The sequence below is a fragment of the Mixophyes fleayi genome, chromosome 4, assembly GCF_038048845.1.
Source record: "Mixophyes fleayi isolate aMixFle1 chromosome 4, aMixFle1.hap1, whole genome shotgun sequence".
Lineage (NCBI taxonomy): Eukaryota > Metazoa > Chordata > Amphibia > Anura > Limnodynastidae > Mixophyes > Mixophyes fleayi.
This window is the reverse complement of record NC_134405.1, coordinates 185246138-185390316: the sequence shown is the minus strand read 5'-3', so window position 1 is coordinate 185390316 and position 144179 is coordinate 185246138. Positions and strand designations below refer to the sequence as shown.

The 144179-nt window shown below is 40.3% G+C and overlaps 2 protein-coding genes across 3 annotated transcripts; one reads left to right on the top strand and one right to left on the bottom strand.

Annotated features, from left to right (window-relative positions):
• Nucleotides 1-16992: 16992 nt before the first annotated feature.
• On the top strand, nt 16993-22682 carry LSM8 (LSM8 homolog, U6 small nuclear RNA associated). The gene is made up of 4 exons (XM_075208969.1): nt 16993-17141; nt 19743-19783; nt 20831-20958; nt 22459-22682. The coding sequence occupies exons 1-4, from the start codon at nt 17111-17113 to the stop codon at nt 22547-22549; spliced, it is 291 nt and encodes a 96-aa protein (XP_075065070.1). The 5' UTR covers nt 16993-17110; the 3' UTR covers nt 22550-22682.
• A 25235-nt stretch (nt 22683-47917) lies between these two features.
• On the bottom strand, nt 47918-136522 carry ANKRD26 (ankyrin repeat domain containing 26). 2 transcript variants are annotated; one of them, XM_075208968.1, is made up of 40 exons: nt 136147-136522; nt 129192-129306; nt 128916-129089; nt 113429-113535; nt 111238-111375; nt 110266-110423; nt 106153-106189; nt 100410-100473; nt 98956-99004; nt 98620-98849; nt 96922-97027; nt 96183-96244; nt 95448-95544; nt 95078-95158; nt 94834-94871; nt 94653-94728; nt 94529-94564; nt 92203-92418; nt 91033-91079; nt 87725-88735; nt 87172-87299; nt 85482-85652; nt 83376-83409; nt 83059-83182; nt 82562-82775; nt 79139-79322; nt 78661-78798; nt 76850-77806; nt 68291-68443; nt 68034-68209; nt 66439-66532; nt 66090-66167; nt 64266-64400; nt 60569-60681; nt 60116-60254; nt 51735-52025; nt 51211-51446; nt 50859-51102; nt 50165-50210; nt 47918-48753 (listed from the first exon to the last, which is right to left on the bottom strand). In XM_075208968.1, exons 1-40 carry the CDS (start codon nt 136350-136352, stop codon nt 48605-48607), a joined length of 6852 nt encoding a protein of 2283 aa, XP_075065069.1. In that variant the 5' UTR covers nt 136353-136522; the 3' UTR covers nt 47918-48604. The 2 variants fall into 2 exon arrangements, with proteins under 2 accessions (XP_075065069.1, XP_075065068.1); XM_075208967.1 differs by lacking the exon at nt 98620-98849 and adding an exon at nt 97658-98517.
• Between the last annotated feature and the right edge of the window lie 7657 nt (nt 136523-144179).

Below are 144179 nucleotides of genomic sequence, written 5' to 3'. Positions count from 1 at the left end.
GATTGTCAAGCTAATTATTTTGACATCCTTGACAGCTCTTGCTTAGTTGAAGATGAAGAATCCCAAGCAGCACAGTGTGACTAACCCCTGCACACTGAAAGATTGCATCATGTTGTTTTTATAAAAGAAACAATGGAAAGCATTTATAATGGTGATAACCTGTTCAAATTCCATTGTGATACTTCACGGGTAGAGGGCTGCATCTGAACAGCTGGCCATGACTGGTGTCACGTTAGTCACTTAGCAATGAATACACCTTTTCTGCCACCACAAATGATTTATTATGGTGTCCTTATGTTCACCAAAAACACTTTTATTAATGTTTCACACTTAAATCACATACACATGTAGCATGAGCTTCCTGGGCTTCATAAGTTCATAGGGAATCATGAAGAATATGCTAGATTAAATGTAGTTTAATCCGAAAAATGTTTCCAAGGCTTAGTTACAAAAAGCTAATGACAAGATATACAATAAGTTGCACAAGTAAGTTTCAGAAAATAAAATAGGAAATAACTACTTACTAGTTAAGACTTGGGGGTAAATGTATCAAGGTCCGATTTTGCCAGCGTGTTAAAATCGCGGCAAATCGCGGGGGTTAACCCGCGATTTTAGTCCCAAACTCATCAAATGTGTCAAGCTGCGATTTTTACCCTGATCTTCAAAATCGCTGGTCATCTCCGGCAATTTGCAGCGATTTAAAATACTGCCGTCTTTGGCAAACTCTCCTGTGTTGTAGCAGCGAGTTGTAAACACATCACTGTTACTCTGCCCTGTCATACAGCTGCCAGAGCTCCGGCAGCTGTAAAAACTGTAAAGCATAGATAAAAGTATTAAAATAAAAAAGCGTGTGGTCCCCCCTCTATTCATGCTTAACCCTAGTGCTGCCTGACTACTGCTGGTTCTGTGAAAATCGGGGAAAAACTTTGCGTGGGGTCCCCCCGATTTTCATGGAACCAGCACTAGGCAAACCAGCCGGAGTTGGAGGCACTATAGCAGGGGGACATGCGGCAGGGGTCCCCCTGCTAAAATGACTAACCAACCCAAGGCTGTTCAGCGCTGGGCTGGATTCCTTAGGGAGTGGGGTCCGCCAAAAAAAAGAGCGCCCCCCCCCCCCCCCCTTGGGACACCCAGCCCAGTGCTGGTAGCACTAGGGCTCTTCCTACACCCCTGTATGTAGGGTAATAACGGCGCATAAATAGTTTAAAAAAAAAACGCCATTTTGTTTTGTTGAACTACAAGTCCCAGCCAGCCAGGTTGCCCAAAATAATGTGGGCATGCTGCTACTTGTATAACTACAAGCACCAGCATACCCACGGCAGCCAGGGCATGCTGGCACTTGGAAAACCATCCTCATTAAAACCACTAGGATTTATTAAAAATAATAAACCCACAATAAACACAGTGAACACCCTCATTTACACCATACTTTTTATTAAAAATAATATATTACCTGATACTCACCAATGAAGTTTTCTCCTTTTGTCAGCAGCTGTCAGGCGCCGTCCCGCGATCCCTCTGGGAAGGTCGCCTGTGCTTGCTCCAGCAACCAGACGCGTCACTTCCGCTTCCGGCCACCCCAGGAGTCCTTGTGCGTCCCTTTGCTAGGCAACGGGATGCGATGCGCCGATGAACTAGCGCTATTATGTCAGCGCTGCAGCACTGCTTTTCATTGGATCCCTGTGTTATTTAAACTCTTCCTGGCCCTCCCACCAGTGCCAGAGTATCAGGTCTTCCTGCCTCCGGCGTTTTGTGTGTATTGCCAGTTTTCTGCATTTGTTCCTGACCATCCTTGTTCTGCCTGTGACCTTCTGACCCGGACCATTTGACCACCTCTATTTGGATTCTCCCTTTGGACTGCGCTACCTGAACGTTATCGACCCGGCTTGCCTCACCATTCTTCTGGATATTCTTGTGTACCTCTACTACCAGAACGTTACCGACCCGGCCTGTCTGACACATCTTTGTATCTTGCTGTTGACTCGTGGAAGGACCGCGACCTGCGTGTCCCTGCAGCGGAGTCCATACTTCCTTGCGGGGTTTCTTGGTGAATACCTGGGGCACGTTAGACTCCGCACCTTTCTCTGAGTTTCGCCAACAATAGCAGGTACGCATATAGTCGTGACAGCAGCTTTTAATCCAAAAATGGCTGTAAACCAAGTCCAAAATAAATCTGTATCCAAAGTCCGGCTTGCCCCTGTCCCAAAGTAATTTGTACTTCCAAATGTCTTTGCTTGTAATCTGTTCACTTCTTCGCCCGGGGGGGCCCATTGTTGATTGAAGTCTTCAGTTCTTCACCCAGGAGGGACCCATATTTGTAATTCCCACGAATCTTCTGTCTTGATTGCAGAAAAATAACAAATGGGAGGGGCCGCCACAAACAGCTCCTAGCTACCTCGGAACTCCGCTATGATCTCCCAAATGTCACAGGACTTTCGAAGTGCGCTAGGGATGTCCTGAGATTTGGAATGTTCATAGGATCTGAGTTCTCACCTCTGCTCTTTCAGCTTGGCTGGTCAGGTCCACATCCTCTACATACCAAAAAATTCTTCAGAGATGCTTATCTATCTCTTTCTGGCTAATTTCAAAAGATTATTGACACTTGCATAGGTTCAGACTCATGTCATCTAGCAAAGCACACGTTGAGATTACATTACAAGAGTACATACAATATACATACCTGATTATTAAGGGAAAATAACAATAATATATAATCGTCACAGTTTAGTTGAAGAGGAATTTACAATGAAAGGTTTACATTCTTGATAGTGGAGGTAGTCATAAAATCGATGCTGACTACCATGATAACACTTACCCCGACATGATGACTCCAAAGGGATCCTTTCTGGCAAGGATCGATGATGACCGCTGTAGAAAGCGACTGCAACCAATCACGAGGAATGAAGAATCCGGCGCGACTTCATAACGTCACTTACATCTGCAATGCTGTTATTGTTGCTGTTAAGGGGGTAAAGTAAGTATGCGGGCATGGATAATCTACAACGCTTTCTAAAGAACATTGTCCATGGGCGCATACTTACATTACCCCTTAACAGCAGTGATAACAGCGTCGCGGATGTAAGTGACATCATGAAGTCGCGCTGGATTCTTCTTTCCTCGTGATTGGTTGCAGTCCCTTTCCACAGCAGTCGTCATCGATCCTTGTCGGAAAGGAGCCCTTCGGAGTCATCATATCAGGGTAAGTTTTGTTGGATTAGTCAATGTACTTATAACGTACCCCACCCCTTGATAGGACAGTCTAGCTGGCTGATCCTAGTGTAGATGATCCTAAGACAAAAGAGTAGTTATAAACATTGAAGATACAGGTGGAGGCAGTAAGAGTCCAATCAGTTATGATACTAAGTAGAGTTGGACTTATGAAGATATAGGTGCAATCCTGCTTGACAGGAAATGATTGCAGCTGGATGAGTTGCAGAAACTGTTGTAAAATAAGCCACGGTACCATGTGCACTTAAAATGATGCTTGACAGGTACGGACCTGTTTTATAGCATATTATAATGAATCTCATTTTGGATTCCAAGGTTGTCATTTACAGGCTAGAAATGTTGAATATGGTTACTATCAGTAACATTACTATCAGCAGATTTTGTGAATATTATGCAGCCAGGTAGTGTAGAGGGCTCAGTGGTTCATGTCCATCCCCTCCAGAGGCCTCTGCTCTGCCCTTCTGAATATGACCTGGCTCAGCGCATTCGCATTTAAGCACTGTTTATGTGTTCAGTGTCGCTCCGATATTTATCAAAAGAGCAAAGTGGGACCCTCTGAAGTGGTAAGTATACAAAAAAGAAAATTCTGCTATGGGGCCCAATGACTACTAACTATTCCCTTGCACAACAGGCTCTGGAATATACTTATTAGTGTAGTCTTATGAACCTTTAGGGCCTGAGTCATTAAGGAGAGCAAAGCACCAAAAAGGAGTAACTTTGCACCCGGGCAAAACCATTTTGCATTAGAGAGGGAGGTACATTTAAAATGTGGGGACAGATTTATAATTGGGGGTAGGAAATGTCCTAGATCAACTTTAAATGTCAGTGTAAAAATAAAGCGATCAAGTATTTGTGTGCTATATAAAAAAACAGCCAGTATTCAACTTATGTGCAAAATAATAAACTAATTTGCACCCTTTGCATTGTAACATGGTTTGTCCGAGAACATTTACTCCTTTTTTTTTTTTGCCTTACTTACCTTAATGACTCAGGCCATTAATGTCTACTGCCACTCAACTTTGGAGATATTTTGTAAGAAAATACCTGTAAGTAAAATATGCTTAGTGTCAATATTTGTTTTTTTTTATAAAATTGTCAACATTTCTTCTAGAGTAGGCAAACCTAAAGATGGTACATAAGTCGTGTTAAAAAAACATATTTTTAAACATTTGTTCTGAGTACTTTTAAATATTTATAAGACAGATCTAATGTAAAGCATAAAAAACTTTGAGAAGTTATGTTCATAACAGGGACTTGTTAAAGCAAGGTTTTTTATTTAATGGTGAATATACCAGCAGTGTTTAGTACCTGCGGCAATTTAGCACAGGACCTCTGAAGTTCACTACTCTCTAATCTTCACAGCTATAGATGAAAGTAAACTGGTGTCAGGCTTTTGTAGCTTCTAGTTTTGCATGAAAAACAAAGATATGGAAATAGAAGGACTGCAGTAGAATCTCCTCAGGGGAAACAAGCCCTATATTCATAAATAGTTCTGACATATCAGTGAAGTAGAATGCTCAAATTAGAGCTAATTATAAAACTATTCTGCAAAGCTGGTGTTTAAATGAAAATTACTTACAAATTAGTACTTCATGCTATTTTAATATACAGTCATCCATCAAACAGGGACAAATTTATTAGGGCTAATAAAGCAGTTTTATTTTTAATCTCTTTATTTAAGCAACAACAATACAAAACTGGATGTAGAACAAATACTGAATGCACATGAAAGGGTCAATCACATTTTACTTTAACAAATATATAAAACCAAAATGTGGGAAGCTCACAGTGGATAACAGAGAACCTTAAATAGGTTTATCACACACACAAAAATTGAATAAAACGATCCCAAGGTTTAGCAATCAATTTTATTAAAAAAAACTATATTAAAACATATATTAAACACAATGATGCAAGAATAAACTAATATCAAGATGATTCTATACATATTATTTGTGAACACAATTGCGCTTCAAAAGGAATGTATATAATTGAAAACATCAATTATATTGCAATTATCCAGTTAGAAACGCATACCAGTCACAATACTGGTAATATGTAGAGATGCTCAGGCTCGGTTTCCCGAGAACCGAACACACCCGAACTTAGCAAATCCGCTCGGCTCGGTACTTTTACGCGCCCTCGGAATTGCAAACGAGGCAAAACGTCATCATTACGTCGTCGGATCTCGGGAGCTTTGGATTCTATAAGTACCGCCCTCCACGGCGATCCAGCGTCATTTCACAAAGGGACAGAGAAGGGGTAACACAGTTCTTGGCAGTCTCTAGTGCAATTGGGCAGCGTCATAGGTAGAAAAGAAAGGAGGGGTAGCAGTGTTCTTCAAAGTCTCTAATGACATTCAGGAGAGCTCCATTGCTAATTGTTATTGCTGAAATAGAAATAATAGGTCTGGCAGGCTTGGTCTTCTAAATCTGCAGTCACATTGTACTGTGTTATATAGGTAAAACACAAAGAGGAGAGCTCCATTGCTATTTGGCATTGCTGAACTACAAATAATAGGTCTGGCAGGCTTGGATTTCTAAATCTGCAGTCACATTGTACTGTGTTATATAGGTAACATATAAAGACGAGAGCTCCATTGCTCCACTGCTAATTGTCATTGCTGAAATACAAATAATAGGTCTGCCAGGCTTGGTCTTCTAAATCTTCAGTCCTTGTTTGAAAGTGTATGAAAATAATATTGTGACCTGTGAGGTGGTCAAAATTGACTGCAAATGACTTGAAATTAGTGTTATTGAGGTTTATAATAATGTAGGGGGGGAAGCAAAAATATGTGATTTTAGCAAAAAAAATTAGGTATTTTAGAAAGAAATGGGGATCCAAAACCAAAACACGCAAGGGCGGTTTTGCCAAAACCAAAACCAAAATCAGAACACGGGGGTCAGTGAACATCTCTAGTAATATGGAGCCAGATAAGATTTGAATAGTGACTCCTTCAGTGTTAAATGTGGGATTTATATTACAATGCAATGTGTTCAATCCAGCTAATAGAATTTGGCATGTAATTAGCGTGAAATGTAGCTGCAATCCTTGTTATATAAATGTGACCTCAATGTCATTTCAAAATGGTAATAATTACCAAGCCGTTTTCCACTCCCGATACAAAGAATTTCCAAGTTACAGCTGCTGGTATATTTGTAAGTGAAGGTAGTACATGCCGTTTATAAGCATTCACGTCCCAATTGCAAGAGATAGCAAATAGTTTGCACAATTCTGATACGAGAAGTACCTGCTAAAGTTGACGCAGCTCAAGTAGAAGGTGCGGAGTCTAACGCGCCCCCTGGTCTTCTCCAGGGACCCCCGCAAGGAGGTATGGGTTTTTCTGCGGGAGACGCGCAGGTCGCGATCCTTTACTGAGCCGTACTGAGCCGTATATATAAAGGTATAAGAGAGAGTAGTCAGGCAAACCGGATCTGTAACGAGCTAGCTGCAGAGGTACACAGGGAGAAATCCAAAAGAACAATCAGACAAGCCGGGTCGGTCACTTCCAGAAGGGATCAAGGCACAGGGAGAATCCAATAGAGAGGTCAGACAAGCCGGGTCAATAGGAAAAACTGGAGAGCAGGAGAATAGTCAGGACAAGTCAAATGATACACAGGAACGCTGGAGCAGGAATGACCTGCCCCTTAGTTTGTACGCTCCCTTGAGCAGGGTCATCTCTCCTCCTGTCTCCACCACTTTCAACTCTGCTCTCCAGCTATCAGCCCTCCTCCTCGAGGACCCTCTCCCCCCCCATCCCCTCTCGCTCCCTCCTCTCCCTCTGGGAGTTTCCCTGTCACCCGTGCACTCCCTCCTGGGCTTCGTCGTATGCGGACTCTCCCCCTACCCTAGCGTTGAGCTCATTGAGTTACTGTGATTATTGTTTACTGTACTGTGCTGTCTCACCTTGTATTGTAATTCTGTTTGTCCCTGTACGGCGCCACGGACACCTAGTGGCGCCCTATAAATAAAAATTTATTTTATTAATAATAATATTAATAATAATAATACTCTGGCACCAGCAAGATGTCAGAGTCAGTCTTAAAAAGAGCTAGTGGTCAATAAGATGCTGGCAGCATGATGTCATCAACTGCTTCCGAGGATCTGAACAGCGGCCTGTTGCCTGGCAATGGGATGCGCATGAGCAACAGGACCGGCAACCAGACGCGGCAGAGGAAGAGACAGACGGCCGTCCTGAAGGAGCGGAGGGATGGCGCCTGACAATAGCAAGAAAGCAATTATTTCTAGATCAGTTTTGATGTGTCACTCTGGCAGTGCTTCCAGTTTCATTGTCTCTCTGGCAGTACTTCCAGTTTCATTGTCTCTCTGGCAGTGTGCCAGTTTCATTGTCTCTCTGGCAGTGCTTCCAGTTTCATTGTCTCTCTGGCAGTGCTTCCAGTTTCATTGTCTCTCTGGCAGTGTGCCAGTTTCATTGTCTCTCTGGCAGTGTGCCAGTTTCATTGTCTCTCTGGCAGTACTTCCAGTTTCATTGTCTCTCTGGCAGTGTGCCAGTTTCATTGTCTCTCTGGCAGTGCTTCCAGTTTCATTGTCTCTCTGGCAGTACTTCCAGTTTCATTGTCTCTCTGGCAGTGCTTCCAGTTTCATTGTCTCTCTGGCAGTGTGCCAGTTTCATTGTCTCTCTGGCAGTGTGCCAGTTTCATTGTCTCTCTGGCAGTGCTTCCAGTTTCATTGTCTCTCTGGCAGTGCTTCCAGTTTCATTGTCTCTCTGGCAGTACTTCCAGTTTCATTGTCTCTCTGGCAGTGCTTCCAGTTTCATTGTCTCTCTGGCAGTGCTTCCAGTTTCATTGTCTCTCTGGCAGTGCTTCCAGTTTCATTGTCTCTCTGGCAGTGCTTCCAGTTTCATTGTCTCTCTGGCAGTGTGCCAGTTTCATTGTCTCTCTGGCAGTACTTCCAGTTTCATTGTCTCTCTGGCAGTACTTCCAGTTTCATTGTCTCTCTGGCAGTGTGCCAGTTTCATCAGATATCCACAACTATCTTGTTTCACTCTCATCTAGCTACCTTATTAACACAATAGTATGTGGTGTTGAGGTGGTATTTGTAAATTATTTAATCACAAGGGTATAATGCTCCCATATACTTAATTTTCACCAACCATTTAAAAAAAAATGCTTAAGCTGCACGACTGCTGTTACTATGGGTATTTCTCCCATTTTGTGTGTCAGGATTTACATGGCTGATCTGGTAAAGGTTGCTTACATAAGGCATGTATGTAAAGCCAAAGATGCCAACTTCCGTATTAGTGTGAGACCTCCCGTACACACACGGGAGAGCAGGCAGTTCTCCCAAAAAAGCAAATACCTTCCTAAAAGTTGCAAGGGTATGTGTCACAACTTATGCCCACTTCACTGAACACTGAGTAGACTGGGGCATTATGGCGCAATTAGCACTATCATATAATTTGCCCCATTAAATTCATAACGCAAATGGTATCATCAAGACACACCCACCTCTTCTTTTCAAATCTCACCCAGCATCTCCTGGAATCAAGTTATGAAAAGTAGGTAAGTACACCTAAATTAATTGCAATTTACAATAGCTGCCTGACATGCATATTTCATGTGTGCCACATTTTACGTAAAAAAAAAAGGATATGGCATATATCATTTATTTCACTTATATAAATAATACATGTCTTTTTACCTTTAAAACGCTGATATATATTAAATACAAACAATGCATTGTTAACACTGCATGCTGTTTTTCTGTCTGCCTCCAGAGTAAAAAACACAGCATGCATTTCAACCAATTGCAATGCAGTATATGTATTTAATCTGTGTCTGTTTTTAAATATAAAAATAAAAGTGAATATGTGAAATAAGTAATGAAAATGAAACACATCCAAATTCTTTATAAAATAACTACATGTGCCCAATTTAGTTTTGTAAGAGTGAAAACATTTTTAATATGGTGCTTGAAAATTGTACTTCTCTATACAAAACCAATGTTGTAGTATACACGTTTATTTTGCAGCATGGATTTTGCAGCATTTTTTAACTTACAAAGATAATTTTGAGGCAAAACTAATTATGTCATTGTAGCATAAATTCTATTTTGCAGCCCTACATTTTAAGCCTATAAAAATAATTTTGTGACAAAAAATATTTTTCAACACTTCAAAATCTATTTTATAATACATCATTTATTCTCTAATATTAGTTTTATTTGCAGAAAGTATTTTATAACAAATAAAATATGATTTTAAGTAACTAGACTATTTGTATTTTTTTTTTTTTAAATACAGAGATTTATTTTACAGCACAGCAACCAATTATGTGCAAAATAATGCATAATTATGCAGAGAAAATGACTGTCGAATAGCACTCCATTGCACAAGTGATATTTTACCTACAGTGGTTAGCTGAAAATAAACAGTGTATTCTTTCTGTCATGGGGCATCTACAGCCTTTTTGCCCACACCAACTGCCAGAGAATGGACTCAGAGTTAACAGTCAGTGAAATTATTTTCACACCCAAATAGCTGAACAAAGAATACTTGTTAGTTTATATAACACAAACATTCACCAAGAGCGCTATACCACTTTTAAAGAAAGGGTTAACAAACAATCACACTGTAACATTTCAACATAACACAGAGGGGAACAATAAATTACAAATAAATGGCTCTCTAGCCAATTCCTAAGGTATCCGGACCTGACACTACTTCAGTTAATGTACAACAGTCCATTTAGTCAATTATAGTGCTTTATTTTGTGTTTGTTTTTCCTTTGACAAACAACATATTTTTATTTATTTATTTTTTTAAAACTTTTTATTCGAAACATCTTTTTCCAGTAGAAAAGGCATTACAGAATCTCGAGAGGTTAATCAGTGACAGATAACACGTGTTTACATACAACAGAACACTTAAACACTCTCATGGTAGATTTTTATTTTTTTTAACAAACCTGAATCTAGGGGCTCCAGTTTATTTTTTTCCATCAAAGACATTTAATGATTTTTCCAAAAGCACAAATACATTGGAGAAAATTATATTGACTGTGAGGATTCATAGCACTATCTCCAGATGACAGCTGTCAGAAAACAATCACTGTAAGGATTCATAACACTAGCACCAGATGACAGCTATCAGAAAACAGTTCACAATGACAGCTACAAACATCTTCTCTTAATTCCTGTAATCAGCACTCTAAGAACAGCAATCTAGCTAGTCACCTCAACTGCAATACTACACAGCTTTCTTTACTCTGCAATAAGCCCTTCATTGAAACGGTCAAGTCAGTCTGAACAATGTATCTCACCTGTTTGTAGCCTTCATAGAGTCTCTCAGTTCTACCAGACCTTTGCAGGATGAAAGTTTTGTTTTTGATTTTCCTATTTGTGCTTTGAAGATTTTGTTGGACTATATATCATGATTCTACCTTATCCATTCCTTTGACCTCAGCTTAGTCCACTTCTATTCTACCTTTTCCAATCCCTTGACTTTGGCTTTGTTCATCACTATTCTACCTTCTACAGTCCTTTTGGCTTCAGCTTGTATCTCATGACCAGTCCTCTCAAGACTAAGTGGCTTGGCTGGATATGGTGTGTCTCTGATGGTTAGCTCAGCCAAATTGTTCTTTTCTTAGACCTGACAGCACCCTGACAGCTTGTTAATAACTTTAAGAGTATGGAATTTCATAACCCTTTCATTTCAAGCAAGTTGTGTGCAAAAATAAGTTGTCTTTCCCAATTTTTTTAGTTTAGGTTTTGTAATGTGCTTTCAGAGGAACCCCATGTGCACAAATTATCCATTAATCAATAAATAATAATGTATATTCTGTACATATTGGCAGTCTCTGGCTATTGCTACGGAAAAAGAATGCACAAAGGAAGATCTGCCAAAGTGCACATACTTTTATTGACTGTGTTCAAATTACTTATGCATCCTTTTAGTCTGTTTTCAGAGGTTCCACTCCAATTTAATAAACTTATAAACTGTGCACAAGCTACACAATATAATGGCACTACTGAAAATGTACCATTCATATATTCCACATGAATAAATGATGCCACACATTGTACAGTTACTGGAAGAAGACTTCCTTGAAATCTTGCTTTAATTGACAGAGATAAATTTAGCACAGCTTTGGTTAACTAGCTCAAAACATCATTATTCTCTCATCACTATCCGTCTTGCAGTGTGTACTTCAAAGGAGGCCTAACTCTAAATTAGTAGCAGCTTTCTTATTATACAATTTCCCCAATATTAACAGTGTAGTTACAGTATATTACATCAGCCAGAAAATAACTAAAATATGGTTCCTATGTCATGATAGTATGTTAATAAGCAGTATCCGTTTTAAGGCTGGCTTCACAATCGACTTTGACCTTCAATCCTCCACCATGCATTGCGGTTAAAAGCTGCATGTTATCATTCAGATAAAATGTTACTGTCCAAATGTGCTGCCCACTGTAATCTTTTCCTATAATCACAGCGGAGTGTGACTCCTGTAGCCAGTCTCATAGGGCACTGGCTATTCAAATCTTTTCTGACTATTTGCATATGTTTTTGCATTCATGTTCAGAATCAGGTACATTATTGTGGTTGTATGCTTGGAAAGCTCCAGTAAACTTATGTTCAGTTATATCGCCTATTCTAAAAATAAAAAATTAGATACTTTGGTTATCAAGTCCATATGCTAATCCATAAGCATGTTAGCAGTGGCTGAAACTGAAATTTAGAAGTAGAGGTATGAAAAAATGTAAGTGAATGGAATTTGATAGTTTTACAATGAAAGCAGTAGGAGAATTGGAGGTATGGCATAATACAGTATTCCAGCCCACTACCACCACTGCATGTTGGAAAAAACATACTGTCAAATAAGCACAATGGGCCTGATTCATTAAGGAATTTAGGCAAGAAATGGAGTAAGTTTTCTTACTTAAGTTTTCTGGACAAAACCATGTTACAATGCAAGGGGTGCAAATGGGTTTATTATTGTGCTCATAAGTTAAATGCTGGCTGTTTTAGATAGATCACAGCAACATGCATAGAAAATGGATTAAAAATCTGAATAGCATGTACTAAGTGATGGGACATTTGGTAGAAATAATCCAACCCCACCTCCATGCCTGCCTCCAGGCATGGAGGTGTGGGTGAAATGGAGGCCACCATGTAAAAGCGCTGCAGGTGAGGCAGTGTCTGATTGTGTAAGCCATGTTTCGCTTATTACCAGAATGTTGAGGTTGTTTGAGAGGAAGAGGTTGTGTAAGGAGGTAAGTTTGTTACAAACAGAACATGCATTCCAAAGGGCACATTTAAAGAACTTTGGAAGACAAAGGAGACAGGTGATGTGTTTGCTGGATTTTGGTAGTGTTCTGATATATGTGTTTGGGAAGAGTATGGGGGATCTGGATTAGGTTATATATCACCAGCTAATAGATGAGAGAAAGATAGGCAAGAGGATTGTAAATGAGTGACCTTTTATTTTCTGGTGAGAGGAGGAGTCTGTTCCAGTTAGAGAAAATAAATAGGACAACAGTTATTTGTTAACTAGAGGTGAGGATAGCAGTATTTTTTAAGTTTTAAAATATATTTAAAAGCAGGTTATATTATAGTTGATTCTAAACATTTAATGTAAGATGTAAATATATTTTATTTACTTAAGTTTTTAGCCATATTACTCTGTAATAGATTCTATCAATAATCTTATTTCATATTCCTGTGCATGTTTTAAGGATGTTACTGCCAATATATAGGCGCATTAATATCTGCAGTTGCAGGTCTAGAACTTGAAAGAGAATAATGCTATACTATTAAAATAATTTTAGGTGAACCTGTCACAGTTTTGTTTAATATTATAAACCATGATTTCTTCACATATACATTATATGAATTATTTGAATAACCTGTACAGCTGCTATCGCCCCCTAGTGATAGAAAAACACATAAGTCATTAAGGAGCGCAAGGCAAAAAAGGAGTAAATTTTAACCTGGACAAATCATATTACAATGCAATGGGTGCAAATTAGTTTATTATTTTGCACGCAAGGAAAATACTGGCAGCTTTTTCATGTAGCACACAAATATATAGCACACAAATACTTGATCGCTTTATTTTTACACTAACATTTAAAGTTTTCTGGGACATGCCCTACCCTAACTGTAAATCTGTCCCCACATTTTAAATTTACCTCCCCTTCAATGCAACATGGTTTTGCCAAGGTGCAAAGTTACTCCTTTTTTTGCTTTGCTCTCCTTAATGAGTCAGTCCCATGGTAAATTTTTATCAGCAGGTAGATAGCCCTTCAGCTTGCAAAAACTGTGCTTTTATTTGTTTCAACTAAATAGAATTGAAAGCTCAGACTTGAGCTTTTAGTTCTGCTGCACATGTGTGAGCCAACAAGCTAGCTTACGCATGCATACGATTAGAACCTGGCCTGACAAAGCGGTAAGCTAGTTCTGTATGCTCCGAGCAAAGATCATAGTGGTAACTGAGGATAACTAAGCAAAATTGCAGCAATAAGGTATAATAGAACCAGGGCTGCCAAGAGGAATTCAGGGCCCCGGTACAACAAATTCATGGGGCCCCCCCTTGTAGTCGAGTATGCTAAAAAAAAAAAATCGGAGTTGTGGTCATGCATTTGGGGGCGCGGCAAATGCGCCATTGGGGCGTGGCTAACACATCAAAATCACTAGGCTCTGAATTTGCCGTAGCATCACATTTAACCCCTCAGTGCCATGCCCCCCCTCATTTTTTAACCCCACTGTGCCATGCCCCCCCCCCGTTTTTAAACCCTCTGTGTCATGCTGCCCCCCCATTTTTAAACCCCACTGTGCCATGCTGTCCCCGTTTTTAAACCCCACTGTGCCATGCTGCCCCCCATTTTTTAACCCCACTGTACCATGCTGCCCCCGTTTAACCCCACTGAGCCATGCTGCCCCCGTTTTTAAACACCACTGTGCCATGCTGCCCCCCGTTTTTTTACCCCACTGTGCCATGCTGCCCCGTTTTTAACCCCAGTGTCATGCAGCCCCCATTTTTTAACCCTTCTGTGCCATGCTGCCCCCATTTTTTAACCCCTCTGTGCCATGCCCCCCCTCGTTTTTTAACCCCTGTGCCATGCCCGTTTTTTAACCCCTCTGTGCCATGCCCCCCTCGTTTTTTAACCCATTTGTGCCATGCCCCCCTTTTTAACCCCTCTGTGCCATGCCCCCTTGTTTTTTAACCCCTCTGTGCCATGCCCCCCCATTTTTTAACCCCCCTGTGCCATGCCCCCCTCATTTTTTAACCCTTTTGTGCCATGCCCCCCCATTTTTTTAACTCCCTCTGTGCCATGCCCAACCCCTCCCGTTTTCCTCCCTTCACTTACCTTTTCTTCTCTCTTCTTTCTTGGTCCTCTCTGCTCCATTCAGACTGAATGCCGGGCGTGACATGATGACGTCACGCCCGGCATTCAGTCTGTATGGAGCAGCGAGGAGGGACGCCAGCGCCGCGATCACGTAAATATGTTTATTTTTTTTTAGCTATCCTGCTCCCCCCACCAACGACCGAGAATTTTAAAAAAATCGTCGACGCGAGGGCCCGGGCCAGGCCTCCTGGCATGCCCGGGCCATTAGTACCCGCTTCCCCCCCCTCTTGGTGGCCCTGAATAGAACAATGTGGGTCCTTCCTGTATCACTCGTCTCACTTGTGTTTTTGTCATAAACGTGTTCGTCATCATCATCAGCTATTTATAATCCTAATGCTATGCCAAATACTGGATTTGTATTTGATGCATTGCAACCCATTATGTGTTTATACACTGCGAAAGTAGAGAGCAAAAATCATGTTGTACAGGGGGTGTAAGCTATTCTCTTACATTTTCTCTAATGTCAGAGTAGGGTTTTGTGCAAATTTTGCACTTCCTTTCATTTATCACACCCAATGATGAGAGATTCCTCACTGCCTTCATCCCTAGCAGGATTCTGCATTATTAATTGCAATCAATAAGAACTGCATGTGTTTTGGTCACATACCAGGAACCAAATGGGAAAAATCCTGGACCTACAACTGGACACAAATGGTAGAGATTAGTGACTAATGTCCTGGGGCCCATAACTGCAGCTATGACCCCAACAACTGAGATTGTTACGGTACTACTGCCATATTTGTGTCCTGCAACCCTAATCACTTACCTGGATCAGTTATTAAATTGCAGTAGTACTAGTGGTAATAATGTATATTACAACAGACTTAACTACCTTCCAACATTTTTATTACTGGCATTTTCGGGGAAAGAAATCTTCCAAAATTCTTCATCCACCTGTGTGTTACCACAAAATGATTGGCAAACAAATTAGCATTAATGAAACAGCAATGGTTACTGTGAAAGCTACTGCAGAGAAAGAAAATTATTCTAACTAAAACAAAAAGCCAGCGGTCAGGCACTGGGGGGCGCCACTGAAATCGTGCACATATATAATGCTGTGCAGCAACCGCTGACTTCCATTGCCGCTGCACATTGTCAAACAGGAGGGGGGGGGGCGGTTTGCTGCGGGGGTTGCCATTGTCAAGCGGGGGGGGGGGGGGCAGTGTGCTGCAAGGAGGACTTGTTCAAGGGGGGGCAGTGTGCTGCAGGGGGGGACATGGTCAAGCATGGGGGGGCAGTGTGCTGCAGGGGGACATGGTCAAGCAGAGGGGGGGCATTGTCAAACAGGGGGTGCAGTGTGCTGAAGGAGGGGACATTGTGATGCAGGGGTAACAGTGTGATGGGTCATTCTCAAGTTTTTTGTTCCCATATCTAACACTTGGATACTTCCCCTCTAGAAATCCTGTGTTTGCCCCTGGACAGCAGTGGAGTCTGGACAACGTTCTACATGAAATATCACTGCATCTTCTTTTTTTTTTTTTTTAGCAAATTGAAGTGTGTAAGGGTCTGGGAAGTGGTTAATTGGTGCGTGATAGGAGGGGGGGGGAGATAGTTTGAAATTTTGCCTAGGGCACCTTGAAACCTTGCACCAGCCCTGCCAGCGGTGCAGCAAAGCCCATGTGAACCAATGCAAAATCTGACATGCAGAAGCAGCATTATTTAGTAGATACTGCATTCTGAATTCTCACAGGAGTGCTGTTCAGTGATGTCATTGCTCCCCATTATAACTATTCTACAGCTGATGTGTTTTTGCAATCACAGAAAACCACCATCAGCTCTGTAATTGCTACGATAGTGCCCCTGTAAGCAAAGGGCAGAGAATAACACCAAAATTCATTGACCCAGGAAATAAGTACTATTCCAATCTTAGCCAAAACTTCTTGCTAGAGAAACAATTCAGATACCCCTGCATATTCAGCTGCAGGATGAATTTGCCATTTAGAGTTTTTATTATGCAGCTCGCCAGAAATGTCTTGCGTTACATAACACACCATAATTCTGCAGAGAAGACAATGGTGATCTGTAATTATAAAGGTCACGCATTTACTAGGTACAAAAGAATTGCTTATATTTACTAACTTAATATCAAGAACCAGGATTGAAGTAATAGAGTAGAAAGCATGGTACGTTTTTCTCTACATAATAATGTATGTTCTGTATAGGAGCAGGTGCCGTCTAGCAAGTACAGGAAATACTTCTTCTACTTGAAGGCGCTGTTGTTACCATTCAAGTTAAGAGACAGAAGACAGGAAATTGATTTGGCAAATTCGGGAAATAATGTTTTTGTCTTGACTACAGAAGCCATTTTAATGAAGACTTTTGTCAAACCTCGGTAAAATGGCGGTATCTCATCAGCTAATTTTTCAGCTCGCTTCCTCTAGGAGGGGGTGGGGCTTGTAGTGGTCGAGGAGTGATGACGTTGAGGTGCGCCTGTTCTCCTGGTGGATCCCTTGCCGTTACCCAGCGGATAGCTGTAGCTTCGCGATTGTTGGCGTGAAGGGGTCCCGACATGACGTCAGCGCTAGAGAATTATATCAACCGTATCCTTATTCGGGTACCGCAGGCTGATGTGTGACGCGCGGGTGAAATAATTGTGGCTGTGCTGTCTTCATTTGCATTACAATACACACAGAGAGTTTAGTTTCTGAGGCTTTTTGCGTCTTATACTCTATTATGTTTAACCAATAGGTTCGTAATTTCTTATGTTGTAGTTTCCCATGTTTTTGCACTACCAGTATATGCAGAGACATCATACCACCTGCAGAGGGCGTTGTCTGATGCCAATACATGCCACATCCATCCACCTATGTAACACCTGAGTATTTGATAGATGGTATATCTGGTCATTACTTAATAAAAGGGACATTAACTGGGAATCTTAGGTGTGGCACTGTACAGGGAAATTAGGGATAGTTGCCAGCTATGTAGATTTGTGAAGCCTTGCAGTGTTAATTTTGGCTTTCACACTTTTTATTGTTTTTTAACTATTACTTTAAGTTTCAGGATAAACAAGCTTACTAGCAGTGTGTGTGTGTGTGTATGTATGTATGTATGTATATATCCTACTTACTTTAGGTATCTCTTATCTGGGTCATCCCTGAAGGAAGGTGGGAGTGCCGATGAGTTTTTTTTTTATGGTCATGGTATGCAATGCCGCCATTTGCGGCATCGTTATGTGGGGGTAGTAGGGTCATGATTGTGATATTTTCTACAATTATGTCATATAGCCCAGCTCACATTGTTAGGAAAGTGGGCAGGATGTAGGAGAGCAGCCAGTCCATTTTTGACAGATGAATAGAGGGTACTTTGATGCTTTTGTACAAAACATCAATCTTGGGTGCCATACATGCTGCCTTTCTACTTGACGTATACCTAGGAAACTGAAAATCTCTAATTACAGGCCCCATATGCCTGCTAATTTTTATCAATATCTGACTGTGATGCTTAAAATAATGATCAGGGTTAGTGTATAATAAGGTTTTATGATGACTGCAATCTGAGTGTGAATTGAGTCATTGTTGTGCTGAAGTAGTTGTACCCTAGAGTATTTGGACCTTTCTGATTTGGCTATGTTTGTGTGTTGAAATGGACAAAGAGATCCATCTGCTTCTCAGGTACCTGGATCTCCATGTATATGGGCACATTTATGGAGAAAGCTTTTCTGTGCTCATTACTACTGCTAGCTGATATGACTGTTCACTAAAGTGGATTACAAAATGAGTAACAGCAGAACATTCCCTCAGTGAAGCTCTTAATACAAATTACAGAAGCAGACTATAAACACACACATACTCTATCTTGACATCTTGGTCACATGATGATCTGACTTCACTGATTGGAGGAGAAAAAGATGGTTAATAGTAGAATAAGAGGGAAAAAAAACATAGTTCCGGTGTCTACTTCTTGGCCAAAAACAAGTTTTCCCTCATAAAGACACACATAAAAATGATGTGCACAGGCTGCACACATGCAATCTAATCAATTTCCCAGAAGTATTGTATAGCGATTCTGGAGCTGCTTAGATAAATATTAATATCTAACTGTGGGTCCAATGTCTGGGTGTTGAGATGTTTGTTATCTTGCTGGGTCTAAGCATTATTGTGGGCTTTAGAAAGGATTGTCCGCATCATAGATAACAAACACCAGATGGCTAATATGAACAATTGTTAAGGCTTATAAGTCCTCTAATCAGGTTGCACCTCAAGAAGTCACAGCACATTCTATTACTGCAGTAACAACTTCTTCTAGTGAGAAAGCAGGCATATTGGTAAAACAAAACTGAAAAGCAGCAACTTAGACTGTTATAATCAATTATTAAATACTGCTGACTTTGATATGGCTTCTAAGGAAGTTGCCTTTGGTGATATAAATCTTCCCAACATGCTTTAATATGTCTCTTAGTTGTGCTACTTGAATGAGACATGAAGTGTATTCATTATGTTAATTTTGCATCTGCATGAAAACTCCTTTTCCCTCGTTCATCTGTAGGAGTACACACACACTCTATGTTTATTAAACTGGATTGGTCGGTGTTTGTGTAAGGGCCTCTAACACAGGAGACACTGTTTCGTTTTGGCCTTTGAGTAAAGGTTGGTGCTGTATTCTCTCTCAGGTGCACGGTGGCTTAGTGGTTAGCACTTCTGCCTCACAGCACTGGGGTCATGAGTTCAATTCCCGACCATGGCCTTATCTGTGTGAAGTTTGTATCTTCTCCCTGTGTTTGCGTGGGTTTCTTCCGGGTGCTTTGGTTTCCTCCCACACTCGAAAAACATACTGGTAGGTTAATTGGCTGCTATTAAATTGACATCAGTCTCTGTGTCTGTGTGTGTATGTTAGGTAATTTAGATTCTAAGCTCCAATGGGGCAGGAACTGATGTGAGTGCGTTGTCTGTACAGCGCTGCGGAATTAGTAATGCTATATAAATAGATGATGTTGATGCTGTCTCATTAATGCATTTTCAACTAACAACAAATTCATGTTTAAACACTTTACAAATTCAATTTTTTTTATTTATTTTTTTTACTCTGGGTAAAAACATAATATAACGGCAGGTGTAGCTTACAAATTCTTTGAAATAAGCTTATTTTTGAGTTCTGCCTGTGTGCATTCTGCAAATATGTTTCCTTGACAGATATTTCAGGGACGGTTGCCGTCATTACAGCTGATGGGAGGATGATTGTGGTAAGAGATTTTCTTAATAATTTGCTTTTGAGGGCCCTAACATTGTGATTAAAACACTTAATGTTTTTGGGGACTCTTTCTAACTTCTGTTCTTACTGCGTGAATTCAACACACAAGCTGCTTACTGCAGGAATGCAAATTTTAGCATACAAAACGATTTGTACTACAACTATAAATCTATATATACATATGAATTTGCCCATAATTCTTTGTACCATTTTTTTTCTGTGCTCCACTTCCATATTTGCATAGTTGTAAGACTGGATCTCCTAGAACTGTACATTCCTGAATGTATAGATAATTATACTAAAACCTTTACCCACATATGTAATAGTACTGGGTATTCTGTATTTAAGGTGATGTGGCAAGATCAACCTCAGCAAAATATAGACCAGTGAACATGACATTAGTGGTTGGTAAAACATTTGGCGGAATTTATAAAATCCAGAAATATATTAATTAAGCTAAAGTAATAGTCGGCACTATTTTGTTTTTTAATTTAAAGGACCAAATTAATTGATTTCTGTGTGGGAGTAAGTTGATTTTGCTACTACAGTTGGTATAACTTGTTTGGCTTTTGTGAAATCACTTAATACAGGCACACATAACAAATTACTATAAAAAAGCACAGTTAATAAGGTAAAAAAAATGTACATTGGTAGATAACTCAGTGGATTGTCACTTGTCCAGCAAAGTATCAAATGAATTAATGCTGTGAAATGTGGTTGATTGAGATATATATACTCAGATAATTGAAGTGAGGTAAAATAAGCCTCCTGTGGAGCAAGTTCATTAGGTTTTGCGGAAACTTTCCCTCACATCTCTCACGACCCTTTTAATGGTGACGTTCGTTCCTAATGTGAGCAAAGTTGGGGCTAAATAAGCATATACAGTTCATAGTGGATTCACAATATGTCCTAGAGCACAGAGTGTGTTGCCCAAGAACAACCACAATGCAACATTATGTTATGTCCTATAGAAACTGGAAGTCGTTGGTTTATTTCCTGTATTTTCCTGATAATGTGCTTTTTGTGTTTTTGTTTCTAGGGAACACTCAAAGGTTTTGACCAGACAATTAACCTAATTTTGGATGAGAGTCATGAAAGAGTTTTCAGCTCTTCACAAGGAGTGGAACAAGTAGTGCTGGGATTGTACATTGTAAGAGGAGACAATGTGTGAGTATTATTGATATGACTAAATGTTATTCTAAAAGCTGAATGTCCATTTGTGCAGCTGTACAGAATATCTGGAGCTGAAAAAAGAATCTAATACCCCCTTAAAGGGCCTGATTCATTAAGGAAAGGAAAGCAAAAAAAATCCAGTAACTTTGGACCTTGTCAAAATAATGTTGCATTTTAGGGGAGGTAAGTTTAAAATGTGGGAACAGATTTATAGTTGGGATAGGGCATGTCCTAGATCAACTTTTAAATGTCAGTGTAAAAATAAAGCTATCGTGTATTTGTGTGCTACATGGAAAAACAGCCAGTATTTAACTTGTGTGCAAAGTAAAAAACTAAATTGCACCCCTTGCATTGTAACATGGTTTTGAGCAGGAGAAAATCTACTTCTTGTATTGCCTTAATGATTCAGGCCCAAAACATTTAGTCATAATGGGCCTGATTCATTAAGAAAGTAAATATAAAAAAAGAAAAAAAAAAAAAAAGGATGTTTTCTTGTGGACTAAACCATGTTACAATGCAAGGGGTGCAAATTAGTTTATTATTTTATACATAAGATAAATACTGTCTTTTTTTTTTTTTTATGTAGCACACAAATACTTGATAGCTTTACTTGTACACTGAAATTTGAAGTTGATATAAAACATGCAATACCCCAACTATAAACCTGTCCCCACACTTTAAGTTTGCCTCCCCCTCCAATGCAACACGGTTTTGCCAAACTGCAAAGTTACTCTTTTTTTTTTTTTTTTTGCTTTACTTTCCTTAATACTGATGTAGCCATTTAAATATGCAGGGACTGTGATACTTAATTAACTGGATATTGCTGCAGATGTGATCACAGTAGTTGGTAGTTTATGCCACTGACCATATATATAACACACACACTGTATGCTAAACTTTGTGACAGAATGAAATACAGTATCGATGTTCAGCCCCCCAGTCTCGCCTAGAGACTGAGGACCTTTTTGAGTGAGATTGACACAAGACTTTGATCTTGAGGGTGAGGAGGGTAATACCCAATGTGATCAATTTTTAAGCTATCAAACACTCAATACATCATGTACTTTCCTGCAGTGGAAGAAGTACCCTGGTATTGGTTTTATTAATGCAGAGCTTTTATTGTGTCTTGCTTAACATTTTCAACTGTTTAGCTTATCAACTGATATAACAAGTAGCTGTAACAGTGGTCTGTTTGTGGAGAGTTCCTTATTGCTATAGCTATTAGCACTTCTGTTGAAATGAATGCCAAAAGTGTGAATATTCGCAACTCTAAAGCACCTCATGCATGCCCCATAGGGAAGTAGGGCAATTCAAATTTGTGTTTTTAGCAGTTTCTTCTATGTGTTTGATTATGCTTAAACTCTATTGATCAAAAACTGACTGCAATCTTTTAACATCACTGTATAAAAACTGACAGTATGGATTAGAAGACTAATCCATACTATCCTTTTGTCTGTCACTTAACTAACTTCTGTTCTAAATCCTGACCAACAGGGCAGTTATCGGAGAAATTGATGAAGAGACGGACTCTGCATTGGATCTGGGGAATATCAGAGCAGAACCTTTGAATTCTGTTGTAAATTGAGCTGTGCATGATTTGATTTTTTTTTTTTTTTTTTTTACCAATGAATACATTTGTATTAACACCATATTCTACCTACATGTTTTATTGCAAATGTGTTTTAGTTTATGTAAATTAAAATGTTTGTACATTTTTATGTACTGAATGACTGCCTCTTTACTCTCATGTACACCATAATTAGAACATGACATTTAATTTGTACCATACTAAAATGGCTATTAATTATCTTATTTTAATATTTGTTTCCACAACTGACCACTTTAATTCTGATATAATAAATATACTATATGGGTAAAAGTATGTGGGCACCCGAACATCTCATTCCTAAACCATGGGCATTAATATGGGATTGGTCCCCCCCTTTACTACTACTATCAGTCTCAACTCTTCTGGGAAGGCTTTCCACTAGATTTTTGAAGATGACTGCAGGGCTTTGCATTCATTCGGCCACAAGAGCATTAGTGAGGTCGGGCACTGGTGTTTGACGATAAGGCCTAGTTTACAGTCTGTGTTAAAATTTAAGGCAGGCGTGAGTGAAACTGTAACAGCCTATCCTCCCTGTCAGCCCGACATGCCAGCAGGTTTCCTCTGCCCCTAGACAGCGAGCAGCGGGGGAACAGACAACGATCGCACTCGTTAGGATTCAATGCAGTTGTCATTTAGACCACACGGAGCCTGGGCACGTGTGGGTCTCACAGCCGACAGCCATATTAAATATATGGGCTGATCGGCGATACACGGAGGTGGCCATATTAGGGGAGGATCTGAAGAAAACCGCTTCCTGGCGCGGAAGGTGGCCAACTTTGGACACTGGGAAACGTAGACACATCCAGTGCACGCTGCTTTCTTACTCTGCCTCACATCAGCTGGTATTTTTGTATCATTTTTATTATACTTTACCACATATTAGCGACTGTCAGGCTGTTCTAGGCCTTTACACAGTCAGGACTATTGTCTTCAGTGTCTTGGAATTGATGTATATGCCATAGGATTACCTAGTATAGAGACTTAGCAATTTCCTATTCTGCTGTGAGCATATTTCTGATTCTCAGACCTACCATATAAAATTATATATATATGCGCCCTAGGGATAAAGTACAGATCTATTCTGTGACACCTTCCTTAGTATTGTATTGTGTCTTAGAAAAGGGGGCACTTCCATGGGTAAGACACCCGCTGGTTCGTCTGTACTGCATTGTATATGTACCAAGATGATGTGAGGCCGATTTATTCTGTGACACTTTGCAGAGCATTGCCTTATGCAGGGGAGCACGCAGGATTGTCAGGGGGGGGATTCTCTACGCCCCCCCCCCCCCCCCCCGACCCAAATGCGCAGCAGCTCCGTTTCAGCAGCGCTGTCCTATACAGCAGCCGCGGCGCTGTCAAAGAAGCGTCCGCGGCGGTGCTGTATACAATACAGCACCGCCGCGGACGCTTCTTTGACAGCGCCGCGGCTGCTGTATAGGACAGTGCCGCTATGGTGGCCACTGGGTTAGCGCATGGGGGGGGGTTTCTGGAGACTCAGAAACCCCCCCTGCGTGCGCCACTGTTATGTTTCATACGTACCCAATGGTATGCCTGAGCTCCATTATATAGGGGCAAGATGTAATTTTTATATTATCTTTTGAACAGCCTAGCCCAGATGCCCTCTGTGCAGCTTACGATGCTAGGGTCTGCGAACAGGGTGCTCCCCACTTCGGTGTCAGCAGGTTTGGAGGAGCAAGTCTGGCCTAAATCACTGGCAGCATCAATGACCGTACTCACTAAGGTGATGTTATAGTCTGAAAAGGTACGTGAATATTCCTTTTCTCACGCTTCTACACACACTCGGCCTCTATCCCAGTCTGAGCCCACCCAGACAGAGACACATCTGCTCACCATCTCACAGGGACAAGCATAATTTTGTTTATCAAAGTTGTTCACAGTCAGGATCAGTATATTGTTAATTCCTTGGCAGAGGATGGCTAGTTGGATCTTAATTTACAAATAAGAACATTTATATCTGAAGATTTCACATCCACTCACAGGGTTTATAATCTCAGCTTAAGCATTAGACACATTTTAACCTTTGCGGAACGTGAATCTGCGGTTTCATCCGCACCTGCCTAATTTAAGAGACCGTCTCCTCCTATGATGGACATGGTATCTGACCTTTGTAAAAGCCAAATAAACAATTAATAGGCTGGGCATATTTCATCTCTTTTTCCTCTCCCGGTAGAGAAAATAGTTAGATGGAAAGAACCCCCGGGGTTGACAACCCTTTTGCTGACAACCCTTTTGTCTGTTCACTTATTCTGCTATCCCTACGCAGGGCAGGCCCCCCATCGAGGGTTTTTCTCTAGAGGTCACTGACAAGAAGTGTAACCTAGACTTCACTCGACGTAAGTGACGGCAGACCGTTTGTTTAGACCCTTGATTTCATAAAGCCATCCTGCTATGGTCAGAGCAGTTAGCCAGAGGCATCCAGAATTCGTTCCAAGAAAGGAACCTCTCTTTTGCAGAATTGCAGAGTAGTATTCAGGGGCCTCTGGAGGTAAGAGTACCCCTCTTCCCGTCAGCTCCACCAAGCCACGACAAGGACCCTCAATCCTTTCGTTCCTTTTACTGGGGTCGGGTTGCCACATCGCGTGGTCACTTCTCACCTCCCAGAGGAGCATATATTACGTGTACAGTTACGACAGGAACCAAAAGGTCTGATGACATTTTCGGAAGTTGGGGTAGTTTTTTTTCGGCCCCTCCTGACCCACAGATAGAGAGGTTCTTCCGTCACATTAAACTGGCAGTCCCTCAACAGGCAGGTCTGCATTCTCTTGTTTTGGATGTAGTCACTACGCACAGTCATTACAGGCAGGGAACAGAGTGAGTGCCTAGCCTCAGTAGACATAAAGGAGGTCTTCTTACATGTACCTTTCAGGAGGTGGTACCAGTGTCTCTTACGCTTTGGCTGTGCAGAAATTTCAGTTCCGGCTCAGGGCCCTGCCCTTTGTTCTGGACACTGTGCATTGAGGGTTTACGAGGTAATGGCAGGGCTACTGCGTGCCTGGCAAGTCACGATAATACCGTCTTTAACTTCAGGGGATTAGAACGTATGTATCCATTCAGTGATTAAAAGACACATGAGTGGAGTCACACTCCTCTCGCTCTGTCACCCCTGGCAACCACCAACCACTCCCCACTGTCACCCCCGGCAACCACCAACCACTCCCAACTGTCACTTCTCCTTCAAGAAATATATATATATTTTTTTTTAAATCTTTATAAACACTTTTAATAATTAACAAATTTAAAACATCTTAGTATACCAAATTTCAGCCCTTTCTGAGTTTTTTTTTCCCACACACACTAAGAATTTAGTAGGTCAGTGTATAACTCCGCCCAGCAGGTGGCGCTGCAGCTTGTTGTTTTTTTCACACACACAGACACACACCACTAGGCTTTTATATAGTAGATATATATATATATATATATATATATATAATATATATTATATATATTATAATGTGTGCGTGTGTGTTTGAGGAATCAACTGCCACAGAGTCTCATAAACCCCTGTTTGAAGAAGGGTACAGTTTCCTGGTACATCAAGTCGTGATAGAACTTATTCATAAGGTACAGTTAGAAAAGCATCAGTTTAACTTCAGGGGATTAGAACGTATGTATCCATTCAGTGATTAAAAGACACATGAGTGGAGTTTGGTTCCAAAAGTAGACTTACCTGTGGCAAGTATGGCGACCAGCACAACTATCCCTATTGAAGATGGGGGTTCCCTAAGCAATCCCATGAATATAAAATTGGAGAGCTATTTTAAAAAGCAGTGGCTATAAAAGGTATTTACCCGCTTGGACGTTTTCACATTTTGCTGTGTTACAGCATGAATCCATGATTTTTTTTATTTGAAATTTATTCCCACTAATCAAAATAAAGTACTTCATAATGTACCAAAAAATGTAATCCAACCATTTGTTAATTATGAACAAAACTGAGTGATTGTGTTAGTATTTACTCCACCAGAGTTAATACTTGGTAGAACCATCTTTGGCAACAATTCTAGCTCTGAGCCTAAGGGCTAGATTTACTAAGCTGTGGGTTTGAAAAAGTGGGGATGTTACCTATAGCAACCAATCAGATTCTAGCTATCATTTTGTAGAAGGTACTAAATAAATGAAAGCTAGAATCTGGTTGCTATAGGCAACATCCCCACTTTTTCAAACCCGCAGCTTAGTAAATCTAGCCCTAAGTGTCTATCAGTTTTGCACATCTAGACACTGGAATTTTAGCCCATTCTTCTTGGCAAAATTGCTCAAGCTCCATCAGGTTAGATGGTGATCGTTGGTGGATGGCAATTTTTAAATAGTCCCACAGATGCTCAATTGAATTGAGATCTGGGCTTTGACTAGGTCACATGACATTAGCCTTTTGATGGTAAGCCACTAGACTGGCTTTTGCTGTATGCATTGGGTGAGTGTCCTGTTGAGAGAGAAATCTTTCAAGTCCGAGCACTCTTGTAGACTGCAGCAGATTTCCTTGTACTTTGCTCCATCCATTTTCCCCTCTATTTTATGAGCGTTCGAGTCCTTGCTGCAAAAAGAATCGCCATAACGTGATGCTGCCACCACCACCATATTTCACTTATGATGGTGTTTTTAATGTGATGTGCAGTGTTAGGTTGGCAACAAGCATAGCGCTTAGCATTGAGGTTAAAAAGTTCAGATTTGGTCTCCTCATACCATAGAATCTGTCTCCATATGGTCATGTTTCCCACATGTTTTAGTCCAAACTGTAGTCCAGCTTTGATGTTAGTTTGTTTCAACAAGGGTTTTCTTCTTTCCCACCTCCCATATAACCCAGATTTATAAAGCATGTGTGCTATTGTCCCATGCACTACCTTGGGGCCAAGGGGGTTAGAGAGACAGGTGTATTTATGCTGTAATCATTAGACATAAGTTAACAGCACACAGGTTAAATTATTAATGTGACTTTAGTATGGATAAAGCAAGGAGATTAATCCTAATGCCATCATTTCATAATTATTTGAACAAATAACGTTCATCGAGGTTCAGATAAACATCATACCAAACCAAAAACTATAAAAATGGATATATATGAAAAGTGGAAAGCTGCGCTGTTCACAGTTGCTGCTGTTTACTCTTAAAGCAACCACACAAATATTCCAAAGATAACAAGTTTGAATATACAATAATAAGAGTCTCCTGCGCTACTGAGTCATCATACACCTATGAGGAAGAAGTGACCATCTCCGTGAGACACGTGGAATATTTCACTGGTTGAATTTAAGTATTTTTTGTTTATTTATATTTTATCATCATACCAAACCAGATATCTTGGTCACAAGAAGGGTGTATCAAGATCCAGTATCTGGCACAAACAACACTAAGGGCTAGATTTACTAAGCTGCGGGTTTGAAATAGTGGGGATGTTGCCTATAGCAACCAATCAGATTCTAGCTTTCATTTATTTAGTACCTTCTACAAAATGACAGCTAGAATCTGATTGGTTGCTATAGGCAACATCCCCGCTTTTTCAAACCCGCAGCTTAGTAAATCTAGCCCCAAGTGATTTTTGGCAGTGTTTTCTTCCACCATAGGAATAATCTACTGGGCAAGGTGGCATATGCGGAGTCTCCAGCTGGAAGTGCTAGCCCAGCTAGTTCACAGACAGAGTTCACTAAATCATACTATCACACTGTCAGGAGAAACCAAGAGGTCTCGCATTTTGTGTCAAAGTCCGCATTTAAATGTAAGTGGAGTATCACTTTTAGATCAAGAGTAGATAACACTCATGACGTGCTCCAGTACCGCAGGTTGGGGAGCCCACCTTCAGGAGTAAATAGCACAAGGAATATGATTCTGCAGTGAGAAAAAAAATGTCACTGAAATGTCTTAGAAATGAGAGTACAGAAGGCAGTTCAGCACTTTCATCATCAGTTTAAGGGAAACCTGAGAATATTCTCAAACAACAAGACAATTGTGGCCTTGATGACTTTGGAGAAAATCAGGCTGTGGACAGAGGAAAATCTGAAGTCGCTCTCAACGTTGCATATATTGGGCAAACAAAACCTAAAAGCTGATAACTTCAGTTGAAGACAAGTTCATCCAGGGGAGTGGGCTCTGCATCAGAGAGTGCTCCAGCTAATAATAGAAATATTTGGGCTTTTCAGGTGGATTTTATGGCAACAAACAAGAATGACAAGGTACCCAGGTTCTTCTCTAGGCACAAAGCTCCGGGGACAGAGGCAATAGACCCTTTGATAGTTTCATGAGCTGTTTCACCTTCATCCATTTCAACTAATCATCCGCATCCTAAATAAAGATAAGAAAAGAAAAAGCCACTTTGTCTATTGTTTCCAGTAGCCTGGTAGTTGCTCCCCAGAGCACCACTCCTTGGTATTTGTAATTCGGGTCCAAGCTATCACTGGTGAACTGTACCACACTGTTCATGCAGAAAGGTGGGGCATGCTTTTTTCACATGAACTGCTCACTTCAAACAGCTAATAGTAGCTCACCCGAACACCTGTGTTCTCCCCTGACTCGTGCACCCGCACACCTTTGTCCTCCCATGATTTGTGCACCCACACACCTATGCACTTCCCTGACTTGTAAGAAAATGCAAAGAAGTTTCACTGCAACTGCACAGAAAAGCCCTTTAAATAAGAGTTGCTTCCTGACCTGCTCTGGTCTTACTTGCGTCCTCCATCATCCTCCTTCAGCTAGAAAAGCAACACCAAGAATCTGCCTGTGGCTTCTGGAGTGAAACTGGCGCCACTCACCACTAGTTAAATTGGGACCCTACATAACTGTATGGAAGTAGTATCTACTCCGGACCCCTCCCCCTAAACAGAAGAGTGGATGGAATAAAGGTGAGACACCGAACATGGCTCTGCCTCCTACTGTAACATAGAAAAGTCATTCCTGCTTGGGAGGACAGTGCAAGCTGCAGCACAAAACTCTAAAGTAAAATAAAGGTAAAATATGTATTTTAGGTGGGTGCCATAGGCAGCCCTGTGCACAACACCCAGTTTAAACAAGAATCGTTTGTGAGCTTTAGAGAGGAGCTGCTTCTGAATCTATGCAGTTGTTAACTTCTGTGTGTCTAGCTCCAGCCTACAAACAGAGATTAGCAGTGTCCTCCAAATGGGATGAAAGAGAGAAAAAATTTCCTCATAAGGGAGTATTAGTAGGTTGCTTCAAAAAAAGTAAATAATTTGGAAATGGAAAATAATGCACTTGAAGTTATTGGAATAGCTTAGGTTGGGAGATGTGTCTTTGGGAGAGTGAACGCCTTGTTAAACAGTCTGTAAAATCATATGTCAGCCATGGCCTATATTGTTGTGGAATGTATGTTTGAAAGTTTAAAAAGCAGGAAATAGCAGCTTACCTTCAACAAGTATAAGATAAGCAGTAAGAAATAGAAAATAGATCCTGTCGGAAAAATTTACTAAGTAAGAATAGTCAAGATTCGGTCTACTCCACTCGGCTAGAACCCTTTCTAGTGGGATTTTTTTCGAACACCTACTACTAGATGCTTCTTTGAAGCATCTTTTCATAGACAGGTCCTTTTATGGAGTTACACAATATGGACATATGTCTACTTGATAATTACCAACTGTCATTTTTCCAAAACTTAGTCCCCACCAAGATATGAACTCAATAAATGCATCCAGATTCTATAGGATAACCTCAAATACAAATGGGTCTTCCATTTAGTTTCATTGTCTCATGAGGGCAAGCAGTTTACTGTGAGGCATGCAATCCCCTGTCTAAAATTTGCCTAAAACTAACTATGCAGGCCCCTCAGCTTCCTATTCTCCCAAGTCTCTGGAACTTAACTACTTCAGAGGGCACTCAAAAGAATGTGGTCTATGACTCTATCCAAGGCAATCTCCGCTGTAAAGATATAAGGAAATATTAACTGGTAGTCCTTCTGATTTAGTGATGTTCAATTTATATTGAGAAGCAGCGCTATATTGATTGAGGAAGAGCTCTAGGGCTACCAATGAGTTCCCCAGGCTGGTAACAAACAGAAACACATCATCTGCAAACAAACACAATTTGTGAGAGGATGAATGTATAGTAATCCCTGGAAAGTCAGGTGCAAATCGTATTGTTTGGGCTAGAGGTTCGATAGCAAGGGCGAACATGAGGGGGGGTAATGGACAACCCTGCCTTGTACCATTTGATATAACAAAAGGGGAGGATAGGAAACCTTTGCTTAATATTCTGGCCTTTTGACCTTGATATAATGCTAGGATGGAATGAAGAATATTACCTTGGAAACCGAATTTAACTAAGACCTCCTGCAGATAGAGCCAGTGAAGCCTGTCAAAAACTTTCTCCGCATCGAGAGCGGGCAAAACCAGCTCGTCGGAAGTGTCTGTTACTAGATGCAATACATTAAGGATACATCTGTTATTATCAGACGCCTGGCGACTTGGTCCGGATGGATGAGGTTGGGGAGAATTGGATTTAAACGAATAGCAAAGAGCTTGGTGAAAATCTTCAAATCAGTATTAAGCAAGGCTATGGGTCTATAATGTTTGCACTCTGTGTAGTCTTTACCGGGTTTCAGAATTGTAATGATCTGTGCTTCAAGAATTTCAGCTGGGAAGCTATCTCCAGTCATTACACTGTTGTACAAGGGAGTAAGGAGGGGGCTAGGATTTCCAGGAAAGTGATGTAAAAAGAGTTTATGGGCCTGAGTCATTAAGGAGAGCAAAGCATAAAAAAGGAGTAGCATTTGCACCTGGGCAAAACCATGTTGCATTGGAGGGGGAGGTAAATTTAAAATGTAGGGACAGATTTATAGTTGGGGTAGGGCATGTCCTAGATCAACTTTAAATTTCAGTGTAGTAATAAAGCTATTAAGTATTTGTGTGCTAGATGAAAAAACAGCCAGTATTTAATTTATGTGCAAAATAATAAATTCATTTGCACCCCTTGCATTGTAACATGGTTTGTCCCAGAAAACATTTACTCCTTTTTTGCCTTAATGACTCAGGCCCTATGTGTCCATCCGGACCAAGGGCTTTATCTTTTATCAGGCTTTTCATAACTGTCTCTACTTTCTGTTGTGAAAAGCGGAGGTTTAGAGATGTAAGGCTGTCATCATCTAGAGAGGGGAGGCGCAGATGGCTCAGGAAGGCAGATATAGAATCTAGGGATGGTTGGAGAATATTGCTATCCTCGCGCAGGTTGTAGAGTTTAGCATAGTAACTGGCAAAGAGGTTCGCAATATCAGCAGGGTTGTGGGATTTTGATCCACGTGAGTCTGGAAGTACTTTGATACAGTTACGGGCTTGCTTACCTCTAAGCTTATGAGCCAACAGTCTACTGGCCCTGTTACCTGGGATTGTCCTCGATATACATAGACATAGCCAAAGATTCAGGCTTGGAGATGGGATAATCTCGCCCTCGAGGGGGAGTCTTGTCCAGAAGCAGATTAATGGTGCAATCCCAGTGGCGATGTGGTGGTATCTTAGAGGCGTCTACTTCATTGAAAACATCAGAAAAAGAAGCATAAGGGGCAGGAATCACTGCAGGAACAGGAGTGGGTGTAGGAGTCTTTTAACAGGGATTATCACCTGATGTAAACATCGAGAGTAACAGGATGGCCCCCAGGATAGCACTTGTGGACTTTGCCAATCCAAAATGGGGGGAGGGGTGAGTTTTCAGCCAAGGCAGACCTAGAACTAGGGGGTTGATGCTCTTAGGAATGATTAGAAATGAAATAGTTTCCGAATGTGGAGCTCAATTTGAAGAGATACAGGAACAGTGCAGAATTTTACGTATCCACCCTCAATTCTACTGCCATCAATAGCAGTAATGGCGATGGGATGAGCAAGGGCTATGAAGGGTACAGATAGTTGGGCAGCAGCTGCTGCAGAAATAAAATTCCCTGCTGCTCCAGAGTAAGAGCCAATAAGGAAAGTTGGTGATCAGAATGGCGAAGGGATACCTCAACAGAGAAATTAGAGTCACTTGGGGAAGTCCCTGAGATGCCTAACCTAGCCTCGCCAGAGCCAGTTAGGCCTTCCCGTTTCCCAGCCATATGGGGCATTTGCACAGAAGATGTCCTGGTTCTCCACAATATAGGCAAAGATTATTTTTGAACCATCTTTCTGTTTCCTCTGCAGTCAGATGTGTTTGCCCTAATTGCATTGGTTCCTCCATAGGAGTGACAGGGAACTGAAATCTAGGTGCCAACCGAGTTGGTACACGGCAGGAGGGCTCGTTCTCTTGATTTCTCTCCTGGAAGTGAATATCTATCTGGTTGCAGAGGGAAATTAGGGCATCAAGGGAAGAGGGAAGCTCCCTACCAGCCAACTCATCTTTAATTCTCTCTGAAAGGCCTTGCCAAAAGGAGGCAGTAAGCATCTCCTCATTCCACCGTAGCTCCGAGGCTAGAGTGCGAAAGCGAATAGCATACTGTCCCAATGGTAGTGAACCTTGGCATAACCAGAGAAGGCCAGATGCTGTGCTGGAGATTCTACCAGGCTCATCAAAGACTCTCTTGCAGGCTTCTAGGAACGTATTGTATACTTGGAGAAGGGGGTCGTTGCGCTCCCAGAGGAGAGAGGCCCATGCCAGGGCCTGACCAGACAGGAGAGAAATAATATAAGCCACTTTAGTTCTGTGAGTGGGGAAATTTCCAGGCAGAAGCTAAAATTGAATAGCGCATTGTTTACTAAAATCCCTGCATGCCTTGGGATCACCATAAAACTTAGGGGGATTGAGAATCCGCAGCTGGGAGGGACCAGCCGGGGAGCTAATGGTGGGAGTAACAGCCCCTTGAACCAGAGGTTCGGAGGAGGAGGATTGACATGGGTAATCAACGTAAATATCAAAGGTTGTAATATTCAGAACTTATCACTAAAATGTTTTTAGTGCACTCTATAAACTTACACAATTAACAGACAATGGGATGAACTAATTTTTGTATAGCTTTATAAATATAGGATTATTTAATGTTAGAGACATGATATTCTTATATTCTTATGTTATAATTATCAAATATTATTATCATATTTGTTTAGGTCACAAGAATTTGGTTATACACTGCATATGCCCATAATTGGTATTTCACATTACTAGTTTATATAATTCACAGTATTTTTTGTATTATGATCAGTAGTTTATTTATATATAGAAAAGTGTCCTGTGTTTGTTAGGAACCCCTCCAGCCGGCACAACACAACCCGGAGTCTACTCTGCCAGTCAGGTGTTCACTGGAGCCCCTGATGGTGGGGACAGACTGGGCTGCAGACTGACAGAGGGTCGTGAAGTGTGTACCGGCTGGGGAGAACCCAGGCAAGAAGAGTCAGGTCCACGCAGAGGTCAAAACTCGGCAGCAGGTAACAATAATGATGAACAAGCTGAGGTCAGAGGTCACAGGCAAAGTAGCAGAACGGGTAAACAAGCCAAGGATCAGGGTCACAGGAAACACAAGCGAAGTCCAATACGAAGCCAAGGGTCATACACGGGAAGTCAAACGTAGATACAGGATACAGGAACTGGAACAAGCAGGTCAGCAGACTGGAGCACAGAAGCTATAACCGGCAATGAGGCAGCAGACCTCATTGCCTTAAATACCCAGCTGAACCAATCACAGGTTGAACACACTCCTGCAGGTTAATAAAGCAGTCACTAATAGAGCCAATCAGGGCTTGCCCCTGGCCTGCACAGTTGCAGGCTAATGCCTGTAATTGCCTCATATAATCTGCCCATATTAATTAGCCCACAGGCTGTAGAATCGCTGCGCCCGGCTTCCTCCTATTGCCGGGACGCAGCTCTGAAGCGTCTGCTGGTTGCCCCGGCAACGGCCGGGTTATGGCCGGAAATGACGTCCCGGTCGCCATGGCGACGGCCGGGACGTGGGTGAGTGAGTCGCGTCGGCTAGGCACCGCCGTGGCTCGTAACAGTACCCCCCCCCTTGAGGAGGGGTCGAGGGACCCCGACATCCCGGTTTCCTAGGGAATTTTTTGAAGAACTCCTTCAGTTTCTTTGGGGCATGGAGTTGTCTCCGCGGAACCCAAGATCGCTCTTCTAATCCGCGATTCCTCCATTGTATAAGGAAATGCACCTGTCCTTGAACATTTTTAGAATCAAGGACCTTTTGAATCACAAATTTTTGTGGCCCACTGGAACCTCTCCCAGGCACACTTGAAGACTGGGCTTGACCAGGATAAAGCACTGGCTTCAATAGAGAACAATGAAAGGTGTTTGGAATTCTTAACGAGCCTGGAATTTTTAACCTAAATGCGACGGAGTTCACCTGCTTGATGATAAGAAATGGCCCGATGAACTTAGGGCCCAATTTCTTGCAAGGTTGTCTGAGCCTGATATTTTTTGTAGACAGCCAGACTTTCTGGCCAACCTTAAGGGAGCAGGGGGTACGGTGTCGGTCCGAAATTTTTTTTGCAACAAGTGAGGCTTGTTTTAAAGATGAATGTACTTTCTTCCAGACAACTCTGAGATCCCTGGCAGTGGAACGGATCTCCTGGATACCAACGGACTGGAGTGAATACAAAGAGTTAGATCTGGGGTGGAAACCATAATTGCAAAAGAACGGAGAGGTTTTCGTGGATGAGTGACAGGAGTTGTTACAGGCAAATTCTGCCCAGGGCAACAAGGAGGACCAGTTGTCATGGAACTCCGATATGTAGCATCGCAAGAACTTCTCCAAGGACTGGTTAACCCTTTCAGTCTGCCCATTTGACTGAGGGTGGTATGCAGATGATAAACTGACCTTGATTCCCAGGAGGGTACAGAATGATCTCCAGAACTGCGCTATGAACTGGGAACCCCGATCGGAGACGATGTCTGTAGGGAGTCCATGGAGGCGGAAAATGTGTTGAATGAACAAAACTGCCAAATCTCGAGCAGTAGGCAGCCTAGTGAGTGGAATGAAATGTGCCATCTTGCTGAACCGGTCTACCACGACCCAAATGGTATTGTGTCCCGCAGAGGGTGGCAGATCGACTATAAAGTCCATGGACAGATGTGTCCAAGGTTTACCAGGGGCGGCCAACGGAACTAACTGACCTACCGGGCGAGTCCTGGGAACTTTGTTCCTGGCACAAACTTCACAGGACCGGACGTGACTCTTGACGTCAGCAGACAGAGACGGCCACCATACAGTACGGGAAAGGATTTCCAGTGTTTTGTAGACTCCAGGATGCCCAGCAGTCCGACTGTTGTGTGCCTCAGCAAGGACTGTCTTCCTTAGATGAACTGGGACAAACAAACATCCTGCCGGAGTGTTATCAGGAGCCAACCTCTGGAACCTTTGTAAGGTACAGCTCAAATCTTGAGTTAATCCGGCATGAATCATAGACACAGGAACAATAGGCTCTGAGCAGGTGACCGGAGCATGATGTGCCAGGAAACTTCTAGACAGGGCGTCCGCTTGAATATTTTTGGAACCAGGACGATAGGTGATAATAAAGTTGAACCGAGTGAAGAACAGCGACCACCGAGCCTGTCGGGGGTTCAGACGTTTGGCTGACTGTATATACTGTAAGTTCTTATGATCCGTTATAACGGAGATCTGGTGTGCAGCGCCTTCCAACCAGTGTCGCCATTCCTCAAAGGCCCATTTAATTGCCAGCAATTCTCGGTTTCCCACGTCATAGTTGGTTTCCGCTGATGAGAACTGACGGGAAAAAAAGGCACATGGATGTAAGCGGTGGGTCTGGGGGTCTTTTTGTGACAAGACAGCCCCAGCACCGACGTCAGAAGCATCTACCTCAAGAACAAACGGTACCCTAGGATCCGGATGTCTGAGAACCTGAGCAGACACAAAAGCTTTCTTCAGGGTTTTGAATGCATTTATTGCCTGTTGTGACCAAACAGTTGGATCACCTCCTTTGCGGGTCAAGGTGACAATAGGAGCCACGATATCAGCAAAGCCGCCAATAAACCTCCTGTAGTAATTGGCGAATCCCAGGAATCTCTGGACCGCCTTGAGGTTATTCGGTTGAATCCAATCCAGAATTGCTTGGACCTTGGTTGGGTCCATGGAGAAACCAAAACAAACACGCATGTATGGGGCACTAGTTATCCTATATCAATCGATCGAGATGCAGCTGTCTAGACGGGATCTGGACCCGTCAATAATGTAAAAACTACTGTAATATGATAAGATAGCGCAAAACTCAAATCGATATAAAATTTATTACAAATACATGTGTAACAACAGTAGATATGATAGGCAATTGATTCAGTAAATTCTGGTTAAATGGATAAAATATCAAAGGAGACTTAACAATCGAGAGACTAGATCATTGGCATAATCTCATTATAAATGTCATAGTAGAAATATATATATATTATTAAAACAGTATCACTTGAGACTTATAAATTATATCCCACATAGACATATAACTAGGTTCAAAGAACCTTCAGAAGCTGCTGAATGTCATCAGCATCATAGAATAGGCTATTATGAGGTTGATATTGTAATTAACGTTATGCAGATGGTTTTAGACCTCACAAAAAAGCAACTATTGTCCAATTGACCGCATGCAATAGACAATGAAGATATGCAGGTAATTCCGAGTGATAAAGCACACTTAGATAGCCTCCAGTTAGAACATCAGTTGAAGTGTAAGTTCAAGGAAACCGCAAAGGGCTTCAACTTGAATGTCAGTCTCGTTAGATTAATTTCCAGACTGATTTAGATGTGCACTTCAATTTAGTCAATCTCCTTAGAGTGTCATATAACATAGATCAATCCATGGAGAAACCTTCTGAGGAGATTAGATAACCGAGGAAGGATACCTTCTGGACCTCGAACTCGCATTTCTCGAGTTTCGCGTAGAGGTGATGTTCCCGTAATTTCTGTAGGATTTGTCTGACATGACCCTGGTGCGCAGACAATGATTTTGAATATATGAGGATGTCATCAAGGTAAACAACAACAAAGTGTCCCAGGAACTCACGTAACACCTCATTAATCAAATCCTGAAATACGGCAGGAGCATTACTCAGCCCAAACGGCATGACCAGGTATTCGTAATGGCCCGAGAGCGTGTTGAACGCCGTCTTCCACTCATCACCTGCTCTAATACGTATGAGATTATAGGCTCCACGAAGATCAATTTTTGTGAAGATAGTGGCTCCTCTTAATTGATCAAAAAGAACGGAGATGAGGGGAAGGGGGTAGGTGTTCTTAACCGTAATAAGGTTCATCCCTCGATAGTCGATACAGGGTCTGAGTCCACCGTCCTTCTTGGGTACAAAGAAACACCCTGCTCCTACTGGGGACTTGGATGGCCTGATGAAGCCCTTCTCCAAGTTTTCGTCAATATACTCCTGCATGGATTTGGTCTCTGGACCGGAGAGAGGATACAAGCGTCCCTTGGGTAATTTAGAGCCCGGAATGAGCTCAATGGCACAGTCGAAATTGCGGTGCGGTGGTAGTGTGTCAGCAGCCTTTTTGGAGAAAACATCCCAGTAGTCATGATACTGAGAAGGGAGCTGCTCCGGAATAGACTGAATAATACGTAGAGGTAGTGTCAAGCAAGACTGTGTACAATGGGGGCTCCACTGGACAATTTCTCCTTTTGCCCAATGCATGACGGGGTTATGGCAGGATAGCCAAGGGTGGCCCAGAATTAAAGGAACCGATGGACATTCGATAAGACGTAAGACTATGGATTCCGAATGGAGAGCGCCAACGTTCAACTGTAGTGGTGGGGTCTCCCAAGTAATCTTGCCTCCTGGCAACGGACTACCATCTAAGCCACATACCGTAATGGCAGATTGGAGTTTAATCCACGGAATCCCAGCAGAGCGGGCAAACTCGATGTCGAGGAAGTTGCCAGCAGCTCCACTGTCAATGAAGGCTGATAGTTTCGTAGAACGAGCACTGAACGTGAGCTGTGCAGGGACCAATAGTGCATTTTTCGGGGAAACGATCTGCAGACCTAAGTGAACTTTCTCCTCGTTCCCAAGGCATGCTCGTCCCGACTTGTTTGGGCAAGAATGGGAGAAATGGCCCTTTGTGCCACAATACAAACATAAGCCTTGTGTCCGTCTCCTGTCTCTTTCTTCAGAGGAAAGACGATATGCTCCCAATTGCCTTGGTTCCTCACCAACCTGGGAGATAGGAACGAAGGTGGATGGAGGTGATGCTGTTTCCTTTTCAGTTTTCCGCTCCTTATATCTCCTGTCAATTTTAATGGAGAGGTGCATCAGATCCTCCAGAGAGCTAGGAGACGGGTATTGCACCAAAGAATCTTTAATCTGTTCGGATAGGCCGACACGAAACTGACTACGTAAGGCAGGGTCGTTCCATCCACTATCAGGTGACCATCTACGGAATTCAGCGCAATATTCTTCTGACGGTCCTTGTTTCAAAGACCGTAGATGAGCTTCCGCGGAGGCCACTCGATCCGGGTCATCATACAGTAGACCCAATGCCTCAAAGAAGGAGTCTACGGACTGAGTAGCAGGACTGGTCTGTGGCAAAGAAAACGCCCAGGACTGGGGGTCACCCTGTAGAAGGGAAATAATATTCCCAACTCTTTGCTGCTCTGAACCGGAGGAGCGGGGTCTCGTCCGAAAATAGAGCTTACAGCTCTCCCTGAAGTTCCGAAACAGGGTTCTATTTCCGGAGAACCGATCCGGTAAATTCATTTTGGGCTCACAGATGGGATCTAGAGTAGGTTGTGAAGTTTTTGTGGCTTTTTCTTGAACAGACATACGCTCAGCCAATCCCTGCATCCTCTGATACAAGGACTCAACATGGCCTGCTAGGGTTTGTGCCGGAGACGGTGTGGATCCACTTGCATCCATTCTAACCTTGTCTCCGTGAGTGGGCCGGTTATAATGTTAGGAACCCCTCCAGCCGGCACAACACAACCCGGAGTCTACTCTGCCAGTCAGGTGTTCACTGGAGCCCCTGATGGTGGGGACAGACTGGGCTGCAGACTGACAGAGGGTCGTGAAGTGTGTACCGGCTGGGGAGAACCCAGGCAAGAAGAGTCAGGTCCACGCAGAGGTCAAAGGCCGGCAGCAGGTAACAGTAATGATGAACAAGCTGAGGTCAGAGGTCACAGGCAAAGTAGCAGAACGGGTAAACAAGCCAAGGATCAGGGTCACAGGAAACACAAGCGAAGTCCAATACGAAGCCAAGGGTCATACACGGGAAGTCAAACGTAGATACAGGATACAGGAACTGGAACAAGCAGGTCAGCAGACTGGAGCACAGAAGCTATAACCGGCAATGAGGCAGCAGACCTTATTGCCTTAAATACCCAGCTGAACCAATCACAGGTTGAACACACTCCTGCAGGTTAATAGAGCAGTCACTAATAGAGCCAATCAGGGCTTGCCCCTGGCCTGCACAGTTGCAGGCTAATGCCTGTAATTGCCTCCTATAATCTGCCCATATTAATTAGCCCACAGGCTGTAGAATCGCTGCGCCCGGCTTCCTCCTATTGCTGGGACGCAGCTCTGAAGCGTCTGCTGGTTGCCCCGGCAACGGCCGGGTTATGGCCGGAAATGACGTCCCGGTCGCCATGGCGATGGCCGGGACGCGGGTGAGTGAGTCGCGGCGGCTGGGCACCGCCGCGGCTCGTAACAGTGTTGAACATAACATTTTTTTTTTTTAGTGTAGGTAATTTATTATGTTCTGGGTGCACCACCTGATTATCGGTCTAATATCATATAACAAGAATAATATTATGTATCGGGGATGTTATGACCTGGTGCGGTGTTAACTAATTTTTCAGTCTTTGCAATCAACTTTTGCAATCTTACACAAGGTTATTCCATCAATTCAAACGGCTTACAAACAGTGCATCATTACTGACCAAATGTGATCTTTCCAAGATACTAGCTCCTATTGCCATCCCGATGCAGCTCCCATAGTTTACTGCTCTACCATCAAAACACTAAACATAAACACTGGGTCTAAACACGGTATATATTAAACATATTTAACCAGTATATATTCCCTCATGATCACATATTAAAACAGCCTAGTGTGGGCCCATATACTTTACGCTTTTCCTGTGCTCAAATAGGGAGAAAAATCCTATGTGTGTGTCTGCTTCTGAATCCAGCTAGGAAGAGAGAAAGAAATATGTGTTTCTCTCATCCCAATTATGGGCAGAGTCGCGGTAGAGGAATACATTTAGACATGTTAATTTCCTGAGGCTTGACCTAAGCAGCTCCAATTTCTATACCAAAAATCTGGTTTCTGAAGAGGAATTTCTTGGCCCCCCTCTACACATAGTAGGAGAAGGGATGTGTGCCACGGCGGCACCTCTGAAGGGGCGTGGCCACATAATGATGGAGGCATGGCCAACATGGGTTGGGGCTCCGTCTCTTTACACATGACATTATAGAGGGAATTCAATTAGCCACTTATACCACTTTGACATTGCCGCCCAGGCAATATCCCGGGTATATGAACCCGGGATATTGCCGGGGAACAGAGCCTCTCACCTGGGCAAATTCCCAGGTTGACCGGGTTCACAATGAACCCAGGTCTGCAAAAAAAATGTCTACGTACCAGAAGACAGGTAGTATTTTCTCCACTCTGATGTCCGGCAGCTGTAAGAATCTGACGTTAAGAAATGTGTATAGCAATGGCATCACTTCTAATGGGCAGGTGAAAAATATGCTTTTAAAGCGGCAATAGGCGGACTCCCACCTGGATTACATTATACAGCTGGACTATGCTTGTCTTGTCTGCTGTTCTATGTAAATCTGTTTTGAAAGGGGTCTGGATGTGAGACCGAAACATCGACTACAATGTAAAGGAAATGGATTGAAAATAAAGAATAATCTATTTGTTTTAAATGGTGAGAGATATACTTTTTGAATATGTACTAGCTACCATGAAAGTGAGCTATTGGGGTGCACCCCAAAGGAGGATTTAAAAATGTGAGTGCAGTCTTTTCAAATAACTATCTACACACACATATATATATTATATATATATATATATATATATATATATATATATATATATATATATATATATATATATATATATATACACATATATATATATAGTAACAAAAGGAGGCATTTAGCTGGCAATATACAGAGAAAGCAGGGAAGTAGAGTAAAACATTTGTGCAGTAATGCACCTAGAGTGAAGACTTATGTATGAAAAGCAATAGTTTAAATTTGGTTAAACTTACATGATCTGAAATCCTTCCTCTCAGCAAACAGACAGGGCGTGTCTGGTTGTGCAAACAGAGCCAGTGATGGGTGTTTTCTTTTAAAGAGAAGGTGGGTGTGTCACCTGTCCATCAAGCTAAGGCTGGGGGAGGAGCATCATGTATAAAAGCTTGTTTGTTTCATTTGTTCAGAGAGACCAACGCTGGGATAGCTGGCTGGTCCTGAGAGAGAGCTGGTCTATGTATAGCTAGCGTTTAGGGTCTCCATGATTGTTGTGCAAGTATACGGTGTCAAAATATTTACCATCCTGACAATAAAGCACCATAAAAAGGAAGAAGTTGTTCGCGTGTGCTTCTGCAGTAGCGGGCTCTAGCCACAACATATATATATATATATATATATATATATATATATATATATATATATATATATATATACACACACATTATGCCACCCCCCCAAACATATTATAAGCCCACCCACCACCCAGCAGACACATCATAACTCCCCCAGACAGATCACAATCTGTATCTGGGAACACAACGGACATTATGTAATTAGCGACTGCACACATGTCATGCATATCTGCGTTTAAAGACGTGTCAATTCACACTACACCGCAATGACATCAATGGCGCATTCAGGAACGATCTTTCATAGAATTTGTAAGCTGAAACTGGATAGTATGCAGGTTACACAGCATAACAAACACACACATTGCAGCAATACCATTATCTTTTATTTATAAGGTGTCACAAAAGATCTGCAGAGCCATATATGACATTTACATACAGCAATGATACATAGCACATTACATAATACATGAAAAACAAAACAAAAAAGACCAGACATACTGAATAAACAAAAAACAATAGATAACATGGTAATACAGATCAAATTATTTATGGGACAGTGAGTGAGATTAATGTCTAATGTGAAGTAGGGAAGCAGGCCAAGAGGTACAGAGGGTATTGGAATAGTTAAAGGAGAACATGAGAAAAGAGAGCTTACATCCAAAAGGGAAGGGTAAGACACAAAGAGGGTGGGGGAGGGCAGGGGATAGGTTAGCCAGAGGCCATTAACGATAACTGATACAGAGATGGTATAAAATATTCACCATTTATACAGAATAACATCACATCTGATCCCTTTAAAGAGAACGGTATCATTATGTCAGACGCCGTCCCTGTGCTCTCTCGTCCGCACAGGGACGGGTGCCCGCTCTGCAGGAAGTAGCTAAGGAACCAGACGCATCAGGTCCGGCCGCCCGGCGGCTGCTTCTGCCCATATGCGCCCTGTTGCCAAACAACGGGGTGCTGGTTGGACAGCAGGCGGCAGCAGCTGACGTCACCACCGCTGGTGCTTCCTATTTATCGCCACTATATAAGGGAGATTCTAACATCATTAGGGTGCCAGAGTATTAGGTCTCCTAGCTCCAGGCATCCATGTGCTATATTGAATCTCAGTCTGTCTTCTTGGTTCTGATCTCGGCTGTTCCCGACGCTCCTCTTGGATTCTCCCTTCGGTTCTTTAATCCTGCTCCAGTATTTGACTTCTGCCTGCCTGACTATTCTTTTGGAACTTACTTGTGTACTGCATTGACCGCATGGCTAGACCTCGACATCCCTGACCATCCGATTATCTTCACCTATCTCGCTGATTATCCTCCTGCAGAACCGTGACCTGCGTGTCCCTCGCAGCTAATTCCAAACCTCCTTGCAGGGGTCCCTGGTGAAAACCAGGGGCGTGTTAGACTCCGCGTCTCTAGATAGGGTAGTGCCAAAATCAGCAGGTAGCCACAGTTGCTGACACATTAAAGCCAGAAAAAAATAATGCTTTGGAATGGCCACGTAAAAGTCCTGAAATGAAACACCCAAGCTGCTTCATTCGTTGACAAAGCAGTTTTGTCTGTGAGTTCACATCAATGTACTGGCCTCACATAGCAGTGGCATGACTAGAAGTGGGTACTTCATGCAAGACAGCCCAAAATATAAATAAATTGCATAAATTCTGTAGTTGCAATGTGCCAAAATACCTCCAAGGTAATGAGCAGCAATTATTAACAGGTACAGAAAGCTGGGATTTCCAATACAGACCATGAATGTTGGTTGAGTCAATTGGGCATATTCAATTAGATGCGATGTTCGCACATTTGCAGGTACTAAAGTGTCTCTGTAGCGGATTTCTCCTCGCACCTATTTGGGGTGTGTGTGCGTGTGGGGGGGGGGGGGCAAAGAGAAATCTGCGTTGTTACATTGCCATGGAGTGCCTCTGTGTCCGTTCTGGAGGCACTCCACAGCTAATTGAATATGTCCCAATATGTTTTAGATGAACTACACATCAGATCACTTTTTAAAATCAAATTAATAAAATTTAATTCTAAATAATGCACATACTTCTTGCATACATCCCGTGTCATTCAAAGTTCTATGCAAATAAAAGGATTAAATACTTTAAAGCAATTAAGGGTTGCTTGGTGCCTCTTTTGCAGTATGTGAAAATGGGGGATATTCCAGCATACTTAAGCCTTCTAGCAAAGCTACGAGTGAACAGTGCATTTCACATTTTAATGCGCAATTACTATTTACTGTATTTAACAGATTTGAAACAACAAACAAACTTGAATGCGGCATGTGCATTCATTCTTTTTGTCTTTTACAAAGCAGTAGCAGTTATAAATAGATGACTGGAAATCAAAAATATATTTTTGGAATCAGAGCTCCTAATGAGTGAAGAGGGAGAGGATATGTAAATGCTGCCTCAAACTGACACTATTTCATAGTTCTCACTACACCAACCATACCTTCACCCATAACATCTGTGTATTTGCTAAACTGAATTAGAATATCACACCCCATTCAACTGTTCAATGTGATGCAGCTAAGAACCTGCAGCAAGGTTTAGTTGCTTACACAAAAGTGGAAACATTTCCTACAACCCCATCACACAAGTCAACATTTGAAATATGCAGAACACTAAGTAGAAAAAAAACTTTTTGGAGCAATCTGCTGTGGACTGAATAAACTTTTGGTCTCAGACACAAAAGATACATTTTGGGGTAAATGTATTATGCTCCGATTTTTTCAACTCGCCGGAAAATCGGCGACTTTGCAGATAAAATTTAAAGCGGCGATGCCTTGTAAAAGGCAAACTTGAAAAAATCGGAGCATAATACATTTACCCCCTTGAGTAAAATAGGTAAAAGTATTTAAAGAAAAAGAAAACTTCACAAACCATTGGGGTGGACCTCTTATGCTTTCATGTTGTGTGGCAGTACAGGAACCATTGTCTTGGTCTCAATAACAGCATTACTAAATACAAACAGACAGGGTGCCCAAACTTTTGAACTTCCCACACTGTTTTATTTGTTTCCAGTCTGGTAAATGTATCAAATAGAAAGCAATTGTGCATTAAGATGTGCAGAGCTGTGTCAGGATTAACTTTATACTGTGCAGAGATTGTGTGCAGAGGAGTAGGAACCGGGGGGCAGTTGCCCCCCCCCATGATTTATATTGGGTAGGCAAAGACTGTGTTTTGACCCCCCCATGAATTTCTACACAAAAGCTTTCATGCTACTTTCTGCAGTCATGGTATCTGTTCTAAACGTGTGAAACGTTTTTAAAATTATAGATTGTCTTAATAGAACTAACAAATGTTCTTTAATATAGATTACCTTAGTATAGATTTAACACGGATTGATTGATTTGTTTTTTTTAAAAAACTAAGTGTTCCATTCATAAACATTTAATAAATAACCTGTATTGATGATGAACTATTCTCTTTTCTTTTACCCTGAATTTCTGGCGGTGCATCCAATAACAAACATGAGATATAGTAATTTAAATGTCTCTTTCCTACCATTGGGGGGACACTGAGAGACATTGGGGTATAGTAGGTGGGACTAGGAGTTAGGCACTTAGCAGACATGTTTCATCCCCAGACTCCTCTCCTACTATGCCCCTTCTCTTCCTGTTCAGACCTGTTTCAGTTAAGTGCCTAGGAAGATAGGTCACTTGGGTTTAGGCTCCTGCCTATACTTTAATTAGCTTTAGGTTTTATGTTTTTATTTTATTCCCTTCACAGGTGCAGCACAGGGATTGAATTTAAGACTCAGAGGAGTGAATAACTTGATGGCTTCCTTCACTATGGTCTCTGGTGTGAGGAGTGAGTGATCTATGTTGCTGCTCACTCATCCACAAATGCCAGCAGTCTCTCATTCCCTAGAAATGAGCAAATAAAGTACATTCATTTTCACTGCCAGACAGACAGGAACTGGCAGACGTGCTACCAGCAGTATTAGGTGGGGCGGGAGTGAAGCCAATATAGCCTCTTCTCCCACCCGACAGACTGGCCGACATTGTTCTCTCTCCTAGGCAACGAGCATCTATTAGGGGGAGAACAGGTCAGCGATTGCACTCCATAAGAGGCGATTCGCTGACAGCATAAGCGCTGCTGCCTGGGCATATTACATTTATACAAGCCGACAGCTGTACTAGGTATAGGCTGTTCGGTTGCGTTTGGAGGCGGACATGACAGGGGAATCCTGGGGGCGGAGCTTCCTCCTTCAACGGACCTTACTGGGCTTTTCCAAATGTCAGAAAAAACTGCTGCAGCTGTACACATCGTGCTGCACATTAACCTCTGTGCCCCTCCAGACTGATACCTCTCTATTGTTTATGCATATTTAATGTTTTAAACTTACTTTCCACTATATAATTCTGTTTTACAAAGTGGACAGAACTTTTTGCAGATTTTGAGGTGCTTGGTGTAATACTAAGTATATAGACTTGGTAGTTTATTCTGCCTCACAGAATATATCTATATTCATATATTTAAATAAAAAGACAGTTGTCAGCGCTTATCCTTAACACTGTATATCTGTGTATCTAGCAAAATGAAAACATGAGGTATTAGTTCATATTTTGATCAAAACTTTTAAGCCTGCATCCCAGCATCAAGGGCACCTCATAACATGCAGGTCCTACACTGACCTATATGCTTTAAACACCATTAAAATCAGATGCACTTACCTCCCAGATATAGGGGTTTACAGCTAGCAAGGGCTGGCTTGTAAGCCACACCCAAATGTGCCTTAAATAGACTTGATGGACAGCTGCTATGACAATTGGGAGTCTTTGTACATCTACAGCCACTGTAACAACTGTCATAAAACAAGATACCAAAGCACAAGGAAAAAGGGTCTCCAAGTCCTATAGTCGTCTTTGGCCTTTTGCCCACCACATGAAAATTTTCATTCATACGCTCCTGATTGTGTCAACTTATTTTCAAGATGTAATTTGACCATCGGTGACTAAATATTCGAATTCAACAGTATAGAATTAAATTTCAGTTTTACTCTAGGTGACATTTTACAAGAAAACATGTTTAAATGTATACATTATTGTTTTTGCAGTGTTCAATCTTACACAATAATATATACCCATTTTATCATTCAGACCTTAGCATTGGGATGCATTGTGTACAATGGAAACTAGTTATTAGATCAGTGTGACTCTTTAATAACACAAAAAAGTGAAGTAATTTGTATAAACTACTAATTTTTATTATAGGACACACATGTACAGGAGTTTTATGCTACAGCAGTACAAAATAGTTTCCTCTGGTGTCAGTGAAGAAAACAATATAGTCTTACATAAATTAAATATAGAAACATTTACTGTAAAGTTGAATAAATACAAATGTAAATATACTGTTCAGGGTAGAATGTAAATAAATATGAATATTAAAGAGCTGTTTATAAACATGCTTCTTTCTCCGTTGAAAATAGTATAATATTATATTTGTAGTGTGGTAACATCCCAGAAGCTATTTGCTTAGTACCAATAACTGTTGGAGTTTTGAGGACTCATATTAAGACCACATTATTTCACATAATAAAAAAAATAGGCAGTCAAGAGGAAGTGTGAGTCTCACTGAAAACAGAGGGCCTAATTCATTAAGGAAAGTAATGCAAAGAAAGAAGTAAATATTCTCCTGCACAAACCATGTTACAATGCAAGCGGTGCAAATTAGTTTATTATTTTGCACATAAGTTTAAAACTGGCTGTTTTATCATATAGCACAAGTACTTGATAGCTTTATTTTTACACTGAAATTTAAAAGTTGATCTAGGACATGTTCTACCCCAATTATAAATCTGTTCCCCATATTTTAAATTTACCTCCCCCACCAATGCCACATGGTTTTGTCAAGGTGCAAAGTTACTCTTTTTTTTTTTTTTTGCTTTGCTCTCCATATTGACTCAGGCCCAGTATGTTTTAGTCCATACTAATACAGAACAAAACTAATTTGTACCTTTTCATTTTTAGCAGCAGAGTATTAATTGTGTATTATTTTTCTCTTTATAAAAATACATTCTAAAAATTCTTGGCACAAACACTAGTGAATCCTGTCACAGGATGAACAAAATACTGAGTGGATGAACAGTTCAAATATAAAAAAATATTTTGACATTTTGTAATATTAAAAATGAGAACATACTGAAGTTGCACAAATATTTAAAATGTAAGACTAGTAGCAGTAGTTGCAGTGGTTAGGACACTATAAAGGCTGTGGATTGTACCGATTTTAACCAAATGGGTATCTGCAGGATATAGTTAATGCACATATATGTAAAATATGCACACACATGAGAGGGCTGATAATAGAATGCTGCTACATGTACATTTGGTAAAGATGCAATGCAAAGGAGGGAGTACAATACAATAAAATATATATATATTAACAAAATAAAACTGATGTTATACTATTGATGTACAATTTATTCCTGCAACAAGTGCAAAGTGCAAGACAGTTATGCAGACCGGACAACTGGTTAACACAAATTTCACATTATAATCACATCTATTTTTTGTAAACAGTTTTAGTTTGTTTCACTAGTGTTTAAATATTGTGGTTCTTCTTCAAGACCTCTAGATACTGTTGTTTTGCTCTGGAAACTGGGTCTTGATCAGTATTCAAATTTCTCATAGAACCAGCTATTGAACCCACAGGAGAGATTCTGGTGCATCCCACATCCAGCTCAGCATTCGCTAAAATATCAAACAGAAAATACATTGCTTTGAGGATGATCTTTTTTAAAATAAACAATTGTACTATATGAAGTTACATTAAATAAACAAAACTGGAAAAACGTTTGTGTAAATGGCAATGAAACATTGGCAGTCGAAAAATTGTATACATCAGATATATCATTTAAATCTTACTTAAATGAAGGCATATTTACATGAAAAGTAGTTAAAAAATAATGTCTTACAGCATATTCACATACTTGCTATATGAATATATTCCATTAATTTTGGTGGAAGACTTAAAATGTTTCTGTGCTGGCCAATTGTTTTGTATATATATTTATTACATCCGACAATGTAATATGAAAAAAAAAAAAAGAAAGACATAAGCAGGTAAAGTGTACAGGATTAAATAAGTCCGAAAACTACTGTATGTAAAGATATTCAGAGTTCCTGAGAAGTTATATTACCACAAAGTCACAAAGCTGCAGGGTAAGTCATGGAAATGCAAAGACTTTGAATTCCAATAATAATTTATACTAGGTAATGCATTAGTCTTTAAATTATTTTTTTTTAAATGACAACTTAACTAATGAGATTTGAACCCACCAATTAGAAGCAATGAAATCAAATCTCACTGTCTGTACAGATATTTATTTACAGAAGTTTATACCGATATTGGTATCACTAGTATATTATATACAATATATGCAACTGTGTATATATTAAAGGAGCAACCCCATAGAGAATTTGAAAACGAGATAATGTTTTGGAGAAGAAGAGTTAAGAAAAATGACCATCCAATGCATTCTTAAAGGTTACGTAACTTACTATTTAAAGATCCTTCTATTTAAATCTTCCATATGGGATTGTTGCTTTAAATAATCACTTTCAAGAGTGTAAAAGTCCCATTGTGACAACTGGACTACTTTCATCTAACAGCATATAAAAATCTACAATATATGGACCCTTGCTTGAAATACACCTACTTAGTACTAGATAATTGTAACTCACCAGATCTTGAATCACTCCACTTGGATACACATTCAGAGTGAAAATATGTTTATGTAGTTAGAATACACATAAAGACAAATGCACATTGTACTAAAGTGAGAGGAATCCAAGATGTATTTTTTAAAAATAAATAAAATCAAAACAAATACAAAATGACTGAATAGTTTAATAGCGTGAAGTTGAGATAAAACATGTGCACCTAAATTAGTTTTAAAGATTATTAGGTGTACTGGTACCCTCTGGAACATGCTATTTATTTCAGTTGCATGCACTGGAAATAGTATGTAATGCAGACACAAAACTGCCACAAAGGTGCTGGAAACATTGACTTATTCCTACAATCTGGATGTATCTCATCTACTTTAACAGACTAGTTTGAGGCTTCATGAAAACACACATATCACCATATTTAACATACCTTGCTCCAGTTCTTTAGTAATATTTTTTTCCAGCTCCTGCTGCATCTGAAATACAATTTTGCATGGTTAGTATCAACAACTTAATACACATACATAAAGAAGAAAATAGTTGCAGGTTAAGATCCAAGTATTTCCTTGAAAGCCATTGCAGTTTCAAAATTTCCCTACAAAGTTGCAGAATATCGACAACAATGCAGCAGAATATCGGCAACTTGCAGAATCCGCTGCTTAATACATTTACCCCCTTGTATTGATTCTTCTAGTGGCAAGGCCTATACTTCACCGTCCTGAATCCCCAAAAGGCCAACAAAAGAAAATAATTTTACAGTGTAGCCTTTAATTTTGTATGTATAAGTAGCACAAGATCTGAATGGATATCTGCTCCACAATGCAATAGCAGCCCAAAATACTTAACCCCTAGTTACAGCCGCCCGGTATCAACACATGTATTTACATAACAAAAGCATGCTGCAAATAAAATAAGCAAAACAAAAAATAAATACAGAACACTATTTCTTCACCATTGGGGGATCAAAAATAGACCTCACCAAAAACATGGAAGAGATGTCTTTATCAGGACAAATGTGCACACAAAGGATCATTTACTAATAACAAAACATGCATTTTATTATTATATACACTGCTGAAAACATAAATGTCAATCCACTGTACAGAAAAGTAAATGCAACTGACCTTAGCAATATAAGATTCCACTCGATTTGCAGCCATATCATTCCTGACTGTATTCAGAAAACTTCCACCAAGTTCCAAATTTCTGCTGAGGGTTTGACTAGTGCCAAGATTTGCAAGTGGACTTGTATCTAGTACAGGACTGGTAGTCAGGCTTCCATTTAGAAAACTGCTTGCAATTATTGATTTGCTCCTTTGCCGCTCATTAAGTAGTTTGGCGTTTGCTTCCGCAAGCCTTTCATTTGCTCTGTGAAAATATTTAATTAATTAGAAAGTAAATGCAGTTTGCTTTTTTTGTGAACAGCTAAAACTTTCTACTACAATTGATCTGACACAACTAACACAAGTTACTCACCTTTCTAATTTTGAAGTCAAAGATTTTCTATTCTTTTGCTCTTCTGTATACAAGTCTTTGAATCTGTTCAGTTCTGACTGCGTAGAGTCTTTGTGGTTTATATTTTCTTGTTGCATTTTCTTTATTCTGTTGAGTTCAGATTCAAGATCTTCAATCCTATGCTCTAGCTGATTTCTGATAGAAGCATCATTTTCAGCTCTCAGTTGTTCTAGCTTGTCTTGTGAAACAGACTGTGCCTGGGAAAAGTAGTAGTGTACATGTAATATATATTTTTAATTACAGACTGAAGTAGTTAGAATAGCATTAATAATGTATTTGACGAGTGCGGATGCACAATGTGGTCACAACCCTCTTGTACCCAAGTTTTCATGCAATTTCCATACTTTTATTAATTACTTGTGGTACACAATAATTTCTAGTCTTTATATATTTATGTATGATACATACACACTATATATATATATACACACCAGTATATAATTTCAGATAAAACGTATGATCCAAAATGGCCTTGGGATTTATACCTGTAAGAATAGATTGACTTCCTCCAGTTTTTGTCGTAATTCTTGCCTTCCCCTCTCCTCAATTTCCCTTTTATATGTCTCCATGAAACTTTGATCCATCTTGCTTGAATCGATATGTCTTCTGAGCTGATCTACTTCTTCCTCTAATGACCTTTTGTTTCTTTCTAACCGTTCTTGATTGTTTTGTGAATTCTTAATTGAAGACAATTGTTCATGCAGGTCACGATTTGTTGATTCTAATTGCATGTGCTTTCGGGATTCTCTGTCTAAATGTGATGAAAGTTCTTCAACCTGTGTTATATATTAATCAGGTGAGAACAGTCACATAACAGCTAGGTAAATATTACAGAGCAATAAAGCCTTGTCCAAACTGTGTAAAAAATGCATTTTTGTTTTTACGTCAAATCCTTTTCTCTTAATCCCTTTGCGAACACCCATAATGGGGTATAGAAGGTCCAGGCAGGAGGTTGGCACTTCAAGTTTTCTTCACCAATACCCCTTTCATACTGCAGCCTCAACTGCAGTATGAATGACTCCAGGTCTAATTCCCGGGAATTAGACCCGTGTCTTTTGGTGGGTTAATTCCCGTGCCTGCACTATGAACGTTGAGACCCAGGTTTTCAACCAGGGTTTCACTGACTAGTGTAAAAAAGTAAAATAAAAATAAAAGTTAATTTACCTTAGGATTTCCTCATCACTGCCTGTCCAGCAGGTTACATGAAGAAATTACATCATTCCTATTGGCCAGGGAGAAAATTATGCATTTCAAGTGGCAATAGTGGACCTTACGCTTGTATAATGTAATCCAGGCGTAGGGTCGCTATTGCCGCTTTAAATGCATAATTTTCTCCCTGGCCAATAGGAATGATGTAATTTCTTCATGTAACCTGCTGGACAGGCAGCAATGAGGAAATACTAAAGGTAAAAGGACTTTTTTCTTCTTTTTATTTGCAATTTCTCTTTTTTGTCAGACCCGGGTCTGCCTGGGTTCAGTGTGAAAAAGGTCGACCCGGGATTTTGTCTGTCTGGGAGCCTGTCCCCCGGCAATATCCCAGGTTCATATACCCGGGGCGGCAGTATGAAAGTGGTATAAATCTGAAACTCCTCTTTCTATATCCCCTCCCTCCAGGGAAAACTTATTAAAATATATTTTTATAGAGCCCTAACAACGACCAAAGAGTGAAGCGATCACTCTTCCTCTGAAGATTGGTCTTGGAGCAATGCCAGGATCATCATTTAAATCAAGATGTCCAGTGTTTTTTTGTTTTTTTAATTAAACTTTTTTATTGGTTTTTACTAAGTACAAAGTTGAGAATCAAAAAAATAAGTCAAGTATTAGGGTACAGTGGTTATCAAAGATTTAGTACAAAAAGATATAAATAAGGGTTATACAAATAAGAAGAGTCAGAGTGTACCAAGGGATGGCTTTATATCGAAGTTTTTAGGGGAAAGACGTACAATGGGGAGGATGGTGGGGGATGGAAGGGGGAAAAAGGAGGGGGGGGGTTATTTAGCAAGTGTGAGCATAGAGGAGTGATGGCAATCAGCAGTGAAACTCTAATGTTGTGAGGGTGGTTGGAGAGAGAGTATCAAGTGGGAATTTGTTGTGGTTAAAGGAGGGATAGCTCCGTAGTGAGTGGTCCAGGGCGACCAGAGTGCCTGGATGGTAGTAGGGGTATCGTGCAACCTGGCTGTTATGCTCTCCATACGATAAGTGGCCCATCAATTCTGAATAGTACTGGAAAGAGAAGGTGGGAAGATGTTTTTCTAGTGTGCGGCTATGAGACATGTTGCTGCATTTATGATATGATCAATTTTTTTGGATGTCCTAGTTTCAATAAAACCTAGAACCTACCTTAGACTGATTGGATGGATGTATCAAGCTCAATCTTCCCGAAAAATTATATATGTAGATCTGTAATGCCATCAACAAACACTAAGTTTGAAATCTTTGGGATGTATGGAGGTTATGTGTACATAAACTCTATGCAAGAAAGTCTGCACTTCTGGAAAAGTGTCATTCTCTGAAAGACAGAGTTGAGATCTGGATTTAAAAAAATAAATATGGAAAATCAATCTATTATCCATCCTGTCCCCTCACACTTTTTTTTATCCTTGGAATGAATACCATTGAACAATGTTTGAATATTTAATTTTGCCCTTTTAGTGCCATTGAAGTGAGCTCTTTGTTCCTCCCTGGTGGCTGATGTATGCCACTGATGTAGCATCTGATTGAATGGTTTATGAACTTTCTTCACAATAGAAGATGTCCTAGGACTAGCACTTTTAGTACCACTCTTACTTCTAGCACATATATTTGTACCCTGGCATCCACTGGTGACCAAAGACACTGAAACTGACATTATAGAGTGACTGTGCCAATTCTGAAGACTGGCATCCAGGGTGACAATTGTCCAATCCAAGATGGCAAAGGGACGGCACTTATTGAGGTTGTCTGTTCTGAGCAAACAAGCAAGTGATGTCTTTGGAGATAGTTTGATGAATTGGCTGATCAAATTATTGTGAGAATTGTTCCGTTTTGATATAAGTTCGATCTGGAACGCTCTTGAGTGAAACTGTGCAAATTGCACAGCCTCATGGTTCGAAACCATTTTGCCACGGATTTTCATGCCCAAAAGAACAGAGCCCTGTTTGAGAGCTCACAGCCACTTTATTAACATCTGCAATGAGCATCTTGTTTTGAGCCAAGAACACCCAGACCCAGAGAAACAAGTCTCTGGATAGGAACTAGATTGGATTTTTGATAGTTGATGACCCATGGAATTCTAATATGTTTACCATCCTTCACACATGATCCTGAAGTATGGCTTGGGACTCCACCTTGATTAAAATATTGACCAAATAAGAAATGATTGTCATCCCTTCTGGATCCCAAAAGAGCAGCCATGACCGCATGATCTTCATGAATATCATTGTTAGGCCAAAAGGCAGAGCCCAAAATTGGAAATGGTGAGACCATACTGTGAATCTAAGAATGCATTAATAGCTTTCCTCGATTGGAACATGGAAAAACACATCGTTGGCATCCATGGATTCCATGAAATCACCTGGTTCCATGCTGGATATGACAAATCTCAGCCACCCATCTTGAATATGTTCCCATCAACCTGTGTGATTAGAGTCTTGAGGTTCAAAATGGGCTGAAAGGATCCGTTTAGCTTCTGGACCAACAGGTTCAAATTGAACCCCATTTGCTTCATGTATCCTGGCACTGGGATGATAAATGAATGTCACAATAGCTTCCTGTAGAGCCCTGTGTCTTACTAGGTCTCTAGGAAGGCTGGTGGTAAACAAATGTTTGGATGGAGATCAGAGGAGATATGCGATATATCCTTGATCTGTGAAGCCTCTCAACAAGGAACTGAAGTAGGAACTAAACCACTGATCCCTACAGAGAAGCAGACAGGCTTTCACCCCAGGTGGACCTGGGTGGGGACACTGCCCATTATACTGACTGCCCGAGGCCTTGAAAGCTGTCTGGCTGCCCAAGCCTGTTTTTTTCTAAGTTGTCCTCCTCGAGCGGCAGAAACTTTAAGGTCTGGCCCTTTACTTTACCTGCAGTGTGAAACTACTAATTAGCTGCAGATAAGATCTTTATTTTCTTTGTAAAATTCAGCAACTCAATAAATACTCTTCTTACAATCTGTGTTCACATCATAAGCTTTAAGCCAAGATATGGCATGCAGAACCCCTGAAGCTGAATTTTAAACTCCAATGAGTTTAGTATCCAGAGATGCATCCCCTAATATTCAGATGCCTCCCAAATGTGCTGTAAAGCCTCCAAAAGGTGCTGGAGCCTCAATATTCCATGTGGAGGCTAATAGGTCAGAGACGTTTTCCATTTATCCACGTCTACACTAGGGAAAAGATAGAGAGTCTGTAATATGCATGATAAATAAAACATGCATTCAGATTTTGACCACATTTCACTACCAAATCCTATAAATAATTAAAATAAATAAATGGTTTATTTTTCCTATTTAAACCACGTATTGTCAGACAGCACAGACTCCTCGCTACCTTGAATGTTTAGCGCTTGCTGCACAGCCCACACTAAATCATCTACACTCTGCCTACTAGAGGGATCCTCCTCCAAGTTTGAGTAAACCTCAAGTCCACCACCAACTCTCCCTGCTTCTGAGAGGAGAACTCAGAGTCTGAACCCTCACAGGACTGAACTACAGCAGTCCTCAGATTTCAGAGTCTTAGCTGAGGGTAGGCTAAATGCAGAATCCACCAAGGTTCTGGACAGACCTCGCTAGGCTTCGGGTCTAAACCTCCTCATTGGGCAACTTGTCACCAGGTGAAAGGGCCTTTGGCTGGGACACCTCAGATGAACTGACTCGCCCTCTTTGAGGTTTTGACAGGAGAGGCATTAGGGAGGTTGTCTTCAACTACCCCATAGGAAGGTATGAGTAGCCCATCCCACCCTCTCCGATCTGCCAACGACCGTCGCCTCTCCTCCCCTCTGATTACCTCCTCACATGCGCGAATCCAAGACTTCTCCCGCGCTGCCCCCCTCCACTGGAACAAGCTCCCTCCCTCCAGCAGAACATCCCCTACTCTGTCCAGTTTCAAACGGGCTCTAAAAACCCACCTCTTTCTCAAAGCCTTCCAGTCTCCCACTTAACTTCCTTCCTTTTCTGCCTCCCTCCCCTCTTCCCCCTCCCCTGAAGCTGCCTCCGTTCCCCCTTCTCTCCCTCTCACCCCGTGTCTCTCTGTCTGTCTACCCCTCCCCTTAGATTGTACGCTCCCTTGAGCAGGGCCATCTCTCCTCCTGTTTCCTGCACCTTTTACTCTGCTCTCCAGCTACCTTACCCCCCACCCCTCTGGGGGTCTCCCCGTCATCCGCGCCCTTCCTCTTGGGCTCCGGCGCCTGCCGTTCTTCCCTCCCCCCTCTCTCTAGCTGTGCTCTGAGCTTACTGAGTTACTGTGCTTATTGTTTACTGTATTTTGCCGTCCCACCTTGTACTGTACTTGTTTGTCCCTGTACGGCGCTACGAACACTGAGTGGCGCCTTATAAATAAAAATTAATAATAATAATAATAATAATAGCTGTGTGGGCTCCGTAATAGAGTGGGCCAAAGATTTTGTCCAGACAGGTTTGTGATTTGTGGCCCCCTTTAGCCTTGCACGCTGTGCATAAGGCATTAGCGTCTGATAAACCCTGAGGTAATTCAGAGTTACACTTAAAAGATGTAACAGATGCCGCTCATCCCCATTTAACTCTAGAAGTGCTTCCTTTCTCAGACATAATAGATAAAGGTGAGACAAAATAGACACCTACTGTACACAAACAGAAATGAAAGTGATTCATGCAAAGACTGACAGTACACAGCAAGTGTGTGGAAGCAGAACCCACAAAGAAACTTCTTTCACGTTAATACTTCCCTCAGAAGTATAGACCATTCCAGCTGGCTTTTCTCTGTGAGGAAAGGCTACCAAGTAGGAATGACTAGGCTGTCTGGGGTTTAGCACATCCCGCCAAGTCCCTGCACCAAACATGGCCACTGTTCAGAGGATGGACCCCTATTAGCTAGACTGTGCCTAGTGAGGGGCAGCCGTATACAGCAGAAAGCACCTGACTGGCCTCCCTAAGACTGAAGGCACTGCACTTCCATGGAGGGGCTCCTGTTCTTGGGGGCTGACTGCGACTTTGGGTTCCCCTCTCACTTTAATGAAGCTGTCCATCTGGTGAGTAGTCCAGCGCCCAATGGTGCGGGATCTCCCAGCCTCTACCTGTGGCGGCAGTGACCGGGACTGCCCTGGAAATTAGGGGATACAGAAGGGGAGTTTCAGATTTGAAAAGAAAATTTAAAGTGCCAAACTCCTGTCTGGGTCCTCTTTTCCAAATTGTCAGTATACCCCATAGGATTCAAGAAACCTAAGTGTTTACCTCAGCTGCAGTCAGCTGTCATTATAGAAACCATTAATCTTTAGGGTAAACAAGACTTCTTTACTAAAGAGCAGGACAAACCTAAAATAGTACATACTGCACTTCAGTCACATCCTACTCTTGGATCTAGGTATAGAGACCATGTTCATTAAAAAGACCAATGATCTTGTGGTGGACACAGGTAACTGCATCAGAGGTAAAACATTAGCGTTTTAAGTGTAGCATATCATAATCTATGACCTTGCAGTGCAGATGTGGGCCACAAAACATTTGCTTTCATTTTCTAAATTGGACTAGAAAAAGTACAGGTAAAATTATGGTTGATACTGGTTCTACATGAATGGTTTTCATAAAAATATCATAATGTATAAGAGTGCTTTACTAAATATGGCTTTTGCAGAAAGATTCAGCACAGGGATAATTATGTTGAAACGCTTTCAACAACCCCCTTATTTAAGTCCTGCCTTTCTTATATTGCAAACAGGAGACTTCCTTGAACTTTCACTTTTGCTCAAATCCAGAGACAGTCCTTAACCGATTGCAGCTGCTGAAATTCACAGTATAGGAGTACTCTGATCAATTTGATTCAAATAATCAGAATTGTTGCATTGTGACCATTTGAACCAGACTTGACAGATTGAGTTTTCATACTTTGTTAACCGCAGCAGCTGCCATTAAATAAGCTGTGCGAGCTGAATATTAACAATACTGGGGATCAGAGTGGAGGGATCTATTTGCTAAATAAGAGGGCAGGACACAATGGGAGTGGTTATCCATGAGTGGATAACTACTTTACATTAAGTATTTAGGATTACTACACAAATCTGAGCACAACAATCAAGCGGTAGCTGAGCACTCAGTTATTGACTATTAAATTAATACATTTGAATGTACAACAGCATCTATGCTGAATAGTAGATTAATCTGTAGTTAGGGAGATATCTGTTTATTGTGAAATTGGTGATGCAAGCATAAGATTAAAATATAAATCCCCCTTTATGTACTTGTTGGCCGGGAGTATACAGTCCTCAGCATAAACACAGAGCTTCCACTGCCATGTCACGGAGGCAGGGCCGCCATCAGAAATCATGGGGCCCAGTACAAATGATCCGCCCCCCCCCTCCTCCCCCCCGATGAGCTCCCCCACACCATCAGTGACAAGGGAGGATCACATGATCACAGGAGCGGAGCAATGATTCCCCTGCGATCATGATTGGCAGCTGTCTGGCTGTCACAGGCAGATCACATGATCTCAGGGAAATGATTCCTCCACCCCTGCGATCGCATTCTGGTGCCTGTCACGCTGACAGCCAGGCTGAAGACATCAGCGCAGAGTAGCGGAGACCAGCGGACTGCAAGACAGCGGGCCCCCAGGTAAGTTTGTGTTGCGCTGTTGTACCGGGCCCCCTGGTGATCCCAGGCCCGGTACAACAGTACCCCCTGATGGCGGCCCTGCACGGAGGAACACAAATTTATGACTCAACATTTCTGTTACCCCATATTTAAATTTCATTAGATCACACAGCAAGTTTTCTCAATCCAAGGACATTATTATATACAAGTTAACCCGTGCATGATACTCATGCATTCTAGTCAAATCAAGATACTTAAGGTCTTAAAAAGGTTCTTGTCATGCATTTGGACCTAGCCCAGGCCTCCTCAGGGGAAGATCGTTACTTCCCGACGCAAGCGCCCTTTTTAATGTGTGTTCATGAGGTAAAATTACCTCACGAAAATGAGTTTGACCCCTCAACTGGTAAATTTAGCCTTTACTACCCCTCCCATGGGGGGAAGGGGGGATGATGGAAGTTAACTGACTTGACTATTCTAATTTTTTTGTCAAATAATGTCAGTATACCAAATTTCAGGTCAATTGGATGAGCCCTTTCTGAGAAAATAGTTTTTTCCACACACACACACTAACGCACGTCTCTACACATGTGTGTTCATGAGGTAAAATTACCTCACGAAAATGAGTTTGAGCCCTACCAAATTTCAGCCCTTTTTGAATTTTTTTTCCCCACACACACTAAGAATTTAGTAGGTCAGTGTATAACTCTGCCCAACAGGTGGCGCTGCAACTTGGGTTTTTTTTTTCACACACACACAGACAGACAGACGCCACTAAGCATTTATATATTAGATAGTATACGTGTAACAAACAGCAAGTTCATTGCCCACCACCCCAAACACCTCTAGTATAAGCCACAACTGACTGAATTCATTCTGTATGAACAGAAAACAGTCTAATCACCTAGTGATCACCTAATCATCTAGTCAACAGCCCAATAATAAAAAAAAGGACCTTTTTTACTTGTTGTGCTCATTGAGTCTAGTTTCAATTGCATCTCCTTATTTTGCTTTTACAGATGTATATATATATATTCAGCATGTCTAAGAAACTCCTGTAATTGCAGCCTGTTTCCAATTGAGAAGATATTAGCATGGAATTTAAAAATAGACCTTTTCTTTCAGTTTGAAGACGTCTCTGTCCATTTCACGCTGACTGTTTCTGGAACTGTCTTTCAAATTGCTCTGTTCTCCATCTCCAGCTTCAAACTCTTTCAGTTTCTTTTTAGCAGTTTTCAAAAGTTTCTTCAGTCTACTCAGAAAAACAGATATTACAGGTGGACATAAATAAACAGATAAACCAACATATGGGAAACATGTTAAAATCAAAACAGTAGAACAATAAAAGTATGTTAACAGTAGTAAAGAATAAGTAGTAAAACTGTGAAAAAAAAAATCAGCAATATACATTGCTCACTTCAATTCAGTAGGTCAATGCTGATAATTAAAAGTAACTTAAAATGTTAGCACTGCAAAAAAATTTTTTTTTACACAGGTATAATATTTTATAGAACATTTCTCATTTACAGAGTTCTTCAAAATATTTAGATAGTTTCAGACTTATACCCCAATACGTCTCGTTGTAATTCGTTATTCCTCTTTATTTCCTGATCAAGTCGTTCCTCTACTGATTTCTTCAGATCTACCAATTTCTTCACTTTCTTTTTCTCAGTTCCAACCTTAATCAGTAACCAAATAGGCGTGTGAATGATGAAATTAACATGAAAGATAACGGATTTTAATAATTAATGCGCATGTGAATGTTTAACTTGCCTTTAGCAGTATAAATGAAAAACAACTTCCTTAGAGATTTCAGCCACCTTGCATGTAATTTACAGTGAACATGGAATGGTCGAAATTTTCAGGACATTTATTAAAAACCAAAAAACTTGTGTGCAGAAAAATGAGCCATTACCCATAGCAACGAGACATTTCCCTTTATTTTTTAAAAAAATGCTAGAAACATGACAGTTACAATTTGATTTGCAACTTTATATTTTTGGTCACAACAACTTTTTCCTGTGCACTAGATTTCATAACTTTCCCATATATTCTGAAGATTGAAGGCATATGGAAAAGGGGCCCCAAAATGTATAGAACTTCCCTCAATGAAATAAAACAAAAAAGTAATTTTTTTTTAGAGGGTGGTTCATGCAAATGCATTACAGCTTAAATAGTTATGGCCTTAGGTAAGGTCATCTGCTGTGGTTGTGCTATACAGTATTGCTATCTATGTCCTTGGATAGTTTGAAGTGGCTGGACCTAAATCCTAAAATAATTAAGCACCATCTTAAGTATGCATGCACTTTCATATTAATTTGTCATCTTAGCAGTAAAACTAATAATATAAAAATATATTTAAAGCAGCCACCACACTTCAGCACCAGCCAGTATACACAGAGCAGTGGCACTGGAAGGGCTTCTAATGATGCCCAGGAGGCAAACTGCACACTGGAGCCCTGCAAGCTTCAAAAGTGCCAGCAGGGGAATCTGTTGCCCTGGGGTTTGTCTACCAACTCTCTGGAGAGAAAGAGCTTTGATTTGGGGCTAGACCCCAGAGCAGGATCCTGGAAGTTGGTTTGGGTGGGAGATTTAAAGATATCTCGCAGCCAGGACATTATAGAGGGGGCTGTGATGAAAGAGACTAAGGACATACTTGTAGCACCATATTGATGCACAGTTGGTAATTACAGTCGATGGTATTCAAGTAGCACTAATAGGAGTGGTCTGACATTAAGAGGAACCCAAAATAAAATCTGTAACCCTCCTCCAGATGACAAGTAAAGACATGTAGTAACATTATAATAAATATTGTCTAGGATTCAAATTATGCAGGGCATGTAGCTCAATTCTGTTTGTACATAATGTATAATTCTGGTCTACAGCATGAAATGTTTTCTATTTTACAGAGGCTTTAACAATGCAGCAAGAGGGACTTTGGAGAGATGGGTTTGACTGTTTCATATTCTTTTACAAAAGATCCAGGAGTAAATGTATCAAGCTGAGAGTTTTCCGGCGGGTTTGAAAAACCAATCAGATTCTAGCTATCGTTTATTTAGTACATTCTACAAAATGACAGCTAGAATCTGATTGGTTGCTATAGGCAACATCTCCAATTTTCAAACTCGCCAGAAAACTCTCAGCTTGATACATTTACCCCCCAGTCTTAGTTCTGTCTCCACCACCTTACCCTGACCTTGTTGCTGGATTTTAAGGATATACACACATGCATGTGGCCAGTTTTTCTACTACTAACATGTATCCAAATGTTGCTAATGGACAAACAAATGACAACTCTCCACATCGCAGAAGTGGCCAAGCCCAGATATAAATCTTTTTCAAGATCCAGTTTTACAATTTAACACTAAAAAGAAAGATTTGTAAGGGTATATTTCCTAAACTACAAAAAGAAAAAAAAGGGAGGAAACCTTTGATAATGGCGCCAGATCTTAGTTAGACAAATATAGCACTAATAAGTCTTTAAAGTATAAGGAATTATAAAATTTGTGGTCAAGCTGCTGCAAAAGGAGGGGGACTACATACCCCACCCCTGAAAAATAGAACCAACAAAACCTCAAAGAGTGCAGCGCTTATAACAAAAAGTAAAAAAAATAATTTTTTCATTTATTATTTATTTTTGTTCTATATTCTTCTTTATAGTGTCATTATTAACATGATCAGTTAATATCCAATTAGATATTATTCTTTTATTATATGGTTCTGTTTATTCAGATCTATATTATATTATGATGCTAAGGCATTGGACTACAAAGGGGTTAACTTTTATATATCTGTTTTAGCATGTGAACACCACCTGAATCGCTTAAGTCATTGATTGTTTAATTGTTGTGTTTATTTAACCACACTCTATGTGTGACACTAGACATGGTAATTTTCTCCTCTGATGAAGTTATTTTATAATGATACTCGTAAGGAGTTCATTCTTATTGTATAGATGATTCACTAATGCAACCTTATATCGAACTGTAAGCTCTTGAAGTTTGGAGAACAGAGCTGCGACTACCATCTCCAGGTTTCAGGACAAGTCACTTTTACATGACCGTCCACAATTACAGGCACTAATTGCACCAGGCTATTCACTCACTCATCCAAAGATCTGAATTAGGAGTCTGCGCACCTAGAAACAGTGGAGAGCCGTGTCCGGGATTTCCGCGAGCGGATCTTAGCTGCCGGAGGGTCTCACCAATACAGCAGAACATTAGAGCCTATGTGGTTCAAACCCAGAGTGAGAAGGCTGCTATATTATTCTGGTGTCTGTGAGTAGTATATCAACCTGCTACAGTACAGAGTGCAGCCAAATGTATTATGGACATATGATGTGTTATAACCTGGAGAGTAATCTGCAGTTCAATTAGAAAATAGATTTGGTCATAATTTACATATATAAATAAAGAGCAAACATTAGAGACAGTCTTTAGTTACCACAAGCTGGTCTATTCAGAGCACATTTATATCAGCTGGACAATAATGATTGTGCTATTATTCAGCTATATCCAACTCTGTTTACATTTACAACTAATATATGTGGAGAAGTGCTAAATCTGAAGACATTCATTGTGTGATTCCACAGATTAACAACAGAGGATCTGGACATATATATATTATATATCTTGATATGTTTGCATATTTTCACTAGGACTATTATTTAGATACTGTATTCGTGAGCTCCAACTTTTCGAGTTTGTCATTATACATGTTGTATTTGTGGCATGTATTTGAATTTTTATTTATTTTTTTAAATATATTTTACAGTGATAACATATGTTTTGTTATGATATATAGCTAAATAAATTGTGTTTTGGATTTACGTGGTGTTGCACATGCTATATGAAAATTGTGTATAAATATGCATATTGTGCATGCTTTTTAAAAATTTTACTTTTGGTTATAAGCGCTGCAGTCTGAGGTTATATTTACTAAACTGCTGGTTTGAAAAAGTGGAGATGTTGCCAATAGCAACCAGATTCTAGCTATCATTTATTTAGTACATTCTACAAAATGACAGCTAGAATCTGATTGGTTGCTATAGGCAACATCTCCAGTTTTTTAAACCTGCAGTTTAGTAAATATACCTCTAATCTTTAGTCCAATTACACAACTCACTCAGCACACCCCACACCAATGTGAATTTCTAATAGCAAAAACTATAGACTGTCCTGCATTTAAGATGGAGAGCCCTTTACGCACAAAACACTGCCTCCACTAGACAGGAATACACAATGTATTCTATGAAGTAATTTACCTGATCAATTAAACTAGCGTTTGATCCCTCAAGCTCTGCCAGGCGGACACCAAGTCGTGATCTTGACTTCAGCTCTTCTTCCCACAGATTATGAGAGTCTTGTGCACTTTGATTTAAAGTTGTTTGTTTATGTACCTGAATCACAGAACACATAAATCGTATTCTACCAACAGTACAACATACTTTCTTTTGTAGATCATAAAGGTATTCATTGAAAAAGCTCTATGTTTAATCAATAATCTAACTTGAATACACGTTGATGAGCAAGACATCCCTATTGTAATTACCTAATTGAACAGCGGTGTACAGATTATGGGAATTTATAGTAATCTATTGTTCAGTGTGAATATGAAATCATAATACAGAAGATTAAAAGGATGTCAGTCTTCTAAGTACAGTAATTACAATTAGTAATTACTGTAATTACAATAGTAGAACCTGTATTCAGAAAACAGATATATATATATATATTATATAAATGCTTAGTGGCGTCTGTCTGTCTGTGTGTCTGTGTGTGTGTGTGAAAAAAAAAAAACAAGTTGCAGCGCCACCTGCTGGGCAGAGTTATGCACTGACCTACTAAATTCTTAGTGTGTGTGGGAAAAAAAATTCAAAAAGGGCTGAAATTTGGTAGGGCTCAAACTCATTTTCGTGAGGTAATTTTACCTCATGAACACACATGTGTAGAGGCGTGCGTTAGTGTGTGTGTGTGGAAAAAACTATTTTCTCAGAAAGGGCTCATCCAATTGACCTGAAATTTGGTATACTGACATTATTTGACAAAAAAATTAGAATAGTCAAGTCAGTTAACTTCCATCATCCCCCCTTCCCCCGTGGGAGGGGTAGTAAAGGCTAAATTTACGAGTTGAGGGGTCAAACTCATTTTCGTGAGGTAATTTTAGCTCATGAACACACATTAAAAAGGCCGCTTGCGTCGGGATCTAACGCTCTTCCCCTGAGGAGGCCTGGGCTAGGTCCAAATGCATGACAAGAACCTTTTTAAGACCTTAAGTAGCTTGATTTGACTAGAATACATGAGTATCATGCACGGGTTAACTTGTGTATATATATATATATATATATATATATATATATATATATATATATATATATATATATATATATATATTTATTCTTTAGTATGAATAAACTGTATGAAGTATATGACACATTGTAGAAAACAGGCTGTCCAGTAAACATTGGTATCTATTGGATCACTCCCTGGCATATTCCAGAATACAGTTGCTTTGTATTATAAAATAAAATAACTTTGCTTTCATTTTTAACATTAGTAAGGTTTGAATATTTTCTTTTAGAAATTGTGGGTTGGCTTAGGTTGAGGAGCGTTTAGCCTTTCCAAACCCTGACTGTAACCCTAATGACATAGTGGGAAAAAATAAATAAATTATGTTTTCTTAGAATATCTCTATTCCATACATTGTCTAAAAGTTTTTACATTTTGCCTGTAACGTGTTTATCAATTAGGATACCAATGTCATTTCATCAGTGTACTACCTCCAGGGGCAGGCTGGGCCGAGGGGCAGGGGGGCATCTGTCCCCCTGGCCGGTCCCATGGTGGCCTACCTTGGGCTGGGCCACCTGGTTTTATCCTTTAAATGTTCCTAATAGGCTGCTGAGTCAAGTCTTGCCCTCTGGGCTAAAACTTGCCAGTCTTCCCCTGACTATCTCCCTGTGGATAGGTCTTGACAGCACTGATTAGGATACAATAGAAAAATACATTTAATTAAAAGAAAAAACATTTTTTGGAATTACTCTTAAAAAGGAGGAGTATATTAAAAAGTACGTGGAACAGTTCTTACATACCTGATGGTTTAACTTTTCTTCCAAACCAATTTTTGATGACTGCAAATTAGTTACTAAATCTTCCAACCGATTCCTAATCTATAAAATATAAGTTGGAAAACACATATTTAAAAATGTCTATTTAGACTGAATGTCTATAGCATAATTAACAGTACAATGATAATTATCCACTGAACCAGAAAGCACAGCAATAACTTATGTAGTCCGCACCCAAAAAAGAAGCTAACTTTTAAATAACGATTGTCAGCACAATCCTCTATTTGTAGCGCAATAGGAAAAAGAGAGCTTGAAATCGGACATCCTTCTTCACTGGTAATGTACTTGGGGATATCAGAGATAAATGACTTACAGAAACAGATTCCTGTAGCTCTTTCTGAAGAATTTCAATTTGTCCCATTTGCTGTTTTGCAGTTGCCTCTATTTTGGCATTTTCAATTTCAAGTCTGAAAATAAATAAATAAAAATACAGATGTAGGTACCATACGGTCGTTATATAAAACAACAACTCTAAAGCTTTTCCAAATAAATTACAAATAGACAATAATTGTCGAGGGGGCTGCCTGTGTTATGGGAGTAGTCACCAGCCTGGTGCGGCCCCACCCATTTTGGAGGATATCTGCTATTTCTTTTGGTGGCCCTGCAGAGAAGTATTTCCACAAAATTATGCTGCAGAGCAGTAAGACCAAATATACCATTCCTCGTGGTTTATTTACTAAGCTGATTCTCTGCGCTTTGCAGTCATCTTTTAAAATGACAATTAATTAAAGTCAAAGCCCATCGAGTTTTGTCTTTAATAAAATTGCTGTTTTAAGAAAATGACTACAAAGTGCTGAGAATTGGCGGTTCCTTAGTAAATACACCCATTAGTCTCTTCAGACCATAGATTTTCCTCCATTGGTATAAGAGTCTCCTGCATGCTTTCTAGCAAAATCTAAACAAGATTCTTTTCCAGTCTTCTTTTTGCAACGTACCGTAAAGCACAGAAGTGCCCGGAATATTTTTTTACCATGGACAATTCCTTCCATTTCTAGAATGGAATATTAGAACTCTGTTACATATGTTATAGGCCTACATAACAAGTGCCTTTCTCACATGCATACTCAGTATTAAGAGTTCACATTTCTGCCATACTTTATTATGTACTTGACAGTGCTCATGGGTGTGTTAAAATTATTTAAAAGTTTCTTATGCTCTTACTCTGATTGGTGCTTTTCACTAACATTTATGATGAAGCCCTTATTTAAAATACACAGAGGTGTATTTATATAACATTTTTAAATAAAAAAACAAAGTTAAATAAATTGAGACCCTTTAATTGTTCCAGGGTTTATTTAAAGATTTACTGTAATTGTATTTGAATGTACTACTAATTTGTGTTGGTCAGTAGCAAGAATTGCTGAATAAATACATTTTGAATTTATGATGCAAGATAAAATGTAAAGAAAATCAAAGCGTGTGAATACTTATTCTAGCTACCATATGTGCAATAGGCAAGCTGAACAAAAAATGCACACCACATGCACACGTCACGTTCATTAGTAAACAAGTTCTAAAAAGCAGAATGTATGAAAAATGTATGCATAGACATGCATGCTGTTATATAATGTTTATAATAAGACATTCCTCATTTGTCATCGCATGCATTCATTAAAGGAACAATGCGTAGTATGACATGAATGGCGTTTGTTAGTCGGCAGGTAGATAAGGGTTTAGTATAATGAAGCATTGAGTTTATGAGCAGGTAAGAAAGCCAACAAAGATTTGCAGAAGGGTAGAGGAAATCATCATCAGGCAGAGAAGGAAATAACAGCTATACACATGGGTGGTCAATTGGACCATAGCCCTTTTGGTTGACTTTCAGATTGAGTGACAGGTTTGACCTGTGTGTGGATACCATAAATAGTAATAGGTCTATGTATATCTTGATAAAACACTTGAACCTACTTTTGTACATGTTCCTCTAGCTGTTTAACTGTCTTTTCAGCACTGGCTCTTTCAGAAGAAAACTCCTGCACCTTCTGAAATGCAGCACTCGCTTCTCTCTCTTTATCATCCAATGCATTCTTTAACTGGTGGTTACGTCTTTCTGATTGAATAAATTGGTCCTCCAGATCTTGCAGCTGCAAAAATAAACAGAAAACTAATATGTGTTCCAAATGTACTATATAAACCCTCAGTTAAAGTGTGCCCACTTTCTTTACCTTTGATTTGAACTTCTCTAATTCTTTCAGAAGGTGTTGTTTTTCCTCCTCAAGGGCATTTCGATAACGTGTTATGACTTCAAGAGATGCCTCAGACATGGATAACTTCTTCAAAGCATCAGCAAGTTCCTGCTGCAGTTGTCTTATAGTACTCTAAAAGAAAACCATTAATTTGTAACTTAGACAATCTAGTAGTCCATGTATTCCAATGCATAAAACATGAGAGATAAAAAGCCAAAAGCAAAATAAAACACAATGAGTTAGGAAAGATGTCAACAGCCAGCTAGCAAGTTAAATCCTAAAGTAATTTCAGAATACTTTTCAAGGAAACTCAAATCTGTTTTCACATGTAGCGCCGTCTGGTATTTATTCAGTTTGCATCCTTTCCTATGGCTTAGTATATCAATGGGGTTTTCTTGCCTTTAGCCACATACAGATTGCTTAAATAAAAAGGTCTGCCTGGCCATACAATCATGCACATGAATAAGCTATATATTACCTTAAAGACATACATTAAACCAAATTCTCTTTGTTATATATCACCTATGTCACGTTACTGAACAAACGTACTTCTTGGAAAATTAAAAATAAATAATTAAAACAAACAAAAAAAAAACCAAAAACACAAAACCACCGGTTAATACTTGATAGAACATTGAGAATTGTCCTGTTTGCCATTTGCATCAACTACCACATTCTCAATTTGAAGGTTAGAAAAAAAAAAAAAGTTAATTATAATTACTGTTAATTTCATTTTATAGAGATACTCCGTGACATGCATTACAATGTGCAATTTCCCTTTTAGTTTAAGTAGATACAGGTTAAGTAAAATCACCCCCAGACACTATACAATGCATTTTCTCCTCTTCCCCTACATCTTTGAATAACCTCCCAAGTTGTGTCTGAAAAATATCAACATATCAAATATGGGTGGGAAACTTGACTGCCAGTGTTTATCACAAGGAAAAGGAGTTAATGGTAACTATTTTTCATTCTTCAATCCTCCATGGCAGCTATTACAATGGAATGTACCCATGCAATGTATTAGGGAGGGTTACAAAAGAACAGATCAGCCATTCCGATAATAATGACTAGTGAAGGCAAGGATAGATATCCATTCAGCTGCTTTGTGAAGCATATGCTCTTGTTGCCCAAGATATTGCTACCACTCATGTTAGGTGGGCCCTCATAATCTTTTGCAGTTTTACCAATTCCTCTTGTACACCTGTTAAAACACTTCTCGGATCCATCTGGAAATGGCACGTTTAGAACTGTCCTGTTTGCCAGTTGCATCAATTACCACAGTCTCCTGCTTCTGGTATCTCCTTGGCGCTTTATGAATTCCACAACTGCCTTGTTGCATGAAAATATTCTAAGGTGCTTCCCTTTTAATTCAAAAGTGTTGAACTGCCTTCCATGATGCTCTCATTTCTAAGAAATGTACATAAAGATTTTTCTTGCTTCGTGACCCTGCTCCTTGTCCCATTAGTGATAGAAGGAAGGTTTCTCCAGCCTGAAGTCCGTTCCTTATCATTGTTTGGTGAAAAATCTGTGCCAGGGGTTGGATCTTGATACGCCTTTTTTTCTGATATAGATACCTTGCTTTGTAGGTTGTTTTATCTGGACCCCCAGAAACTTTATTTGCTGTGATGGGATGAGATTACTTTGTCATGCTCATAATCCAGTTCTTGCATAAAGGCTGTTACTGTCCTTCAGTTGACAATGTGCTCCAAATTCCCTACCACAAGGATGTCGTTCAAATAGGTCCATTTCATGACACCTGGCTTTCATAATTCCGCCATTAGAGTAACTAGCACTTTGATAAAGGTTCTCAGTGATGTTTCCAGGCTGAAGGGTAGGCAAGTGAACTGAAAGTGCTGACCCATGACCCAGAACCTGAGAAAAGATGCTTCGCACAAAATTTCTATGCCTCTGCAATACTTCCAACATCTATTGTCTGCTCACCTTCTCTTTGAAATCTGTATAAATTCGCTCTCCCAACAATCTGAACTCTCTGGCCATGCCTGACTTCAAAGTTGTTCCAGTAGAAATATGAGATTTTTAAAACAGCTCTCCATCTTTCTATCCACAGGGTCCCTATGAAGAGCACCATCTTCAAGATGAATAGTGGTTCTGGCTTACATAGCTATAGGTGTGTCTACTTTTGGAACAAAGATCCACTTCTGTGCCTCTTCATCATCAGCAGCGGCACGCGACGCGGGTGCAGAGGCAGCGGCACGACTCGGGTGCAGAGGCAGCGGCACGCGACTCGGGTGCAGAGGCAGCGGCACGCAACTTCTGTGCCTCTTCATCACTGAAGGGATACATATGTTCTAATCTGAGTAATCCTGACGCTTTTCTACCTGTGTCCATTCCTTATGAATAAGTTCTTTCACTACTTGATGTACAGGGAAAACTCTTACCTTTTTTACAGAGATGCTCAAAGAGTTTTTTGAGCTGCCTTGAAAGTGGTTTCGGCATTCATCCCCCACACACTTGTATGTGATTGAGCAAAATTTCAACATTATTGTTACGAATAAATGCAGGAATACAGCTAAGGAGCCAGGGATGAAAACACTCAATGTTTATTGCTGGAAGTACAAACTGATGGCGTAGAATTGAGCATTACAGGGAAATGCAGAAGTAAATACCAGGTATACGGCTGATGCAGGTAAGTGGTGATATGAAGAGGTCCCAGGCAACAGATAAACCACATGCACAGCAGAATGGAAAGCAACACCAATAACCAACAATGTATGCTTGGAGTGACAGGTATACATAGGGAAACACCCAGGTGCAAGGGATAATAGTGCAACAAGGTTAACTTGTAAAGGATAAGAAGCAGGCACAATAGCAGCGCCTCTGGTGATCAGAGGTACTGCTAACACATAAAATGAAACATAAATAATAAAGTCCAATAGTCCAGGAGGCAGGAGCTGCCAATACAAAGCAGCAAGCTGTAGGCAGATCGTTACAGTACACCCTCCCTTAAGGGCGGATTCCAGACGCCCAAATTACCAAAAGTAATTGAAAGTGTCCGAGACATAGTGCACTATGGGTGGCCCCGAATGCAATTCCTCGTCCAAGGGCGGAAAGGCAAAGGAGACAAGGACAGATGGAAGTTCAAGCACCGCAGACCCTGCTCTCTTCTTTCCCCTTTTCTTCTTGCGAGGATTACTCAGAACAGCAGTTTGAACCAACTGTGTGGAGCACAATGGTATCTCTTGGCCAGGTGAGATAGGCAGTATTGCTGACAATACAGAGGCCCCGCAAGATGGCATAGCAGGAGGTGTTACAAACTTGCTGATTACTGCCTCAGTAAAGGATTGTAAGTCCGATAAGATGGGATGATCCGTCTCAATAAATGGGTTTGCTCATTCCAAAGCTTCCCCCCTAAAATGGGATATTAGAAATAGTACCTGTCTCTTAGGGTTATTAATGAGGCTTGATACAGAGGGAATCTGTGAAGCAAAAAACCTCTGAAGGGCACTAAGCTAGGAAGGGTGCCCCTCAAAGAAAGGTACGGCTCAGACTTGGCAGCAGGCGATTTGGTAGCAGGCCCGGATTGGGCGGCAGACGACTTGGCAGCAGGCCCGGACTGGGCAGCAGACGACTTGGCAGCGACAGCACTGTGATAAGCCTCAGAGCAGACAGACTCAAGTGGCAACTTGGGCTGAACCGCATGGAATGGTAACTCACGAGATACGGGACCGCACGGCGGGAGCTGGCGCCTCAGGACGCACGGCGGGAGCTGGCGCCTCAGGACAGGCGGCGGGAGCTGGCGCCTCAGGGCAGGCGGCGGGAGCTGGCGCCTCAGGGCAGGCGGCGGGAGCGGACGCCTCAGGGCAGGCGGCGGGAGCATCAGGTCAGGCGGCGGGAGTGGATGCCTCAGGACAGGCAGCGGGAGCATCAGGTCAGGCGGCGGGAGTGGATGCCTCAGGACAGGCAGCGGGAGCATCAGGTCAGGCGGCGGGAGAATCAGGACAGGCGGCGGGAGCGGACGCCTCAGGACAAGCGGGGGTTGTCAGATTGGGCCTCAGCCCAAGGAACAGAACAGGTGAAGTGTAAACAAATCCGGAATGCAGAGAGGAAACAACAGAAGATGATTCAGTAGGCTGTTGTGGTCTGTGGAGAGGACAGACTTGTAAGAAGTGTACATTACTGGCACAGTAGACTCACAATTCGTTAACTATTCTGCGCCGCCGCTCCTCCTAGGTCAGATGGGGGCATGGACCATCTGTGATCCGGAAATTTGTTACACAATAGTTCTTAGTAGTCTGCCAATTTGTAGAAGCACAATTAAGGAGGTGCTGTTTGCATAGATTCAACAGCAGAGAAGGCTGGTTGAGGCAAATCAGCAGCTTCTGCATTAGGAGAGACAGAATCTGACAGTCTCCTAAATGGGTCCATAAGTAAAGCAGAAGCTGAGAACGTAGCAAGATTATGTACATTTGTAAAGTCTGTACCAAAATTGGTAAAGCAGACATGTTGCAAAAACAGATAAAAATGAATTGCAGTAAAAAAAGTTCCCAGAATAAAATCTTTCACACGACTCCTAAGCTGTTTTTTTGGGTTGGTTATACTGTTACGAATCAATGCAGGAATACAGCTAAGGAGCCAGGGATAAGGTGAAAACACACAATGTTTATTGCTGTAAGTACAACCTGATGGTGTAGAATTGAGCATTACAGGGAAATGCAGAAGTAAATACCAGGTGCTCTCTTTCTTCCCTTCCATAGGCTCTACAAGAGAACTAAAAGGATAGGATATTACAGCTAACTAACTACAAGAGTAATGGAGGAAACAATAAATCACCAATAATTTAGAGACTTAACTAGGGTGGATGCCCTTCAACTTTTTGGGGTTTCATCCTGCTTAAGATATCTGGCTGCTGTACAGTCACAGTGAAGATAGAAGTCCTCTCTACCTTTGTTTGGCACTCCATGTTAGCTCTCGGAGATCTCTGAAGCGGTTTATGCGAATGTGCAGGCCGCCAACATCAGCAAACTGGTGCATGTTTTGAATTATACACTCCAAGAGGTAGCAGACTGATGTCCCTTTTGGCTTACACAGATGGTGCGTCACCGCACATAGTAGGTAAGCCCCTGCACTATAGAAAAAAATAAAACACTACCGGACCTACCTATACTAGAGACAGTAAAAGATGCAGCGGAAGAGGAGAAACTGCATTACATACCGTTTGAGGGTGTTTTTACTTTACCTTCTAGATTATGTAGAGACAGGTTAATTATCCATTGTAATGGCTGCAATGGAGAATTGAAGAGTAAAAAAAAATAGAAAAAAAAGATACCTCAATGAGAGCACAAGAGAGAAGGAGAAATTTGAAAAGTAAACATTATAGGCTTTTGATACTAACTAAATTCTGCATAACACACATGAATTATGGACTTGATAAGCCCGTTGATGAAGTACATAGTTTAATTAACAGTTAGATTTTGTTCAGGAATTGATGCCATTTATCAAGAATAAACACAAACATTTTGCTACCTGAAGTAGCAACTGAAATTGCACCCATCTCATCCATTAATGAGGTGTGCATATAAGTTTTTAAAGTAATGCAGCAATCTCAAGCATCATGTGCAGCCTGAGATGTAGGGAGCAAAATATAGTATATAAGTAACATAATATGCTAATTTTCTTGCTGCAAAAATAGTCTAATTATTACTATGATTACTACTGATGACATGTCATACACAGGGCCACCTTAACAACAGTATGGGCCCCGGGGCACAGCAGTGCACCGGGCCCCTATATATAAATAAAAAAAAAAAGGTGACCGCAAAAGGTACGTTTCTTTTGTTTTTTTTCTTTACAGGATTTGTTTTTACAGCAGACCTGGCAGGGCCCCCTTTCCCCCTGGGCCCCCGGGCACCTGCCCATCGTGCCCAATGTGAAAGAAAGCCCTGGTCATACAGTTAGGCAAACTATAGGAGAAATATAAAATAATACAATATTTCCACAGCTCTGGCACCTGATTACATCACCGCAACAAACTATCCAATAAAGATTCACCATCCCTATGACATTGTCCTACTGGGCGATCTTCTGAGATCTATGCTGACTAACAATATCATATTGCATTATAAATAAACAACAATAAACAGGAGTTTATATTCTATATTATTAACAATAAGAGTACTATATCCTTTTCTCTGATTCCATCTGGGGGACACTGCTATCATGGGTTGTATGAGGGGACTCAGGAGTTGGCACTTAAAGGGGGGAATTCAATACCCCCCGAATTAGCGCGGCGTTAAAGCTGATGCCGTTATTATGGTAATTTAAACCCGGCTTTCTTCTCACAGCTCAGGGAGCTCTGCGAGCCAAAAATTGGCTTTGAAACTACCATAATAACGGTAATAAAGCGTAGGCTGCGTTACTTTTACCTGTAACACGGCCAATTGAATTCCCCCCATATAGTTAAATTGTTACACTAACTGTTGATAGAAGCTTCTCCCCTCTGCAACCCCTTAGCTCCTCAGTGTAATTTAAAAGCCCCAAGAAAGGGAAACAGAAACATGCAACCAGCAATACAATTAAAGCGTAAAGGGCTGACACACAGAGTCCATCAGATGGAATCACAGAAAAGGATTTAAAGTAAGTACAAAAATCCTCTTTTCTCTTTCACCTAATCTGGGGGACACTGCTACCATGGGGACGTTCTAAAGCAGCCCCCTGAGGGGCTGCAGCCAAAACTTGCATCAGGAGACGTAAAAACATGAAAAACATAAAAGCGAGTAAAGGTGTGGACAGAGAACCGGGTGGTCGCCCGGCAGAACAGATTTTTTTTCGTGGTAACATATAAGATGACTCATTATGTACAGGAGTGTGTGTGTGTGTGTGTGATTTTACAGATATCTACAAGAATATACAACAGATACAAGAAAGTCATATGTAAGGTACTTTGCCCAGACAGTGCCTCTGGAGTGCTGAGTACCAGCAGAGGAGAGGAGTCTGTCAGCAGCAGCAGGAACTGTTGACAGGTAGCAGTGTCGGTGAAGTAGAACCACTTTGTAGTTTCCAGTCCGTGCTACTTCTTCACCATCTCCCTGAGTGGCTTCAAAAGAGCATACCAAGTGGTAGGGGGAGGGGGGGGGGCATGCTCCTCCCAGTCTCCATCACCTCTACTTCAGTGATGTTCCTTGCTTCTAACAGGCACAGCTCCTCTTCTCAAACGTGTTTGATTGCAAAGGCTTCTTTGGCTATGCCTTGAACGGCTGCTGCCCATTTAGCATAGCAGAAGTACAGACCACGTTCCCCCCTCCCCTATAAAAAGGTACATAGTATAGTCCGTGAAGATGCTGAAACCATCTTGACCTCGCGGCGCTCTATGCCACCAACAGCAGTGCTGGTTAGTCAGCCTCACTGTAAGTTACAGCAGCGATAGAAATTATTGTAGCTGTGCCTGTTTTCTCTGTGAGTGCCACTGGTTCTCGCCTGTACATAATAAGCCTGTCTGCGGGAATCAGTTTCCCTTGGAAGACTATGCCTGTAAGTAAAGTGTGAATCAGTAAACAGCAAGGTAAGGTACAATAGCACCTAATAAAAGAATAAAATATAAGCTACTGAAATAGCTGCAGAGCAGCTAAAATTAAGCCAGTTTCCTATGGACACTTAAAGAACACTGATGAGCTACTGGGGTTGCAGAGGGGAGGAGCTTCTGTCAACAGTTACATTAATAGTTTAATTAAGTATTAAATAGTCCCTTCATACAACCCATAGCAGTGTCCCCCAGACTGGATGAAAGAGAAATAAAATTGTACTTAATACTTGAAGTCATCAGGCGACTCTCATATGCAAGTAGGTTTTGATTTCACTGAAAGCTGTGCATCCCATTACGCAACATTTTCAAAAGTATTCTTATGACAGAAGATGATGTTTTTTTACTTTCCTTTACTGCAAGCTGCTAGAATAAAACACCTAAAGCAGTAGGCACATAAACACAAAAAAAACTGTCCTACCTTCTTCCTAGTACTTCACTTCCTAGCACACGGATTTTTCAGTCACATATTTTTAAATATCTTAATTCTCCCAACACTTTAAAATAATATTTCATGAAAATATATTGGTTAATTGATTTAGAAATACAATTTTATTATAAAGGGGTATTGCATCCTATACTGCTAATGGCTGTGGCCCGAATGCCACTGATCCTCAGAGCTTGACCACCACTTAAGTGCTGTCTGACCTTTCTCACGTGACACCGAAATCAGCAGTGGCAATGGGATCACTAAACATTAAAGCATAAGCAACATGCAGTGCTCCCTACGTATTGCCCTTTAAGGTGTGCCCATGTTATCAGCAATGATTTCAGATGTCTTTTATTTTCATTGTGCTAAACATGCAAACTAAAAAAATGCACCACGTATACAGATATGTTAGTGCCGATATTTGATTGGCCCTCACAAATCTTATAATCAATCAACAGCACAGGATATTTTATAACTTCTATATTTAATCTACTCCTATTTTATCCAGACGATGTAAACTGCTATATTACTACAAAGACAAAAAAGTCACATATAAAATGATCCCTACCTCCCGTTCGACTTTTTCAGTTTCAAGCTTATAAAGTTGCTCTCTAAGCTCATTAGACTGATTAATCAACTCCTTGTTTCGGTCTTCAACCATGTGAACCTGTCTCTCAGAATCAGTTCGCAGCTTACTGAATATATCTGTAAATCTGTCCTGCACATCACTGACAGCCTTTTCTTTGATGATGCCCTTATTTTGCACATCTTCTAGCTGTTGACGAAGCTGCATATTCTCACTAGTAATCTGGGCCAGTCTTTCCTGCACGGACTCTTGCTTTACATTGCTTTTGTTAATTTGGTCTTTTTCAACCTGGAGGGTTTGTTCAAGCTCTTTTATTTTGCACTGTGCTTGTGTCAAATCCCTCTGTGTACCATCTAAAAGGAGAGCTCTCTCTTGCAGAGATAATCCTGTTCTATGAAGCTCATTTTCCAAACCGTTTGATTTGGCTTCCGCTCTGCTGAGCTGCTGAGACAGGTTGTTGTTGCTTTCACGCAAGTTGGACAGGTCGTGAGATAATTTGTCTTTGGATCGCAACCATTCATCACGTTCTCTTTGCAAGGTGCGCTCTGTCTCTGTTTTTATTGCCAGACTTCTTTCATGCTCCTGTAAAGCAGAGTTCAAACGCGAACGTGCTGCCTCCAGTTCTGTCTCTAGCCTTTCCTTGCATTGTTTTTCATGCTCTAGCTTAGAACAAAACATATTTGTCTCCGTCTTTAGTGCATTAAGTTGTCCATTGCATTGAATTACAGTTTGGGTTAATGTTTCTTCATTCATTTTTAGATCTTTCCTGAGATCTTCAACCTTTTCCTTTAATATATCATTTTCAGTCTCCTCCTCTTGACAATGAGATCGTACTTGTTCCAGTTCTTGTTTAAGTACGTTCATTTCATCTTGTAGTGTTATGTTGCGCTGGGTTAAAGTCGTTACCTTTTCATTGGTCTCGGAAGGTTGGCTTAGTACCTGATGACAAAAGCAGACAACAGTCTTCCGTCAGCTTACTGTGCGCTGCACCACTTGCAGAATTATATTTATCTAAGCACACCTGTAATTGCTTCTCTGTACATTGCACTTTGCCCATACAGAAAATGATTACATTCACAACAAAAAGGCATTCTTTCATTCAACCTACAGGCCACATTATGTAACAAGAAACTAAAGAAGTTCTTATGACTAACTTTTCCTATGATTGTATTTATAGTTATACGTCTACATTTTCAACATAATATTTTAAACTTGACTCTTTTAGAACAATATTTAATGTTTACACTAGTATAATAAATGGGATTGGTTTTTAGGTTATGGAATAATTCCTCGGTTTGAAGATTGCAGACATCCTCTTGGCTAGCAGCTATTAGCTCTGGGGGTAAATGTATCATACCCTGGTTTTTACAACTCGCGGGAGTTCGGCGACTTCGCAGCTTAATTTAAAGCGGAGCTGCCTTGTAAAGGGAAGTTTCCCTTCACAAGGCAGCGTCGCTTTAAATTTAAGCTGCGAAGATGCCGAACTCCCGCGAGTTGTAAAAACCGGGGTATGATACATTTACCCCCTGGTTTTTATTGTTACCTCAGCACCTGAGGAAACAATTTTTCCAATTGATAGTTACAGAAGTTTTTGGGGAAATAGCGTGAACATACATATTTCAGTAAATGGGATATTCACACTCTAAACAAGACAAATAAATATTGGAAATATTTTGGTTTTACTACTGCTGTAGGAAGGAGTATTGGCCAAGGCATTAATTCTTTCAGGGGTGGAAAGTGACCCATATCTAACTGCTCCAAACAATGACTGATCTGATATCTAAAAAGAATACCTCAACATTTTTAGTCAACAGTTTGGTTTCTTCCTCTTCATTCCTCTTCCTCAAATTATTTAAAACGGTTTCCTGATGCACTCTGGCACTGTGTTCTTGAGCATATAGTCGCTGAGTTTCACTGCGTTCTTCTTCCACCTGACAAAATAATTAGTAATAAAACAATTTCAGCAATACGTTCATTTATATTTAAAATGAGTGAAGACTGTTTTAACATTGCAATGATTCAAGTAACTGATAATTGATTGATTTATTTTGACACGAGAATAGTTAGAACCTATTATCTACCCTGCTATATTTATAATTCATATATCTATAAACTGGGCCACCACATGTGCCCCGTGGCATTGAGTCTCCCAATGCCTAACATTGTGGAGAAGAAATGCAACATCACAGGAAAGTTACACAATGGATGACTGGTTAATGCTGATAGAAACAATTACTACATTTATATTCATACAATATACATACACATTACCTGTTTCAAACTGTTCCTCAGGCTCCTCATTTCAAGTTCTAGGTTTCTTAAAGCCAATTCAATATGTTGCTTTTCTTCCATTTCTTTGCAGCACTGATCCTCCTTCTTTCTTAGCTGCTCTTTGCTCTTATCATACAGCATTTCTGCACTCTTTCTTTTGTCTTCTTCTTGTTTAAGAGTAAATCTAAGAAACAATGTAGGTACCATTTGTTTTCATTTTCTCTCCAAATCGCACATATAGCATATACTGTATAAAACATATATGAGTAATAGCATCTTTGTAATAAATGAATTTTTTGATAGAAAAGCGTTTATTCAGTGATATAAACTTTAGTAATGCAATAAGAGGATTTTTTCTTTGTACTCACCGTAAAATCCATTTCTCTGAATCCATTTGGGGGGACACTGCTCACCTTGGGTATAGAGGGCGCTGTGCTGGGACTAAGCCACTACAAAATTAATTTGCTTGGCCTGCTCCCTCCCCTCTATGACCCCTATACGGAGGTCCTTCAGTTTTTAACTATAAAGCCCTAATCAATAAAAACAGAGGTAAGCGCTCATCTAATATGCAGCCCCTATAGTACAATCGGCAATATATAAAAAAAGAAAGGGCGCATTTTTCTTGTTCACTGCGCCCTTTCTTTTTTTATATAAAGCCCTAAGATAGAACTAAAGTAACACTCAAACAAGAACCATGCAACCGAAACCAGAAAATAAGGGCAGGAGGGCAGTCTCCCTCAAATGGATTTTATGGTGAGTACAATAAAATTCTCTTTTCTCATTCATTCCATTTGGACGACACTGCTAACCTTGGGAACATGCCATAGCTGCCCCTAGGGGTGGGTACGCTCAGACAATACTACGTACAAAACCTTGTGGAACCTGTAGAATCTAGTGAAAGTGTGTACAGAGGACCAGGTTGCTGCCTGACAAAATTGTTCAACAAAGACCCCATTCTGCACCTACCGGAGGCACTCACTTATCTGGTAGAATGTGGTGTAATATCTTCAAGAACTGGGGTTGCTAAGATATAAGCCTGATGGATGTTAGCCTTGATCCACCTCACAATGGTCTGTTTCAAATTTAAAATGTGGGGACAGATTTATTGTTGGGCATGTCATAGATCAGCTTTAAGTTTCAGTGTAAAAATAAAGTATTTGTGTGCTACATGACAATAAAAAGCCAATATATTCTTTATGTGCAAAATAATAAATTAATTTACACCCCTTGCATTGTAACATGGTTTGTCCAGGATTAAATCTACTCCTCTTTTTGGCTTTGCTTAATGACTCGGGCCCCTTGTCTTTCACAATAGCCAATGTAAGTTTTCCACATTCTGTGTTTTAGATTAGGTCAGTTTCCTGGCTCTGAACATGGTCTACGGATGACCTTCTAAAAGAGAGCCTTTTTTCATGAAAAATCATGGCCTCAACTGCCATGTCGTCAAATCCACCGAGCCAAGTCCTGATGGTAAAATGGCTCCTGCTTTAGAAGATCTTCTCTGGGAGGTAGTTTCCATGGCGGTTCTGTCTCCATGCTTAGAAGAACGGCATATAATGATCTTCTTGGCAAGTCTGGTGCCACTAGAATTACTGGTACACCTTCTCTCTAGGCAATTTTCAGTACTCGAGGCAACATAGGAATCGGAGGGAAAAGATACACTACCTAGTACTTTCAGAGGACAGTCATGGCATCCACTAGGAATGCTTGTGGATTCCTGGTTCTTGCACAGTACCAAGCTTCTTTGTTGTTCAGCCGAGAGACCATCATGTTGACCTCCAGCTGACCCCACTTCTCCACAATCTGGTTGAACACTTCCAGATTGAGGGACCATTCCCTTTAATGGATGGCATGTCGACTCAAAATAAATAAATAAATAAATCAGCCTCCCAATTGTTAACCCATGGGAAGACCACTGAGACTGCTGGTCAGTGTATGATTTTGGTTGCCTCCCTCATTGCTAGAGGAAGAGGACATATTGTCCCCCCTTGAAGATTTATATACAGTATATGCCACAGCCATGGCATTGTCAGACTGAATTCTGATGGGTCTGTACCCCAATAGTGACTGAGACCACAATAGAGCGCGGAGAACCGTCCTTAGTTTGAGCACGTTTATAGGCAGCCTTGCTTCTTCTTTGGACCATTGCCCCTGAAAATAAAGGTTTGCGTCACTGCTCCCCACCCCTGCAGACTGACATCTGTGGTCACGGTGGTTCAGTGCCATACAAAGAAGGATAGATCATGGTTAAGATTCTTTATATCTGTCACCACAGAAGGGACTGATGGGTCTGCAACGATAGTTTGAAAAATTGAGTTGTCAATTGAGGATTAGACCTCAACCACTTGACTAGAATCTCGTTCTGGAATGTCCGAGAGTGGAAGCGTACAAACTGCACTACTTCAAAACTAGATACCGTTCTCCCTATTAGCATGCAATGGAGAACAGATACTTGCCTGAGGGACAACAAATCCTTCATTTGTTTATGAATGATCTGAATCTGCCCCTCTGGTAAAAATGTTCTGTCACCTGGTGTTGGGAAGGAGACCGAGAACAAACATGTGCTGGGCTGGGACAAGACTGGAGTTTTTATGGCTTATTACACATCCATGCGATTCCAGTATTTCTTCTGTCAAACGCAAATGGATCAGGAGAAGAGAGGCAGAGTTTGCCTTTGTCAAAAGATGGTATGGTATGGCAGTCACTGCTTTTGTTCATAAAAGATACTACTGCTGCCATAACTTTTGTAAATACTCTTGTTGCTGTAGCCAGACCAAAGGGTAGTGCCCTGAATTGGCAATGTAAGGTTGTGGTGACCTTCACATATTAGAATGTGAATATATGCATCTTTGATATTCAAGAAAGTGAAAAATTCAGGTGCAGCACCGATTCTTCTTTTCGTTATAGCTGACCGCTGATGGTCAGAATAGGAAGAGGCCGAGACGAAGACTGACACCTGTGAGACCCGCAGTTTCCCAGACTGTGGTCTACAATGCAACATTTACGTTACGGTCATCGGGTCCCTGGAATCAGCTTTTTCACTGCTGATCAGGTGACCTGTCAGGAGGCCCATTAAGTAGAAGGATGCGGCAAATAAGCGCTGAAACTATGCTTGTACCCTCTGTTGTGAGAGAAAACCGCTCGTTAAAATATCTGTGAAAATTTAAGAATAAATAAATTACATAAACTATAAATGATGCCCTACTCCTTGGGCACTAAAAAAACCTTGAAGATCCTCTGTACAGGGGGCATAAAGGGGTGGGTGTGGTCCAGACAAGTTTTTTTTTTTAGTGCTTACTCCCAGCACAGCGCTTTCTACGCCCAAGGTGAGCAGTGTCCTCCAAATGGAATGAATATGAAGCATATATATTTGACAAACTCTATCTCTAGTATAATTTAGAAAATGGCAAACAATATTCTAACCTCAAGTTGTTTAAGTCACTCTCCCAATCCACTTTGTGTTGTTCCAACAAAGAGCTCAGTTCTCTGTTTGTTTCCATAAGTTCCTGCATTTCTTTCCGCTCGTTATGCAGTTTTTTCACTTCTCGTGACAGTAGAGAGCGCTGTCCTTTTTCTTTTTCTATTACTCTTTCATACTCATGAATAATATTTTGGATTTTCAAGGAGTTCAGATTATCTGCATGATAAAATCACAATGGTTTTTCCTTCTACTCAAAAAGCCCATTATGCACTGTATTATTCATAGTTTATCTTATTTATTACGGTTATTGAGAAGACACTACAATACAATACAGGGTTGAAGAGCAAACACTTACAGGAAGAAGGTCGTAGATGTGAGAGAGTAAGGCAAAACTGTTGTGTCTATACATCTAGTAACATTAAAATCGTTTCTTTATAGGGTGCCACAGATTCCTTAGTGCAGGACAATGCTTACTACTATCCAATCACATTTTTATTACCTTGGCCATCATGACCGAGTTGCTCGATCAGCAACATGGCATTTCTGAAAGTTGAAGTAGGTAATTCATAATCCTCACTGGCAGTGTCAGAGGAATGCGAGAAGTCACTCATATCATCTCTCATCTGAATGAAACAAACATTCATTTTTATTGTTTTTTTTCTTTTATTGCGTTTGTCCCTTGGCTGTCACAAATGCCAACAAACCTAGGTTTACTGAATATTACGCATATAAACAGTTTAGTACTTGGTTCAGAAAAATAAAATACAATATATGGTTATAGCAATCATACCTAGGATATATAAATATACAATTTACCTTGTGCTTTTCATCAACATGTTTACCAGTTAGCCTGAAATAAATAAGAAACATTTATATCCCAACTGTTATGCTCCCTTGTAGAAAATCTGTTCACGAAATTATTATAATCACCACAAAACGTACATATTATTATACTCTGTAGACCAAAAGTCTTCTACAGGAGTCATTGGACAGCAGTAGATTTGTGCAACAGTAAGAAAAGAGTGGGCAAGAATAATAAAGTGACTGGCAACCATGTCCTAACTGTAGTAACATGTAACTAGTGTGTTTGAGGAAACGGGGTGCTATTGCACTGAGAACTTTGTATTCATCACCCATTTCTCACGGTTTTATATACTTTTTAATCCTTGGCCCAGTCTAAGTATATAAACCAGAGCATTGGTGTATTATTTCATGCTCTTAGGTACATTTTGCCCTTGCCATTACCTGCAATATTGTATGTAGTATAAATATAAAGAATATTGCCATACTGTGTGAAAATAACCGGACAGCAGCAGCCATTTTGCTTGTGTTAGCTAATGTAATTACTATTTGTCTCAAATGTCCATTGTTATGAGGTGCAGCTTAGATTTGGTTTGTAATCAGAACAATGTCTGAGTTAACTAGCTGGCAGCCCATGTTAATTAGCTAGGTCAACAGGTAATCTGAGAGGTAATGAGGTTAGAACTTCTAAATGATATGTAATGTGCCTCCTCAGTAATATATTGGCTGAAATAGCATAGAAAAATATATCAATATAAATGTTATTGCATCAAAATGTATCACCGATTCAGATGGCGTAACACTGCTGATACAATGTGTCAAAAGTCTTAATTGTTTCATGTAAGCGTGCAGTGTCATTCCCTGCTGTAATATTGTAACCCCATGTTTAGTGTATCCAGTCAAAACAGCTAATTGAGTCAAGCCATTCCGTTGTATAATCAAAGTAGCAGAGATTGTATGTCTAACTGCTAAAGTGTACAATGAGAGACCCCTGCTGTAAGGGGGAGGTTTGAGGCATTTGACCCTACTTCCTGTGTATACAGTGAAGAATATATAGTGAGCGGGGAGCTATTGTAGCTTGGAGGATCCTGGTGTACAAGACATCAGCGAAAAGGCATTGTGGTGCCGCTGGAGGAAACCCTACCAGGACAGGGTCTGTGTGAGCCAATAACTGTTTTGCTAATCGGTAGTGGTAATATTGCGGGAGGATAAGACTCTGAAAGAGACTGAGATTATTACTTTGGAGTGCTGAATGCAAGAGGCTGCTGGAGGATACATGCTACCATTTACCCTGTATCTTGTGAACGTCTTGTGGTGTTGTGCTGTCGTAATAAAGCCTTATTTTGGATATATTCTGGTCTACCCGAGTGAGTTGAATCTCACAGAGGGTAACTGCCATGCCAGCTAAGGATGGTATCCTCACAGTGTGATTTTAATAGGTCATACCTATTTTCAGTGCTATTATAGCCAATGCAAACCAGATAGATACATAGCACATTGGTATTAAACATCTTGTGTTCCCTATGAATGATGTATGCAATGCTCGTGGGGCCAGCACTAAAGGAATTTAACGTTTCTGATCCCACCATTGGACCACCAAGCTGCTATCAACAGCTTGGGCCCGGGCGGCAACAAATAAGTCCTTCCTAACTTTTGGTATTAGAAATAAATTTCCATCACTGATATGAAATTCTATTTTTAAATAAAAAACAAAAAAAAAACAAAAAAAACCCCAAACAAACAAAAAAACACATCATCAAGGTGACTTACACAGAACATGTATTTTTTTTTTTTTTTAAATATTCTTTTAAGAAAAATTAAAAATTATGGCATATTTTTTTTTTTTTTTATACAAGTGCGTGCTATCTGTATAAAAAGCACTAGTTTTGGCATTAATCTATACTACACCCATTTTGCATCATGAGAATGCATTTTTTACTTGCATACCTTGAATATAACTTTAAACTGGTGCTTTTTTTTTAAATTCAATATGACTTATAACTACAGTAGGTTTCTTGTTCAGATATAATTTAAATAAAACCTGATAAATCTATAGTATATTTATAATGAGTAAGGTCACTTTCAGCTCTTCCAAACAGTATATAAGACATATTACTGTACCTCCCACCATCTCCTTTTGATGTTTCACTTAGGCTGCTGTCATCAAATGCATCATGCACATCTCCATTCACTGAACGCTCTTTAGAATGCACTTTGCCACCAGCTTGCACAACTACAGCTCTGAAGTCTAATCCAGATTTTATGTTTTCAGATGGAAAAAGGTCATTTTTCCTAGACACAAAACATAAAAGATCGTCACAAAAATGCGATTGCAGAGAACTTTTTATTAGGATAATTTTTTTTTTAAAGATTATCACACGTTTGCATCATCACATAGTGATCAAAGATACCATTACATTTTTTAAAGCAGCGAGTTCTTATGAACCAGTGTATGTATGATGGCTGCCAAGGTATGGTGGTGGTGGTGGTGGGGGAAGGGGGGAGGGAGTTCCAGCCCTTCCAAATGTAGCAATATGGAAACAATTCCCAATGCGCCTGTGAGTATGTTAAAGAAATTGTAGAAAAAACTGAATAAATGGATATAAATAAATGTATTATATATAAACTGAGCAGCAATGTGTAATACAACATAGAGCAGTGCACTGATAAAGCATGTGGAAGACATACATTTATTGATATCCATTTAACATACTCACAGGCGCCTTGGGAATTGTTTCCACATTGCCCCATTACATTTTCTGCCCAAAGCACTCAAACAGCTCTTAGAATTAAAGTGCAAGTCAAAATGTTAGATATGGGCAACATCATCCTTTTTGTCTACTGCACCAGTTCCCATAAGTCTCCGTAATTGAGCTATAGACGTAGCAAGCATCCAACTAGCTTTTGATGCTGGAAAATTCTGCTGTCATCGTGTAGTCCATGCAGTACAATTTTTCCATGCGTAATGTTAACATTAAACAGCAGACGTTTGATAAATTTTACTTGGGATATCATGGCCTAATAGTTTGCTGTTGAATCATGAAAAATGTGGTTGCAGGAAGAACAGTAGTTTACACTGAATGAGAGATGCTGGCAATAATAATTAACACTTAATTTAATCTTCAATGAATGAATTAGCAGCTACTGTGGTCTGAGTGGAGGTAACTGTCAGTCACTTTTCAGCGCTGAGCTAGTAGCCTCCTGTAAGGGGTCTTTTTAATGTAACACCTCCGCCATAGAGGAACCAGTATCATCTTAGACTTGGGTCTTACAATCACATACACAATATGTATATTTCTTCCAACCAATTACACAGATTCTTGTATATAGCCATACATTACAAATAGATGATCATATATACAGGTTAGCTAGAGTAAACCTTACTGTACAAATGCAGCATGCTTCTCCTAAAGTAACGATGAGATGTGGAAACACCCAAAGCACTCAACAACCCTGACCCCTCTGTTTGATATCAATGGTAGAAAGTGGGATGTTGAGTGCAAACAGCACAATCAACACGTAATGCAAGTGTTGTTCAGTTGTCCCTATTGTGTAACAGAAATGTGCTCCACCTGTACAGTACTGGCAGGCATGCCAGCTTCAATTTGATTTCATTTATTTTGTATCCATTCGTGCTTCCTTTCAGAAAAAATTAAATGTCAACAATTGATAGGGGCTTACAGTAATAGACTTTCTTTTCCATTTTACAGAACAAAAGAATTATAGAGATTGAGTTATATCAACATTTTAAAATAAAATAAATTGTACAGGCAACTAACTCAAGGCAGCACCATTCACTTGATATAGTTACCCTTTACGCAATCTGGCTTTTGATTCTGTTATTAGCTGAATATTTGGTTTTGCTTCTAGATTGTGGTCACCGGAGCCTTTGAACTCTTCCAGTTCCCTCTGTCTGCTTCGATTAGTCTCTTTTCTGCTCTATAGAAACGTATAATAAAATAAGGCGAGTTACATTTCCAGGTTAGTATGCTCATGTACAGAATGGAAATGAATGAAGCAAAGTGCAGCACATAAAACAAAATCACAGGATAATGGATTCTACCATTTATTAGAAATGAATGAAAAAATTACTAGACACTGAATACAGTGAAAGCCCAATTAAGAGGATATGACAAGAATTATGTTTCACGGGTAGATTGATGCATAAAAAAAACGTTGAAGGTGACAATGTTACTGAAGCACACAGCAGAAGGATAGTGTAGTGATGAGATGGCACACAAACAAGTCCACATTGTAGGCTCTTTTGAAACCTCTTACTACTGGGTAATAGCAACAAACATTAAAGTTAATTTAATGTTCAGAGAGAAGCAGAGAAATAGGGTCGGAAGTATGAAAACCTCTACCTCTTTCTGTAGCTGTGTTCTCTCTTGTGATAAATTCTGGAACATCAATTGTAGCATTCCTACCTCGCTCTTAAACCTTCTCCTATCTTGCTCCAGTTGTTTATCCAGAATCTTGTTAGATACTTCATTAGAAAAGGGCTGGGACACATTTTTCCCGTCCGGATGACTTTGTAGATTTTGAAAGTCAAGAATATGCTGACGCTGCCAAACATCTTTACATTGTTCGGTTTCATTTCCATTTTTCAGAGAAGGCACATTTTTTTCAGCATGTAATAAAATATCACCTAACTGTCCAGAGCTTGGATTTGACAAATCCTCCCCTAGCCCTTCAGATAATAAAAATGTATTTCCCAAATGACTTTGCTTAGGAAGAGTAGAAGCTCCAAAATTAAATTCAGAACTGTTATTTTTGAACGACGGATGCTTTTCTTTTTCTACTAAAGAAAAAGGATCTGCCCCATTTTCTACATTACTCGGCATATATATATTCTGCTCTTGAGATCTGTTTCCAGTCTTACTGCTCCAATCACTGGAATCACTAATTTCAATACTTTTGTTTCCCTTATCTACAGTAAATGGAAATGTTACTGTATGGCTTGATTTTTGAACTTCAGCTACTGGCTGATGTTCCTCCGAGGCTATAGTTTGCTTTTCTCGTGCTGAATGTTCATCTCCAGCATGCAAACTAAGGGGGCACTCCTGCTTTTCACTTTTAATGGTCTTTGAAACAGGCTTTTTGTTCGTTTTAGAAATTTCCCCAAATTTTTTCTTCAGCTCAGCAGTAACATCTTTGAAATGAATTTTCACATCTTTTTTCTCATTGGTAACCCACATTTTTTCATATCTTTCCTCCCAAGGTGCTTCCGAATCAGAGGAAGACTCCTGGTTGTTTTCAAGATTTTGTGCTAAAAGTGGGTTTTCGTGCTGCTGTTGTAAGATTTTCTCATTGCCAACATGATTAACCAGTTCAGGATTGGATGGCAAGTTGGACGTCATTAACATATGTTCATTCTCCAATACACATATGAATATAAAACAAATTAAGACCATAAAGAAAAGTTACACGACGTGTACATTTACGATCAACACTAAGCACACAATCACCAAAAATATTTAAAGTGTTTATAATTAATGTATCTGAGCATGACCTGTAAGTTTGTTTCTGGACACAATTCCCCATTTCAAGCTCAAATCACACAATGGCATGACAAACAGAAAGCAACATGTGCATGCAACCAATTCCAAAAAGATGGTGAGGTTTTGTTTGTTTTAATATACTTTTCCTGATCTATAATTACAAGGCACTTTAATCTGACATCTTGCATATTATTAAGAAGCAATATAAATATCTATAATTAAAAATGGAATTGTGATTCTTTGCAAGATGCTATGTTCACCAGTTTTTGTTTTTCCCCCATATAGGCATATGGTTCCTATATGTGTATGGGGTAATGATTACTTTTAACTCTGCAAGAAAATATTTGAAATTAACTACACCATGTCATGTTTTTTTACAAGTTTTGCAAGACTTTATTTACCGTATAAACAAAGTAAACACATGCTTATGGTAAACAGTGTTCAAAGGCAATATTCAAATGATTTCATGTAAAAGTTCTGGCTAAAAGGACGCAGACATGTGGGGTGTATAGTTGCTATTTAAGACAGCTTGCAACTAACTATAATAATCATGAAAAACACTGTATAACTGTTTATACTATTACTATAACTCAGTGATGGACAATGTGAAACACTTTGGTGGCTACATGATGTGGTCCTCTACCCTTCAAAAGGGCCACACATTACCCTTAATCGCAGTAATAGGTTAAAACCATACATTTAATCAATGAAAGAGACCTATCTGTTAAACCATATGAGCAGGCATTTTAATCAAGTTAAAAGTTACAACAAACAAATCTGACAATAAGCCACAAAGGAGCTGGGGGCCGCAGGTGAAGGCTCAGAGGGCCGTCTGTTTCCCGTCACTGATATAACTGGTGCCGTCCTACTACTTTTTGTTTTGAACTGGATTAAAAATAGCATTACATTTGGATTAAATGTGCTTAACAGAGAACATTGTGTATGAAAAGATAGCCAATAAGTATGTGCATTTTTTTTTTCAGTAAGTCCAAAACGGATATATAAAAACAAACTTAGATGGCCTTGCTTCATGAGAACTGCAAACTAACACCCATTTGTATCAATAGTTTTAGGGGCAGATTCAATTCTCCGCATTGTTCTTTACATCATTATTGTAACTACAATAATAGATGCGCATTGTTGGTTAGTGCGGTAAGTTCAATGCTGATTTTTGCTCACAGCTCTGTGAGCCGAGAACAAAAATCTGCGTTAAAAATCACCGTACTAATGATAATGATGCACGCCCTGTGTTGTTCTAAAGAATACGGGAATTGAATCTGCCCCCAAGGGGCATATTCAATTACTTTCCTGGATCACGGCTACGCGCTGCCTCGCACAAAAAGTGCAATTACGGTATCGCTATATCGCAGATTTCCCTTCGCAACCCTATGGGATGCAAAGAGAAATTTGCGGTGTAGCACTATCGGGAAGGAGGCGGCCCTGCGTAGCCGCGATCCCATAAGGTAATTAAATATGCCCCTAAGGGGCATATTCAATTTTTGGTGTTTTCCGCCGCGGAAAAAGTAAACGGTATTTACGTGCACTATTACCGTAATGACGGTAATAGTGCGCAGGGCGCGTTACTTTAGGCTGTAAGGCTAACAATTGAATATGCCCCTAAGGGGGGTATTCAATTGACGGTGTGATCGCCGAAAATCGAGCGCTCGAAAAATATTACCGTTAATATGGTAATCTGCACGTAAAAACCGTTAATACGGTAATTTACTCGCTGGATTTCAGCTCAGGGAGCTGCGAGCTGAAATTCAGCGAGTAATTACCGTATTAACGGTAATATTTTTCGAGCATTTGAATTTTGCCGATCACACCATCAATTGAATACCCCCCTTGGGGGGGTATTCAATTGTTGGGCTTGACGGGCGAAAAACTTGCTCTCTAAAACTATTACCGTTAATACGGTAAAATTGCACTTAAAAACCGTTCATACGGTAATTTACTCGCTGAATTTCAGCTCGCAGCTCCCATGAAATTCAGCGAGTAATTACCGTATTAATGATAATAGTTTTAGAGCGCGAGTTTTTCGGCCGTCAAGCCAAACAATTGAATACCCCCCTTAGTGTCTTAAAGCTCTTGAAATAATATACAGTGCTATGTAAAATAAACTGGATCATAATTAATAATACTTTTATAATATTGCTACAAGTAAGACTTACCAGTATATCATCATTGTCTTGGGAAGGTATTATCCTATTTAATAAACCTATAGAAAAAAAAAAAAGGTATGATTAGATTATCTCAAGCAAACATTTCATTTGCAAACCTGTATATTGATAGAAATTTTATTAAATTCTTACACTTCTATAAATATCTCTGCCCAAAAGTTTTAAAACTTTACATAACAACCTTTGGACAAACTAAAAGTTAAGACACCACAATACAAGAAGAGATTTCTGGGACATGGCAGCCTTGTGTGTCCACTGGGTTGGCTGACATAAAAATCATACTTTTAGCCCTTACCTGTCTTCTTGGTTATTTTTGTTGAACATAGTCTATAAGCTGATAACAAGAACATATCGGCAATATTGTGAAAAATAAATTCTTTTGATTGAAGCATAAACTACATTAAAAGATACTTCTTTGTGTGGGTCCATAGGATAACTTTTTGAGAACTAATGTACTTTTACCATTGGCTTGCTTTAAACAAATGTAGTTAGAAACAGAGCTATGTGAATCAGACTGCTGCAATCCTCAAAATAATAAAGTATTATATCACTACATTTGCCACATTCACCATTATAGATTTCCAATCTATTAAGATCAGCAAATACAAATTGTTTACTCAAATGCGCAAAAATATTTCATGCTTAAATTTGTAATCTGCAGAGATTGTGGTGTTTCCACTTAAAAATTCAATGAAACCTAAAATTTAGCCACAGACATACTGTATATAGATATAGTCTTCTTTTGAGTGGCTTGCTTGCATATTGTTCCTAGAAGTGTATCTTGGAAATATCCCAGAATATTGTTTTAGTGAGGCTGTTTCTACAGCCCATCAGTTGCTGCCCTCAAATACCTATCTTTTGTGTTAGTACAAGCTTGTGACACGCTGTAAAAAACAAGCGATTCTTGTGTTAACACAATAGAGTGTCATGTCAATAGTAAAAATATAATCTACTTAGAAAGAGAAGCTTGCAAATCACCAACTATACCCACTGGTTTATTAAAAGTGCCCAAATAGTGTAAATATAGCTAAATATAGTCACAAGATTTTCCTATTATTTGGATGAATGTAAAAACACTCAGTTACACAGTGTGGTAAATTCAACAAATAAAATCCCATCATAGAGTGAAAACATACAATCAAACTAATCTGAAGCATTTACCATTTTCATTGTTCATATGATCTTCATGTTCGCCCTCTGGTACAGAATGCAAGGGCAGGGGAGGCGAAGCTGCAGAGCCTTGTTTTGATGCAACATTATCAGACACGGTCTGTGAAGATGTGTTTTCATTCAATTTGTGGTGGGACTGACTCACACTCTTTGGGACATGGCTTACGTGTTTAAGTGAATGGCTTGTTGAGTCCCAATCTGATTCATCTAAAAGTAGAAAAATTGAAAATCTAATGTATTAAATTTATTGGATTAATGGTCTTGGCAACTTAGCATTTAAATTAATGTTTATTTGAACATTTTTTTTTAACCATTTATTCCCTACATTGGGGTACAGCATACTGGCATGGAGTTAGCATACAACAGCTTTTTCCGCATTTTTATTCTCTTAAAATAAACATGTTTGCAAATGTTGCCATTTTAGAAACAGACTTAACTTGTACAGATCACACAATCAATATATGCTTCAATAACAGAAAAACCACCACCAGGAGACCAGACTATGGAGTCTATTTATTACTTAAGTTTTGCCCCGTTTACCATCGTAACGATGATAAAAATCAGTTTCCGCATGGTTCATGTCTTAATAAATAGACCTCTATAACTGGTAGAAATAGCTGCCTTTTTCAGAGTGGATTGTTTCCCCTGCCAGGGCAAATGGGAATTTTATACTTCTGTTAAATAAATTTCATGGAACCCATTGATGGACACCGACACCATGAGGTATAGAGGCTCAAATTAGGACACTGGAACTTTAATAAAAAAAATAATCTTGTCATAGCTATTGCTCCTCTAGGCAACTGCGCTATTTTACTAATGAAGCCCCACAGGACAGAACCAAAGAGAAAGCAACCAAGAAAGAAACAACAACCTGTCTGAAATCAGTTAACAGGAGAACTAGAGTGTAAAGTGGTGGGCATTCAGTGTCCCCCGATGGATTCAGAGAAATTTATTTAATAGGAGTATAAAAATTCAGTTCTCTCATTCATCCAAATGTGGGACAGTGAGAATTTGGGGACATCCCAAAGCTGCCCCTCCAGGTGGGTACACTCACATAGTCGCTGTTCTCTGCACCCTCCATCCAGAATTTGTCCTACAACCAAAAACATTTAACTTGGGAAAAAAAACCCTCTATAAATGTGGTCCCCCCCACCACCTAGCTGCTCAACTGAAGCCATGCGTTGCCCATACAGCACTCCCTGATCTGGTACAATGCACCTGCAAATTGTAAAGAACCGGTTTCCCCCACTCTAATATAAGTGTGATAAAATACAGTAATCTGCCTAGCTATAGTCTGGTTTGATGCAGGCCAACCTCTTTCAGAGCATCGTACAGGACCAGAAAATCATCAGTCTTCCTATACTCAAGTGCAATTTTGACATACGGTATATCCTTAAATGCCATGACCATATCCAACAAGTGAAGAGATCTGGCCCATTTCAATAATCAAGATCGCTTAACAGTAACTTTGAACCACCTAGGCTGAACAGATGGGTTTGAATAAAGAACAGCAATACTCTTAAATGTGTCCCCCCCTGCAAGAAGGTCTGCATCTTTGGCTAGAGTGCTAGTCTCTTCTGAAAAAAAAAACCTGTAGTGTAGAGATGTGAACCCTGAGCAAACTTTTTTAAGACCATAATCCTGTAAGAGCAAACATAGGTGATGAGCCAACTGGATCAAGTTGTTGGGAACTTCTCATTCACACAGCAATACAGGTCTTCCAGAATCTCTAATGATTAGCTGAAACAGGTTTTCTGGCTTTAAGTATGGTCTCGAAATCCCTGTCAGAGAATCCCCACTTATAAGAACCATAGTTTCAACTGCTATATTGTTAAAGCCAGTAGGGCTACTCCCTGAAGAAAAACAGTCCCCAGGTTAACAAAGCCTTTCACAACCTAGAGGAGGGAAGAGTAAAAGCTATAGCAAGATTTATTTTTTTAAAGTGCCAGTACTATCTACTACTAATTAGTGCCTCTATACCCCATGGACCAAATGTTCCCCAATTTGTATGAATGAGTTAAAGTGGTATACAGTCCTGCAAGAAGTAACTGTCAGAGCACAGATAAGGTCAACAAATTGGTTCTTTATTGCTGACAAATTCAATGACTATGTAAAGAATGGAAGCAATGTTAAAATTTGCACATTTATTTACAAAAACAATTATAGCACACATTGCCTTCACATACTTAGAATGAAATTAAAAGGTGAAACTGCCTAAATGCTTAGTATTCAGTCTGTGCTACTATTACAAAGAGATCTGTCATATTGAATTAACAGGTGCGTTTTACAATTCCCTTTATCTGGGAAACTACATTACCTTCAATATCATCTAGCCCCAAATCTGCCATGAGATCTACAAAAGACAGTTAATTATAATTAAGTATACACATGGATATTTAGATTAAAACAAAATAAAATTTATTAAAAATTATTTCCATTACCTGGCTTGTTATTTTTTTCAATTGATTTTGCCAACGAATTAGCAGAGGAACCATCATTAATTTGCAAAAACATATTCTGTGTTTTTTAAAAAACAAAACAAAAACATATATACATTACAGTAAATAATAATCTTGTTCAAGTGCATGACATTTAATTATGTAAAGACAAATACTCTAATACCTTGTCTGTTTTCAGTGCGGTACTTTTCTCAGACACCTCTGAGAGGGAAAAACATGAAACAATGTTACAATTCAATCGCACAATCCAATGGTGGCTTTATGCAAGACTATCATGCTTTGTGTGAGTAAATACCAGTAGAAGGCTTAAAAGTGAACAGTGCAAGAGAATTAGTATCGCAGGAATACAGAACATGTTACTGGTAATGCTAGCCAGTGGATTTGGCTTTTTAAAGACATGACCATACCCCTTTGCTTAAACAGCCAGCCATCATCTTGCATCTTATAGCTTCTTGATGGACTTAGAAAAGAAGGACTGTAATACATATCTAGTGAAGGAACCAGAATGCACAGTTCACAAATATCACCTATAAACACATGCAGTCTGACAATCTTTAAATCTAGCCATACATGTGAGACATAGGTCTAAATATTAAACTTTTCAGCAGCTACTATTTACGTTTTAGAATGAATTAAAACATTGTTTGATGAAAAAATATTTTTACAGATTGATAATTACCAGCTGCTCAAGGAAAACCTAAATTAAAGTGAAATGGATTTATATATTGTTTTCAGCACATAGTTACGTATAATCGCAATAAGATTGGCATCCCATACCCTCATTAGACTCTTCCGAAATACACTGCATGTGGGCCTGAACAGCAGATGGAGGCATGTCACTAGAGGATTGTTTTCTTGGGCTTTCTGAAGCAGACTAGTTTGAAAAATAGCACACAAATAAGGTGCAGCACAGTTAGTTATTGAAAAACAATATTATCCAAACACAAGCATGTACATATATCTATAATATATATAAAAAATCTAAACAGTAATATGAATGGTATGCCTAAAATTCACGTCTTTTTAACCAATGCAGTAACAGACAGGGCACTGCATAAAAGAATATTAAACTATATGATCTAGTAGACATTTGTGCATGAGCTGCAAATGCATTCATTTTTTTCTCTTTTTTTCAAAGAATATACTGGCTGCTTTTGCATTTAGCACATAAATACTGGACAGCTTTGTTTTTAAACTACAATTCAGAGCTGAGCTAGGACAACCCCCCCTTCCAACTCTAAATCTGTCCACACTTTTTAAGTTTGTCCCCCCTGCAGAGTAACATGGTTTTGCCTACAAGCAAAGTTATTCCTTTTTTGCTTCGCTTCTAGCTCTAAATGAGGCCCTATATGGTAATGAAATTATGGTTGATGTAAAACCATTAGACTATTTAGACATCAGTTCAATAAGCAATCTATAAAGTATGTACAAACTGTGCATATTAGGACTTTTATCCAAGAATATCTTCTATCCACAGCATGCTTTACATTTTACAAAATGTTGGAATCCTACCTCAGAATCCCAAGGTGATTCAACGTCATCATCCTCAAATCCCAGTTCGGACATTAAAGTAACTAATAAAAAAAAATGTTAGTGCAACTTGCTTAAGATTTACACAGGACGGTCAAATAATACAATATTTATCAATCCCAGTCCCTTGTGAATTAAAGCAGCTTTGCCATTAGATTGTCCCTTAGGATGTAAGCTCGCATGAGCAGGGCCCCTCTCCCCTCCTGTCTCCATACCGACTCTTCTGCTCCGTATTTACTCCATATGTCTGCCCAGGAGTTTCTGAAGCATTGGTACTTTGTGTTTACTGTTCTGTAATGTTTCACCCTGTATGGTCTACTGTTTGTACTATGTAAAGCGTGGCGGAAACCTTGTGGCGCCTAACAAATAAATGATAATAATAATAATTGTAGGATATTCTGACCTTCCCAGGGCTTTACATTAGGAATATGATTTATCCAAGCAGTGGAAGAGTTGGGCAGGCTAGTGCCAAGGTATTTTTGGAGGCATGACCTACAGACTGTTCTGCATAATAAATACATAGGACAATGCTTACGGCAACAAAAGCTTAAGACCTGCCCTAGCCCTTCCTATTGCCGCCATGTTTCCCTGATTTTTTCTATTTTGTTTACATCCATCTTACTTATCTTTTTTAGTAACGATTCCCATTACCAATCATTAACAGCTATTGTAATCACTATATTCTATACAAATATGTAAACACACACAAACATATACAAACCTTTTCTGCCAGCACCCTCTTCATGTAGCTTCACTGGCTCAGCAATGTCTGTTGCAACTAAATGACTTGCACCTACGTCAGCCTCATCATCAGAAGAAAACTCTCCCTGAATGAGAAAGCAAATAACATATTTAAACATCATAGGAATAATCAAGCATTTTAGTGCAAGTCTTACAGCTGTTATGGTTATTTTCATAAATTCTTTTAGCTTTCAATTCCGATTGTAAGCTAAAAGAATTGTCTAGCGAGAAAAACCACATAGAGGATGTCAGTGCTTGCCAAAGCAGTAATATTGACTTAGTAGAATCTTTTAAACACAGTTTATTTGGAATAGACTGAGAAGCACCAGCATGTTCCTTCTTAGGTTATTCAAAGAGTAGAAACAGATATAAATTAGAAGTAGATGTGTAACTTTATTACGGTTTATTATGGTAATACAAATCCACTCCACACAACTGCTTAAAAAAAATATTTTTGAACAACATGATTTTTCATAATTTAAAGTTCCGAGCCCAAACATCGTAAAAGTACTAAACCATATTCTGAAAAATGGACAGAAGCCGGTAGTCGGGAGTTAGTGGAATGGTTTCTTAAAACTCCCTTATTTGCAGTAGAGGATGGTAAACCTACTCTCTGTGGCCCCCATACTGACAGCATAATAATTTAGATAAAATTATACTAGTATTGCTAATTATTATTTCAGTAATGCTCTTGATGCACAGAGATGTTTACTCACATGGTTTCTGTATTCGCTAGTATGTATACCACCATTCAGTTTGTAATCTGAATTTACCTGGTCATTATTTTCTTCTTGCACAGAAATCTCTTCATTAGTGGTCAGATTGCTAATGGCATTACATTGCTGGGTATAATAATTTGCTTTGTTATCATGGTCTTTGGTGATATCAATGTGTTGGTCCGTTTGGTTCTGTGACTGTAAATGGCTTGTTAATGAGGTTACTTCACTTTCAATTTCATCAGGATTTTCAAGTAACCCAAATATCAGTGAAACTGGAACTTCATTACTATCTGGAATAGCTTGGGTATCTTGTGAATCCTTAGGAGGATCTTCCATGCAGTTTTGATTGCCCTTAGGAAGTTCATTATGAGAGCCTTCTTGTTTACCATGTACAATTTCTCCATGCTCTAATACAACATTGTCATCATCCAGACCATAAATTCTTTCAACATCTGGACCTTCATTTACTTTGTTTTTGGTCTCTGCTCTTTCACATGATTCACCAACTTTACATTCACAGTTATCTTCACGTTCTTTATCTGAACATCCCTCATGATCTTCGGTTTCATCATCCTCATCTTCACTTTCTTTATCTGAACATCCCTCATGATCTTCGGTTTCATCATCCTCATCTTCACTTTCTTTATCTGAACATCCCTCATGATCTTCGGTTTCATCATCCTCATCTTCACATTCTACCTCATCTAAATCTTCAGATTCATCGCCATCTTCCTCATATTGGTCACCCTCTTCTTCACATTCTTCATCATCTTCTTCCTCTTCATCCTCCTCTTGTCTATCAGTACAGCAAATATCTTCAATGCCTGACAGTTTAGTTTTAGTTTGTTCTGCTTTGTCTGTGGTTTTGTAATATTAACAGTCCATGAACAAGCCAAAAAAACAGGGGAAAACAATACAAATTAATAAAACAAATTGCAAATGATTAACAAACATTTTACCTTATTTATGCCGAGGAGGGAAGCAGAAGCCAGCTGGGAAGGGTTTGTAAAGGAACCAGGATGATGCACAGGATGAGGAAAAGAACGGGCTTGGGGAAAAAGCTTAGGAGGGGACTGGATATTCACATCTTCATCTTCACTATCATGAATAGAGTCTTCTTCACTATCTGATTTACTTTGCAGAGCAAAACCTCTAGGCTGTGCTGTGGTAAAACTACATTTTTCATTAACTATATCAAAAGAAACACAAGTCAGTAACACATTTAATGAATAAAAAAAACCAGCAACACATGGTCACATGACAACAGACTTACTAAAAATTAGTTATTTACTAACCATTTTTCTTTGTGTGCAGCAGTTGTGTCAAACTTGGTTTAGAAGTCTTCTACAAAAGACACATATTAAATAAGTTTTAACTGTACATAAGCAAACAGGTTAAATACAGCTAAATTACAAATACATTCTATAAAAATGACCAAACATACTACATATATATTTTTAGGTTTGACTCAGACAAAGCAAAACAAAATAAAACAAAATCCCCCTTTGGTGCTATTGTAGAAGGAAACATAATGAAATGAGAGGATAGGAGAAAGAATGCAAGACCAAGCAGCTACAGAATGGGATTCCTTGCACCCCCCTACACCCCCCTACATATAGAGTGGTCTGATACTTAACTACTTAATATTCGGCTTAAAAAAGTGAAATCTGAAAATATCCAATATATTCTGTATGAAGTATATTTTTCAGAAAAATATGTATGTTTCACTTCTAAATTATGTGAGGTCACTAGTATAATCACATATATCTTAACATATAGAAATAAAAAAACCTTTATTAATTCTTAAACCTCTAATAGTATATGCCAAACCTAATAGAACGTGTATAAAATGAATGATGCAACCGACTCTTTTCATAGGATAAAAAGTCAAAATAAGCATTTAATGGTTTTAAATTTTAATCGAAAACTACTTGGGGAAAAAAATATATGATAATACACAGGAATAGACTAAAATCCAGCAGCTGCCGCCTTCTCGACTCTTCAGGCAAAGGTGGTATAAAGCTCAGTCTTAAGAAATTAGAATATAGAAGTGATTTAGTAATGTGTACTGTGCCTTTAAGATTGCTTGAAATATAATGTAGAAGTCTTAAGAAAATAATGAGTATGTGGCAATGTTCCAGGAGATGTGTGGAATATGTTTAAATGGTAGCTAAGAGAAGCACTGGTAAGAAATAGTTTATTTTAGATAACATTGTAACTCGTAGTGTTTTGAAATTTACTTTCCAGGGCTAAAATGATAATGACAGATTTGTTGCCCCAATTATTTTAGACATATGGTGCCAGGTGTCATAACTTTTTGCATGCTAGAAAAAGTTTGAGTGCTATAAGAATGTGTAATCTTAATTGTAATAAACAGGACAGTTTCTATACACACAAGAGATGGTGTTGTGCTCTCTCTGTTCTCTGATCGATCAATGCATACAAAAAGAATTCCTTTGATTGGACAACAAAGTCCGTTCCGCAGGGGCAAAACCAGAGAGGGCTACATCTGTTCCAGTCAAGCAAACAGCTGACTAAAATCTGATTTTTTACTGGGAGTCGCAGCTTTCTTTCTCTGTAGGCATGTAACACATGACCATTATTCAAGTACAGGTTTACACTAAAAAAACAATATTAATCAATAAAATAGATAGATATACACACACGTCCGAACACAATGGATTATAATACGGACGATGCAAAAAAAAAGAAAAAAAAAAGCCACAATTGTGTTATGTGAAAATAATACCTCCGGACTAAACTCCAAATCATCTTCATCAGAGGAAGCCCAGGAATTATCTTTACCAGAGGCACTGCAAAAAGATAAAACACACAGACTGAAACATTCAAAGCAAAATAAATATGAATAAAAGTGAGCACAATATGACTTAAAACAGCAATTCAAATAACTCTTTTCTTTAAATAGTAAGTTAAGAATTTTTTTAAGCATGCATTTCATTTTCTTAGCTGTCCTTCTACAAATCATTATCTTGTTTTCAAAAACCTCTCTGGAGCACAGACAACTACCGGCACCAGTCACAGTCACACACACCTATCAGCATCTCATGTAATGATAGTGAAGGGAGAAGGAGGGGAAGGTTTTACAGAGCAGAGCGAGATAAGAGGGGTGTTCCAAAGACTCTCTGCTCACTACTACTAATTATAAATCAGCAGCATGAAGAAACAAACCAAGGAAAAATGGTAATTACCAAGATTCCATTTATACCATGACACAGTAAGGTTTAAAATGAGGTGTTTATTTATGCGATTACTACTTTAAATATTTAGCAAAAGAAATGAAGAGACATTGAACAAAATATAAATATATACAGTGCCTCCGGAAAGTATTCACAGCGCTTCACTTTTTCCACATTTTGTTATGTTACAGCCTTATTCCAAAATGAAATAAATTCCTTTTTTCCCTCAAAATTGTACACACAATACCCCATAATGACAATGTGAAAAAAGCTTTTTTGAGTTTTTTGCAAATTTATTAAAAGTAAAAAACAAAAATAAATAAATCACATGTACATAAGTATTCACAGCCTTTGCCATGAAGCTCAAAATTGAGCTCAGGTGCATCCTCTGATCATCCTTGAGATGTTCCTACAGCTTAATTGGAGTCCACCTGTGGTAAATTCAGTTGATTGGACATGATTTGTAAAGGCACACACCTGTCTATATAAGGTCCCACACTTGACAGTGCATGTCAGATCACAAACCAAGCATGAAGTCAAAGGAATTGTCTTTAGACCTCAGAGACAGGATTGTCTCTAGGCACAAATTTGGGGAAGGGTACAGAAAAATATCTGCTGCTTTGAAGGTCCCAATGAGCACAGTGGCCTCCATCATCCGTAAATGGAAGAAGTTCGGAACCACCAGTACTCTTCCTAGAACTGGCCGGCCATCTAAACTGAGTGAACGGGGGAGAAGGGCCCTAGTCAGGGAGGTGACCAAGAACCCGATGGTCACGCTGTCAGAGCTACAGCATTCCTCTGTGGAGAGAGGAGAACCTTCAAGAAGGACAACCATCTCTGTAGCAATCCACCAATCAGGCCTGTATGGTAGAGTGGCCAGACGGAAGCCACTCCTTAGTAAAAAGCACATGGCAGGCTGCCTGAAGTTTGCCAAAATGCTCCTGAAGGACTCTCAGACCATGAGAAACAAAATTCACTGCCCTGATGAGACAAAGTTTGAACTCTTTGCTGTGAATGTCAGGCGTCATGTTTGGAGGAAACCAGGCACAGCTCATCACCAGGCCAATACCATCCCCACAGTTAAGCATGGTGGTGGCAGCATAATGCTGTGGGGTTGTTTTTCAGCGGTAGGAACTGGGAGACTAAGTCAGGATAGAGAAAAGATGAATGCAGCAATGTACAGAGACATCCTGGATGAAAACCTGCTCCAGAGCGCTCTTGACCTCAGACTGGGGCGACTGTTCATCTTTCAGCAGGACAACGACCCTAAGCACACAGCCAAGATATCAAATCGAGTGGCTTCAGGACAACTCTGTGAATGTCCTTGACTGGCCCAGCCAGAGCCCAGACTTGAATCCAATTGAACATCTCTGGAGAGATCTGAAAATGGCTGTGCACCGATGCTTCCCATCCAACCTGATGGAGCTTGAGAGGTGCTGCAAAGAGGAATGGGCGAAACTGCCCAAAGATAGATGTGCCAAGCTTGTGGCATCATATTTAAAACGACTTGAGGCTGTTATTGCTGCCAAAGGTGCATCAACAAAGTATTGAGCAAAGGCTGTGAATACTTATGTACATGTGATTTCTTAGTTTTTTATTTTTAATAAATTTGCAAAAATCTCCCAAAAACTTTTTTCACATTGTCATTATGGGGTATTGTGTGTAGAATTTTGATGGAAAAAGGGAATTTATTCCATTTTGGAATAAGGTTGTAACATAACAAAATGTGGAAACAGTGAAGCGCTGTGAATACTTTCCTGATGCACTGTAAATAAATAAAAAACAGCAGGATTGCTTTAAGGATTAATTGTTCTCCTCCCAAAAGGCAAAGCTACAGGGGATGCAATATGCGGAACCCCCACAGTTCCTAGGCACTCACCCACTGGCACAATAGGCCTTATGGTGCCGCCATTTCTGCTAGCGACGTAAAAAAGCGCTCACTGTGTCACTTTGGGCAGACAGGCATATCCAGTGAGGGTACTTGTCAGAAATGCAAACTGGAGAAGAGAGACTCTCTAAACTGTCCAAATGACCCTTCGGATTGGTTCATCGGGAAGAGACTCGCTTCATTCCAAGACAATGGTGGTGGTTATTGTTACGGACATGCCAGCGTAGGATAGAGTCTGGAACACGGAGATAGCGGTAAAAGGAATTTCCGTATAAGAACTAACAGTGAGGAGAAGTGGATGTTTATGAATCAGCTGTGTTTCTAAAAGGAGAGATGTACATTCTGGTGGTTTATTGATTACCCTCTAGTAAGTGAACTACATGAGGGCAGGATTGGAAGACTATTTATGCCAATAAGAAACGGTTTTATATATTTAAGAATTCTTACGTGTGTGTCCCTCTAGTGAACAGAGCGCTTGTCCGTTTCTCGTTTTTACTTTTGTTTGATGTACAATTCTCTAGGAGTTTAAAGTAATACAAAACTCATTGCAGCAAGTTGATAATGTCAAGTTGTATGCCTGCTATGGCTTGGCTGGATGAGTGATCATGTCCATGCAAGTACCTAAGGATCTGTTGAGGTCCCGGCCTGTCCCAAATGAAGGGGTATTGGTCCTTACAAAAGACAAAAAATAAAATAGGGTTTTTGTTTAACAAGGACATTTGAAACTTTGTGAAAATCTACATCGCCGCATACTTGCATTATCCCCTAAACTGCAGCAATAATACCGTCGCGTTTGACAGTGACGTCATCAGGTGCTGCCGGCTTCTTCTTTCATCGGAATTGTTTGAAGTCACATTTCCCAGCAGTCCTGATTGTAAGTACGTCGAGAAGGAGACGATTGCCCTTAAAATGTCAGGGTGAGTCTTGTCGGGCTAGTTAGCATCTATATGCCGACTACCACCGCTCATAAGTCGTTTCAGTGCATACAAAATTCTAAACTTTGTTTACGACAATATGGCTGTGAAAAGTCGCTGCCCGGACGGTCTTTCGTTAAATGTCTAAAACGTAACTAGTGTGTACACATTAATCGTCCGAGCGATTGGACTTTCGGTTGAAGGTAAAGTCGCTGTAGAGAACACATTGGTCGAAAAATTCTCCAGTGTGTACCTAGCCTAACAAATCAGTCTAATCTTAATCAACTTTTTCACAGATAACCCAACATAATCCTACACCTCCAGCTTCATTCAGTCACTCCACCCACCACATGCTGCAGCTCCTATTCATATTATTATTGTTTATTTATAAAGATAACCTCGTATTATGCTGTGCTGTACAGAGAACATGTAATCATTCACATCATTCCCTGCCCCACTGGAGCTTACAGTCCAAATTCCCACACACAAATTCTAGGGTCTATTTTGTCAGAAGCCAATTAACCTACTAGCAGGTTTTTGGACTGTGGGAGGAAAGCTATGCAAACACAGGAAGAACATACAAACTCCACACAAACAAGTTTCCAAAAAAACTCCAACAAAAGTCACTGCGGATGCTGTGGAGCACAGGCAGGCCAAAAACCTCTTGTCCCCTGTACCTATCCAAGCCCCTTGCCTTCCTACTAACCACCAGTTCTAAATAAGAAACAGACAGAAGTAGTGTACAACATATTGTTCTTTCCAACACTAGACAGAAACCCCATTCCCAGAGCCCCCTCACTGAATATACAGAAAACTGCCTCAGGCCCTCTGGCATCAGTGGTTGGACAACGAATTACACATTTTTAAACTTGTGTATTTTTAACGTTTGTATCTCAAAAATAGTGAAAATATAGTATAGTAAATAAGTTCTGATTTATAGTCTATGATGTAAACATACAACATAATAGTTTCATTTAGGAAGTTTGTTGCCATATTGTTCCATAAGGTGGCAGCACAACCTGGTTAAATCATCTTCCCGCCATTTTCTTTGTTTGTTACTGTGTTCCCAGAGAACTAAACCACAGTCTGCCTCAGCGCACATTTGTTGCATTTCTTAACCAAAACTAATATTTATTACAATAATTTAACGTTCATTTACATTTGTTTGAAGATTTCTTAGGTTTTTGTTATGGGGAGGGAAATGGGAAAAACTAAGGATATCAGTCCTCGAAAAGAGCGTGAAATAGAGGTTTTGCTTCAACATTCTGGTATGAATGCATATGGAATTGCACGCGCTGCTAAAGCTTCACCTCAAGAGTGTAGGAAGAATTAAGAGGAAGTTAGGAAAACTGATGATACGAACAAAGCGTTCGAACTGCAAAAGCAGTTGTAAAACTACGCCCAGACAGGACACGCTGCTCAAGAAAATTGCAACTAAGAAACAAGAATTGCCAGCGAAATGTGTGATGATGATGTGGAAGGAAGCAGGAGCCATCATTTCTTTAAAACCTGTTGGGATGTGCCTTGCAGAGTTTGGGTTTAGAACTTGTCGACTAGTCAAGAAACAGAAGTAGACACCAGCAATGAGGAAAACACCAAGTACTAGCAGAGGTATATGCTAACCTACTACATGCAAAAGCTGTTAAATAAAAAGATTAAGTTTCTATAAAAGTATTAAATATGTGTATTTGCCATTATTTTATCAAAATTTTATAAGAAACTAAACAATTCCTAATTGATTGTTCAACCACTGTATGCGCCATCAGGAATGCCTGTATAATACCAGACAAGCCTGCTGCAACTGCTAACTTTACTAAAATCATAAGATCTAGCATGTATCACAGGGACCTGGCTTAACAAAAACACAGTCCCTATCTTGGAACTGCACTTCCAACCAATTACTCTTTGATCACTTTCTTGGGGTCCTGTATTGAGCACTGGCAAATTGCTTTTAAAAAAACAACAAAAAAAACCTTGCTCATTTCAGTGTATTGCTGCACAAAGTTCTATAGATTTGTGTTTCAGAGTCCTTCTGAAAATGGGAAGAAATTGCAGACATGGCTGCTGGTCTAGTTCTAAAGCAACAAATATGTCTTATTCTGGGGAATCTAGGCAACATGTACACCCACTATGTATTTAGCAAGAATGTCCTCATTCAACCCTAGTACAAACTTCTGATCCTTTGTAAACGCCACCACTTTCTCAGTAAATGCACATATATTTCTTCCAAAGTGCATGCACTTTAGCAAATTGTGTCTCAAGCACCAATCAGGATTTTGTGCTGTACCTAGGCCGCTCTTCACTTTGTAAATGTGTTTTATTTTTAAGCATAACAATGAGTAAAAGCTATGTTCCCCAAAACTAAATGTCAGCAGTTGAGATTTTTGCCTATTACCAGGAAACGAACCTTTCTACCATAGAAAAAAAATAAAAAAATATAATAATAATAATAATAATAATAATAATAATAATCCCCGCTCCAAGAACTCTTACCGGGATTCAGATTCAGCTTGAGAAAGGTCATCATTCCCTGTAGAGAAAATAGAAAATATGTTCTAATCAACATTGGGTAAGAAATCTCTAAGATATATTGTGAACAATTGAAATATCTTATAAAATCGTCCATCATCGTCATCAATTTATATAGCGCCACTGATTTCGCATTTAATCCATGATGTTATTGCAGGGCCTAACTAAGGCGGTGCGACATGTGCCTTTACCCAGTGTGCATAAACCCCCCACCAAAATGAACAATGCTCTCTCTCTTGCACTAAAATTTCTAGTTATGTTAACTTAAATTGCTGAAAAAATATCAACACTCATGACAAACAAAATTTAAAAATAAACACTCTACAAACCACAAATTATGTACTCATGCAAAAGATAAAGGTTTTGAAACACAAAACAGCCAAAATTAAAATAATTGTCTAATTGAGTGCTATTGCATATTTTTACCACTGCCCTTCAAGCTATTGCCTTGACAATAAAGTTCTATTCTTCATCGGTCCCCATCTCAACCATGGCACTCCAAACTTGCCCACTATCTTCAAAAAAATGCCCCCTTAATGGCTCTGGAGGAAGTTAAGCACTCATGCTGACTTGCTTCACTTCAAGTTCATTTTCTTCTCTTACAGTTCTGCTCTATCACTCTCTAAATAGTCCTAATTAAAGGCTCTCATTTCTGTTCGAACCCTCCAACCCCCTCTCTCCCATTGCCTTTTTAACACCTTCAAGTCCCTCCTCTCCCCCACCCCCTTTCGCACTTGGCTACAGACTTTGCAAACCACATCACTCCCAAAATGAAGTCCACACATCAATACATCTCCTCCCATCAGTCCCTTCTCACCCACCCGCCACCCATTATCTCACTCACATCAGTACCTTTCCCATTGGAGCTTACAGTCTAAATTCCCTAACATACATACACACACACACACACACATACTAGGGTCAATTTGATAGCAGCCAATTAACCTACTAGTATGTTTTTGGAGTGTGGGAGAAAACCGGAGCACCCGGAGGAAACACACGCAAACACGGGAGAACACACAAACGCCACACAGATAAGACCATGGTCGGGAATCAAACTCATGACCCCAGTGCTATGAGGCAGAAGTGCTAGCCACTAAGCCACCGTGCTGCCCTAACAATTCTTTCAACAATAAATTCATGTCCCAAGGGACTAAATGAGGACTGAATGGTCTCAAATGCATCATACGCTATACAAAAAGGTAAAAGCGCTAGCATCTTCTGGAAAAAAAACAGACTATAGAGTTCTGAACTTTTAGGGAATGCCATTTCAATCCATTATATAAGCCATCCTGTAGGAAAAATATGAAACTGGTCAGTTGAAAAGAAGTTGGCAGAAAGTTCTTATTTTTGCACCAAGAAACATAGGTCCTCCAGATCTTCTGATTTTTTTTTTTTGCCAAAACAGGCTCTGAGTATGGTTCCAATCACCCTGTCGGAAAACTCTTTCTTCTTAATAATCATGGTATAAATGTCACGCTGTTAAAACCAGACACACTAAGCCCTGATGGTGAAACAGTCAAAGTTCGCAAATACTTCCTTAGAAGATGTCACGACGGATCCACCGTCAACCTGAGAATGTCTGCATCCTACTACTGTCTTGGCCAGTCTGGTGCCACCAAAACAACTTGGACCCCTTCCCTTTGTGTCTTTTTGAGAATGTACAACGACATAGACACTGGCGGAAATGGAGAAATCAGATGAAAATCCAGTGGAACAGGTCCATATCCCCTTTATGCAATGGATACAGGGTTTGTAATTTGCCTGTGACCTTTTTTTTTTCATGCTTCACAAAGTAAATTATTGAACTGTGGAGAGTAAGGGAAGGAAAGCCTTCTCTTTCACTTAAACAGAGTATTGTCAGGCTCTGCATACTCCTTGCTGTCTGCTGTCCTGGATGTGTACAGCTTGGAGCACCACCTGCACTAAATCAAACCCCCCATGCCGCATAGGAGAGTCCTCATAAAGAATAACAGAGGAATCCTCTGATTCCTCATCCTTGAGAAAAAAAAAAGAAAATTAAAACCTGCCCAGGATGGAACCAAGGGCAGAACTCTGAAGCCTCTCTAAAGAGAAGGAAACTTTAACAAGACCCTGTACTGATTTAGTCAGACACTGTGTCCAAGCCAGTTCATCTAGGAGTGCCAGCAAGGGACCAGAGGATACCTGGTCTAGAGGGTACTCAGCTGTATAGGAAAATTTCAGTAAAGGGAGTGGAGGAATGGTTTCCTTCACTATACCCAGAGGCCACGCAAGCTGCTTGAGCTCAGAAATAAACTGAGCAAGGGATTTAAGCCATTAGAATATTTGAATATACAGAAAGATGTATTTGTAGCAGGAATAAGGGAGTTTGTATGTTCTCCCCGTGTTTGCGTGGGTTTCCTCCGGGTGCTCCGGTTTCCTCCCACACTCCAAAAACATACTTGTAGGTTAAATGGCTGCTATCAAAATTGACCCTAGTCTCTCTGTCTGTCTGTCTGTGTGTGTGTTAGGGAATTTAGACTGTAAGCTCCAATGGGGCAGGGACTGACATGAATGAGTTCTCTGTATAGCGCTGCGGAATTAGTGGCGCTATATAAATAAATGGTGATGATGATGATGATGAGGTAAGACCTTTCCTCGAGTATTGCGTACAGTTCCTGTTGCTTCATCTACAAAGATATATTAATAAGATAAAAGGAATAAAAAAAAAAAAAATAAAAAAAAAAAAAATCACAGAAGGGCTACTAAAATGGCTGTATAACAAAAGTTGTCAGGAATGACGTCAAACAGCAGAACATGCACAACTAAGAGGAGACAAGGGACAGGGTTGACATGATAGAAACATTCAGATATATTAAAGCTAATAGAGTTTAGAAAGGCTGCTTTTTAAAAATAAGATAAGGAAATCTAGAACAACTGAATACATTTTGAAATTGGAGGGTTATAGAAGAAAAGGCAACATAAGGAAACAAAACAAACATTTTTTTTTACAGAAAGATCCATGTCTCCCAGCTGTAGTCGTGGGTACTCAGTAAAATTCAAGAATACATAAAGCACATATACCAATACGACTTTTTGCAGTTAAATTTTAGGTTTTTGATTTGTAACATAAATGACTATTATACTGCAATTTTAATATATATTTCTTTGCCTATATCAAATGATTGATTGTACAATTCAGCAGTGATTGAATCACTGGTGAATTGTACAAAGTTTGGAGTGTTTTTGCAAGGAAAGGTGGTGTCTGCAGTGAATGTTCACAGAGTGATTTTGGAAACATACTGTGAAAGGAGATTTTCCGGTATTAACACACTTTATAAGTGTGGTTTGTGCATTGGTCTATTTTTAAGAAAAAGGCAATATTGCGCTATTGTTGTCTTCTCTGTTGGTTCTAGGTCACAATCCTTGGATATATACAGCAGAGAGCTTTATGAGACACAGTGGATCATCATAATATACAGATGAGTGAAATCTGATCACAATTTTTATTGCTCTGAATAAGGCTGTAAAGAGTAGGAGTATTGCACTAGAAGGTAGCTTTTTCTTTTTAGAGATTTTATATTCCTAGTTGAACAAACAGGGGAGACTGAAGCCACCCTGATACAAGGGAATGCATTTTTCCTAAGAGTTACAACTGCTAGGACATTAAGAATATATTGATCCCTTGGTAGAATAATATTACTAAAGATTATACAAAACTAGTAGAATTTCAGCACCAGTTGCTTTTATCTGGACATGAATAATTATATATTCAACACTTTCTACAACAGAAGTACATCATGTATTCAGTTATACGGACAATGCTACTCAGTTTGCCATCCCACACCAATCATACATTAAATTTTAAATTTTAGTACACCTATGTGGCCATCTTTATCATGCTTATTGAAGTGATGAATATGAACTTAAAGACCATAAAATGGACATAGTCATGTACATTTCTCAATTACAGTACATTTATATCACAGTACAGAATTTGTAAATGGAAAAAAGGTTTTAAAAATAATAATAAAAAATAAATAAATAGGTGAGGTTATACACAAAAACCTGTATGCAAATATTCACATAACCAGGGCTGGGTAAACCTGATCTTACCTTCTTTGTTTAAAGCTGGGCTGCCCAGGGTAAAGCCTCCTTCCACTACTCTGTCAGGACTGCTATACTTTGGACCACCTTTATTTTTACCAGCTCCATAATAAGGAGATGAAGCAGGCTTTTTTCTTGAAGCATGTTCAATAATTAAATGTGAACAGCTGCAAAAGAAAATGCAAATTAAATGATCAAATATATAGCTGAAAAACAAGTAGCTTGTGTAAACTGAAACTATGCAATGACTGCAAACTTAGAACAACAGAGTATGCTGTTGCAAATGCAAATTTCCATTCCTTGTAAGCTTTACTTTACCCTTTATTTATACAGTGCTAACATAATGCAGTGCAACCACACAATATTTAATCATTCTATTTCTATGTAGATTTATCTGCATACAGGCAAGGACATGTGGTCAAGAGACATGATATGACATGATGGGGCACATTTATCGGCTACATCCAAACACCCGTTCAAAATCTCGCAATGCTGTGTCCGTTATTAGCACTGTATGTACCAATGTTTACAGGCAAGGTAGTAATGCACAATACAGTTGCCAGGTCTACTAAAAAAATAAAATAAAAACAATAGAGTTCATGTTTATAGTTAATATGTCCTAATAATAGAATTTAGTAATGTTGAGTGTACCTGCATTTTTCTTAAACTTGCATGCTTTATATGACAGATGTTAGAGATGCTCAGGCTCGGTTCCTCTGAAACTGAACACGCCCGAACTTAGGGGATCCAAGTACCGAGCCGAGTCATCTTTACGTCGTATCTCGGATCTCGCGAGTTTTGGAATCTATCGATTCCGCTCTGCGAGCAAAATGCCGGCGTAATATCGGTAATAATGCACAGGCCGCGTTACTTTTAATAGTAATGCGGCCAATTGAATATGCCCCCAAGAGTTGAAAATTGTAAAAAAAAACAAAAACAAAAAAATGAAACAACAACAAAATAAACATTTTCAAAACTTACGCATGATGGCCATTCAGAACAGCAACATCATCAGCAGTGGAACCGTTGTAATCTTGTAAGTTAATATCAGCATTATTTTGTAGTAAATACTTCACTATACTGATGTGGCCATTGCATGCAGCAATTATTAGAGACGTCCTGTAATGGGAAATAAAATTATATAGAGATAGACTTAACAATATATCAATTTCCATTGTTATCACTACACTTCAGTAATTTCAGGGGTCCCTATTTTGTGCATCACTTCCACTGTTTTTTCACTAGTTCAGAGTGGATTTAAGAGCTGTATTCTCCTGAATAAAAACGCTGTTTAAGGTTTTTTCCTCTGATAAGCAAAAATATGGTAACTCAAATGCCATTTAGGTTGTGCAGGGAACAGGTCTCTCCTGCTAATTTAGATCAATAAATTATCAAAAACATTTTACGGTTTATTCAGCAAAAAATAATGGGACAGCAAATGTTATACAATGAACATAAGAGAAAATATGTCACATTAGGTTTTGCTTATGTTGCCGTTTCACTCTGCTTTTATGACTGTGTGCCTTTCTTTCATCTATAAAGGGTTTTGTGGTGTAGGCTCCATCTTCTGTATGTTATTCTATAATAAAAGGTCCTGTACGAAAGTTGGAATGCCACAGGCAATCTTTTGAATGTCACCTACTATAAGTACTTATTTATTCCTACTATATAGCCTTAGAAGAACATCAATTATTTCACAGTGAAAAAATAAAAATATAAATCATTAACCATTATATTTTAATTAAAAATTTTCACAAAATATAAGCTTTATGGTGTTAATGTTGGTATAAAGGTCACTATATTGTAGAACAGCAGTTATCATTATAGTTTTCTCTGTCAGTCTCTGTGACATGTCACTTTCACTGGGCTGTAAAGAATACTGACGGGAGCTGTATTTTCACGAATTAGCAGAGAGTGTGCTGTCTAAATCCGATGGCCTAGGCAAGTAGGTTAATGACGCATGAGATATTACACAGCTACCAACTGGGACTTATTTCCAGAGATAGATCAAAGTTTTTAGCATTTACTCCTATGTACCTGATGTTTAATGTTTGCTCAGGTATACAGGGCTAATTTTCTTGTTTGAGACAATGAACAAAGTTTCCAGTATCTGGACTGATATACAGGGATACATTATAACCAGGTACTGATGGAATAAGGCTACAGTCATACAGTCAGGAGCCAGCTAATAAAATGCACAAATGTACTGGGGACTGCTCCACAGGGAGGGATGAACAAGCAAGCGAGAGAATGCATGTGTTTAGAAAGCTCCATGTGAACAGGAAAAATGTATTTATGGTTAACGATTCAAAATTTAACATGATTTTAATATTAGCATGCATACTAGTCATTTCATTTTTAGAGGTGTTCCAAGTTTGTATGCAAATGCATTATGACCAATTGTTGCAGTGATAAAAGTGTTAAAAAGAATCAATATTGATTAGATAGCACTTATTATAAAACATATGTAAAACCAATTTAAGTTGAAATTTCACATTGATTAGTACAGCAATGATGGACAACTCAATATATAAACATACATAAAAAGTCAATATTGTTTATATTAATCACCTCAGCAACTTCATCCCAAATCCACAGAAACCAAAAGAAATATTATTAAGGGGACTGACAGCCCAGGAGCAATATCATTGAAGTATTGCACTTATATGCGACAATGATCACAGGTGGAAACCTGTCTGTATGGAACAGACAATGTCTCTCCAGTCTATGGAATAAATGTATTATCTAAATAATGATATTTACAGCAAATGGCTAAATCAAAAGGTGACTTTAGTTGTTATCCACTACTTTATTGTTAGTTACTTATTGATAGGCTTATATATTGTAGTCAGATGTTCCAGGGGCCCACAAGAGTTCAAATCTTACTGTTCCAAGAAAGGTGTCTATAAGCACAAAGTGCCTGATGCGTTCCTTCGCTGCTATTATTTTATCAGAGGCTCTTCTTGGGACGGTAAGAATTGAAGCCATGTGGACCCCCTGCAACTCGGGACTATAATATAGAAGACTACCAGTGAGTAAGTAAGACGTGGACTGTAAAGGAACATTTAGAATCTCCAAATACATAGCCAAATGCTTTTTGCTGGAGAATACAAAGATTCTGTCCCAGTTTCCCTGATATTTACATATACAAGTATGATCATCGTATTTTTACCTTTTCAGCTTGTCCTGTGAATTTACATTGGCTCCTTTTTTAATTAAAAACTCAACCATGTCTTCATGATTTTCGTTAACAGCAAGAATAAGTGGTGTACAGTCCTCCTAAAAACAAAATAATATATATTTATTACAATAAAAGCAATTCATACTGACCAAAAAAAAAAAAAAGAGTCAAAAACAAAAGTCCAAATATAAATTCTTCCCACTTGATGAACAAAAAAAAGCGCTGAAAAGAACTAACTTTCTGCTTTTTTTTCTCCAGAGTATGGTGCATGTCACAGAGATCATTCGGTACAGTCAGTCATTAGGCCAAGTTAATGTCCTCTGAGTACAGTCAGTGTGTTTAAAAACAATACATAAAGGAGAAACCAATAACATAATTGGTGAACATGTATTATTGAGAAGTCCTACGCTACTATAAGTTCTCATGTCCTTGAAGTGTTGATGAGACAAGGAAAAGGGAAAGAATTTTTGATCCCAGATGAATTCCATATAATAGTGTCTAACTGGTCTCTAAACATTAAGAACCCTTCAAATGGAATAAGAGGATTTATGTACTTACGTTAAATCCGTTTCTCTGATTCCGTCTGGGGGACACTGCTTACCATGGGTTGTGGAGGGAGCTTGGGGAGTTGGCACCTAACTATTTAACTTTTAGTACTGCCGACAGACCCCTCCCCTCTACAATCCCCGTGGACTCTTCAGTTTATTAAAAAGCCCTAGGAGTAAGGCCAAACAAGAGCACACAAAGAGAACAGAAGAAGGGAGGGATCGCAGTGTCCCCCAGACGGAATCAGAGAAACGGATTTAACGTAAGTACATAAATCCTCTTTTCTCTTTCATCCAGTCTGGGGGACACTGCTTACCATGGGGACGTTCTAAAGCAGCCCCCTAAGGGTGGGACTACTCTGAAAGTCCCGCTCGCAAAGCATTACGAGCGAAATCTGCATCCGTAGATGCAAATACATTAAATTGGTAAAATTTTGTAAACGTGTGGACAGAGGACCAGGTGGCTGCTCTGCAAAGCTGGTCCGCAGAAGCCCCAATTCTCGCTGCCCACGACGCCCCTACCGATCTGGTGGAATGGGCCGTAAGTCTCTCTGGCACAGGACGGTTAGCCTTTATGTAAGCATGTCTAATCGTTGCCGTAATCCATCTAGCGATGGACTGTTTTGAGGCTGGCCAGCCTCTCTTATTAGCATCATAGAGAACAAACAAAGAATCTGTACGTCTAATTTGAGAAGTTCTTTTTACATAGATGCGCAGAGCCCTAACCACATCCAACTTTTCCATAGTCTGGAGATCAGATTGGGAAGAGGATGAAAAGGCCGGGACTACAATGTCTTGGTTAAGGTGAAAAGCCGAAACTACCTTCGGAACAAGGAAGGAAGGGTTCTTAAGACCGCTCTGTCCTCGTGGAAAACCAAATATGGTTCCCGACAGGACAAGGCTCCTAATTCCGAAACTCTTCGAGCAGAAGCGATAGCTAAAAGAAAGAGGACCTTCCAGGTCAACCACTTTAATTCTGACACATGCAAGGGCTCAAAAGGAGGCCCTTTAAGCATTTCCAGTACCAGGTGGAGATCCCATGGTGCTGTCGGCGGAACATAGGGAGGCTGAATATGCAGTACTCCCTGGAGAAAAGTCCTGATATCTGGTAAATCGGCTAATTTCATATGGAAAAATACAGAGAGTGCCGATACTTGGACTTTTAGGGAACCTAACCTGAGACCTGCCTCCAGGCCATCCTGAAGGAAAGCTAACAAGCGAGTGAGGCGAAAGGAGGATGAGTGGCAAGTCCTACCTTCGCACCATCTAATGTAAGCTCTCCAAATCCTGTGATAGATGCGAGCTGAAACTGGCTTCCTAGCTCGCATCAGGGTATTAACTACGTTGGGGGAGAAACCTCTAGCCCTCCATAGGCTGGCTTCAACAGCCATGCCGTTAAACTGAGCTGAGGTAAATTCTGGTGTCGGAATGGACCCTGAAGGAGAAGGTCATCTCGAGATGGTAGACGAACCCCGGGTCCTTCTGCCATGGAGATTATGTCCGCGTACCAGACTCGGCGAGGCCATGAGGGGGCTACCAGAATCACTGGCAGACCCCCCTGCCTGACCCGTCTGAGAACGCGAGGAAGCATGGAGATGGGAGGAAATAGGTATCCCATCCTGAACTCCCATGGCATGGTCATGACGTCCACTGCCGCGGCTAAGGGGTCTCTTGACTTTGCGCAAAACGTGAAAACCTTCCTGTTGTGTCTGGAGGCCATGAGATCTATGAACGGAAGACCCCACCTCTGAACTAGGGACTGAAAGACTTCCGGATGGAGAGACTACTCCCCCGGCATCATCTAGTTGCGACTGAGATAGTCGGCTTCCCAATTGTGTATACCTGGGATGAATACAGCCGATATTGCCGGAACATGAAGTTCTGCCCAAGACAAAATCTGGGCTGCAATTTTCATTGCCGCTGCACTCTTGGTTCCTCCCTGTCTGTTGACATATGCCACAGCCGTGGCATTGTCGGACTGAATTCTGACAGGGTGGCCCTGGAGGAGGGATTGTCCTCCTTTGAGGGCCAAGAGAATAGCCTTCAGTTCCAACACATTTATGGATAGGGATGATTCCTGAACCGACCAAAGGCCCTGAAGGCGGAGGTGTAGGATTACCGCCCCCCAACCTTTCAGGCTGGCGTCTGTCGTGGCTATGATCCACGCTCCCGGAGAGAAGGATCTTCCCACTGTCAAGTGATCCTGAATCAGCCACCACTGGAGAGATTCTCTGGACCTCGGGGATAGAGAGATCTTCTGGAGGTCCAGGCGTAGATGGGATCCTGACCACTTCGTCAACAGGTCCCACTGAAAACAGCGAGAGTGGGCTCGACCAAAGGGAATGGTCTCGAAAGAGGCCACCATCTTTCCCAGCAGCCGCATGCACAAGTGGATTGATGGGCTGGGGGAGGACAAGACCTGAGATGTTATGCTTTGAATTGAAGCAGCCTTTTCGACAGGAAGGAACACCTTTTGCTGGCTGGTGTCCATGATGAGGCCCAGGAAAATCATGTGTTGACACGGAACCATCTGAGATTTCTTTAGGTTGATGAGCCATCCGTGACCCTTGAGAACCGCCAAGGCAAGGGACAAGTGATAACGCAAACAACTCTCTGAGGAGGATTTGAAGAGCAGGTCGTCCAGATAAGGCACGACCTGGATGCCCAGAAGGTGAGGACGAGCTGCCATAACCGACATGACTTTTGTGAAAACCCTCGGCGCCGTGGAGAGGCCGAAAGGGAGGGCCCGAAACTGATAATGGGAGGGTCCTACAGTGAATCTGAGGAGGGACTGATGGCCCTCCCAAATGGGAATGTGGAGGTATGCATCTTTTAGGTCTATGGAAGCCATAAATTGATCTCTCTCCAAACCGTTTATGACCGACCTCAGAGATTCCATCCGAAATCTGTCGACTCTTAGGTGCACATTGAGGGTCTTTAGGTTTAAAATGGGTCGGAAGGAGCCGTCCGGCTTCTTCACAAGGAACAGAGTTGAATAAAAACCCTGTCCCTTTTGGAATTCTGGAACCCTGCAGACAACCTTCTGAGAGAGAAGAGAGGCGACACAATCCTGTATTGCCTGTCTTCTGGATGGATCTCGGGGTAGGGGGGTTACGAAGAACCGATGGGGTCTGGGACCCAGCAGGTCTATCCTGTATCCCCTTGATATATTGCCCCGAATCCAGGAGTCCTGGGAGGACTCTGTCCACTGTTGAAGAAAAAGAGACAGACGACCTCCCACTGGGGTTTCCCCCCGGGGAAACAAGTGGTCGTCAGGACGCAGGCTTCTCCTGAGTGCTGGAGGCCTGGCCGAAAAAGAAGATCTTCCTCTAGAGGAGGAGCCTCGGGCATTTGGCTGTTTACCCCTAAACACCTGTCCCCTGGACAAGGAGGATCCTCGAAAGGGCTGACGGAAGGAGCTGAACCTGGGTTTTCTGCTTCTACCTGGGAAAACCGGCAAGGAAGTACTCTTGCCCCCAGTAGCCTGGGATATCAAGGTATCTAATTCCGGACCAAACAAACCTGCTGCTGAAAAAGGAATGATTTAAACAGACTTTTTTTAATCCGCATCTCCTTCCCAGGATTTCAGCCATAGAGTTCTTCTAGCTGAAATGGATGCAGCCTGTATAGAGGAGGAGACAGCCGCTGAGTTTTGAGCCGCCTCATAAATGTACCCCGATGCCTCTTTTAAATGTGAGGCCAGGGGGAGTAATTCAGAACCCTGTAAGGTCTCTGCCAGCTGGTCTGCCCATACTTCCATGGCTCTAGCCAGCCAAGCTGAAGCGAATGTGGGTCTAAAGGACGAACCTGCAGCTGCAAAAATAGATTTCAGTTGGGATTCAACCTTCCGGTCATTGGCATCCGGAAGGGACGCTGAACCAGGAGCTGGAAGTAAGGTGTGTTTGGCTAAACGTGCTATAGGAACATCCACTTTTGGGATACTTTCCCAACGAATTACCTCCTCCTCCTGTAAGGGGTACAAGGAGGAGAATCTTCTGGGAACTGAGAACCTCTTCTCAGGTTGTTTCCATGCTCCTTCAGCAATATCTACGAGTTCCCTGAAGGGGGAAATCGGCAAGCCTTTCTTTTGGCTTTCTTGAACAGAATTCTGTCTCTAGGCGTAGGATCCTCCGGTTCTGGGAGGTCTAACGCTTGTCTAACTGCAAAAACCAAATCATTAACAAATTGGTTTCTAGAACTATCCTCCTGTTCCGAAGACTTAACTTGGTCAGAATCGGAATAAACTGTCTCCTCATCCTCAGAAGATTCCTCAGAATCTGAAAGGACCGTGATAGGGTTATCCGATCTAGGTCTCTTCCTTTTAGCGGACGGGATGTTTGGGGACTCAAGCAACAAGTTAAGCTTATTTAACCTTTAAGGAAAGCTGTAGACCATGCCCCTTCTGTGGGGATAGGGGTTTGGTCAGAAAAGGAGGAGGAAGGTCCTGGTAAGGACGCTCCAATAGACCCTGTGGTAACAGGGAGGCCCAGCTGAGTGTTATTATTAGAAGCCACCGAAGTAGCCATATTAGATAGCAATTGGTTAGATTGTAATACCATCTGAGCTAAGGAGGAAACCGACTGTGTCAGGGAGGCCACCCAGGCCGGCTCCTCCGTCAGAGGGGCTGTGGACTGATGAGTCTGCACAGTGGAAGCCCCTGCATCACATGCAGAACAGAGAGCCAATTTAGGGTCCCCCTGCCCACACGGTAATTTAACTTGACATTTTGAACAAGTGAAATATTTTACAATAGGGCCCTTTCCCTTATCTGTCATTTTTATAAAGGAAGGCACACCAAACACACAGATTAATGGGTTAATCTAGCTGTGTAACAGAGAGAATAGAGAGAGATATGTATGCAGAAAAAAATCAGATTATATAACAAGAAACAACTGATCTATATAATAAAAGTTGTACTTGTAATAATTAAACACCAAATGTTTTGTAGGCAAGTAGGAGACTATAATGTAAACCTTACAAGCCTACTTTTTTCCACAGAAATAAACAATATGTGTGTTTAAAGGCAATACTTAGCCCAGGGCCATAAAGGAGAGAAGTCCACGGCAGTTTGTCCAGTGTCTGCTCCCTCAGCTCTGATCTCTCTTCCCGGGCTTCCATTGGCGCCAGAAGACAGGGATATACCATCTCTCTGTGGAAGGAGGGGGGAACTCTATGTATTAGCTCCCCCCCCTTCAATAGCTCCAAAACGCTTGTAAAAAGAAAAAAAAAGAAAAAATGGAGCGTGACAGGTAGTGGAGACCTCTTTACAGAGGTCTCCGCAGCGACATACCCGGCGCCCTCCTCCTATGCATGAGGTGGGAACCGTGATATAGCCCCCTTCCTCCTCTCTCCGTAGCGCTGCTGGCCCGAAAATCCAAGATGGCCGCCGCTACTTGTAAATCCGATAACCGGCACTCTATGCCTGTCATGGCAGCGCCGGTTATCGGGGAGGCTGGAGGAGTGCAGCGGTCCATGAGACCGCTTGTCACTCCTCAGTTTAGGCACCCTTCTGAAAGTTTTCCTGTCAGTGAGAGCCTCTGGCTCCCAGCTGACAGGGGAATGCCTGCGCTGCTGGCTGTGAGTGTGTTCTCTATCATAGAACACACTCCAGCACTGTCACCAGTAAAATAAAAGAAAGAAATAATTTTTTTTTTAAATTACACTAGTCGTCTATAAAAAACGCTGCCCAACTCCAGGGCACCTGAAAAAAACTGAAGAGTCCACGGGGATTGTAGAGGGGAGGGGTCTGTCGGCAGTACTAAAACTTAACTAGTTAGGTGCCAACTCCCCAAGCTCCCTCCACAACCCATGGTAAGCAGTGTCCCCCAGACTGGATGAAAGAGAAATTGGCCAAACAATTTTTTGACTATTTGCTGACCAAAAGCGTACTCAAAGGGCTCTCCTAGCCACAACTGCTTATGCCATCGAACTTGCTGATAAAGCAAAGGTGTGGGTGCATGGCCTGGCTTGGAATGGGGTAGAATGTGAGTATCCCACTCTGCCACACTATCCTGCTTGTACATCCTTTATCAAAGTAGTCTGCAGCACGGATTTCGCATGCAGTAACCCAATATACAAAAACATACAAAATACAGGCGCTAAAAGATCATACACCACCAAGATAACTGCTAGCTATCTACAGCTCCCACCTGGCAATCTGCTGTGATTGCCAAACACAATATGTGAAAAAATGAATATAAACTGGGGAAGCGCTGATAATTTAGCAATTCCGATTGTCAGTCCGTGGACCTGAGTTTAATCGAATGTGTTGGATGTGCATCTGTGCAGTATTTTGGATCGATCAATATCTGGACGCAATTTCAAGGACTCTGTTGAAAGCCAAGTGCAATCTGTTAACACTGTTTGGATGTTCTATTGACGTCCTAATTGACTTTTTCACAGAAGTTCCTATTTTGTCTCAGTGAGATATTTCATTCCAACACACTGCCTATCCACACAGGTTCAATTAAGAGTCTTCACTATTGGACCGAATAAGCTTGAACTATTAGTCTATTAGCCAGCGGATCTATATTTTTGAGCATGTGGCTCCCAAGGAGTATACAATAATAGACAGAGTTTTATTTTTATTTGGAGCAATTAGGATCCTCTTAGCACTTCGCTCCTATTACATCAGCTCACTTCTCCATAGCAATCGATAGGGGAGATATACCCAGCTGGTATATGTAATGGTGTTCATACAGGCATTATTCATTATATTGTTATATGTCAATCCGGATTGACAATAATTGGGAGTATTCCGATATACCTATGAATGAAATGTATTGTTTTTAATAAGGTTGATTTCTAATATTTGTTTATTTTTTAATAAATTGCTAAATTATCAGTGCTTCTGCAGTTTATATTCACCCAATATACTCCTGCTGCTTGCTGCTACTTGTTTGTCTGACTTTGGGAGGCCTGGACAAATATTTGCAACTCATGGGCCCGATGGCTGTGTAGTCTTGCTACACCATGCGCCATTACATCATTGTGATCGGAGAAGCATAGCGGCAGGCAACTGGCAGCTTCCTCCCTTGTCTGATCGAGTCTGCCCCTGATCGCATCTTCCCGAGGCTCCATCGGGTCCTGTGGCGGCCGGTTCTGTGTTCCCTTCCTCTCCGTCGTATCATGGGCGCCATCTTGCTGAATGGAGCAGGAGGAGACTGGCGCCCTGCCTGCAGCGGGGACTACCGTCATTCTCAGTTAAGTGATTGGGGACCTGCATTCAACCCATCTAACTCCACAGCGGCAAGTCATGTGTAGTTGAGGGAGGAGTGAGGACAACTTTCTGTGGAAAGGGCTCATCGACTGCCACCACAGCCCCCACAGTCGGGGTGGCAGACCTTTATTGCAAAGCTGCTTGACTTTAAAGACAGATGCAGTTATTCGGATGACCAGGCAACAAGCTCTTGTGCCGTTTGGGAACCAAATGATCATGGTGTTTTTGGACTTCGCGGTGGAGGTTCAAAGGACCCGCTCACAGTTTATTACGACAAAGAAAAAGCAGAGGGAGCTTCAGCTTCTTTATACTATGCTATTCCCTTTCAGGCTGTGGGTCACAGCAGATGGCGGCTCCCACTTCTTTGCTACCCCACAAGTCAGATAAAGAAGGCCAGTACTGATGTAGTGTGTCTCTTGGAAACCCACCTTACCGGCAGCAAAGTTCTTTCCCTCAAAAAGCCATGGGTGGGCCGGGCTTACCATGCCACCCATTCTACCTACTCCAGAGGTGTTTCAGTGCTAATTAGTAAAGAGCTTATCTTTGTGCTGGACCAGGTGCGTATTGACTCAGCGGACAAATGTGTCTTTCTCAGAGCCTCATTTAATTACAACCTATTGACTGTCCTGGCCATTTACAGCCCCTCCATACAGTAGTGACATCATGTGTAAGGGGGCTGCATTTGTTGCCACGGCTCCAGACACACTGGTGCTGTGTTTGGGGGACTTCAATAATGTAACAGATGTATGCAAAGATAGGCAGCGCGAGGACCCTTGGTTGATGCCCAGGAGGTCTACTACCTTTGGTAAATTTATTGAAGATATGGGGCTGGTTGATGTATGGAGATTTGAGAACCCAGAGGTTAGTCACTCCCAAACACACCACTCCCTGTTCAGGACAGATAAGGTCCTTGCCTTGCACACTCTGGTCCCCTTGCTCACCGGGGTGGAGTACCTCCCTAGGGGCATCTCCGACCACTCTCCTATCCTTGCTGTCTTTGACTTTAAGGCCGAGGGGTCTCCGGTTTTGGAAACTGAATCCCCAATGGCTGTCCAGACTTGGTGAGGGAACTGGCCTGGCATGTCTCTGGAAAGGGTACTTTATGGACAATGAGTTGGGAGTCAACCTAGCTGTGCTGTGGGATTGCTTGAAGGCTTTTATAAGGGGAATTTTTATAGAAGAGATTTCGAGTATTAAAAAGCTCAATAGGCAAAGGGAGGGAGAGCTGGAGCACAGATGTAGAGACCTAGAGGTCTTATATATCATATATTGGATCACATACTGGTGATGATAGACTGAAATGGCTTCAGGCACAGTCTGCTTGTCATATAGGAAATCAATCCAGTCAAAGCCAAAGGCTTCTCTGCTCCAGACACAATCAGTATTTCCAAGCAGACATGGGGGGCAGATACTAGGCATGTCTGGTGAGACTTGAGATGTCCAGTAGGACAATTCCAGCCATTATAGACAAACATAATGTTAAACAATATACTGTGGCCAAAATTTCAGGAGTGTTTTATGAATACTAAAGCAATATATAATCCATGCAAGCTAGATATACAGCCACCCAGCTTACAACCTACCTGAGAGGTGTAAGATTCCCGAGAATGTCCCAAAATGTGGTTGATTTGCTTTATTCCCCCCTTCACTGAGGAAATTGCGGCAGCCATATCCTCATTTCCCAACCACAAAGTTCAGGGCATTGATGGTATTCCGATAGAAGTATATAAACAGTACAACAACTTCCTTGTCCCTAGGCTGTTAGAGACCTATAATCAGTTGCTGTTGTTTGTTTCACTTCCACCCTCTATATCTGAGGCCATTATCATCCTTATATTGAAACCTGATAAAGATTCTTTGTACCTAGGTTCATATCGCCCTATCTCCCCAAATATAACAGATGCCAAGATGCTCGCAAAAATCGTATCCATACTGCTTAATGGGTTCTTCCACATGGTTGTCCACCCGGACCAGACAGGGTTTATGCCCAGCAACTCTACGCTTACTAACGACAGAAGATTATTTACGCAGATTCAGAGGAGCCAATCGGCTGGGGAGAGGGCAGTGCTCGTGTCCTTGGATGCGGCCAAGGCCTTTGACTCAGTTGACTATCTGTATTTTTTCTGATTAGGTGGCAACCTCTGCCTGGTGCTGTGCATTGTCAGTCACTTCTGTAAACCAGCAGGTGCAAGTATTTGGGCATCTGGATTACAGCCTATGCATCCGAATATGTTGCTCTAAATATTGACCCAATAGCGGAATATTTAAAGACCAAAAGCCACACAGTGTAAACTCCCTGGTAGAATCAACCTAATAAAAATGGTGATCCTACCGAAGTACTTATACCCCATTCAGCACTCCGTGGATTACCTACCATTCCAGGTTTTCTAAAATATTAATAAACATCTTATTTTACTGGTTTGGAGTGGTAAGAGAGCGAGGGTGCGCTATAACACTCTGTGTAGAACAAAACAAACTCAGGAGGACTGGGGTAGTAGCTAGCCATCGACCCTGCATAGCCTCATTAGCTTCAATTACGTCTGATCTGGCATGCAATTTCACTCATTCTACATGGTTAGAGACAACTCATGGGAAATATGTTATTTACCTCATATATGCATTAATGAATGAAAATGTCTCGATGATCCTCATCTTAACGGTTCGCATGATATCACTATACAATGTTTATAGCGACATAGGTTGTTCGATTTTTTGTTGGTGTATTGTAAGCCAAAATACTTTATTAAAAAAAGAAAAAACAAAAAGCTGTCCAAAGAGGATTCACACAAAAATTATATGCCTCTCTGCATAACATCAATACGTTTCAACATGTATTGCCTACCCACTTTCTCTTGTACATTTGCAGAGTGAGTCTGAACGTTCTGGCTACTGAGGCCATGGCCACGCCTGACTTCGAAGTGGTTCCAAATGAAACGTGAAGCTTTTCAAACACAACTCTCCATCTTTCTATTCATATCATCCTTTATAGGACCACCATCTTCAAAGGGGAATAGTAGTTTTGACTGACATATTAGTTATAGGAGCATCTATTTTCGGAACCAAGCTCCATTTCTGAGCCTCTTCATCACTGAATGGATACATACATTCTAAAGTCGAAGTTATAAATTCTTTTCCACCTGCACCCATTCCTTATGAATAAGTTATTTCACAACTTGATGTACAGGAAAACTTCTCTTTGGTGATGGAGGAGGAATAATGGTCTGGGGTTGGGAAGACCCTTTCTTGTTTCCGCAGGACAATGCCCCTTGAGCACAAATTGAGATCCGTCAAAAAAAAAATGTTCGTTCCAAAACCATGGCATATTAATGACATGGTTTTGGAACGAGAACAAGGACACATGGATGTGATGTTCGTGTGTCCACATATTTTTGGCCATGTAGTGGTTCTACAAATACAGGAACCTTATAGTCCCTGAAAAGTACACAAATCAGCTGAATGAGAATTTGCATTAATTGCAAGTGGATCAAATAACAATCACTTCACTATTATGATCATCAATGTCCAAATCTGAACAAATGTTTCCAATGTTAGACTGTCATGAGTTATAGTCAAATGGAAGTGAAACCATAGAAATACTTCAAATACACTATAAACCTGAAGAGGTTCCTTAGGTACTGTAGTGCCCCAACTAATCTATCCTCCAGTTTACAAGCAGAAAATGTCTTGTGAATACATCTTGCAGTGTTCCTCCTAAATGTCGGCACTGTAAAACTCTCCAGAGCCAAGAAAATGTGTCTGAAAACATGTGGCCATCTTCAAAGGCTATTAATTAAATGCAGCATGTCTCTCTGTGACCGATTCTTGTAGCTCAGCAAACACCGTGCAAAATGTAGAGAAGAAAGTGATATGAGACCTCCAACCCGGTAATAAATCCTCTGATGAGTTGGACTTTACTAAAGACTTTTTATTTAGATGTTTTTTCAGTTGGACAAAAAACTCCTTATACAATGGCATATATACAACTTTTATAGTCTTGCACTTATATCATTTAACCTCACCCCAAATATTTTATAATTAGTCTATTTGTAAAGATCTAATTAAGTATCCTACATAAAGTAAAACAGCATAAATATGCGACCTATATAATTACATATAACAGTTTAAACACCAATTAAAAACAAAAATCCCAATCCCTGAACCCCCCCCCCCCCCCGTATATTCCTCTGCAAAAAAAAGTTATACTTATGTTCCCATATAACTAGGTCATAAACTGTAAAACAGTGTCAAATAAAATCTCCAGGCCCAGACGGATTTACGGCAGCTTATTATAAAAAATTTTCGAGTGTGCTTGCCCCTCACCTGCTCTCCCTGTACAATGGTGTCCTACAAGGAACCCCCTTCCCACCTGAAATGCTTGAAGCTAGAATTGTAGTGATCCCAAAAGATGGGAAGGACCCACTTCATTGTTCCAGCTACAGACCCATCTCCCTTCTCAACCTGGATCTAAAGATCTTCGCTAAGATCCTAGCAAATCGTTTAAACATATTCCTCCCCTCGCTGATCCACTATGACCAGGTGGGATTTATTCCGGGCCGCCAGGCGAGGGACAACACCAGAAGAGACATTGATATCATACACATTGCAAACACCAGGAGATCTCCCACTATAATCCTCTCTCTAGACGCTGAAAAAGCGTTTGATAGGATCTCTTGGGGTTTCATGAACGCGGCTCTTGAGGCCTTTGGCTTCGCTGGCAACTTCCTCACTGGCGTCCTGGCACTATATTCCTCACCCTCAGCTAAAGTCTTGATCAACGGGGTACCCTCAAACCCGTTAGCCATCCAAAACGGCACGAGGCAGGGTTGTCCCCTCTCTCCCCTTATTTTTGCTCTGGTGATTGAACCACTGGCCTCTCAAATTCGCCATGACCCTAATATTTCTGGTGTGCAGGTGGGGGACATCAACTCTAAAATTTCGCTTTTTGCGGACGATGTCCTGCTCTCACTCTCCCAACCAACGATTTCCCTACCTAACCTGTATAATGCTCTCCAGGCCTATGGTGACATATCTAGCTATAAAATAAATTATACAAAATCAGAGGCCCTATTGCTCCATGTCTCCCCCCAGGAGGCCGAAGTGTTACGGTCCTCTTTCAAATTCAAGTGGCAGACTAGAAAAATAAAATATCTGGGAGTCTACCTCATATCCCGATACGACCTCCTCTACCAAGAGAATTTGCCACCTCTCTTCGCCAAAACGCAATCTGATTTGGCTTCCTGGAACCGCCTTATTATCTCGTGGCTGGGTAGCATCATCGCAGTAAAAATGAACATCATACCCAAATGGCTGTATCTCTTCCAAACCCTACCAGTTCCTGTCCCTGCCACCCTCCTATCCAACATCCAGAAGGCCCTCACTCGGTTTATTTGGAATCATAGGCCCCCACGGGTATCGGTGGTTGTCCTGAAGAAGCCTATTCCCGGTGGTGGGAGGGGTCTACCCGATATTAAGATGTACTACCTAGCTTCTCACTTCTCTCAAATTGTTGCATCATATGCCCCCTCAGGTTCCATGTCATGGCTGGATCTAGAGGCGGCGCATACTGCCCTCCCTGATCTGACACCACTTTGGGGTTTATCCCCTATACACCGCCCCTCGCCCTCCAAACTCCTTCCCACCATTAAATTTGACGATAAGATTTGGGATTCCTACTCCTTCAAATTAAAGCTTACATCTGCCCTCTCTCCCCTGACCCCCATCTGGTTTAACCCCATATTCCCTCCCGACCTCTCTAGATTGAGACATCGTCTCTGGACTCAGGCCGGCCTTAAATTTCCATCAGATTTCTCGAAACAGGGCCAGTGGCTTCCACTAGCTGAGCTACAGTTTCACTCCCCAGGCCGGACGCTTAGCCCCTTTGAGTTCTTTCAAATCAGCCATTTTTTGCGATCCCTGCCACCCAATTCTATATTGCGTCCCCTCACTCCATTTGAGAACCTATGCAAACACCACCCCATGTCCAAGGGCATGATATCACAACTTTATAGTATCTTTCTCAATTCCACTCTTCACCCTCAGCTCCCCCACGAAGTTGAGTGGGAGAGAGATCTCGGCCCTCCGCCACATGAGGAGGCCTGGGAGGACATGAGACTGGGGATAGCCAAAAGCTCTATATCGACCAGACTAAAAGAAACATCCTATAAAATTTACTATCGCTGGTATTATACCCCCACTCGACTTCACGCAATGTTCCCCTCCGCGTCGCCGGACTGCTGGCGGAATTGCGGCCACAGGGGTTCTATGCTACATATCTGGTGGACTTGTCCAATTATCGCTCCCTTCTAGGACGCGATCCATGGCTTTATCAATACTTTATTTGAGATTCCCATTGCAAAGGACCCCTGGATCTTTCTCCTTTGTTACCCTCCCCCGGATCTTGATAAATTCGCCAAAAAACTGACGGCGCACATCCTCACAGCCGCCAAATCTCTTATTGCCCTCAACTGGAAGCGTGCTTCCTCTCCATCTTTTTCGGCCCTTAAAAAACAAATTTGGAATGTGGCAGCAATGGAAGAGATTACTTACCATCTACACGATAGAGGTTACGCTTTCACCCAAGTCTGGGCTCCATGGCAAATGGCGGCAAGCGCGTTTCCCTCTGATACTTGATTTCCTCGTGGAGGCCCATGTGTGGCGAGTGAGTCCCTGCTCCTGCTCTACCAACCCTTGACCCTCTAACACACATTCATTACCTTCCCCCTGACTGTACCCCTGCCTAACTTCTGTGGTCTTCCTTCCCACCCCCCCTCTCTTACAACCCCCCCAATTCTATTTTGATGTTGTCTGATCTATGTAAGATAAAGCAAGAAATAATATAAAAAACTGGTCACTTTACAGCTTAAGTTCCCTGTGGATGTCCTTCCAGGATTTCAGTACAATGTAAATGTCTTCCTATGCACACACTGTAACTTTCAGATTTTGAATCTTGTATACCTTGTATTGCTTGACCATTCAAAATAAAGAATTATAAAAAAAAAAACAGTGTCAAATACATAAAAAGAGTAAGAGCAATTTATCTTATATGGTGATATAGCCATGGCCCTACATTAAATTGTATTCCCATATCTTAAAATTCTTTATAGGAAAATTAACAAACTACCCTGTCCCAGTCACTTGAGTTATATAGACTTACTATCCTACATATTTTGATGTGCAAATTTTATAGCACACATTTGTTTTTGTTTTTTTAATAACTATGGTTTATGTCAATTTTTTTCATTTCTGCCCTATAGAACATCTCATTTTTATATACCTAAAGCGCTATAGTTTCACACATTTTTACTGCTTATGACAGTCCGAGGGAAAAAAACCCACTATTAGAATTGAACAAAAAAAGTGGCCTGGAAGCTACTTAATTTCAGATTATTGATAAATAAGTTTGACCATGAAACATAAAAAAAATAAAAAATTGTTTATGATTGTAGTTCACCTGCAAGTGATCTACTACATTTAGAGTTACAAAGAGAGAAATATGCACATCTGCTCATATTCCTCAAAAGCACAAACATCCATTGCGATTTGAAAGAGATCCAAAAAGCAGCAAGCTCCTACTGAGTTTAAATCTCACTCAGGGGTATTACTGTCCATGATCCTCTTGGAAAAAAAAAAGACAAAAATGCACTTTGAATATTGCAACGGTCATGCTTTCTTATTGCTGTGGCTTGTAACTTAGCTCATGCAAAGCATTGCTTACCTTATTTACAGCATCAACTTTAGCTCCATGTTCGAGCAGTTGACTTGCTATGGATATAGACGGAATAAGAGCAGCAAGGTGAAGCGCGGCATTCCCATTAATATCTACAAGATTAGGATCTGCTTCATGTTCTAACAAGATTGTGGAACAGTTCTCATGTTGACATTGTATAGCCTAGCAATAAAGTTAAAAAAAAAAAAAAAAAAAAAGTTAAACCCAGCACAAGCATAGCTCAACTCTTTATTGTTAGAACAAATAGCCTTGGCATCAACATACCTTTATTAGTGGAGATCGATTATCATTGTCGCAAAGATTTAACTTGGCCTTGTTTTCTACTAACAACTTTACTGCTTCTAAATGTCCATATGCGCAAGCAAGATGCAAAGGTGTCCTGAAACAGATTAGATATGGATGTCAACAATTGCATGGTTATGCCAGGTTATTTTAAAGCAATTTTATTGTAAGGCAAACAATTGAGGGCATTATTTATTGATTTTCATCTCAGTACTCAATTTAGATGCTCTTTGCATAAAGGACTTACCAAACAGAAAACAGAATTCTATTGCATTTCGTCCAAATTTAAATAATGGTCTGTATCTATTACAAGTATGACAGCGATATTTGCGTGCACAAGTTTGAAATTCTGTACACACTGGGAATACATTCTTTGCTTAAAAGGTTCTTACTGCAATGGGAAATAAAGCGACCTGAAAACTGTATCTGTTAGTATTTGAGCTGCCAGCAGCAATGAAATGGAACTGACATTTTACCACCTTTAAAATCAGGACAGTCAACAGCCGTGAGTTTTACGATGACCTTTTTTCTGTTAAAATGGTCATAATTTTCTGTCACTAGGCCATTAAGGGATTGGAAACATATTATAATAATAAAAAAAAAAGTATTAAGTTACCTTCCTTATCCAATTACTTTTTCCTACATCTACTTTCATTGAGGTCATTCTTTCTTATGAAAACTTGCCAACCGGGTCCATCATTAGTCAAAGCCGTTTACTTTCTTGGTAGTTGTAGACAGAAGTTGGTTTGCACAATTGACGTTTCACGTAATTCACTAAGCTTGATTATTTGATAACAGCAGTACCAGGATCCCTGATTCTGACCACTATTACTTTACATGTATTAGAGGAGCACTTGAGCTATACAATCGATATAATAAGTCTGCACACATTTATTGAAATTGCAAATGTTTGTAATGAAAAGCCTGAAAAAGATAAATCATGACAGAGCTTTTTTCAACCTTTAATGTTACCTTGCAACCAGCAATTTTTAATTGAAAAACAAATAGACAAATTTTAGGAAAAGGAGTGAAATAATTAAAAAAAAAAAAAAACGAAACAACTACAATACCCTGTTTGCATAAGGGCGCACACCTTTAAACTAAAACTTTGTGGAAGCACTTTTGCTTTTAATATAGTGGTGTGTCTTTTTGAATAAGTCTATCAACTTCGTACAACTGGACTTACCCACTCTCCCCCTGCAAAAAAGTTCAAGGTCAATCTCCTGTGCACAACCTTTTTAGGTCATTCCACAGGTTTTCTATGTGATTGAGGTCTGGGTTCTGACTGGACCATTCCAAGGGCTAGATTTACTAAGCTGCGGGTTTGAAAAAGTGGAGATGTTGCCTATAGCAATCAATCAGATTCTAGCTTTCATTTATTTAGTGCATTCTACAAAATGACAGCTAGAATCTGATTGGTTGCTATAGGCAACATCCCCACTTTTTTAAACCCGCAGCTTAGTAAATCTAGCCCCAAGACTTTGAACTTCCTTTTATGAAGCCATTCTTTGGATGACTTGGATATATACTTCATTATGTTGGAAAGTGAAATTCCTCTTCACCATTCTGACAGAGGCCAACTTATTGGATATTTGGAGCTATTCATACTGCCCTCTACCCTGACTAGTGACCCTGTCCCGTCTGAAGAGAAGCAGACCCAAAGCACTGCCACCACTATGCTTCAGAGTGGGCATTGTATTCTTTGGGTGATGAGATCTACTGTCTGTGCACCAAACATATATTTTAGAATTAAGGCCAAACAGTTCAACCTTGGTCTCGTCAGGACACTTTCCCTCATGGTTTAGGGTAATTGAATGTATTTTGTTTTCAAAATTTAGATGGATGGATGTTCTTTTTGAGAGAAATGGCTTCCGTCTTGCTACCCTACGCCTTAGCCCAGACATACGCAGACTACGGGAGATTGTTGTCACATGCAGGGAGTAACCAGTGCCTGCTATACATTTCTGCAGCTCCTTTAATGTTGCCTTAGGCCTCCTGGTAGTCTCCTTGTCTAGTCAACTTCGAAGGGACGTCCAGATCTTAGCAATGTCCATGTTGTGCCACATTTTCTCTGCTTATTGATGATAGTTATAATTTTTGTTTTTATATGTTATGTGCAAGTTTTTATACCTTTAGATTTCATAAATCAATCCTTAAATAGTACACCAGACATGACCTTAACTAGCCTTTGTTTACTTTATATGTCCACTGGAAGCCCTCATTGTGAATGTGTCGTGGAAAATCTACACAAGCTTTGTCTTAATACATCAGATAAGCTTTCTATTTATTTGCCTAAGAGTATCTGTCTACATTTTGACAGCAGCAACTGTCAAAATATATTCGATGAACAGTAGAGATAAAGGACAGCCTAATAAATGTTTTTCCAAGCAGGGGGGAAAAAAAACATTTTTTTTCTTATTTCCATTTATAATCCTAAATGACTATATTATCGACAGGTAACATTAATTGCTTAATATTTTTTTTGCTGTGCATTCTTGATATTTTGTTTTCCACAAATATATTGTAAATATCCTGCAGTGTCTGGTCTAGTAGAGCAGAGTAAACCTACACCCGTAATCAATACCACAACATATCTCTAGATCCATTCCTTGTTGACTTCGAGAGTATGCAGAGCTGATTTACGTACGGTTTAAAACAAACAAACGCACGATGTGCTCAGTGTGTGTGTCTTAATGAGTCAGGCCCAATGTATGTACCAGAGGAGAGGATTCATATGCAGCATCAGCAGGACTCAATCTCTTATGGGGCTTGCAGTGTGCCAAGTTACGCCCTGACAGGTGTTGTCACTTAATCATTTTTGTGTTAGAAATAATTTTGTCCCCACATTTTCTTGTATGAGTAGATAGTGACCCGGAACCTATCTTCCACCGAGCTAGCATTTCTCTAAGCGGCACAACACAGACATTCTGGGATCCATCCCAGGAAAACAAGGAGAGTCCCTTCAGTAAAATAAACATACCTCTCTGTAAAGCTGGGTACACACTACAGCAGGCCTGTCCAACCTGCGGCCCTCCAGATGTTGTGAAACTACAAGTCCCAGCATGCCCTTCCAGCTATCAACAGGTTGTCTACTGGCAAAGCATGCTGGGGCTTGTAGTTTCACAACATCTGGAGGGCCGCAGGTTGGACAGGCCTGCACTACAGGGTTTTGTCCAATAATCGGCTCAACCAGCCGACATACGACCACTCGTTCGAAAGTCGGGTCAGTGTGTGTAGTGACACGATGGTCGAAAGTCTGCCCAAATAGACGATTATCGTCGTACCGTTCAATTTTTTCCGATCACCTAACGATCATGTAGTGTGCATGTACTCATGCTGAAGATCTCCATAGAGTTGGGCTCTTTTCAGCCGATGTTCGCAATGAATGTCAGAGTGAATAAATGTAGAGAGTGCTGTAGAAGGAATAATTCATTTGTTCGTTTTGAAACAGAATATTTCGTTTCAGAGTCACAGAAGCTAACGAAAGTCGTTAGGACATGTGGATAGCTATAACAAGGTGGTTTTAATCAGTGCGACAGTAGTGAATGAATTAATATTGTGCTGTCATTCTCCGGACTAGAGGACCAGACAAAGGACCAGATGAAGAGCGCAGATCTGAAGGTAAATCGTGTCAGTGTGTATGCATGAATCGTCAGACTGATCGGACCTTCAGTCGTAGGTATAATCGTTTGAGATAGCACGTCGGTCTGAACAATTCTTCAGTGTGTGTACCCAGCTTTAGGTACAGCATGTAACTGCTCTCTGTGCAGTTAGGAATGACTGGCCTTGCTGGTTCTATTAAGGAGCATTCAATTCTTTACTTGTGTAGTGTGATCACATGATCCGTTATGTCACTTGGAGGCAGAACCTGACGTGATTCTCATTGGTTCCTGATGCCTTAAATAGCTACCTATATCAAACCTTGCTGGTTTTAGTGTTCACACTCTATCATTTCAATGCTGTTCACTAATCCTGTCTGCTTCCTGATATCAGACTTTTGCTTAGGCCCTGACTATCCTGTTTGCTGCCTGGACCGCACAAAGCCTTGACTTAAACCCCACTGAACAACTTTGGGATGAATTGGAAAACCAAATGGGAAACAGGCCTTATTGTCAAAGATCAATATCCAATCTCATTAATGCTGTTGTGGCTGAATGGATGCATATCCCAGCAATGTTCAAAAATCTAGAGGAAAGCCTTCCCAGAAGACTGAAGGCAAAGGGGGTACAAACTGCATATTAATTTCCATGGTTCTGGAAAGAGATGTTCAACCAGTACAAAAGAATGTAATATTTTCACATACTTTTGACCATGTAGTATATATATAAAACTCCAGTAAAAATGAAAAACAAATAAAATAATAGAGACTATGAAGAAGACTTGCAAACAAAGCACAATAAGATAATGCCAAGATAATCTGGGTCTTACACAAACTGCAGACTCATCTGTTTCACCATTTGCAAATCAAAACATAATCTAGTAAAAACAAAGATGCCATGATGTCGTATTATTTAATTAATAAAAAGTAACACGTTTGAATGACTAGACGTGTTATTGAAATGTATTTACAAATTCATACCTTGTATATTACAAAATGCCTTATCAAAACTTACTTAAATGAACAGCGCAAGAAAAAAAAAGAGGTGCCAAAGGGTAGTTATTTAAAATGTGATACACTGGAATGTGATCACACAAAACAATGGTTAGTCAGTTAGTTGACAAGACATGTGTCAGAGTGCAGATAAACTAGCACCTTGGATATTTAACAAAAGATGTTTGTATGGGTTACCATGGCAGTGTGTACATTGAAGAGGTCTCACTTATGTAGGGGAACTGAGTAGGAAGAGGAATTTGTTGACGTACTTAACAGCAATGGCAAACAGGATTGTAAACTGCAATAACAGCAAAAAGCTTTAACATGCAGCCACACAGTCAGGATAATAAAATAATTGGATTACAATTTAATAAGACTTATTTTTAGAGTCTAGAGTCATTGAGGTAAATGCTGTTTTACCAGAGGTCTGTAACAAAGACTTTGCACATGTACATTTCTCCGGAGTATGGGAACCTCAACCCTCACTATCAAATCAATAACATGCACTATTGTATTAGTACATAATTAGGGAACTGAATGTAGAGACAGTGATCATTTAACATATAATTTAACTAGTGTAGTGCCCAATTTTAAATAAGAGCAATATTGAACGGAAAATGTACACCAATACACCCTTACTGTAAATGATTATAAGTCACTGTATAGTTCGTTCTAAAGGCATCGACCAAGTCATAACTATTTAAACCTGTCAGAAATTGTTTTTTTTTTGGGGGGGGGGGGGGGGGGGGAGGTAGTAGATGAATAAGTTATGCTATTCTTTAAACTGTACTATAATATTAGTCTCTAAGGGGGGGTATTCAATTGTTAGCGATTTTTTTCCCTGCCGTGCAAAAAAAAAAAATCTCCTGAGGGTTTTTGACGGCACTAGAGACCATTTTGAGTTAACGCAGCGGGAAAACTCATGCAATTCAATTGAAAAATAGGGAATGCTTCCCCCCGCGCGTTAAAAATTGTGTTTGCGAGATCTTAGGGGAGTTTTAACGCTGTCATGTATAACACAAAAAAAGGTTTTGCATACATTAGATTGCATTACACATTGATAATATTTACATAACTTTCTTTAGCATATTTTTTATTGAACTATTTTTTTTACCATACAATCATCTATACCATATCAAAACACATTACTACATTCATATTTGTACCAAAAACATACATAAATATATAGTTTAATTAGTGATTTTATTTTTTTTATTTCAATATTTTTTCACAAGAAAATCAACTTACACAAGTTAGGCATTAAGTGATAAACATAAGTTTAACTTTTTTTCAACATTATTACATGATTTCAAAAACTTTTCAGAGCTTTTTTATTTTTAACACACCCCAAGGAGGTGCAAGATAAAACAGCATATTTTCCTGTTGTACCCACCACGTTAAAAAACAATTGAATAGTTTTTAACGCAGCTGCCTCTCTCACACCCTATACTTTCAATAGACCTTCTACTGGAGCACGAGAGGACCGTTTCTTGAAAAAAACGTAGCGTTAAAAATGGAATTGAATTGCGGGTAAAGTTAACCCACTCGTAAATGATTTTTAAAAGAAAAAAAAAAAAAAAAAAAAAAGCGTTAAAATGACTTAACACGGTCAAAAAACAAAAAAACAAAACTTGCTAACAATTGAATATCACCCTAAGGGTCATATTCAATTGTCGGCGTAAATGCCGAAAATCTCGTGCTCTGCTCACCATTACCGTTATTATGGTAATAGTGCGCGGAAAACCGTTATTACGGTAGTTTTCTCACTGGATTTCAGCTCGCAGCTCCCTGAGCCGCGAGCTGAAATCCAGCTATACCATAATAACGGTGGTAGTTTTAACGCCGCGGAAACCCGCAACAATTGAACATGCCCCATAGTGTATCAGATGCTACACTGTCCTGAGAAGGGTTTGTTGGTACTACTGTGGAGACCACAGGAGGGCAACCTTTAACTTCACCCAGCATCAGGGGCAGGCTGGGCCGGGGGGCATCGGCCCCCCGGGCCGCTCACAATCACAATCAATGCGCGGCCGCATCACATGACACGTGATGCGGCCGCATCACGTGTCATGTGATGAGGCCGCCTGTGCGGCGTGTGCCCCCCGGGCTGACATCCCGCGCCTGCCCAGCATGGAACTACAGTGTAAAGCATATCCAAAGGCGAACAACTGGCACTTGTAGCTCCACAACCCCAAGGTAGACACAGACTGCAAAGCTTATAGGTCATGCTGAAAATTGATGCACATTAATTGGGACATAGTTGCCTGCCAGCTCTAGCCTTGCAGGAAGTAATTACAGCAGCGATGTAAGTAAAATGACATTACAGCACTCAGCACTCCTCACCGGTTCTCCTTGTCCACTTGGTTGATGTCCTGCTTAGGCAGCAGCTGCCTGATCTTGGCCACATCCCCTGAGGAGGCAGCGCGATGGACCTTGCTCAGATCCTTATCCTTCAGCTCATAGCCCACTGACAGCACACTGCCGGTTTCCGAGACACTGGCAGAAGGGCCGCTCTTTCTCTTCTTTCCGAAGCTGAAGATCTTCTTCATCTCCGGTGAGAGCGACAATCACATATGCAAGTCAATATAGACGAGCGTCCCATAGCATGTCTATAGATATAGATACCCGGACCAGCGACACCCCATGGAGACCTCTGTGCCTACCCGAGGGTATCACTCACAACACAGCACCAGCTGGTTGTTGCTAAGTACCGCCTCCGTTACTAAGACGGAAGCCAATCATGGATAGGTCTCGTCGAATGACCTCGAACAAAGCTGTAACGTCCTGTCTTCGAGACAGGAGCCATTTTGCTGGAGACATTTCTGAACTATAGCATAATAGCGCTAACTAATGACATCAGTGAGCAGTTATTTTAATCACGCTGATAATACTTTATTATAAAACTGGATTGCAGCTTGTGTTAACCGTTTGTGACCAGCGGGATGCAATTTACCCCTTCCATAGTTATGATGGCTCCTATTGATAATTTGAACGGATTCAACGTATGTCTGAGAACGAGGCTGAAGTTAGCTTCTTATTCCGCCAGCTTCTTATTCACTTATTTATGCTCCAGCTTCTTATTCATGCTCCAGCTTTTTATTCAGAAAAGTTTATTTTTAAAGGATTAAATCAAACTGGATCACTAATTTCACATCAGATTAACAGTCCTTTATATAAACTGCAATAGTATTTCACCTGACCCAACAAGGTTTTGGGCATGAAATCAGGGGCAAAGTCACCACATTTTATATAAGTAGCTGCAGTTTTGCAAGGGTTAAATGCCATTGGACCACCAATTTGACAGTGGAAATCAACACAGGGTGGTCAGTTACATATAAAACATCTGTCTTTTGCCTGGCCCAACACTGTTTTGGGCATACAATCAGGTGGCAAAGTGGGCACAGATAGCATTTTGAATAAGTAGCTGCAGTTTTGCAAGGGTTGATTTTTTTAAATAAAAAAATTCAACAAAAATAAATCCCAAAATGACTTTTTCAAAAATAAAAGACTATATACAACATTAAGGGGTAAAATGGACCAATAGGAACGAATAGGATCTTAACACCCAATTCTGCAATTCCTCCACAAAAACTACTGCATCACTTCACAAATGAGAATTATATACATCAAAGAAACATGACATCTAACACAATTCTCTGCATTACACTCAGTCACCAATCTATATTACTACCCACACAACCTTTACAGTCAGGAAATGAAAACAAACTTTAAATGTATGTAAAACTTACTAAAAAAAATAATCTCCACAAAATCTAACAGTGAAAGAACAGGATAGATAGCGAAGAATCGAGAGACTGTCAGATGTTAGCTACCACTTAAGGATGTCTCAATTTCCGCCAGAGGTCTACCCCAGCTAGCAGCATCCATTCGGCCCCTCTCCATTTCCCTTATTTTCAAAACCTCATGCGGAATACTATCCACCACCTCACTACAAGGAAGTATTTTTCCCTTAATGGGCACTAAACACTGTGCACGCCATGGGCTAGATTTAGTTAGAAACGAGTTTGGTGGTGGTTTGAAACCGCCACACATCGCCGGGGGTTTAGTGGTCCAAACCGCAGCATTTACAGTAGGGCGATTTTTCGGCTGTGATTCAAAATGAATGGCGATGTATGGCGGATTAAAAAAGCTAAACCACCGGCGGTTGTGTCCAAACTGGTTTGGTTATAACCGCCATCCAAAAAACAGAACAGGACAGAACAGTTTTAATGCCTGTTTCTGAATTGATCGATAGCTCACACATGCTGTTTGAACTATTTTTCCATTCAGAACATAAGAGAAAGCACCATTGACATTTAAATTATTTGGACAATCATTATTTATTGATTAATGAGCAAAATGAATATTAACTATGAGGGGAAAAAAAAAATCATATTAATATATTAATTAATTATTATATTATTCGGGCACTATGTAATGCCAAAATGTGCAACATAAATAATTAAATCCACCATTAACAATCTGTTAATATTATTATATATCCACTTTTCCCACATAATATAATGCTATAATAGTGTCCCCTTAAAAAAAATATATAAAAAAATTCCCTCATAAATTATTAAATTAATTTTGCCCCTTAATCAATAATGATTTCCCAAATAATTTAAATGTCAATGGTGCTTTCTCTTATGTTCTGAATGGCAAAATAGCTCAAACAGCATGTAGTTTGACCAGTCTCGCCACTCACAACCCACTCTTTCATTTTGGCTGTTTGGATGGCATTTGTGCGGCGGTTTTGAAAACCAAAGTTTAGTAAATCCGGCTATTTGTATGTTCATCGCTAAAATCGGGATAGCGGTTTGTAAAGTAGTGGTTTTGAAAAGTGTCTATTCTGGCCGTTTTAATGGTTTGGGCTTTAGTAAATATGGCAGTTTCAAAACCTCCAAAAAAATAGCCAAAAAACGGCGGTTTGACCAAACTGCCCTTTAGTAAATCTAGCCCCATGTGTAAAATCTAACAACTGCGCTAACTAAAAACAAGAGTGCTTTCCAATAGCCCCCCCACTCCACTTTTGACCTCCACTCCCCCCCTCCTCCTAATATTTTGGAACAAAAAACAAAACCTCACACTCTTATACAACTGTTAGATGTATTGTACTACAATTTTCTGCACATTTCAGTCCAACTAAATATATGTGTAACTTGCTCGTTCTTTTTATATTTTTCTGTGTATTGGATCGAGCAAGTGCGCAGTTCTTGCTGGATTTATACATTGTAATTTGCTATGGCTTGTTTTGGTCCTTACTTTGTAGAAAATATGTGTTGGTGTTTTATAAATAAAGTTCTTAAAAAATAAAACAAAACAAAAAACTTCAAAAAGAGACTCTGGAGATGAAGCTTCAAGAAGGAACAGCACTGGGTTTCCCATTCCCAGACCATCTTCATCCTTGGGTTTGTATGCCACACTCCTGATAAAGTTCAACTTGTTCATCCATAACAACTAAGTAACTGACCTCATCTCTGAAGTCTCTTTTAGGAGTCTCCCCCTTGGTGGGTAGCTGGCCTTAGAGTTTGGGTGCACCCTTTTCTCAATGCATGGTTGGATGAGGGTCCCGTAAAATATCTTCGAGTAAAGCATAGATACCTCCTGGTCTATGTGGTTCAGGGTTTGAAGGTGACAACGAAATGGCAGATCAAAGTGAGTTAGGCAAAAAACTCCTCTAGGATGGTGTTGGAGAGGAGGACTATGTATTTTAATTTTGATGTGCCCCTTTTACTAAAGGGTTGCCCAGGTGATATGGTCTTGAAGGGTCTGTCTTTGGTGAATTCCAAGCGGATTCCTCCAAAGTTTTGGAGGAGAATTGGTCCATTTTACCCTTTGATGTTGTATATAGTCTATTTTATTTTTGAAAACGTGGTTTGGGATTTATTTTTGTTGAATTTTTAATTTAAAAAAAATCAACCCTTGCAAAACTGCAGCTACTTATTCAAAATGCTCAAAATGCTATCTGTGCCCACTTGGCCCCCTGATTTCATGCCCAAAACCTTGTTGGTTCAGGCTAAATACTATTGCAGTTTGTATAAGGGACCCTTTTTAGTGTTAATCTGATGTGAAATCAGTGATCCAGTTTGATTTAATCCTTTAAAAATAAGCTTTTCTGAATAACTTTCTGCAGCATAAGAATAGGAGGTTAAATCAATTGAAAAGACCAACATTTTTAAGGTTTTAGTAAGAAAAAAGAGTTGAGAAGAAAAATAGGGCGAGAGAAGAGGAGCACGAGAGGATGAATGAAAGCAGTAAGGAGAGGCGAGAGAAGAAGAAGGAAAACAGTTGGCCAAGGATAGTAGGTGGCGTGGCTGAGACCGCAGAGGGGGGTAGGGGGGAGGTTAGTTATATCCAGGGGACAATACTACTCATTGGGGTATATTTACTAAACTAAGGGTTTGAAAAAGTGGAGATGTTGTCTATAGCAACCAATCAGATTCTAGTTATCATTTATTTAGTTCCTTCTACAAAATGACAGCTAAAATCTGATTGGTTGCTATAGGCAACATCTCCACTTTTTTAAACTCGCAGTTTAGTAAATATACCCCATTATGTTACGGGAGGGGGAAACGGATTGAAAGGACAGCCAAGGGTCCCATACGTTATTGAAAGATTTAGAGGCATTATTAATGATGCTCGCCATAAATTCCATGAGGTGGACATGCCATGCTGGTTGATAATAGCCGTAAAGGAGGGGGGGGGGGGGGGGGGGGTGAAGCTTGTTTCCAATCTGCAGCGATTTTTTTCAGGTGGCGGCTGAGAATATGTGACGTGCTAGTTTATTTTGATGATGAGTTGCAAAGGGAAACCCGAGGGGCAGAAGAAAGAATTTAGGGTCAAGATGGATGTCTGTTTGGATCAGGGATTGAATTAGGTTCTTAATGTGAAGTCACAATTGGGCTAGTTTTGGGCACTCCCACTATATGTGAAGAAACTGAATAGGGTAGTTCTGCCACTGCAGAGGGATGAACATGGCTAGGAATAGGAGATGCACAAGCAAAACTTTTAGACCTATGTGTGCAAATGATAGGAGCTTAAGAAATAAATTCCCAGAACTAAGTACGATAATGACAAGGGATGATGTGGATATTGTGGCTTTTACAAAGTCATGATACAATAAAAATCATAACTGGGACATAGCTATACTGGGATATACCTTATTTAGGAAGGACAGAGTGGGAAGAATCAGAGGAGGGCTAGCAATGTATGTGAAAAAAATCAAAAATACTACTTTAATACAAACTATTAAAGAAAAAACTGAGGCCCTTTGGGTGAGCATAGAAACAGGGGACAAGGCTGTTGTTCGTACTGGGGTGACCTATAGACCACCAAGTCATGAATAGGAACTGGACAGGAACATTTTGCCGAACATCTGTTAAAAAGAGAGCTAATAATCATGGGAGACTTTAATGTACCGGATGTGAACTGGGAGGGGTCGTTTGCAAGTTCCACTAGTAGGGACATTCTGAATCCCTCCAGGGAGCATCCCTCAAGCAAATGGTGAGAGAGTCAACTCTCAAAGACACAATATTTGACTTTACAATATTTACAAATGGTGACAGAATATCTGATGTACATGTGGGTGAGAACATAGGATCCAGTGACCATCAACCAGTATGGTATAGTGTGAAGACAGAGACTGACTCTTACCACACAAAAAACAAATGTGTTAGATTTTAGGAAGACTGAATTTGTAGAGATGGGAAAATGTGTAATTGACCCTTTGACAGAGTGGAGGAACTTGAAAGGAGTGCAGGAGAGGTGCTAAAACTTAATGGGCCTGAGTCATTAAGGAGAGCAAAGCATAAAAAAGGAGTAACATTTGCACCTGGGCAAAACCATGTTGCATTGGAGGGGGAGGTAAATTTAAAATGTGGGGACAGATTTATAGTTGGGGTGGGGCATGTCCTAGATCAACTTTAAATTTCAGTGTAGTAATAAAGCTATTAAGTATTTGTGTGCTAGATGAAAAAACAGCCAGTATTTAACTTATGCGCAAAAAAATAAACTACTTTGCACCCCTTGTATTGTAACATGGTTTGTCCCAGAGAACATTTACCCATTTTTTGCCTTAATGACTCAGGCCCAATGAGTGCAGTCAGAAGGTAAAAGTTGCAAAACTTTTTTAGGTATGTAAGTGAAAGGAGAAAAACAAAAGAATGAATAGTAAGACTAAAGGCAGTGAGTTAGAGTCTTGTTGAGGAAGACAAGGTAATAGCAGATCATCTTACTAGTTATTTTTGCTACAGAAAGAGAGGAGAAGGGGCAACACTTAAGTTGCAAGTATATTGATAAAAATAAGGTAATTACAAGTACATTTACAGAGGAAATACTATCTACTCCAGGAGGTGGCACATGGCACCTGTTCCCCTAACCCAGCTAATAAACCGGCTGAAAGTCTATCTTTACAGGAATCTGTCCAACTCTCACTGGACCTCGGAAAAGAGACAATAAAACTGCCGATTAAGGATGCTGAAAACAGGTCCATGACTGCTACTCATCCCAAGTCTAGCCCAAGGAGACAAAAGGAGCAATTGATGCAATCATTTTCCAGACATTGTCGTGGAAACTTTGGGGTCACCAGAGGCAGCTGAGGACTGGTCCTCAACTCCAAGGCTCATTTTATTGCAAGATATTGCTAGGAATCAGCTTAATGATGCCACCCTAGAAAATGCATTTAAATCTGTTGTGGAAGTTAATAATGTGCTGAAAGATGCCATGCCGGCAGAAGGTGTACCTTATTTTTGTGATAAAGGGGATTTGTTGTATATATAGCGGGGGTTGTTCAGGAGCAAAATGTTGAACAACTGTTAACACTGCATGTAGACGTACCTTTAGTTTTGAAGCCGAACACACATCTTTGTGTGGGTCATTTGGGAGAGGATTAGACTAAGGAAGCAGTTTTACTGGCCGGGAATACATATGGCAGTAAAAAGGTACCGCATATCTGATCCAGTGTGTCAGAAATCCTCTTCAAAACCTGATTACAGGGCTCCATTGATTTTTCATTGATGTTCCCTTTGAACAGTTGGAATGGTCCTAGTGGGTCCGCTGAAAATAATCGTCTTGCGGACACCAGTATGTCTTGATGATTCTGGACGATGCCACACGCTATTCAGAAGCCATTGCCTTACGTAATATTAAGTCAGGTACCATAGCCAAAGAGCTACTACTTGTGTTTATGAGGCTGGGGATTCCGAAAGAGATCCTAACTGACCAGGGCACTCCTTTCGCTCAAAATTGATGAAGGAGTTAAGTCAGCTACTTGGCATGAAAGCCCTCTGCATCTCGGTCTATGTGATCTTTGGTTTGCAATATAATCTTTGGTATTACTGCAGTGTTTACCAGCTATCTGTGTGGTAGAGGTACATGTAGTTCTTTTATCCATCTTTGTACATGTGTTGTAAATATTATATATTTCACTACATATAATATAGGCAATATAATCCCATTGGTGGCACTGCAGCAAAAGTATGGAAAATAACATACACATATTGGCCAAGTAGCTTGTATTTTCAATTAAAATGAATCACTTCTGTAATTCTGAATAGTTTACTCTCCGATCCCCGACTTGTAGAATGGTAGTGTCAGGCACTGTCCCCACACTACATTCTTAGAACGGGGACGGCTGCCTGCCACTTGTGGCCGGGGAGCTCTGTTGCCAGGCAATAGAGACGCTCCTTTCCCGGCTGTCTGGACCCTCCCTGAGCAGGCGCAGTAGTGCGCCCTGTTGCTAGGCAGCGGTCTGTGACATCACTGACTGCTGACCTATCAAGCGCTGTGCACCACTATTTAATCCTTACACCATTAGAGCGCCAGAGTATCAGGTCTTATCCTGAATCGAGCGTTACATGTGGTGTTCTCCTGCTATTGACCTCCTGTTTGACCTGGCTTGTTCTTTGACCGTTCTCCTGGATCCTGATTCGTTTTTTTTTGTCTCCTAGTTTAACCTCGGCTATTCTGACCATTCCTTTGGATCTCCCTCAGTACTGTGTTATCCAATTGGATTGATCTGGATTGTTCTGACAAGCAGCATCTCTACTACACTGGACCGTGACCTGCACACCCCTTGCACCAAAGTTCAAACCTCCTTTCGGAGGTCAATAGTGAATACTGGGGGTGCGTTAGACTCCGCATCTCCTTGGTACAGTAGCGTCAATACCACCTAGTAGCTCCATCCAATTCACGATCCTGACAGTATACTCTGGTATACAGGGTGAACTGTCTGCACGAGACCCAGCCCAGCACGTGGAGCAATAGGAGTCTAATCAGGCACAATTGCTTCAATGTATCTAGGGAGTGGATTCTTGCCTGGACTCTCTTCAGGGGTCCTTGACCATTCAATCTTCTGTTTCAGCTATCACAGCTTC

What these genes read in the sequence shown, in the direction of transcription:
- LSM8 (XM_075208969.1), top strand. Translation starts at nt 17,111, where the DNA reads ATGACGTCAGCGCTAGAGAATTATATCAACC. An exon ending in GCTAGAGAATTATATCAACC is followed by an intron (nt 17,142 to 19,742) that starts GTATCCTTATTC and finishes CAGATATTTCAG; the next exon opens with GGACGGTTGCCGTCATTACA. An exon ending in CTGATGGGAGGATGATTGTG is followed by an intron (nt 19,784 to 20,830) that starts GTAAGAGATTTT and finishes TTTTGTTTCTAG; the next exon opens with GGAACACTCAAAGGTTTTGA.
- ANKRD26 (XM_075208967.1), bottom strand. Translation starts at nt 136,352, where the DNA reads ATGAAGAAGATCTTCAGCTTCGGAAAGAAGAGAAAGAGCGGCCCTTCT. An exon ending in TGAGGAACAGTTTGAAACAG is followed by an intron (nt 78,799 to 79,138) that starts GTAATGTGTATG and finishes TTATTTTGTCAG; the next exon opens with GTGGAAGAAGAACGCAGTGA. An exon ending in AGCTACAGGAATCTGTTTCT is followed by an intron (nt 66,168 to 66,438) that starts GTAAGTCATTTA and finishes TATATTTTATAG; the next exon opens with ATTAGGAATCGGTTGGAAGA.